The sequence below is a fragment of the Marmota monax genome, unplaced genomic scaffold (assembly GCF_021218885.2).
Source record: "Marmota monax isolate L192 unplaced genomic scaffold, Marmota_monax_Labrador192_F-V1.1 WCK01_AAM20220418_F8-fsc00149, whole genome shotgun sequence".
Taxonomy (NCBI): Eukaryota; Metazoa; Chordata; class Mammalia; order Rodentia; family Sciuridae; genus Marmota; species Marmota monax.
The window spans coordinates 496,089-631,502 of record NW_026693170.1 but is presented as its reverse complement, the minus strand read 5'-3'; the positions used below and the strand labels follow the sequence as shown (position 1 = coordinate 631,502).

Here is a 135,414-nt window from a genome sequence, read left to right as displayed (position 1 = left end):
GAGAACGCAAGGGTCCTGGCCCCATAAAAACAGGATGCCCTGTCCTCACAATGAAGACCCCACCATCTCTGTACTCATTGAAAGAAGGATATAAGCGCCCTTCTCCCAGGGGATGTTGGTGTCCCAATCCCAGGAGACAAGACTGAGGGTTCCCTCCAAAATGGAACCCAGGCATATCTGACCCCAGAACTGAGCCTCCTATTCCCACAGGAGATAGGGACCCCAGCCTCTGGACTCCAGGTCCCAAGATGCCACAGAGATCCTGGGCATCCTGGTCCTCGCGGTATCAATGCTGGGAGATACACTGTCCTCAAAGGTCACGGGACCCTCGGGGGTCCAGTTCATCCAGATGACCATCTATGCTGCCCTAAGGTGTCCACCTAGCTCCTTCCGTCCCTTCTGAGATTTTTACCCCAGGGTCCAGCTTGTTGATCTTTCAGGACCTGGACATCTGACCCCATAGCCACTTTCTCTACTTGCTTCAACTATGCTAGGGTCCCAGGTCTCAGTGTCAAGGACCTTGGAGCCCAAGCCCTGAATCTCTACTCCCCCAGACACCTGGCAACGTGACCCATTCCGGGACAGTGGTAGTGTGGGGGGATGTCCCCTGTGCCTGGAAGATCCAGCCTTCCAGCACCATTAGTTGGCCGCTAAGGATCTTAGCGCTGGGAGGCCCTAGCCTCCAGGGACTCCGATGTGCATCCCTAAGTCACTTCAGGGAGGCCCACATTTCTCAGTCCTCACCCCAGGGAGACCCAAGGCAGCAGAGCCCGCTGTTTCAGACCTCAGCTCCGGACTGTGGTGAGCCCAGGTGCGGCCTGCCCCTACCCTGGTACCTGGTGGGGGCGGAGCCGAGGATTACTCAGCCTCCAGAATGAGGCAATGACATCATCCTGGGGGGGGGGGTTGACTAATGGCCGCGTTGGGGGGGGCGGGGAAGTTTACCCGGTAACAGCGGCTGTCGCTCAGCCCCGCCCCCAGGAAGGGCTGGAAGGGGGAGGTATTGCACACACACACAATATACACAAACACACACACACACACACACACCCAAGCCAATCCAGCATCCCTCCCTTAGCACCCCACGCTGTACCCAGCTTCCCCTGGCAAGGGCAGAGATGGGGGGGTGTTTGTGTGACTGTGACCCTGTTTGTGGCTGGAGAGTTTTCTGTAGGTCTGTGGTCAGTATGCTGAGTGTCAGGAAGTTGGTATATTAGAGTGGTGGCTGTGTCAGTGTACTGTTGTCTGTCACTTGGTTGTGTATGATGATGTGTGTCATTTGTTACAGTGCTATATGTGTATTAAACTGCTGTGATGATGCAATTGTGTGTCAGTGTGCTGTTGCATGATGTTCTGGTTGTCATATGAGCCTGATGGTGTAACAAGTGTGTTGTTCTGTGCAGTGTGCTGGTATATGTCACTATGATTATGTTTGTGTGGGGTTATATATGTGTCACAGCAACGTTGTGTGATGGTGTGAAGATTTGTAAGGTGTTGTCACCGTACTGTTGTGTTAATGTGGTTGTGTCTGTGTCTTCTGTGTGTTGGTGTGCTTGTGTTTGTGTCACTATGGTTGTGTCTGCAATGCTGTATATCAGTGGGATTGTGTGTGTATATGTCCCCGTGACAGTGTGTGTGCTTCCAAAGCTAGATGTACATAGGATTGTGTGTGTGCCAATGGAATTGTGCTGTGTTGTGTGAGATGGGACTGTGTGTGTGACATTCTGATTGTATCTGAAATGTGTGTCTGTGGGATTTTGTGTAACAGAATATATGTGCATCTCTACACAGCTATGTCTCAATGTCATTGTATGAACGTGTACATGTTGTGTGTGTGTGTGTGTAACGTTGCGTCTCACTATAATTGTGTCCTTGTTGTGATCCTGTGTCACTATGGTAGTGTGTTTATCAGAACTGGTTGGGTGTGAGATCATAAGGGTGTCACTGTGCTTGTGTGTATCAGTGATATTGTGTGTCAGAGTGATATTGTGTATTGGAAGGACAGTGAATCATGTCATTGAGATTGCATGGGCCTAGGCAAGGCTGTGTCACTGTGATTGTGGGTCTGGGTAGTGCTGTGTGTGCTGGGGCTGTGTCTGTGTCACTGGGATGTTGTGTTGGTGTGACGCTGTGTGTGTGGTGTGATGCTTGTTGCTGGGGCTGTCTGTGTGTGTCACAGTGTGTATCACTGTGATTGAGTGTGTGCGGACGACGACCCTGCGTGTCCCTGGGACCGTGTGTGCGCGCGCCACAGTGATTGTGTGTCAGCGTGCTTCGCTGGGTGTCGGGGGAAGGTGCGCGTGTCTCCAGGCCTCCTGCCCGAGAACAGCGGCGCTGCTCTCTGATTGGCTGCGGCCTCGCCAGTGAGGAGCTCCCGAGCGCTGCGGTAACTTGGTAACTCGGTAACTGGCCCGCGCCGCGGGCTGGGGGCTGGGCGGGGCTCCGCCCTGCCCCGCCCGCCCCAGGCCCGCAGGGCGGGTCCCCGCCGGCGACCCCGGTCCCGAGCCCCGGCAGGCCCCTCCCCTCCGCGGTCTCCCCGCCTCATCCTCTGTACCTCTGTCCCCTACTTGGACTCCATCTTCCCGCACCTCCGAGTCTCTCCCTGCTTCCTGCAGCTCCGCCACTTGCTCGCTCTCGTCTGTTTTCTCCACGTCTCTCTGTGCGGGTCTCTTTGTCTCTGTCTCCCACCCCCATCGTTGTCTCTCCTGTTCTCAACAGGGCTGTCTCTGTCCCCCCCTCCCCCCGCCCCCCGGTCTCCTCCTGTCCCTGTCTCCAACTCTTCCTCTCCATCTGACTTTCCTGGGCTGGCTCTTCTCGAAGGTCTCTGCCTCAGCCTCCTCCTCCTGGTGCCCCTTCCTCGCTCTCTCCCCCATCTCTTTCTCTCCCTCTCTCCCTCCTTCCATTCTCTCTCTCACTGGACATCCCACATGCCCAGAATTCACTTTTCATTCTATGGAGACAGCCAGGGGGTCATTTGTTTCTTCGTCCCTCCCGGCAGGGCCAGGCTTCTGGCAGCAAGTCTCATGCAGGGCAGACTTCTGAAGGGACTTCCCGCCCGGGTTCAGCACTGGAGCTTTATCTCTGGGCCCAGGCGGAGGCAGGGCGGCCCCGTGGCTTCCGGAGGCGCCCGGGCGGGATGAGCTCACTGCGAGTTGGCTAGGATTTCATCAGCTTCCTCTGCTGGAGCTGCCCCCGCTTCTCTCCCGGCTCCGGCCGCGCGGGCGAAATCCGCTGGGCTCCTGCTGCCCCCGAGCGGCGAAAGATGGAAGCGCAGGCGCCTCTCAAAAAGCGCTCCTGGGCTCCGGAGGATTCGGCCAAGTTACGGAATCCGCACCTGGGGACCCGTGTAATCTTCCCGAAGGGGCGGCCTTTGCGTGTGTGTGATGCTGGGGAGCGAACCCGGGCTCGAGAGTGCTAAGCGCTGTGATCTGCCACTGAACTCCGCCCCCAGTGCAGAAATAGATGTTTTAAATCCCATTTAAAATTGGGAATTTGGGGTCAGAGAAGCCGGCCTCCTAAGGTCACCCAGCTGGCCGACCAAGCCTTCTGGGCTGAAGTGCGGGAAGAAAGGGTGCTTGTGCTCTCCAAGAGTCTGCGGTCATTTGTTTCTTTATTTTCTTTTTTCTTTTGATCCTGGGGGTTGAACCCAGGGCACTTTACCACTGGTTACATCCCCAGCCCTTTTTGTTTTATTTTGAGACAAGGTGTGCGCCATGGTGCCCCGCAGGGCATTTGTTCTTATTCCTTCAGTTTTTACAACCTCCCTGTGCCACCTGCCTTCCTGGGACTGACACTCTGGGGAAGACACAATGAGATGACTTAAGTATCAAAACGAAGAGAGTCTTCAGGGGAGCAGGGAAGGGCACGGGGGGGGGCGGTGTTGGGGGCCTGGGTTGGGGATATTTGAATAAAGTCCTAAAGGAGGTGAGAACCGAGTGCCCTATGCAGTGTGAATAACAGGCGCAAAGGCCCTGGGGCCACAGTGGGTGTGTTCAGGGAGTGAAAGAGCTGCATTGAGGCCAGGGGGACGCGAGCGGGGATGGGGTGGGAAGTCCGGTCAGAGCTGGCCTCTGAGTGCGGAAACCTAGGGGAGACTTCTGAGCCCAGGGACTCGAGCTGACTGCATTCCAACAGGCGCCCTCTGGCGGCCACGTGGGGAACAGCCTGGGGATGGGGAACAGGAGCCGGGGAGGAAGACTGTCAAAACTCAACGCTGGAAGTGGGGACTGGGAGCCGACGCGTGGGATTAGATTTGGGACTTATTTCGGAGGCGGAGGGAAAAAGAGGAGTTTCCAGAACTCCACCTTTCCGTCCCAGCCTCTGGCAAGATGTTTGAGAGACTCGTGATGGTCACACACCTACTGTGTGCCAGGGTCTTGGCCAATTAAATGACTTACATACATGATTTCATTAAGTCCAAATTGGTCGTAAGGACTTAATGAAATCATGTATGTAAATCAGGAGGGAAAGGTGGAACACGCGCAGTAGGAATCTGGATTTATTTAGAAATATTTGCAGCACCAGGCTTTTTTTTTTTTTAAACATAAACATTGTGATTTTTCATATTTATTTATTTATTTATTTATTTTAGTTTTTGGCGGACACAACATCTTTGTTTGTATGTGGTGCTGAGGATCGAACCCGGGCCGCACGCATGCCAGGCGAGCGCGCTACAGCTTGAGCCACATCCCCAGCCCAGCACCAGGCTTTGAACCCAAGGCCTTGTGCATGCTGGACAAGTGCTCTACCACTGAGCTACATCCCCAGCCTTTATACTTTTCTTTTGAGAAAGGTCTTGAACTTATGTTCTCCTGCCTCAGCCTCTTGAGTTGAGATTACAGGCATACATCACCATGCCTGACATAGATTTATTTTAAAAGTAGAGTCTACATGATTCGCTCAGCAGCTATTTGTGGATTAGATGGAGGATAGATAATAGCAATACTTGCAGATACATTCAGTGTGTGGCTGGCGCTGTTCTCAGCACATTATCTCATTTAATCCTCACATCACGCTTTTTTTTTTTTAAATATTTATTTATTTTTTTAGTTCTCGGTGGACACAACATCTTTGTTTGTATGTGGTGCTGAGGATCGAACCTGGGCCGCACGCATGACAGGCGAGCGCGCTACCGCTTGAGCCACATCCCCAGCCCCACATCACGCTTTTATTAGTGCTGTTTTGAACATGGGGAAACCGAGATACAGAAAGGGTAAGTACCTTGTCCAGTCACTGTGCTACTAACAACTATAATATTTTATTACAGAAGCAGCGCAGTGGGCTCTGGGAGTCGGAAAGATCCATTTGGGTTCAATTCCCACATGGCTGGTGGCCTTGGGCAGCTAGTTCACTTAGCATCTCTCGGTGGTGATTTCCTGTCCTTTTATTGTTATTATTTTTGGTACTGTAGATGAAACTCAGGAGGGCTCAACCACTGAGGCACAACCCCAGCCATTTTTATTTTATTTTTTAAATTATTCATTTATTTATTTATTTTGAGACAGGGTCTCACTAAGTTGTTTAGGGCCTGGCTAAATTGATGAGGCTGACTTCGAACTTGTGATCCTCCTGCATCAGCCTCCCGAACCTCTTGGATTACAGGTGTGTGCGACCGAGCCCAGCCAGGCTCCTGCTCTGTTAAATGGGGATTAGAGGGACTCGGGGTGTGGCTCAGTGATAGGGCACACAGGAGCAAGTGTGAGTACCTGGATTCCATCGCTAGCACATCAAAATAAGTTAAATACAGTTAAAAAAAAATGGGGATTTTAGGATGACTTGATGAGATAATGCCTGAAAGAAGAGTGAGCCCAGGGTGTGGAAGGTACTCACTAAATGATAGCAAAGATTTTCTTTAAGGGATTAAGATGCAGCAGTGATCCCGCCCTGCAGGCCCTCGTCTCCCTTGAGGTGAGCCCTAAAGTGTCCTGTGTGCTCTCTCCTTCCTTTCTTGTCCCAAGGCCAGGCCGGCATCACACATTTCCTCCAACTGAGATGTCCCGATATTCACCTGGCTTTCGCTAGCTCTCTGCCCAAATGTCACCTCCTCAGAGAGGCCTTCCTGGACCCTCTGTCCCCTCGCCCTGCCTTATCTTGTCCCTCAGCGTTCTTATTACATGTTTGTTTAGATATTATGTTGTCTGTCTCCTGGAGAAGTGAGTTCGACGGCCGCAGGGACCGGTTGCCATCACAGGCGGGCAGATCAACAGGGGAGTGCGCGCACCGCCCCCTGGTGGCCAGTGGGGAAAACGTCTCCGCCCGCTTGCGAGACCTTCATGTGCCTGTTTACAACTGGAAACTAAAGCTAGAGTTTAACTCCGCTCTGTGTGTAAACACAAAGCATTTTATTATGATGATTATTATTTGCAGTACTGGGAGTTGGACCCAGGCCCTTGTGTCTCCTGGGGATGGGACGCTGGGTAAGTGCTCTTTAACTGATCTATATGTCCAGACTTATTTATTTGGTACTGGGGACTGACCCCAGGTGCCCTTTACCACTGAGCTATATCCGCAGACCTGTTTGTTTTTATTTTGAGACAGGGTCTTGCTAAGTTAGTGAGGGTCTAAACTGCGGAGGCTGGCCTCGAACTTGTGATCCAATCATCTCAGCCTTCGGAGTTGCTGGGATTACAGGTGTGCACCACCTTAGTCTTTTTATAAGGATTGGGGTTCATCCTCATAGCCTCATTCTAACTTAATCACCTCTGTAAAGACTCTGTCTCTGGGTTGGGGATATTTGAATAAAGTCCTAAAGGAGGTGAGAACTGAGTGCCCTGTGCAGTGTGAATAACAGGAGCAAAGGCCCTGGGGCCAGAGTGGGTGTGTTCAGGGAGTGAAGAGCTGCATGGGGGGGGGGGGACGCTTGAGGCTTTGGGGTTGGACATCAATGTAGGAACCTCGGAATGTGACCTCATTTGGAGGAAGGGTCTTGGCAGATGTAATGGAGGCACGGATCTCAAGATGAGATCATGCTGGATTAGGACTGCCCGGAATCAATGTCTGGTGCTTTCATAAAAACAGAAACACAGAGAAGATGACCAGCGAAGGCAGGCAGAGGTAAGGGGCTACATCCCCAAGCCAAGGAATACCAAGAATTGCCAAAAGCCAGAGAGAGGCATGCAAGACTCTCCTTCAGTGCCTCCAGAAGGGACCACCCTGGGGACATCTGAATTTCAGACATCTAGCCTCTAAAACTGGAGAGAATAAGTTTAAATCACCAGGCTGTGGTCATTTGTTACAGAAGGTAGTAGTAGACGTTAGTAGAACCCCTCAGTTGCCTCAATGACACAAGAAAGGAACCTCAATGAGCTTGATTTTCTATCTGTAAAATGGGATTACAGCCATGTGGCACCAGACCCAGTCTATTTTCTGTTTTATTTATTTTTTTGGGGGGTCGTTCTGGAGATTTAACTGAGAGGCACTTCACCATTGAGCAACATCTCCAGACCTGTTTCTAATCTTTTTTTTTTTTTTGGGGGGGGGGATTGAGTAGGGTAGTAGGCCACTGCACCACATCCCCAGCCCTGTTTTCTATTTTCTTTAGAGACAGGGTCTCACTGAGTTGCTTAGCACCTTCTAGTTGCTGAGGCTGGCTTTGAACTCAGTATCCTCCTGTCTCAGCCTCCCAAGCTGCTGGGATTACAGGCATGTGCCACCACACCTGACCTGTTTTTAATTTTGAGACAGGTCTTGCTAAGTTGCTTAGGGCCTTGCTAAATTACTGTGGCTGACCTCGAACTTGCCATTCTCCTGCCTCAGCCTCCTGAGTCACTGGATTACCACCATTCTTTGTCCTTTATATACTTTTGGTCTTCTCCAGATAACTTATAATGCAATGCAAATGCTAAGGAAGTAGTTGCTAATCTGTATTGCCTAGGAAGTAATGAAGAAGTCTGCATGTTCAGTACAAACATAATTTTAGAAAAATGTTTCCTATCTGTGGTTGGTTGTATCCACAGATGTGGAACCTGCAGATACAAAGAGCTGATTGTATTTACATTTTTTGGGGGGGAATACTGGGGATTGAATTCAGGGACACTCGACCCATGATACATGTACCCAGCCCTATTTTGTATTTTATTTAGAGACAGGGTCTCACTGAGTTGCTTAGTGCTTTGCTTTTTTTCCCCCCCTTTTGCTGAGGCTGGCTTTGAACTGGAGATCCTACTTCCTCAGCCTCTGAGGTGCTGGGATTATAGGCGTGTGCCACGACACATGGCTCTTGTATTTACTTTTTATTTCATAAAAAGGGAAGGAAACTAATAATAAAGATACACTCATTCGTTCATCATTTTCTTTCTAATTTTTTTGTGATGCTGGGATGGAACCCAGAACCTCTCAGGTGCCAGGGAAGTGCTTTGCCGCTGAGCCACACCCCCAGCTAGTTTCCAGATTTTTCGAACGAGTGATTTCACAGAAGAAATATGAGAAGTTGACATTTGACTAAAGAGCTGAAGCAAGTGATGTAGTGAGCTTGGCAGGTATTTGGGCAATTATAAGAGGATTAAAGTGCAGTGTACAGAAGGTTTCCGAAGCTTGTTAACAGTAGCCATATAAAGGGCAAGGGATTACCATATATCCACTTTCCGTGATTCAAATCACAAAATAAAATGACTGGCACCTCAGGGAATCTGGTCTGCATACCTGTAACTGTCATCAACTCCTACGAAGGCATACCTCAGCATTACCACCATTCGTCTTAAGCCGCTTATTATGTCTAAATTTTGGTTTATGCAAGTAATTCCTTAAGTCTAGTCAATTCCAGATGGGGCTTCTTTGACTGTCTTCCTGTCTTTGGAATGCACCAACCTCACCCAACACAGAGAGCGACTTCGCGCAGGCTATGTCCTCTGCCTGGGCAGCCAGCCTCTTTCTCCCTCAGACCTGTCCTCCTGACTTCTTCTAAGACATCGATCCTTGCTGTGAAATTCACATTTACCCATGAGGGCTTTGTTTCTCATCTGGACTTCCCGTCCACATTTCCCCTAGCAGAGTCTAGCACTCATTGCTGATTTAGAGAATGAGTGATTATAATGGATACACTTTTTTTTTTGGTACTAGGGATTGAACCCAGGGGCGCTTTATTCCCAGACCTCTTTATTTTGAGACAGGGTCTCGATAGATAAATTGCTGAAGCTGGCCTTGAACGTTTAATAACTCAGTCTCCCGCTTCGCTGGGATGACAGACACGGGCCACCACGCCGGGACACCGGTTACACTAACTCCAGGGTTTCTTCCGCGGGGGTGGGGTGGGCCAAACCCGGTTAGCCTTCGAGGAGTCCTAGGCTAGTGTCAGGCACCTGCTTATTGCAATCCGGAACCAGAGGGCGCGGGAGGAAACATCGTGAGCAGGAGAGGCCGGAGAACGCGGCTGGCATCTCCTTCTCTCTAACGAGCTAATCCAAGCAGAAGGAACTAGCTTCCCAAACACCCCTGGGACCACAGCCACTGGCTCCCACCTCCACCCGCGGGGGCGCGGCCTCTTTAAGGCTCCCGGAAACGGGCTGATAGTACCGGAAGTGACCCTCTTTATTTCCCCTCTTCACGTGGTGGGTGCGGGAAGTGACGAGCGCGGCCCGGGAGCTGCGGACGCGGAGGCCGACCGAGCCGGAGTCGCGGACGCCGCGGGGTCTCCGGGACAGGTGACCGGGGGAGGGGACCGGGAGCGCGCCCGGAGAGGGCGGGGCTTGGAGCCCCACGTGAGGGGAGTCGGAGCACGCGCGGGCGGGGTAGCGAGCACTCGGCGGGGGCGGGGTCAGAGTACTCTGCGGGGGGCGGGGACAGGACGCCCACATGGGGAGTCCGAGGGGCGCTGGCGGGGCGGGACGTTAGTGTGTGGGCAGGGCCGGGGCGGGCCGGGCTGCGGGCGGACCTGCAGCTAGGGTGGGCAGCTGGCGGCGAACCCGAAGAGTTGTGCCGGGCTGGGGGCGGAGCCAAGTGTTGCCCGGAGAGCTGAGGGGCGGGACCGGGACGCGGGTCGAAAGTCCTGTGGGCGGGGCCAGGAAGTTTTCCCTGATTTGGAGTGGGTCCGGAACGTTGGCCGGGAAGTCAGGGGCGGTCCCAGAGGCTGACGACAGGTCCAGGGCGGGGTTCTAAGGTGGAGGGTGCCCGGGGGGCGGGGCCGGAGGGCGAGCGGAGAATGCTTGGGGTAGGAACCAGAAAGTTTTGCCTGAGCCAGGGGCGCGGCCAGAGCACTGGCGGGGGAAGCCCTGAGCGGAGCCCGAACCTTGGTTGGGGAAGCCGGGGGCGGGGCCAAGCCTGACGCGCGCGGCGGGGGCGGGAGTCAGGGGCGGGGCCAGAAGGCTGACCGCGCAGGACGGAGGCGGGGCCATAGCGTTGGCTGGGGAAACTGGGGGCAGAGCCGGGAAAATAACGCGAGAGGCAGGGGCGGGTTCAGGCTGTTGCCCGAGGAGGTAGGGGGCGGGGCCGGGGAGTCGGCTGGGAAGTCGGAAGCAGGGCCAGATTAAGGGCGCGAGAATGTGGGCCGGGCCAGAAGTCTGGCGGGAAAGGCGGGGCCGGAAAGTTTTGCCCTGCCCCGGGGCTGGGCCAGAGGGCAGTCAGGGGCGGGGCCGTGGCGTTCGCAGCCTGGTGGAGGCCGGAACTTTTCCCTGGGAAGCCAAGAGTGGGCGTGGGAAGTTCTGTCCTGGCTGGAGCGAGCATGCACCGGAGAGGTGAAGCCCAATCCGGAAGCCTCCCCGGTGGGCACCGGAACCCGTTATCAGAATAGTTTCTGGTTAGATAATGAGTCAACCATCTTACGTTTTTTCAGGATGCTGGGAGCCGGGCCTAGGGCTTTCCTTGGGAGGTATGGGATTATGTTCTCTGAAGAGTTGGAACTGCTTGCGGTTAGGGCATGTTTTTGAAACTTACCTGCGAAGCTAGAATGTACACTGGGATGTGAGTGGCACCAGAATGAACACAGGAAAGTGGCCCTAGAACTTTCTTGTGCAGGTTGGAGAAGGGATGTAGCTAAAACTCAAACTTTTGAGTTTTGTCTGGGCTAAAACTCCCACTACAGGTTGTGGAGGCTGAGCTAGAATCTTCAGTGAGAGCTAAGCCAGAACTTCCCAAGGAGGGTCTGATTAAAAAGTTTTCATGAAAAATCCGTAGGTCTAAAGCCGAAGGGGCGTGGTCTTTATTTTTTCCAAGTAAGGGGTGCAGCTAAGACTTGAGCAAAATGGAAATGAAGTCCGTAATTCTCTTGGGGTATGGGTATTATTTTGTGTGCATGTCTGTGTGAGGAGCCCCCTATATGGGAGAGACAAAGTAGATTGGGAGTGCCTTTCGTCTTAGTCATGCTGTTTCCTCTGTGCTCAGGAACCCCTAGTGTTGCTTCCAGATTCTGTGGTGGTTGCTGGGATCCTAGCCACAGCTGGTGAAATGGTGAGACCAGAAGTGGGTATCCGGAGTCTGAGCTTTGGGGAAGGGGCTTGGGAGAATGGGATCCAGGGGTCAGACCTGCAGACCCCAGACTGAATTTTCAGGCCCTGGGATACCTAGAGGGTTTCCTTTCCACCCATCAACTGCCTTCCTGTTTCAGGCAGCCACCCTGGATCTGAAATCAAAGGAGGAGAAGGATGCTGAGCTGGACAAGAGGATTGAGGCTCTTCGGAGGAAGAATGAGGCCCTCATCCGGCGCTACCAGGTGCCCTAGCCCTGCCCTGGGAGACCCCATCCCCTCTCCTCCCCCGCAGTGAGTTTTTCTCACCTCTCCCTTCTTTGAAACCTTTTCATGGCTTCCCATCACTCTCAGGATGAAAGCCAAAGGCCTTAGTTAGGCATTCCTTCCTTCATTTCTGTCATTCATTCATTCATTTGCAAATACTCACCCAGGTCTTTACAGCTCCAACTTTTGTTGAGTGGTGCTGGGGCTGACACCAAGACAGCTTCAGGTCTGTCCTTTCAGGGCTCGGAGTTCAGTCAGGGAGAAAGCCCTGTCCCCAGTTGGTGATGATACAGGCCGGGCAAGGTGATGAGGGAATTCAGAGGTTTGTAGGACTCTAGGGAGGGCTCCTGATTCAGCCTGGGGGACATTAGGGAGGGTTTCCTGGAAGAGGGGGCTGCAGAGGCCTGAAGAGTTATAAGACATTAGCCAGTTGAAAAGGAGAAGGGCTTGTGTTTCAGGCAGAGGGAACAGTTTGGGCAAATATTTGGACTTGAGAGAGCTTGGAGCTTAAAGCTCCATGGTCAGTTAGGGAGTATTGATCTAGAGAGGTCAACAGGAGCCAGGTCATGTAAGGCCCTAAATGCCACCAAGCTGAGAGTTTGAACTTTCTCTTGAGGGCACTGGGGGACCATAGAGAGCTTTGAGCAGGAGTGGGACTCTGGCTTTTTAGAGAAGCTTCTCTGGCTGCTGTGAGTTAGTGGAGGGGCAGAGGTGAGAGAAGCCAGAGATTGAGAAGGAAGTTGGGGCAGGAGCTCTAGTGGGAAAAGAGGTGCGTGGCCCAGAACTGTGGTTGAGGGACTTTGTGACTGAGGACAGTAGAAGGTTGGGGGAGAAAGGGAGGATCCAGAACAAGGCCCAAGAGTAGGCAGTGAGGTTTTCCTGGATGTGGGACCTGGGAGGAGCAGTGGACCTCATTTATTCATTCTTCATGTGTCCATTTGTTAAAAAATACTAAGTTTTGGCATGTGTCAGGCAGTGTTCTAGACTTGGGATATGCATCTGTGAAGAGATATCCTGTTCCCTGGTGAACAGGGGATGAGAAGAGGAAGAATGGTGGGGAACTGATTTCTGCAGGGGTTCCGGGGCTGCCTTTCTGAGAGGAGGCATTTGAATAGAGACTGAGGAGTTGGGGGAGTGAGGGACTCTGGGAAAGCTGGCAGGGGGGCCAGCTGGTGCAAAGGCTGTGAGGCAGATCTTGACCTTGTATGTTCTAGAAACAGAATGGTAGGGCAAAAGGGGATGGAGAGAGACAAGGCCAAGCATGGGAGGGGATACTGGGGCCTACAGACTGAGGAAGCCTCTGTTCCTTGCTCAGAGGCGGGCATCGTGAGAGGTCCTAGAGGGGAACAGGACGGGGTCTGAGAGATGATGTTGAAAGGGACCAGCTTTCTTGTTTAGAGCTTCGGAGGGAGGGCTGGGACTAAGATGCAGAGGAATTCAAGAGGCTATGGGAGTCCAGCAGGTGGACAGGGCCCCTGACATTTCTTCTGCCCTACATGTTTGTGCCCAGGAGATTGAGGAGGACCGTAAAAAAGCTGAACTCGAGGGTGTAGCAGTGACAGCCCCTCGGAAGGGCCGCTCAGTGGAGAAGGAGAATGTGGCGGTTGAGGTGGTGAGCTTGTCACCAGTGTGGAGGACTCCTGAGGATGGCGGGGAGAGGGTTGGGGCCTGGGATGAGAAACTCCCCAGCTGCTCCAGACCCACGGGTGGCTTATACCTATTGTCCCCTCTGGGCCTGGTGTGTCCCAGTCTCCCTGTCCAGTGACTGTACTTTCCCCTCCTCCCTCTTCCAGGAGAAGAGCATGGGTCCCTCACGGAGGTCTCCTGGGACCCCTCGGCCCCCAGGGGTCAGCAGGGGCGGGCGGCCCCCTCCCCAGCAGGGAGGCCGGGCAGGCTTGGGCCGGGCATCCCGCAACTGGGAGGACAGTCCTGGGGAGCCGCCTCGAGGAGGAGCTGGGGGCCGGGGCCGAAGGGGCCGGGGCCGGGGGTCTCCTCATCTCTCAGGAGCCGGAGACACCTCAACCTCGGACCGCAAATCCAAGGTAGGAACCAGGCAGGTGGGAAGCTTTTGCCGTCCTCATTCTGTTTTCTTTGTCGTCTTGTTTCTTTCCATTCCTTCTCTCAGGGCTATTTCCCGTTCTCCATGCTCCACCCTCAGCCCCTGCACCTGGGCGCTCTGCAGGGCGGTTGTCCACCTCTCCCTGCCTCCCCTCGCCCTCACGCTACTTGTTTCTCCCCATCTCTTTTTCCTCTTTCTGGCGCTGTCTGGTGGCTGCTCTTGTCTGGTGGCTGATGTGCCCAGGCTGTTCTGGGTTTTCTGTGTCTGTTCCAGTGGTGGGATGCGAGCGTGGGGCTGGTCTTCCTGGCACGCAGGTGGGCTGGTGGGATGTGTCTAGCTTAACGGCTCACAGCTTGCCTGGACTTGGGTACAACCTGGTTCTGTTAGTTACTTGTCCTTGGCCGCTTACTTCCTTCTGTGAACTTGATTCTCTCTCATGTAGGAATCGTGTTTAGATTTAAAGGTTACTATAAGTTGCTGGGTGCACTGGTACATACCTGTAATCCCAGTGGCTTGGAGGCTGAGGTCAGAGGATCACGTGTTCAGAGTCAGCCTAAGCAACCTATTGAGCTGTCCTAAGCACTTTTTTTCATATCCTGTTAGTACTTACACACTTAGCCACATGTCGCTACAAAGACCGGAAAATGAAAAGGTCATCTCCAGCTGTTTTGTTCTTACCTAAAATTTTGGTACTGTGGAAGAACAGAATGGGCTGGGAGGTTACTAGTTACTATTATCATGACCATCATTATTACTGTGGCAGTTAGGGTGTGGGGATCTCCAGCACTCTGACACCAAACTGCCAGTTTCAGTGATTTGCTGGAAAGACTCACAAGGCTCAGAGTATAATTGGACTCAAGCTCAGATTTATTGCTGTTTTTTTTTTGGGGGGGGCTACTGGGGATTGAACTCAGGGGCACTCAACTACACCACTGAGCACATCCCCAGCCCTATTTTGTATTTTATTTAGAGTCAGAGTCTTACCTGCGTGCCATTCACCGAGTGCCTTGCTTTTTGCTGAGGCTGGCTTTGAACTCTCGATCCTCCTGCTTCCGTCTTCAGAGCCACTGGGGTTACAGGCGTGCACCTCTGCACCTGGCTATTGCTGTTTTGACACAAAGCAAAAGCCAGGGGAGGAGGTGCATGGGTGAGGTCTGGAGGCAGCCATGTTCCCTGTGGAGTTAGGGTGCGTTGAATTGTGACGACGTCTGTCTACCAAGGATGCTCAGGAGACACTCAGTGCCCTGGCCTCTTGGAGGCTGGGGCTCCCTGCACACTGTATCTTCCAGAATCCCAGACTCACAGGAGATGGGGCAGGGGCTGCAGCATCTCCCATACTGTTGGCAGAGTCCAGACCCATGGAGCCACCCTCACTGGTTACAGTTGACTGGGAACACACCTAGAATGATTCCCAGATGCCAGCCAGGTGCTATGCCACCTGCCTCTGTCAGGAGAGCGGGCCAGGTGCTGTGCCACACTTTTCTGTACAGCTTTAGCAGTTCTTCCTGATGCTGGGTGTCTTGACCCCGTATCCCCAGGAGTGGGAGGAGCGGCGGAGACAGAACATTGAGAAGATGAACGAGGAGATGGAGAAGATTGCCGAGTACGAGCGCAACCAGCGGGTCAGTACCGCAGGCTCCCAGGCGAGCACTGCTGCCTGATTCCTGGGAGCCAGCCAACCCTGCCTCTGCCCGTAGGAAGGGGTGCTGGAGCCCAACCCAGTGCGGAACTTCCTGGATGACCCCTGGCGACGCAGCGGGCCCCTGGAGGAGCCAGAGCGGGACCGCCGGGAGGGTAGCCGTCGACATGGGCGCAACTGGGGGGGCCCTGACTTTGAGAGGGTGCGCTGTGGCTTGGAGCACGAGCGGCAGGTGAGTGCTGGTAGCTGGGTCCTTGCACTGCTCTCTGGGCTGAGTACAGATGTGCACCAGGCATGTTGGGGACCAGGATAGGTCAAGACTCTCTTTTTGGGCTGGGATCATTGTTTACGTTTTTAAGGATTTGTGTCATGCTTTCTTTTTTTTCGGTACTGGGCATTGAACCCAGGGACGCTCAACCACTGAGCCACATCCCCAGCCCTTTTCTGTATTTTATTTAGAGACAGGGTCTTGCTGAGTTGCTTAGGGCGTTGCTAAATTGGTGAGGCTGTCCTGGAACTTGAGATCCTCCTGCCTTAGCCTCCTGAGGGGCTGGGATTATAGGCGTGCACCACTGTGCCGGTTCTCAAGGCAAGCACTCTACCAACTGAGCTATATCCCCACCTACCCCCAGCTCTCTTTTTTTATTTGTTTATTATTACTTTTTAAAAATATTTTTATTAGTAGTTGATGGATCTTTATTTTATTTACTTATTTATTTATATGTGGTGCTGAGAATTGAACCCGGTGCTTCACACATGCTAGGCAAGCACTCTCCCACCGAGCCCCAGCCCCAGCCCTTTTATTTCTTATTTTGAAACAGGATCTTACTAAGTTGCTGAGGGCCTTGCTAATTTGTTGAGGCTGGTCTTGAACTTGTGCCTCTGCTGCCTCAGCCTCCCCAGCTGTTGGGATTACAGGCCTGCACCACTGTACCCAGCATGTTTTTCTTGTTAGGGCCAGTTTCCCCTTATTCTTTTTTTTTTTTTTTTTTTTTTTGCGGGGGGGGGGGGTTGGTGGTGGTGGTGGTGGTGGTTACCAAGGATTGAACTCAGGGGCACTTGAGCAGTGAGCCCCATCTCCAGTCCTATTTGTATTTTATTTAGAGATGGTCTCACTGAGTTGCTTAGTGCCTCACTTTTGCTGAAGCTGGCTTTGAACTCACCATCCTCCTGCCTCAGCCTTCTGAGCGGCTGGATCCCCTTATTCTTGATGATGTGGCATTTATAAGGCTCTATCGACACATCGTGCTAGGTGAAGGGTGAAGGGTGGGGATGTGACCAGAGAGGGGAGAGTCAATTCCTTGGACTTACACCTCGACAGTATTGGTGGCTTTGCCAGTCCCACACGGCTCAGCTTATAGAGTTAGGTTATAGGGTTCATGTGTGTTTTGGGGTTTTCTCTGATTCCGACATCAGTGTTGTTTATTGGGCACCTACTGGGTAGAAGCACTGCTCTATTTCATTTGTCTTCAAGGTGCTGAGGATGAATCTGGGGCCTCACACCAGCTAGGCAGGTGCTGTATGACTGAGCCTCTCTCCTAGCCCCCAGGCACCGCTTTAGATGCTGGGATGAGTTTTAATGCAAACATAGGCCCTGATAAGTTGACAGCAATGGGAACCAGCCAGATGGAAATTTGGTTAGAGGCCAGGCGGCAACAAATGTTGCCACCAGAGGAGCCCAGCAAGGTGATGATGGTGGATGCTGTTTAGAGATGGGAGAGCCTCTTTGAGTCTATCCTGAGCTGTTGTACTGCTGCTTTGTCACCTTGAACCAGTGACCCCACCTCTGAGTTCAGTGGGGAGGGAAAGGGAGAGGAATAGACCCTGACTGCTTGTGGCTGGGGCAGGGCCGCCGGGCTGGCCCAGGCTGTGCTGGCGACATGACGCTGTCCATGACGGGCCGGGAGCGGTCAGAGTACCTGCGCTGGAAACAGGAGAGGGAGAAGATTGACCAGGAGCGACTACAGCGACACCGCAAGCCCACGGGCCAGTGGCGGCGGGAGTGGGATGCTGAGAAGACTGATGGCATGTGAGTCTGCGCCCTGTTTGCCTGCCCTGGGCTGTTGCCCCTCCTTGCCCTGACCTCTGCCTCCGTTGCTTCTCTGTTTCCTCACCTGGGCTGTTAGTGATGAATGCTGTAGTTTGTCAGGTCTCCATGGCACACGAGAGCCTTCACAGGACACCCTGCTCAACTGGTCCAGGCTGGATGTGAGCCTGTGGGTGCCCTGGGGCTCAGCTCCAGATCAGGTGTAGCTCAGGTGTGCCGAGACAAAATCCTTTTTTTTTTCTTTAAGTGAGAGCCAGCATTAAAGGTGTGGTTGCACAAACCTGTAATTTCCATTATTCGGGAAGCTCAGGCATGAGGAGCCTGAGTTGGAGGCCAGCCTGGGCCACCTAGTGAGACCCTGTCTCAAAAAATAAAAAGGGCTGGGAACATAGGTTAGTGGTAGAGTGCTTGTCTAGGACACACGAGCCGTGGGTTCCATCCTCAGAACTCCCCCCCCCCCAAAAAAAAAAAAAAAAAGATATAAATCTATGGAAACTTCTGGTGTAGTCCAGTAGAGCAAAGCACAGAGCATGGGATAAAACCGGAGGTTGCTGATCTTTAAAGAATACCATTCCTCACCTCTTCAAGAACTTTCTGCTTGGCTCTGGAAGTTGGTCCTCATGACAGTGACATAGTGATGCTGTGGCTTTAAGTTTGAACACGCTCCGTATGTGTTCATTCTGGGGTGTGGGCAGAGGGCAGCAGCTGCCTGGGGAGACAGATGTCCTGGTGTTGGCGGACAGACAGGTGACAGAGACCCTTCCTCATTGTTAGCCGGCAGGGAAGCAAGCTCTGCCCCTCCAGTGGGTGTTGCGCAATGGCTTTGTGGCTTAGGGTGTGGATGTAAATTTTATTTTTGAGGTGCTGTGGCCTGGAGCATGTTAGGCAAGCACCTTAAACTGAGCTACCGCCTGACCCTAGGGATGTAAATTCTAAGGTCACCTGGGCATGAAAGACCTTTCTGGTCGCCCCTCTGTCCTCTCATCTTGCAGCTTCCCTCTGTCCCACTGACCTGTCCCCAAGTAGCACACATCCTTGCATCAGGCCTGACTCTGTCCTCCTCTGGGCTCAGAAAACATCCACCTTAAAGTGTCATTGTCATTGTCATGAGGACCAACTTCCATAGCCAGGCAGAACGTTCTGGAAAAGCCCACGAATGGCAGTCTGATGCTCTGTCCTTTGCTGCATTGGAAGTTTTCATTTACCTATAATGTTGTTTTGTTGGCTTTGGTTAAAGAAAAAAGAGGACTTTGTCTTTTTGCTTAGTGGTTAGGAACATTATTATTATTAATTTTATTGGATCATGAGTCAAGCTTTTGCAAGTGTGAGAATTATTTAGGTATTTTAGCTTATCCTTCTAAGGGATAGGTAACTGGGCTTTTAGGGAGACATTCTCAGGTTTAAGAAAGGAAAAATAATTATTTTTGTGTGTGTCCCCAAAGCAGTCTACAACAGGTGTAATGAACACACTTGCAGTGATTTTATCAGATGCTTATCAAGGCCCCCCTGTGTGACATGAAAGGTTCTAGGTGACAGGGATCTAGAATGAATAAAATGTTTCTGCCACTAGACTTGGAGTCCTGTGGGCAAGATGGGAGGGGGGTAAATCTGATTTCGGGTCATAAAGAATAATGAAGCAGAGGAAGGAGAACATGAACGGGAGTTTTTATTTTAGTTTTAGATAACACGTTCCTGTAGGTGGGGTTCAGGAAAATCTCTGTCTCTAGAGCTAAGGCCTGAAGGAGGCCAGAGAGTGAGCAACAGGTATAAAGGCCTGAGGCAGGAGCCAGGAGTGCTTGGAGAACCTGCTTCGTTGGCCAGGTGAGAAAGAGAGAGTGTGACAGGAAGTGAGGTTCAGACAGGTAGCTGGCGATCATTATTTTGTAGGGGTCTGTTGAGACCCATTGGTATTTTTATCTGGGGGGCCAAATTCTCAATTTTTTTTCTTTCTGTGGTTATCAGTAGGATGTCAGGTTGCCTCATGCATCATCTGATCCTGTCCTCTTCCTAGTGACCCTTTCTGGTTGCCCCTCTGTCTTCTCATCTGGTTTCTGTCCCTGGCCTCCAGCACTCCCCCTGCTTCCTCATTCCTGCGCCCTCTGCTCATCCCTGCTCTCTTTCCCAGGTTCAAGGATGGCCCAACCCCTGCCCATGAACTGTCCCACCGCTATGGTGAGTGGTGTTCTTGGACCGGCCAAGACAGTGGCTGGACTGGGGTTGGGTGGGAAGTAGTTTGCGCTGTCCCCCTTCCCCTGCCTTCTTCAGGTTCTATTTCTGTTGCAGATGAACAGGCCTGGGCCCGGCCTCCCAAACCCCCCACTTTTGGGGAGTTCCTGTCACAGCGTAAAGCTGAGGTCAGCAGCCGCAGAAGGAGAAAGAGCAGCCGACCCCAGGCCAAGGCAGTGCCCCGAGCCTACAGGTGGGGACACCCCTTCCCGCAGCATGTGCACATCTCTGGGAGGTCGTTTTTTCCTTGGACTTGGGTGGGGCTGTGTGTCTTGGCCTCATCTGTCTCTAAGGTGCTTGGTTTGGCGTCTGGGGTCTGGATCTTGGCTTCATCATTCATGTGTCCTCTCCTCGCTTGGCATTCATCTCTGCTGCCACCTGGTTCCCCTTCATTTCTCCTGTTCCCTGATGGTTGGGGACACACATTCACCATTCCCTTCTCAGTGCTCTCTGGACAGCTCTGCTCTGGGGAGGAGTGGGCAGTTGGAAGTCCCTTCCTCTTGTCACTTGAGGCCTCACCCCTTTCCTTCTAGTGACCATGATGACCGCTGGGAGACAAAAGAGGAGGCAGTGTCCCCAGCCCCTGAGGCCCCACAGCCCCCGTCCCAGGAGGAGACACCCATGCAGGTAAGGCAGGGCACGGGGTGTGGGGCTCGGGGCCACGTCCTTTCCCTGACCTACTGTGTTCCCTGCAGCCTCCGGAGCCACCTGCTCCTGCCCACCGGCCTCCTGAGGATGAGGGGGAGGACGAGGAAGAAGAAGAATGGGAGGATGTGAGTGAGGATGTGACTGAGGACGAGGAGGAGGAGGAGGAGGACGAGGAGGAGGAAATTGAGGACGAGGGCACTGAGGAGCAGGAGGAAGAGCCAGCCCATGAGCACCAACCCCAAGAGGCCGAGCCCTCTGGTGGTGCCCCCAGCGAGCAGGCCGAGCAGGCGGAGGAGGCAGCGCCTTCCAGGGCTGAGGATACACTTCCCCAGGCGCCTGCCACGCCCTCCAGCCCCTTCTCACCACCTGGTGGCCACCAGCCTGTGTCAGATTGGGGTGAGGAGATGGAGCAGAATTCTCCCCGGACCACCCACCCTGCTGGTGCCCTCTCTCCGGGTGAGGCCTGGCCTTTTGGGAATGCATGAAGCCGGCTGCCTGTGTGTGCGCACAGGGGTGTGATGGGCCTGGGGACCCCATGCCCACGGTGCTGGCTGCTGGGGAGGGCAGTCCGTGTCCCCTCTGTGCTGTCATGCCCCTGTCTCTAGAGTACCCACTCCCAGACTTCCCCAGGTCCTCCAGAGCCCCTCCTCAATAAAGAACTCACATCCTCAAATGACATTCCCCTAAGTGTGTCCTTAAGGCCCCTCTAACTCCCCTTGGGTCTCATCTCTCCGAGTGGGGAGATGTTTGGAGGGAGAGGGGGCTTGACTGGGCCTCCCCTTCCCCAGGAGGTGACCAGCCGGCCTCTGCCTCCCTGGAGAGTGGGCACAGTCTCCCAGGAGCCCAGAAAGCTGAAGAGGAGGGGTCTGAGGCAACACCAGGTGGGGGTGTGCATGCAGTGGGGGAGGTGGCGTGGCCTGCCTTCCCCTCTGGGTGGCCAGGGAAGGGCTTGTGGTGGAGCTGTGTGGCAGCAGTGGGGCCTGGGTGTGAGGTTAGAATGCCACCTCTGGGGTGAGCCTGAACACGGCTGGGGTTGAGGAGGGGCTTCAGGGCCACAGGGATGGTCCAGCAGGGGAGACAGCAGCAGGGGATTAGGATTCATAAGAATTTAGGAGTTAGAGGTCAACCCCAGACTTAAGGAAAGCAGTGGAGAAGTAATGAGGTGGATTTACTCTCTAGGGGAGGACCTAAAGGGCAGGATTCAGAATTTAAACTTGGCCCTAAATGTTGAAATAAGAGTTGGGGGTGGGAGGTGTAGCTCAGTGGTTCTGGGCTTATTTTACTTGCAGGAAGTAAAAACGACAGTGGGACAGAGTATGGGATTTATCTGTGAGTGGGATTATAGGGTTTGGGGGTGCAGCCCTGTGGTGGAAATTAGAATAGGGCCCAATTCGATTTTGGCCCCTGCAGAGTGGGAGCAAGAGGCTGAACCCCTTTTCTCCATCATTTAGTGGGAGCCATTTTGAACCAGTGATAGTGTCCCTCTCCCCAGTGGAGTTGGCTTAGGATTTGGGCCAGAGCCAAGGAGGGACCGGTTAGAAAGCTGGATGGTGGGGATGTAAGGGAATGGAGGGCTGGTCCCCTGGGGCTTGCTTGATGGAGGTTGCTTAGGGATGGGGATCGGGCTGAGCTGAGCTATCTTTGGTCACGTGTTGTCTGGATCACCCTGATCTCATGCCAGCATTTCCCTCTTGTAGACAGGGTATATGCTGCCTTGTGGGTCCACTGAAGATTAAGACTTCCTTGGCCCCTAAACCGCTTAGTGCTCGGCCGGCTGCAGCCAGGCGGGATTGGGATGAGGGGCAGGGCCAGATGGGGGAGGGTGGCCCCGGAACTAGGGGAAGGCAGGGAGTCTCTTTCCCTCTGTTGACAGCCCCTTCTCTCCCCAGAGGTGGGCCCCGAGGGCCAGGAGACGGCGGAGATCACGGACTTCCAGAGGGTGCGTTTCTGCAAGGTGGTAGCGGCCGCTCCACCCCCAGGGGCCGCCCGCTGACCGCATCCGCTGTACCTGGCTGGCATCGGTCCTCTGCACTAACCTCCCACCGCCTCGCTCCTCTGCTTCTGCCACACTCCCGCCAGGAGAGGGTTAAATGTAAGGGGGGAGGAGCCAGGGTCACTGTAGAGGGCGGGGCCAGGACAGTAGTGTAAATTTGGTGAGGATTCTGTCCAGGCCCTACCCACGGGGAACCTCGTGGGAAGGCCGAGACGCCTCCGAGTTAGCGCCCCCAGGAGGCCGTGCGGGCTAGGTGCCAGCCTCCTGGCCGAATTTCCCGTCTCCAGGAGCCTACATCTGGGGCTTGGCAAGTCGCCGGTGACTCCTCCGCAGGACTTCAATCTCTAGGGCACCGGCCCGTCTCTATTAAACGCAGTGCTTCCGCTGACCTTTGAACTGCATTTGTGGCCTGGACAGGCTGGGTTGCGCTGCTTGGCGGGCTTTTCTCTGGCGGAAGAGGCGGGATAAAGGGGTCTTCCTTCTCCCCCCCTGATTCGTCTTCCTTCCCCTCCCGCAGGCCTCCTTGAATTCCTGAAGACGCTGCTGGGAGGGGACTGACGCTTCCCCGCCTGGATGGGGGGAGGGGCGGCAGGAGGGGTTCTATTTGGATCTCCGGGCTGGGTTCTCTCCTCGGAGCCCCTGGGACCCCACGGCTGTAGGGCGAGAAGGGAACTGAGGGTGGGTGGCGGAGTTGCTGGGAGAGGGAGCGATCGGGTGAGGGCGAGGTCGGAGCCTCGGGGGTGAGGTTAGCCTCAGAACACCTGAAAGGGCAGTAGGTGGCCGCTGTCTAGGGGCAGGTGGGGGTGCCAGGCAGGGCCCTGCGTCTGGAGGAGTTCGGGTGTGTGCGGGGCGAGCATGTGGGGGCGGAGCGCGGGGGCGTGGTCGGGGTGGGGGCGGAGCGCGGGGGCGTGGTCGGGGTGGGGGCGGGCGGAGAGCCAGGGTTGGAGGGCCCCGGCCGGCTCGCAGGCGGGGGACCCCGAGTCGTAGCCGGGACAGTCTGAAGGAGGGCAGAGGCGAGGGTGGGCCCGGACGAGAGCACGAGGCGAGGCTTGAGCTTGAGAGGCGGGTGGAAGGCGCGCGGGAGTCCGGAGCCTGCGGGGACAGGTGACCGGGTTAGGACTCAGGAGCAGCGGAGGACTTGGGACGGGCTAGCGTGAGGGGCGGAGGCGGTGGAGGCCCGCCGCGCGGAGGCGGGCGGTCGCTGACGCGGGGCGGTGCGCGGGGGCGGGGCCTGGCGGGCTGTGGCGTGGGGCGGGCGGGCCGCGGCGATGCGGGGCACGAGCTGCGTGGGCGGCGGCGGCGAGAGCCCCGGCGGCGCTGGGCTGAGTGAGGGCCCGCGAGGCCGCTGGCTGCGCCTGGCCCCCGTCTGTGCCTACTTTCTCTGCGTCTCGCTGGCCGCGGTGCTGCTCGCCGTGTACTACGGGCTCATCTGGGTCCCCACGCGGCCCCCCGCCGCCCCCGCCGCCCCGCCGCCCAGCGCGCCGTCCCCGCCGTGTGCTGCCCGCTCGGGCGCGCCGCCTGTCCCGGTGCCTGCCGCCGCCTCAGTGTCCTGCCTCCCGGGCGCCCCGGGCGGGCCGCGACCCCAGCACGAACTGCCGCGGAGCCGCCGCCACAGCGACCACCGCCGCCGCCTGACGCCGGGAGAGACGCCCGAGGCCATGGGGGGGCGAGGGCCAGGGTAGCCGCCCCTTCCACCCCGACCCGATCGTCGTCAGCCCTCGAGAGCCCCGTGCAGCTCGCCCAGGATGGATGCCGTCCCCCGAGGGTCCCGGGCTCTCGGTGACCTCGCCTAGCGCCTTCGGAGCCGTCATCCTGAAGAATGGGGGGCAGCGGGTGCGAGCTCCGGCCTCGCCCTGTGCAGCTCTCCTGCCGCCAGGCCGGTTCTCCTCCAGCCGGCAGGCCCCCTCCGACCTCCCCTCCTGGCCTCCCCCGTGGGATTCTGAGCACAGAGCCCACAGCCCACCCCGCTTCTCCCCGGATCCTCGTGCCCGGCTCCAATAAACTCTAGCCCTAGCTGCCTCGTGCGGTGTCTGTGGTGTTAGCGGAGATGCGTCCTCTTCCAAATCTGAGAAGTCTTTCTGGGGTTTGGCATTTGTCTCTTGCCATGGGTGGGTTTTGTGGGCTTTCTCCCTTCTCCAGGGGACGCTCTTTCTTTTTTCATTGCCTTTGTGTAAATTTTAGGTTAGGGTGGGGAGAAGAGGCTTATCACTACCAGGGCCACTGAAGGTCAGACAGCATGAAGGACTTTCCAGTTTTTAATGTGCTTGGGACAGAGAAAAGTGCCTTTCTGAAGAAAGAAATTAAAAATAAGTAAACAAAGAGGGTCTTCCCCAACAGTATGGGAGACAAACTGGATTCTGAGAATTGCTGTATTTTAATCACATGTTAGGAACAGAGACTAAATCACCGTGACGCAGAAAGCTAGGAAGAAAGGGTGCTTGCCTTCTTCCAGGTGTGGAGGGTGGACAGGGGTGGCTGTGGGGACTTTCTGCTTCTCTGTAAACCTGCCACTGACCGTGAGTACAGCCTCTGGTCAGGATTGCTGCTGCTGAGCTACGGCTGAGAAACTCAGGACAAGCTTCTGGGGAAGGAGTCAGGGGTAGTTGAGACCTGGCCCTGGGCAGGGCCTGGGATCCTGCGTGCAGGAAGTGGTTTTCCTGTCCGGGCTCCCCCCTCAAACTGGAGACTCTCCCAGAAGAGTGAGGCTGAGCCTCTTCTCCCAGATGGATGGTTTGGTCCCAGGACGAGGAGGAGAGGAGTGTCAGTTACTCAGCGGGCCCCAGCATTCCCCAGAGGGCGACTTGGTCAGAAGTGGAATGCAGGAAGCCAGCGATCTACACTAGCCAGGCTAGTCGGTGTCCAGGGGCACAGACTTGGGGCTGAGTTGCCCAGATTCAAATCCCAGTTCCTCTTGTTGCCTATGTGACTTCAGGCAGGTTACTCAACCTCTCTGGTCCTGTAAAATGAAGAGGACAGCACTTACAGAGCTCCTATGAGGACTCCATAAGCTAGTGACCTAAAGCCCTCAGAGCAAAGCCACATGTTCTCTCTCTCCACCACCTCTGTCCCTTGGGGCTTTAAAAACCACAGCTAGGGTCCCACGGGATATCAAGTTAGTCCAAGGCCCTGGACCCAGCAAGTAGTGAGTTCAGGGGAGGCTCTGCTCCCGGCTGGTCCCCTCTTTCTAGTTTCTAACTTTCTTGGCTCCAGTTGTCAACAGTCTCCTGCTCTGTCTGCATCTTTGCTGTCTCCCTGCCCCCGTGCTGTCTGTCTGCACCGTCTGTCTCTCTGGTGTCTCTCCATGTTGTCTCTGTCGCCACTGTTCCCCCTCCTTCCCGCCCCCTGCTCATTTCTCCCTTGGTCTCAGCCTCCACACCTCTGGCTCCTTCCCTTTCTTTGCTTCTCTTCCCTTCTCCCTCTTCTCAACTTCTCTTTCAGTCCCTCCCTTAATCTTTCATTTTACAAAACAACAACAGTTTTTTTTTAGCAGGTACCGTGTGCAAGGACTTACAAACACTGGAGCACAGCACGGAACAGAGCAGGCAAAACCTGCTGCTCTCAGAAGCCCATAATGCATATCATGAGTAACTCACATGTGTTACGTCAGGTAGCCACAGCACAGAGGAAAAAATGAAACAGCAAAGGTGGCAGGGGAGATAGGGGAGCTGGTTACTGGACCTGGGCAGGCAGATCTCTGGGGAAAGATTGCTCCAGGCCAAGGCAAGTGCAAAGGCCCTGCGGCTGGAGGGTCTTGGCTGGTTACTGACCAGCAACAGGCAAGTGTGGCCAGAGCAAGAGGGAGTGAGGGGAGAAAGGAAGGAGGTGATGGAGGGCAGAATGCTCATGGCCTTGTGGGCCACGGTAAGGACTTTGGTTTTTACTTGGAATGAGGCAGGAGCTGTGGGAAGCTTCTGAGCTGAGGAGGGATGGTGCTGACTTGGATATTGGCCACCGCCTCTGCTGCCATGCATTGGGGACAGTCAGCACCACAGCCGAAGCTGGGAGCCCAGTGAGGGGGTGCTGACGGGAGAGGGAGAGAAGAGGTTGGTTCAAACCTCTCTGGATGGTGGTAAAATATACATAAATTACCACTTTAAAGTCCAAGTTCAAGGGCATTGAATATATTCCCATGGTCTCGCACACTGCTGTCTTCCCACGCTGCAACCCTGGTCCCTGCCTCCCTGGCCACGCCAATCTACTGCCTGTCACTCTGAGTTGCTCCGCTGCACACATTCCACATCCTTGGAATCCTACACCGGGCCATCTCTGGTGTCCTGCTTCCTTCCCGCAGCACTGTGGCTTTGAGATCCAACCTGTGACCCTGTGTATCCACACACCACTGGTCTCCATGGCTGAGCGACATGCCACCGTACACGCAGACCAGGTATTGTGCATCCATCCATCAGCTGGACTTTTGGGACTTCTTTCTGTCCATTTTTTTTTATGGGGAATTGAACTCAGGGACACTCCACCACTGAGCCACATCTCGGCACTATTTTGTATTTTATTTAGAGACAGGGTCTCACTGAATTGCTTAGTGCCTCGCTCTTGCTGAGGCTGGCTTTGAACTCACCATTGTCCTGCCTCAGCCTCCTGAGCCACTGGGATTACAGGCGTGCATCACTGCATCCAGCTCCATCTGTCCATTGTGAATGGCGCTGCTCTGAGCGCTTATGTAGGAGTTTTTGTTCAAACACATTTTTAACTCTCATGGATGTATTCAGGAGTGGAACTGCTGTGTCCTGTGATAAGCTGTTTAATTATCATGGAGGAACCATCAAAGTCTGTATGTATTTTGAAGATACAACCAACTTGAACTGGTTGTGGGATGTGCCAGAGAAGGTCAAGGCTGTGCCCAAGCGCCTGGGGGTGAAGTAGGGAGCCCTGTCTGGGGCTGGAGACTGGGGGACTATCGGGGTTAGGGTGTACAGTGCTGACCTCCTTCTCATCTCCCCTCCAGACCCTCAGTTCTCCTCCCCATGTCTCTCCTTTCTCTTTTCTCTCCCTCCTCCAACAACCCTAAATTATATTGATTAAAAAGTGACGTGCCCTCTGCAACCTGCCACTGACTTCCTACCTTTCGCTGTCCAGGGGAACCGCAAAGGGGTCAACTCCTGTCCTTCATAGGCTTTAGGATCTCCAAAGGATTCCAAAAACCTTCCTGTAAGTTTGCCCCCCTGACTCAGTCTCTCGGGGATCATAACAGTCAACAAGGCCTGTGCCAAGCGTTGGGACAGAGCTGGAGACAGACCCCTGAAGATGGTGGTGATCCCCTGTGTGGAGGGGACAGTGCTGGGGACAAGGGGTGACCACGACAGCCCTGGCCCTGCCCTCATGGGTCTCACCTCCCATGGAGGAAAGACCTGATGCGGGGGGGGGGGGGGGGGGCTCAGGGTGCTGAAGGAGTCTTGAAAGAGCTGTGATTCAGTCTGGGCGTCTGAAGCATCTCCTGCAAGAGGCTCCTTAGTCATATTCTATGACTTGTTCTGGAGCCAGACCGCCTGACCACAGCTGTTTCCAGTTATCTTCATGCACAGGGTTGGCCACATCCACAGGCTGCTTCTCCTCAAGACTGAAGGCCAGGTGCCCAGAGGGGAGGCATTACCATTCCCTGGGCGTAAGCAGGCCTGGACCCTATTGGATGAACCCGAGTCACGTGACAACCTTGGACTCAGTGTCTATCAAGGAATGGTTGCTTAAGGTTTGAGTTCCTGAACCATTCACAAGTGAAGGCGGGATAATTATGAAGTTTAGACCAATCAGGATCCAGCTCTGTATCTGGCCTATCCCTCTGAAGCCGAACTGCAAGGGCCGGGGCTGCCAGGAGGGGGCGCGCAAGGGTCCTGGCGTTCCTGGATCCTGGCACCTGGTAAGTCACCGAGGTGACTTACCCTCAGAGCCGCCGAAGGTCCTGGTAACAGAATCCCGAATCTGTTACTGCAGTTCCGAATTCTTGAAAGCTCTGATAAAATTAAATGTTTTTTGGGGGATAATTTTGTCTCAGTCTCATACGGTGGCAAATCAACAAATATGATATGAACTAAGTATACTGTTTATTTATCCCATTTTAGTGTGAATATTCACACATTTTGCTGCAAATATATTAACATCTGCTGGAGGCAGGATGTGGGCCGGCCGCCTCAGGCCCCTCGGAGCGTTACGTAACGTGTGGCATTGGCTCAGAATTGCCTTTCTAAAATTGGAGCAATTCTGAGTTCTGAAATCCATCTGTCCCCGAAGACCTCAGCTAAGGGAGCAAGGACCTGTGATTTGGCACTCTGCCAAACCTAGATTTACTTTAATTATTGTTTCAACATTTATTTAATGGCTTTGGAGAGAAACTAATTTTCCATTACAATTTTTTAAAAATAGAAAATGAAACGTCATTTCACCAAGTTCCTTCTGTTAATGATATGCCATTTTTAGTGGTGTGTGTGTGTGTGTGTGTGTGTGTGGTGTGTTTATGTCTGTATGAGTGTGTCCGTGTTGGAGAAGGTGCTTGTGTATGGCAGTATTGCTGTGTGTATGCATGTTATGTGGGTTTGAGTTGGTGTGCGTGCGTGTATGTATTTGATCGTGTTTATGGTGCGAGAGCGTGTGTGTGTGCGTGAGTGTGAGTGTTCACTAGAGGAGGCGGGGCGCAGTGTTTAAATTGGGGGGGGGTTGGGGTTGGGGTTGTGGCTCAGTGGTAGAGCACTTGCCTAGCATGTGTGAGGCACTGGGTTCGATTTTCAGCACCACATACAAATAAATGAATAAAATAAAGGTCCATCAATGTCTAAAAAATTAGAAAAAATAAATTTGGGGAGTGCTTGAAATTCATAAGATGAAACAATGTCCTAATTTCAGGCAACCATTTGAGCTTCTGCTTTAGAATTTCAGGAAAATTGTGTGCTTTCAGGCCATCCCCTTAATTCCACTAGGGGGCGCCTGCCTACTTCGCCAGAAAGAAAGGAATCTCCATTTTTGCCACGTAATAGCGGGGAGTTTGGATCCTTGCAGAGATGAGGGGAGGGTGGCTGTGGGAGGGGCGTGCAGGGGCGTGCAGGGAGGGGGCTGGTAGCTGCTGCCTTCAGATCACCCCAGCTGCACATAGATCAGCGCTTCTCGGACTGAAAGACTGGTCTCAAGATTCTTTCATGGTTTTAAAAATTACTCAACTGTGTTTTGTTTCTGTGGGTTGTGACTATCAATATTTAGGTATTAAGTTAAGATGGAGACATTTCATAATACTTATTATTTCATTAAAGAGGAGCTATAAGCTGGGCATGATGGCACAGCCTGTAATCCCAGTGGCTTGGGAGGCTGAGGCAGGAGGATTGCGAGTTCGAAGTTCAACAAAAGTGAGGCACTAAGCAACTCAGTGAGACCCTGTTTCTAAATAGAGTATAAACTAGGGCTGGGGAGGTGGCTCAGTGGTCGAGTGCCCCTGAGTTCAATCCCCGGTTCCAAAAAAAGTAAAAAATAAAAATAAAGCATAGTAGTTAAAAAAAAAAAGGAGCTATAATAAACCCACTGAGTTTTTCATGATTTGTTAGTTGTAATGACATTTGCCTTTTTTTTTTTTTTTTGGTACTAGAGATTGAACTCAGGGGCACTTAACCACTGAGAAACCTCCCCAGCCCTTTTATTTTTTAATTTTGAGACAGAGTCTTGCTAAGTTGCTGAAGGTTGGCCTTGAACTTGAGATCCTCCTGCATCAGCTTCCAAAATTGTCGGGATTACAGGTGTGTGCCACCAGGTGCAGACCAACAGCTGGATTCTTGTAACTGTTTGGGGGTTTGGTCTGTTCCAGTGCCACAAGTCATCCAAACTCTGGAAAAATCCACTGACATTTGAGGAAAATGAAAAAGGAAAACAAAGTCTTTATATTATTATGGAAAGTGTTTGGGCTTCGCAGACCCCATGACAGGGTCCCAGGGACCCCCTCGGAGGTCTGCAGGTCCTGCTTTGGGAACTGCTGGTTTGGATGTGCTCCTCTGACGCTCACGAGACCCCCATGAGGTGAGGTCATGGGCACCAGTAATGGTTGGTGGTGAGGATTTTGAGTCTCCTTTCTAGTCGTGGCAAGTTTGCTTTTTTTTTTTTTTTTTTAGTTGTAGATGGACACAATACCTTTATCTTATTTCTTTTTATGTGGTGCTGAGGATCGAACCCAGGGCCTCGCAGATGCTAGGCGAGCGCTCTACCGCTGAGCCCCAACCCAGCCCCAGTTTGCTAAACTGACTGTGGTGGTGATTTGTTTCACAGAAGTATTTCCTTTGAAGTGGGAGCTGTTAGAGTTCATCAGTTTTGCCTCATCCATTGTAAAAACAGTCCAGGGCAGCTTTCCTATGCTCTTAATGGATTTCCCAAGAGAATGATTCAATCTCTTGCTTTGGTTTTGCATCCTCAATTGCTGTGAGAGTCCCCTATGGTCATTAAAAGTGCTGTCATGGTTGGATATTTCCCAGTTGAAAATAAAAAGTCCTCAACAGATTTTAGTCTATAAAAAGTGCAGGCAGAGATTCAGTGGGTGGTGGATGGTGAGCGAGAAAGGAGGAGGGCTGGTTTTTTACCTGCCCAGAAAGCAGAGGTCTCTCAGGTGGATGTGTTTGGATTGGGGTCCTTCCCCTATGTTACCTCCTCAAAATGCATGCTTCATTAAAGCTCTCAGTCAGTAGAGTGTGAGTTTTGGGGGATTCCACATCCACAGGGCCATAGGTGGGATTTTGGGTGTGCTTGTTTTGTGTTTGGACACTGGGGATTGAACTCAGGGGCACTTTACCACTAAGCTATAATCCCAACCCTTTTTATTTTGAGACTGGGTTTTGCTAAATTGCTGAGGCTGGCCTCCAACTTGAGATCCTCCTTTCTCAGCCTCCCGAGTAGCTGGGGTTACAGGCATGCGCCAACATATCCAGCATGGGTGGGATGTTGATGGCAGCATCTCTGCAAGTTGACTACATAGTTTTGGAGGCAACCTGAGTTTCTATTTCAGGGGTGAAGGGGAACATTAAAATAGGTACAATATGATCATTTAAAACGAACCCCTTGATATTCCTTCTGTCCCATCAAGACGTGGAGTCTGATTGTCCGATTCTCCTCCCCTTGAAGATGGGCCAGATTCAGTGATTCACTTTTTTTTTGGTACTGGCACACACCTGTAATCCCAACAATTTTGGAAGCTGATGCAGGAGGATCTCAAGTTCAAGGCCAGCCTTCAGCAACTTACCACCGAGCCACATCCCCAGTCTTTTATTTATTTATTTGGATTATCTTGCTGTGTTGCTTAGGGCCTCATTAAGTTGCTGAGGCTTGAACTTGGGATCCTCCTGCCTCAGGCTCCTGATCTGCTGGGTTTACAGGCGTGTGCTACTGTGCCCGGCTTTATGTGTCAACTTGAATGGACTGTGGGTGCCAGTTCGCAAAATTTCTGGGTGTGTCTTTGTGGGTGTTTCCAGAAGAGATTGACATTTGAGTTGGTGCACTCAGCAGTGTAGATTGTCCTTTCCATGTGGGTGGATATCATCCGGTCCTTTAAGGATCTCAGAAGAAGGAGGAATCTACTTCCCCAGCACTACTCAAACCCCTTCCCCTCCTCCTCCTTTTTCTCACTCTCGGGCTGGGACATTCATCTCATCGTCTCCTGTCTTTGCACTGAAACTTATGCCATTGATGCCCCTGGTCCTCAGGCCTGCAGCCCTGAACTGGAGTCCGTCCCTGGCTCCCCTGGGTCTCAAGCTTATGACGGAAGATAGTGGGACTTCTCAGATCCCGTGATGGCATGGGCCAGTTCCCCATGACAAATCTCTCTGCATGTATCTCTGCATCTGCGCCCCTCTCTCTGCACACCTGGAAGACCCTACCTAAAGCAGGGTCCCAGCCAGCAACCTCAAGGGGGCTCTCGCTGCCAGGCACATCACCTGCAGGCGTGGGAGTGGTGCATGCTGGGGTCCCCAGCCTCTCAGCTGCCCTAACCGGCACCAGGTGGAGCAGTGATAAGCTGTCTCTACCGGAACCTCCCCACTTCTGCTTCTGGTCTTCTGCTCAATTTGCATAGAAACCATGACTGGGCCACGTGCAGCTCCCTTAGGGTCAGCAGCTCCGCAGCTCCCCCATGCTCGGCTGCAGCTGCAGCTCTCCGCCAAGAGGCTCCCTGCTGTTCTCTGGCCGCTGCCCTCAGCAGCAGCCTTCAGTGTTCCTCGCCCCAACTCAGCCTGCTCCACCCAGGAGAGAAATCATGAACAGGCAAAATGTAACCACCCAAAAGAGATTTTACTAGGATTTGTGCTGCAGCTCGAGGGGAATGGATTGCTCTGATGACCATATGGGGAAACAAGCTGATATAGACAAAAAAGGTGGCAGGTCACAAGTGCATGTCCTTTTAACCAGCCCCAGACTTCATGCTTAGTCATGGGTAACAGAGGGGCTCCTCAGTGCCAGACTGGGGACAGCGCCAGTGGCTGGTGAGGGGCAGAGTCTTCTAGAGACAGAGTCACCTGAGATGGACCTGAGTCCAAACAAAGTGAAAGTCCCCTGCAGCGCTCATGGGGTGTGAGATGCAGCCGAAAAATTCACACGCTCCCTTGGTTCTTCAGAACCAGATGGGAGCCATGTGATGAGGACTGCCCTGGAGAAGTGACCGTCACCTGTGGGATGAAGCAGGTAAAAGCTGGAGGCTGCAGGAACCATCTGACTATGTAGGTGATAAATGAATCCTTATTTTTATCTCAAGTCTTTAGATATGGGGACTTGTTTGTTAGAGCAGCTAACATTAACGATCCGGAGTAATGTGTGTCAAACCCAGAAGGCTTTGCCTGTTGGATGAAGGGGGGGCTCAAGAGAATCAATTAAGCAGGAGAGAGGCCAGGATAACATGCTGCGAACCCAAATGTCCACGCCTGATACATAATTGAAAAAAATTGCCCCGCACGTGGGGATGAGGGGACTGCTGATTTAGAGAAAGAAGTATAAATTGTAGTATCAGTTGACTGTTGCTGTGTAAAAAATGAGCCCCAAGCTCAGTAGATTAAAATCATAAAGTGTCTTTCATGACTCTGTGGAGTCAGCCAGGTTTGGCTGGATTAGTGGGATTCAAGGAATGTCATTTTGCTCCTTATATTCTTTGCTCTCCTCCTCCTCCTCCTCCTCCCCCTCCTCCTCCTCCTCCTCCTCCTCCATACTGGGGTTTGAACCCAGGGGCACTTGACCACTGACCCAAATTCCCAGCCTCTTTTTTATAGTTTATTTAGAGATAGGGTCTCATTAAGTTGCCTCTAGGGCCTCGCTGAGGCTGGCTTTGAACTTGAGATACTCCTGCCTCAGCCTCCCAAGTCACTGGGATTACAGGTGCCTTCATACCTGGCTCCTTTGCTGTCTTCTGGGACCAGTGGTCTAGCCTGGGCATATCCTGCTTATGAAGATGGAAGATGTTTAAGAAAGCAATGCAAATTAGCAGAGCCTCTCAAGGTCCAAGCTCTCAATTGGCACACAATTATTTCTGTCTCATTCAATTGGCCAAAGTGAGCTACAAGTCGCATCAAAAACTCAGGAGGCAGGCACTCTGATGCATGCCTGTAATCCAGGTAGCTCAGAAGGCTGAGGTGGGGGGGATCTTGAGTTCAAAGCCAGCCTCAGCAACTTAGCAAGGCCCTAAGCAACTTGGTGAAGACTTGTCTTAAAATTTAAAAAGGCCAGAGGATGTGACTCTGTGGTTAAGTGCCCCTGGGTTCAATTCCTGATATAAAAAACAAAAACAAAACAAAACAAAAAACGGAGAGGGATTCTCATCCACAGCATGAAGGAAACATAAAATTACATTTTAAGGTTTTTGGAGACAGGGAGGGGTGAAGAACTGGTCTATCTCCTATAGACTTAAGGACAGCAGGTTCACGTCTAGGTTTGTGTCCTATCTTAGAGCCACACAAAGGTGCCTACACGAGAAAGCTCAGGGCACCCATTTAGTTTTTCTCACCCTCTTGATGTCTGCATTGTTGAAATTGTATGGAGGAAGTATTTATGAGGCCGGGGCTGTGGCTCAGTGGTAGAGTGCTTGCCTAGCATGTGTGAGGCACTGGGTTCAGATTCTCAGCACCACATATAAATAAATCAAATAAAGGTCCATTGACAACTGAAAAATTTAAAAAAAAATAAGTATTTATGAGCCACTTGAATAATTTATGCAAGGAAAAGTGCCATGTTAATTGCTAGATGTTCCATTTCTTCTTCATTCCAATAAACAGATGCCAAGATGGTACCAGGAAAATCAAACTCTGGCCGAGAGGACGCTATTTAAAGCTTCGAGAGACTTCCTGTGAGAGAACGGGAGACCAGCCGCCAAGCTCTCCCCTGGGGGTTGCTCTGGCTTGAATTTTTCTTTTTCTTTTTTTTTTCCCCTCCAAAAAGTCATGTAGAAACGTGGTTGCTATCTTGGTGGCGTTAGGAGGTGAGCCTTCGGGAGGTGGTAGGTCATAAGAGCTCTGTCCTCCTGGTGGGATTAACGCCCTTAGAAAAGGAACAGGTGCTGTTTTATGCCACGTGACAAAGAGTCCTTCCCTCCATTCCCTCCAGAACACAGCGTTCAAGGCGCCTTCTTGGAATCAGAGCCATCAGCCATCAGCCTGCCCTTGACCTTGGACTTCTCAGTCTCCAGATCTGGAGCTAATACATTTCTGCTAATAAACCCCCGTCTGTCTGTTCCGTTAGAGCAGCACCCTGCCCTCCCACAGGGCTTGGTCCTGACCTTGACGGTGATGGCATTAGGTCGTAGGGCCCTTTGGGACTACTGCCTTACAAGGAGGCCACCGCTAGCTAGCTGGCCCCTCCACCCAGCCCTCCGCAGGCAAGTGGGCCTCCCAGACACAGAATCTGCCTGTGCCTTGGTTTTGGACTTCCCAGCCTCCCCAAAGGCCAGAAATGTTTCTGGTGTTTATAAGCCACCCAGTTTAGGTATGTTGGTGAGAGCAGCCCACAGGGTCTTGGACAGTGCCTTCGGAACCTGCCTCGGCTCTGAAACTGAGGTTCTGCCCTTCTTGGGCAACACCCAGACAGGCTGCCAGGCCTTTCTCTGTCCACTCAGTAGTATCCATTCATGAAGGTGGGGTGATCTCACAGCTGCCTGTTAGGCCCCACCTCCCCATACTGTTGCATTGGGAATTAATTTCTCACACGTGAATTTTAAAATTTTTAATTTTAATTGATTATTCACTGAGTTGTTGAGGGTCTCAATAAGTTGCTCAGGCTGGCCTCAAACTTTCGGTCCTCCTGCCTCAGCCTCTGGTGTCACTGGGATTACAGGCATGCGCTACTGCACCTAGTTCCCACACACTAATTTTGGGGAACACGTTCAAACAATAGGAATACTCCAAATAATTAAAAGCAGGGTCTCAAAGAGGACCTGAGTTCTAAGAGCCAGGCATGGTGGCCCACACTTGTAATCCCGTGACTTGGGAGGTCGAGGCAGGAGGATTGCAAGTTTGAGGCCAGCCTCAGCAATTTAGTGAGGCCCTAAGCGACTTAGCAAGACCTTGTCTCAAAATAAAAAAATAAAAAGTGCTGAGGACGTGACTCAGTAGTTAAGTGCCCCTGGGTTCAATTCCCAGTACCCACCCACCCCCCAAAATAGTTCTGTGGATGGAGGGCAGTGATGATTGTCCCACATCACAAACATGCTTAATGCCATTAAACCATACCCTTGAAGATGGTTATAGTGGTCAACTTTATGTCACATATATTGTACCACAATTTTAAAAAGTAAATAATTAAAAAATGAACCTCTTGCAGAGACAAAGGTGGCGTACTCCCTGCATACACTGGGATATTATTCTGCATCAGACACTAGTTAAAATAAATCAGATATAAAATTTAAAAAATTCATAGTATCAACCTTGTTTCCTGTGCAATATGGGGGCTGCATGAATATTAATAACTGCTACCAGCTTGTTCTGTTCCTTTCAAAAAGAGATCTGCCTTTGAAGTGCTACATGAACGGAGGGTCTGGTGGGACTCTGAAGGGTAGGGTTGTCACCATGCCCCGTGAACATAGCCTTCCAAGGGAAGTCTGTTGTCCTGATTGTCCGTCTGTCACAGTCATGTGTTGCCCTGGTCCTAAAGTCATGATTGACACCTGGTGTTCCTGTTGAGGCTGCACTGGACAACAGGACACCCTCCCCGAACCTAATACAAGTGGTGGAATAAGAAAAAAAAAATGCCTGAAAATGAATTCAAAAGTGATCTGTGCTGGGCCACCCATCCATCTTCCTCTTCCTGGTCCAGTTTGTTTCCTTCTTTTGTGGATCAAACCCAGGGCCTTGAGCACTCTCGGCCAGTGCTCTGCCACTGAGCCACATCCCCTCCTGTTCTGACTTCCTCTTCCTGTTCATCTGAAATTCCCATTTAACTGGGTGTCCTGTCTTTTTATTTGTAAGAGAGAAAGTGTTCGGGGTTATCTAAGTCCCAGCCCTCAAGATTGTAACTGTTTTTTAAATTTTTTAGTTGTAGCTGGACACAAGACCTTTATTTTATTTATTTCTTTTTATGTGGTGCCGAAGATCCAACTCAGTGCCTCACACGTGCCAGGCGAGTGCTCAACCACTGAGCCACAGCCCAGCCCAAGATTATAACTTTTAATAATTCTGGTTTTCCTTCTTTGATTTCTCTGCAAAATGCTAATGTTCAATGGTTCTCAAATTTGAGTGTGAATCATCCAGAGGGTTTATATTATATAAAAAAAAATAGAGGTTGCTGGCATCCAACTCTGGAGTTTCTGATCCAGTGTGTCAGGGGGTGGGGACAATAATTTGTATTTCTAACACATTTCCAGGTCATACTGATGCTGCTGGTCTGGGGACCACACTTGGAGAATCAATGCCTTAGTTCAGTACCAAGTTAACAAATCCCGTATTAAATTCTTCCTGTTAGCACACCTGGTGTGGTCTCTGCCTGATGATTGGATACTTGCTGTCTTGATACCCTGAGAACATCAGGTAGGGCTGGCTTTACCTCTCGTGGTTTTATCACCTAGGAGGTTGACCCTATCCAGAGGGAGGGACAGACAAAGGTTCGACAGTCAGGTGGCCTGCTAGGTGATACATCACGTATTGAGTTTTTCCTACTCAAGGAGTGGGATTGAGTTTATAAACTAGGGCCAGTTTTCTTTTCTTTTTTTTTATAGGAAAAAGAACACACAAAATTTATTATATGCCTAAAGTATGATGGTATTAGAATCCTGGTTTTCTTTTTTAATATTTTTTTAGTTGTTGGTAGGCCTTTATTTATTTTTTATTTGTATGTGGTGCTGAGAATCGAACCCAGTGCCTCACACATGCCAGGCAAGTGCATTACTGCTGAGCTCCAGCCCCAGCTCAGAATCCTGGTTTTCTTAAGTAAATTATCTGAAGATCTCTTTGCCCCATTCTCAGAAAATTAGCAACGATGATAGAGGAGAAAATACAACAGACTATGTATCCTTTTTTAAACTTTTTATTTTATTTTACTTTTTTTAGTTGTAGTTGGACACAATGCCTTTATTTTTTTTATTTATTTTTATGTGGTGCCGAGGATTGAACCCAGGGCCTCGAAACATGCTAGTGGAGTGCTTTACCGAGAGCCCCAGCCCCAGCCCGACTATGTATCTTTTATTTTACTTTATTTAATTTTTGTGGCCCTGGGGATTGAAACCAGGAGTACTCTAACACTAAGCTACATCCCCTGCTCTTTTTATTTTTTATCTTGAGACAAGGTCTTGCTAAGGTGCTCAGGCTGGCCTTGAACTTGTGATCCTCCTTCCTCAGCCTCCTGGGGGATGACTGGCAAGTCTTGTCTTTTCATTGCCACTGATTCCCTGAGAACAGAGGGTTGCGATCTCCTCCCACGCCCCAGCTTCCAATAATTGAACAAAACAATCTGTCACACTCTACCAACTGTTCTGGTCATTTCATTTGTATGATTTCTGTTTAATCGACTTTGTGTTGCTATGATCAAAAGACCTGAGAAGAACAATTTTGGAGGAGGAAAAGTGTACTCTGGCTCATGGTTTCTGAGTTTCCATTCATGGCTGACTGACTCCAGTGCTGGGCCCCAGGTGAAGCAGAGCATCATGGGGGAAGGGCCCGGTGGAGGAAATTGCTCAGGACCCAGCAGCCAGGAAGAGAGGGGAGCTGTGCTCACCAGGGGCAAAACACAAACCCCAAGGTCATGCCCCAGAGACCTGTTTCCTCTAGTCCCCTAAGTCATGCCCCAGAGACCTATTTCCTCTAGTCCCCAGAGTCATGCCCCAGGGACCTGTTTCCTCTAGTCCCCAAAGTCATGCCCCAGGGACCTGGTTCCTCTAGTCCCCAAAGTCATGCCCCAGTGACCTTTTCCTCTGTTCACACTCTGTCTGCCTACAGTTATCACCAGTGGATCCATATCAGTGGATTAATCCACGCAGGTGGTCACAGCTCTCACAAGCCAGTCACTTCACCTCTGCACAACCCTGCATTCTCTTACACATCAGCTTTTGGGGGACACCTCAGACCTAAACCCTAAAGATCTCATTGAATCTGATAACCAGCCATGGGGTCGGCACCAGTCTGAGGGGGGTGAGATCATTTGGTCGACACTGCACAGCTCCCAGGTGGAAATGAGGCAGGCATTCTTGCCCCAGAAACTCTACTTTTACATTTTTTAAAAACAATCGTTTTACTTCTATTTTTCAGTTTCTGAAGAAAAAAAAAAATTGGCACTCAGTATGATAAATCCAGTCTTTTTTGTTATCTAACATTTGATCAAGTTTGACATTTAAAAAAATATAAGATGACTCAATGTAGGTACTTTAAGACTTCCTTTTTTAGAACAAAACATTTCTCTTTGGAGAGAAAATGGCCCACACATATGTCCACATGCTCATATGTCTCCTAATGAGACACTTCTTTGTTATTTTAGTGTCTAGCATGACTGACATCTTTGATTATAACTGCCTCTCCCCAGAGAGGACTGAATGATTATAGTTGGAGTCATATAAACTTCACCACTGAGAAACAAAATGAAGCTTCATTTCACTAAAATCCACATAAATTGTTCCTTACCCCAAACTCAATGCAACTTTACAATTCAGAAACAGAAAAAATTGGCAACCACTTAATAGTGGTTCTTAATCATGGAGGAACATTCTGGAATAGCACCAACAGAAGTAAAATGCAGTCTACCTATGTAATTAAAGATTCTCATGGCTGCATTAAACCAATAAGAGGTTAAACTAATTTTAACAATAATTTAATTTTAATTTATCCACTATATTGAAAAATATCTTTTTTTTTCTTTTGTGATAATGGGAATTGAACCCAGGGTCGCTTTGCCCCTGAGCCACATCCCCAGCCCTTTTTAGTTTTTATTTTGAGGCAGGGTCTTGCTAAGTTGCTGAGGCTGGCCTTGAACTTACGACCCTCCTGCCTTAGTCTCCAGAGTCGCTAGGACTACCGGTGTGTGTCTCTGGGCCTGGCTAAAGTATTGTTTAAATACGTCATCAGTACAAAGACATGAAGGAGGTATCTTGAAAAAATTTTGGACTAAGTGTTTGAAATCTAGTGTGTCACAGCTCAGGGGGCTGGGGAGAGCCACATCTTGAGCGCTCAGTAGCTACATGTGGCTCATGGCTGCCACACTGGGCTGCACAGAACTGCACCATTTATGCTAAATGAGCTCACATGCGTGATGGAACCCTCCCTGAAAAGTGAGCTGTCTGGTTCCACAACCCGAATAATTTTCATCATAAGCCATTTAGAGCCTCTGAGGGTGAGGAAGGTTCATTACTAAGTGGTTGGGGTGTAAATATTAACCGAACTGCATATGGAAGGCTGTGGACATCCCACGTACGACTTGGTGCACTTTCCCCTGCTGAACACAAGTGAGTAATCCTAGCTCACAGTAAGAAACGGCGTGGCCAGGCGTGGGTAAGTTACTTAACGTCTCTGGGTTTTACTTACGTCACCTGTGAAATAGAGTTCATAATACAGTACATGCCCCAGAGAGGTGTTGTGTGAGCTTCATAAGATGGCATACACAGCGGGGCATGGTGGCCTGTCATCCCAGCGGCTCGGGAGGTTGACACAGGAGGATCACAAGTTCAAAGCCAGCCTCAGCAATTTAGCAAGGTCCTAAGCAACTTAGTGAGGCTCTGTTTCTAATAAAATACAAAATAGGGCTGGGGACATGGCTCAGTGGTCGAGTGTCCTTGAGTTCAATCCCTGGTGCCCCCCCCCCAAAAAAAAAAAGAAAAGGGCTGGGGCTGAGGCTCAGTGGTTCAATGCCCCTGGGCTCAATTCCCAGGACTAAACCCCCCAAAGAAAGAGAGTTTGACCAGGCCCCCCTGAAATTCCCTCGCCCTCTTCCTGGGCCTCCCCCACCAAAGAGGACCACCGTCCCGGCTTCCAACACCATTGATTATTTTGGCCTGTTTTGTTCCTTCCCAGAGTTGCACAGGAAGGCACCGTCTGGGTAGCTGGTTTCTGTTTCTCGACATATTTGTGAGGTTTAGCCAGGCCTTGCCCACAGGGCAGAGCATTCATTCCCATCGGGTGACAATCTGTTGTGCGATGCATTCATTCATTCGTTCTATTGTTAATGGACATTCAGGCAACTTCCAGTTATTTATTTTTATTTTTTAGATGGACACAATACCTTTACTTATTTTTACGTGGTGCTGAGGATTGAACCCAGTGCCTCACACATACTAGGCAAGCTCTCGGCCACTGAGCCACAAGCCCAGCTTCATCTTCCAGTTCTTGGTTATTGCAAAACAGTCTGGGAAGGACAGACTGCGCGGCGGGCCTTCTGTGCGTGTCTTTAGTGCTCACGAACATTCACTCTGTTTCGCATGGATGGTCGTCTTGTACATCTGCAATTTCTGCATCTGTGGTTTCAACCACATGAGGATTGAACATATTTTGAAAATCCTGTCTGTTCACGTACTGAACATGTACAGACCTTTTTCTTTGTCATAAACCAGTTTAACTATTGACATAGCACCTGCTTTGCATTATACATAACTAGAGAAGACTTAGAGAATGCAGGAGGAAGCTGGGTGGGGTGGTGCACACCTGTAATCCCAGCAACTTGGGAGGCTGAGGCAGGAGGATCTCAAGTTCTAGGTCAGCCTCAGCAACTTCGTGAGGCCCTAAGTTACTTAGTGAGACCGTGTCACAAAAATAAGATAACAAGGGCTGGGGATGTGGCTCAGTGGTTAAGTGCCCCTGGGTTAAATCCTCGGTATCAAAAATCAATCCATCAATAAATGGGAGGATGTGTGGAGGTTGTATACAAATATTACACCACTGTATACCAGGGTCCTGAGCATCCTCGGATTTGGGTATCCAGGGTGGTCCTGGATCCAGTGCCCTGTGGATCCCAAGGGATGATTGTATCACAGTTTTTCCTGGACAGTCTCCATCTCTCTGTCTTTCCCCTCCCCCCACCTTTTTCCCCAGGGCTGGAGATGGAGCCCTGACCTTGTGCGTCGTGGGCAGGCAATCTCCAGTCCTCTCCTGACCCTCGCAGACGCCTACCGGGCTGGGGTCTTCTCCGTGCTCATCCCTGGTTTACCTGTGTCTGTAAGGCAGGCCGACGGAGTCCCTTAGTTCAATGATTACGTTCTTCACACCCCTCAGCCCCAATTAGGTCCAACTTCTTAACTTCCTCTTCTTGCTTCAAGTAGCCCATGTCCCCCCTCAGTTCTCTGCAGATATTCATTATTCTTGTTCTACACGCCCTGTTAGCTCTCGGTAGTTTCTCCCCAGCCCATTTGAGCCTCCTGAGTCTGCCGATCGTTCTGTGCTTCAGAAAAAGTAACCATTTCAGGGCTCCTTAAGCCAGACCATTTTCTATGATTCTTTTGAGCATTGACTTAGGGGTGAAGTGGAGATGCTGGTTTGGACCTGTGAGCAGAAAGAGGACCACTGCTTCTGACGAGAGAAGAGATTATTTTCTTTCATTCTTTATATATACATATTTTAGTTGCTGAACGACCTTTATTTTCTTTATTTATTGGCGGTGCTGAGAATCAAACCCAGTGCCTCACACACGCCAGGCAAGTGTGCTACTGCTGTGCCCCAGCCCCAGCCTCAAGAAGAGATAATTTTCTGATTAAAAAAATTGTCCAGGCTGGGCCTGATGGCACCGCTTGTCATCCTAGCAGCTCGGGAGGCTGAGGCAGGAGGACCGAGAGTCCAAAGCCAGCCTCAGCAAAAGTGAGGTGTGAGGCAACTCAGGGAGACCCCGTCTCTAATTAAAATACAAAAGAGGGCTGGGGATGTGGCTCAGTGGTCGAGTGCCCCTGGGTTCATTCCCTGGTACTCCCCCCCTAAAAACATTGTCCAGAACCGTCCCTTGCAGTGGACACTCTTGGTGCCCCTCCTGCTGCCCTTTGGCCTACTTGTGTTCACCTGCCCCATGGTTTGCGGTTTCCTCAGCTCAGCACCCATGGCCCCCCTCATGCTTTTCTCTGGCACCGCTGACCTTCCTTGGCTCCCACCTCAGAAGCATGGGTGGGTTGGACATCCTGCTGTGGTTGAGCAACGTGTGACTGTGGCTCCTAGAAGTCCTTGTGCTGGGAACTTGGTCCTCAGGTTGGTGATGGAGGGGAGTTGTGAGGCGGGGCCTAAGCAGGACTCCGGAGGCTGAGGCAGGAGGATCGAAAGTTCAAGGCCAGACTCGGCAATTTAGCAGAGGCTTTAAACAACTTATGGCGCCCCTGTCTCAAAGTAGAAAATAAAAAGGACTGCGGGTGTGGCTCAGTGGTTAAGTGCCCTTGTCTTCAATCCCTAGTACCCCACCTCCCCCACCAAAAAAAAAAAAAAGGGGAGGGAACTGGGGTGGAAGGTGGTTGGGTTATTGGGTGTGCTTGTGTTTGGAAGGGATTAATATAGTTCTTAAGGGACCAAGATTAGTTCCTATTACTCAGGCAAACTTGGCCCTTGAATCGCTCTGGCTTCCTGTCTTGCCAGGTGACATCTTTTTCCTCAAGTGTGTTCCCACCGTGACATTGCTGCCATTTTGAGATGGGACCACAGGAGCCCTCACCAGAAGCTGAACGCATGGGGCCAACCCATCATGGACTACTGATGTACTTATTTATTTATTTTCTTTATTTAGTTTGCAGTACTGGAGATTAAACCCAGGGTGCTCTACCACTGAGCTACACCCCCAGCCCTTTTATTTATTTTTTTTAATTTAAAGAGAGGAGAGAGAGAGAGGGAGAATTTTTTAATATTTATTAGTTCTCGGCGGACACAACATCTTTGTTGTATGTGGTGCTGAGGATCAAACCTGGGCCGCACGCATGCCAGGCGAGCGCACTACTGCTTGAGCCACATCCCCAGCCCAGCCCTTTTATTTTGAGACAGAGGCTCGTTAAGTTGCACAGGTTGACCTTCAACTTGTGATCCTCCTGCTTCATGCTTCCTGAGTAGCTGGGATTACAGGCATGTACTGCCACACCCAGATTAAACCTATTTACTTTATAAAGTGCCAAGCCTCAGGTATTTGTTATAGCAATAGAAACAGACTAATACACATCCCCTAGGGCAACCATTGTCCAGAGGAAGATGGAAGGCATTGCATCAACACCCTGGCCTCCCCATCCTTCAATGGGAAGATTCTAAGGTGTGTTCTTTTTTTTTTTTTTTAATAGAGGGAGGGAGGGAGGGAGAGAGAGAGAGAGAGAGAGAGAGAGAGAGAGAGGGAGAATTTTTAATATTTATTTTTTAGTTTTTGGCAGACACAACATCTTTGTTTGTATGTGGTGCTGAGGATCGAACCCGGGCCGCACGCATGCCAGGCGAGCACGCTACCACTTGAGCCACATCCCCAGCCCCCTGAGGTGTGTTCTTCTTTGTCACCCATCCTTCAGGATGGAGCCTCAATTGCCCCAGCTGTCACTCACCGATTGCCATGCCCTTTACTGGTTTTTCTTCTTTCTCTCTTTCCCTACTTCACTCTTGCTCCCTGGGATCACCTCCCAAATAAATTGCCACTCCCAGCTCATTGTCTCATAGTCTGCTGTTGGGCAGAGCCAAGTGAAGCTGCTGGTCTTTATAGATCTTCTTCTATTTTGATTTTTCACATTTGTTTGCTTGCCCCGCCCAAGCCCCTCATTTTCTTTGTGGGGGAATGTTAAGCAGTTTAAAGATGAGAGAATCAGATAAATGGATTAGTTCTAAGGAAACCTCTCTGCCTATTTCGGCTCCACAGGGGGGCGCCATCTACTTGGTGAGAACAGGTGAGGAGACTTCTCCCTGAGAAGGTTCAGCTTACTTTGCTTTTAAGGTGACCAGGATCACCTGATCATCCTTGCTAAGATTCACATTTTTTTTTTGTATTAGAGATTAAACTCAGGGGGTGCTTACCCACTGAGTCACACTCCCAGCCCTTATTTAGAGACAGGGTCTCATTAAGTTGCTTAGGGCCCCACTAAGTAGCTGAGGCTGGCCTTGAACTTGTGATCCTCCTGCCTCAGCCTCCGGAGCCACTGGGATTACAGGCATGCACCACCATGCCTGGCAGATTCAGGGTCTTATTCAGCAGGCTGCATGGGGCCTGAGCTGCTGAGTTTCTGTCGTGCTCAGGAGATGCAGATGCTTAGACCTGGGAACCACACTTTGGGTAGTGAGGGGTTGTGTCCTCAAACTTGGACATAGGTTTAAGAAGATGTCACAGTGCCCACCCGAGCCCATTTCCCTTGGTCCCCGCCCCCCCCAGCTCTAGTTAGGATCTTCAAAACAGAGGCTTGGCTGGGGATGTGGCTCAAGCCGTAGCGTGCTCGCCTGGCATGCGTGCGGCCCAGGTTCGATCCTCAGCATCACATACAAACAAAAGATGTTGTGTCCGCCGATAACTAAAAAATAAATATTAAAAAATTCTCTCCCTCTCTCTCTCTCTCTTTAAAAACAAACAAACAAACAAACAAACAAAACCCCAAACAGAGGTTCTTCTGGTCGAATGCAATGGCACACCATGAAACAGTACAGCCACTTCGTAGACCGGTTTGTCAGTGTAGTAGGTGGAATGGTGGCCCCCATATACATGTCCACCTGGAATCTGTAAAAATAACTTCTTTGAAAAATCGGGACCGGACACAGTGACGCACCCTGTCATCCCAGCAACTTGGGAGGCTGAGGCAGGAGGATTGCAACTTGGAGGTCAGTCCCAGCAATTGAGTGAGGCCCTAAACAATTTAGTGAGGCCCTATCTCAAAAAAATAATAATAATAAAAATAAAAAGGACTAGGGACGTGCCTCAGTGGTAAAACACCTCTGGGTTTAATCCCTAGACCAGAGAGCGAAGAAGCAGGGGATGGGTCTTGGTGGATATAATTAAGGTATGAATTTTAAGATGACATCCTAAATTATCCTGGTGGTGGACCCTAAACCCAGTGACAAGTGTTTGTGTAAGAGACAGAGCGACACAAGGTCCGTGTGGACACGGAGGCAGAGACTGGAGAGACTCTCTCTCCAGCCTCTCTCTCTCCAGCCGCAGGCCCCCAGAAGCTGTCGGGGGCAAAGGAAGGCCCTGGCCTGCAGCATCTGGAGGGAGCTCAGCTCTACGGACACCTGGTTTAGACTCCTGTCCTCCAGAACTGGGAGAGCATAATTTTGAGTTGTCACAAGCCACCCAGTTTGTGGTCATTTGTTCCAGCTGCCACAGGAAACTAATGTAATCTGTTTATTTATTTATTGAGATAGGGGTTTTGCCCTGTTGCCCCAGCCCTGAGCCTGTGATCCTCCTGCCTCAGGTTCCTGAGTAGTGGGGATTACAGATATGTGCCACCACGTCCAACTGCAACCCATTCTTTAGAGTTAAACATGCTTTTTATAGATTGTTTGGCCAAAAAGAATAAATACAGTGTCATAGAAAACCCCAGACAAGAATCTTTCTCTTTCCTTTCTCTCTCTCTCTCTCTCTCTCTCTCTCTCTCTCTCTCTCTCTCTCCCCCTTCCTCCCTCCCTTCCCTCATTTCTTTCTTTCTGCAGTGCTGGGAATTGGACTCAGTGCTCTATCTCTGAACTACATCCCTAACATTTTTGGGCTTTTATTTTGAGACAGAGTCTTGCTAAGTTGCTGAGGCTGGCCTCAAACATGAGATCCTCCTGCCTCAGGCTCCCAAGTTGCTGGAATTACAGGCATGCACCACTGAGCCCAGCTTTAAGAATGTTTACAGAGGGTCTTTTCATAACTGCCCAAACTGTGGAAACAACTCAAATGTCCTTCAACGGTGAATGAATAAATAAACTATGATACCTCTGTACAAGGAAACAGTACTTTAGGTAGGATTTTTGCCATGGGGCATTGCTGTTGCCCTGGCTGACCTTGAGCCTCTGTGCTCACGTGATCCTCCTGCCTCAGACTCCCAGTAGCTGTGTGTCAGTCAGTTTTCTGTTACTGTGACAAATACCCAAGATAACTCATAAGAAGGGAAGGTTTGTTTCGGCTTTTGGTTTCCGTCCAAGGTCGCTTGGCCCTGCTTCTTGGGCCTGTGGCATCGTGGTGGGGGTGCATGTTGCGGGATGCCTTTCACTTCACAATGGCTGGGAAGCAAGAGACGGAGGAAGGAGTTAGGGTCTCCATATCCCCTTGAAGGGCTTCTTCCCAGTGACCTAACTTCTCCAAGGAGGCCCTAACCTTAAACTCTCCACCCCTTTCTGAGAGCACTGAGGTTGCAGACCAAGCCTGCATGGCCTTGGGGTTCACTCCAGGTCCAAACTCTAGGAAGCTGGGACCACAGGTAGGCACCACCTCTCCTGGCAACAGGGGGGATTTTAAGGGTGTCATGCTGAGTGAAAGAGGCTAAATCAAAAGGCTCCAGCTGGGTGTGGTGGTGAGAAGTGCAGTCCCAGCGGCTCAGGAGGCCGAGGCACAAGGATCCCAGGTTCAAGGCCAGCCTCGGCCACCTAGGGAGACCTGTCCCAAAATAAAAATTTAAAAAGGGGCTGGGGATGTACCTCAGTGGTAGATGGCCCCTCTATTTAAGCCTCAGTACTGGAAAAAAAAAACACTACATATTATATAACTCCACTCAAATGATGCTCTGTAAAAGGCAAAGCTTCAGCGATGCAGAGGAGAACTGGTTGCCAGAGCTGTGGGGGGCTGTTGAGGGGCTGGGAGAGAGGTTAACTAAAAGGAGTGGCCTGAGAGAATTTCCTGGGTGACTCTGTTCTGTGTCTTATTTGCAGTGGTGGTTGAACGACTGACCGCTCGTTTGTTGAAACGCCTAGATCTACTCACCAGCAAAAATCAAAAGAGTTGGGGCTGGGGCTGGGGCTGGGGCTCAGGGGTGCAGCGCTTGCCTGGCATGGGTGAGGCATGGGTTTGATTCTCAGCACCGCATATAAATAAATAAATAAAATAAAGGCATGCTGTCCATCTACAAATATATATATATGTATATATATGAAATCAGACGATCTTAGCGTGGCAAGGTGGCACATACCTGTCATCCCAGTGACTGGGGAGGCTGAGGCAGGAGGATTGCCAGTGCAAAGCCAGCCTCAGCAACTTAGTGAGGCCCTAAGCAACTCAGTGAAGCCCTGTCTCTAAATAAAATGTAACACAGGGCTGGGGATGGGGCTGAGTGGTTGAGCACCCCTGGGTTCAATCCGCGGTATCAAAAAAAAAAAAAAAAAATCAGACGATCTAGGATTGACATCTTTCAATCACATTCATGCACTTTAGAATGAGAACCTTCTAGAAATGTCAGAGTAAAGACAACATAAGCGCCGCTCTGCGCCCTCGGGTGACGCCTTTCTGCTCCATGCACCCCGCGCAGGGCTGGCCTGGGCGCCCGAGTCCCACCCGCGTCCCCGCTGGGTTGGTTCCAGCTCCGCTGACCTGCTGGGATTCCTGGTGGGCGGCTCAGGACCGAGCAGCGCTGGCCTCGGCCACCACATCCTGCCCCTGGGGCCGTCGCGGCCGCAGCTGGCGGGGTCCCGGCGCCACGGAGGGTGGTCCCCGGCGGCTTCTCGTCTGCGGTCGGCGTCCTGCTTCTTCCCTTCCAAGGGGGCGCGGGTGCCCGGGGTCAGGGATCGCGATGAGGGCTCCTCGTCCTCTTCCGTTCTGTCCATTTTGAACTCTTCAGCTTTAAAAATCACACACGCTCTAAACCCAGACTGAAGGGCTCAGGGACCAGAAGGACGCACTTGGTTAATTTTCACCCCCAGCATCCCGTGTAACCAACACTCAGAGAGAGGGAAAAATGTTTCCATACCCTGGAAGTTGCTTAGCGCCTCACTTTTTGCTGAAGCTGGCTTTGAACTCCAGATCCTCCTGTCTCAGCCTCCAGAGCAGCTGGGATTACAGGCATAGCCACTTTCAGTTTTTAAAATTGAGACAGGGTCTCCCTAACTTGCTGAGACTGGCCTCAATCTTGTTTGTTTTTGCAGTACTGAGGGTCGAACTTGGAGCTTCTCACATAGGAGGCAAATGCTCTACTACTGAGTTACAGCCACAGTCCCGGCCTCAAACTCGCCATCCTCCTACCTCGGCCTCTTGAGTTGCTAGGACCATGGGCATGCACCCATATCTAGCTGTCATGCGTTTTCCTTTGCTGGATTTCTTAAGTCTTAATAAACACAATTGTGTTATTTAAATGAGCAGTGACCTTTCTGTTGCTGTTTGCAACAGAATTTTAATTGTTCTCAGTATATACGCTCTCATCTGTCCACTGGAATAGTTATTTCTTCTTTGGCAGAGCTGGATGGAACCCAATTCCTCATGCACATTAGACAAGTGCTCTAACCCTGAGCTACATCTCCATCCTGCCTGAAACTGAGCTGTTGTTTTGCGTTTTTAGTCTTTTTTGAGGGGGTGGATGGGTACTAGGGTTTGAACTCAGGGGCACTCAACACTGAGCCACATCCCCAGCCCTATTTTGTATTTTATTTAGAGATAGGGTCTCACTGAGTTGTTCAGTACCTTGCCACTGCTGAAGCTGGCTTTGAACTTGTGATCCTCATGTCTCAGCCTCCCGAGTAGCTGGGATTACAGGTGTGCACACCACACCCAGTGGCTGCCCAGATTGGGTTTCCCAGCCTCCCTTGCAGCTAGGTGTGGCCAAGTGACTATGTCCCAGCCAGTGGGCTGCGAGCAGAAAGTCATGTGCGCCACTCCGAGGCTCACCCTTGAATGGATTGGCCACTGCTCCCCACAATCCTTTCCCTTTCTGTTGGGAATTGGGGAGAACCCAGTTCTCTTTGACCCCAAAGGACAGCCACAGGTTGTACATGGGATGGTCTGTGAGGGAGAATTGAACTTAAGGGAGGGGTGGCAGCACCCACAGCTCTCACAGGCCTCACTTAAGGGAGTGGCTGTCTGTGAAATCATGAGTGAGTCCTGGTGTGTGTCTGAGTGACTGGAAAGGCCACCTCTTCCTATTCCATGCAGAGGCTCCTGGGGGGCTGATGCTGGATCCCCAGCAGGGCTGCCCTATAAAATACGGTGTAAGTGCCGGGCCCGGTGGTGCCCGCCTGTAAGGAAGCTGAGGCAGGAGGATCGCAAGTTCAAAGCCAGCTTCAGCAACTTAGGGAATGTGGGAGACCAACCTTGCACGTGACTGAGTCACACTCCCCGGCTGGGTGCTGAGGTGCTCAGTCGCAGAAATGTGGCAGAGCTTTCCCCACCCTTCTGGGTTTGAGGGTTGGTGTCTCATGCATGGGTTTGTCCCATGGGTGGAGCTATGCTCACCTGTTCCTTTGTAATGTAACCCCTTGCCCTGTTTAGGGTAGAATCTTCCATGGAAGTGCCTTGAGTGTGTCCCCTTCTCTTACTGTGCCTTTGGGTGTGGCCTACCCAGGTGTCAGTCAACTGCTGACAGTGGACATCATGAAGATTCTCAGCCCCCTGAAACCTGACCCCTTGCCTCATTTGAATAGCTTCCCTCAATAAAAGGGGTCAGCGCGTGCTCTCTCTCTTTTCCTGTGGACTCTTAAGGTCAGAGGAGCCGTCAGCGCAACCCCAAAGAAAAAGTTATTTGTGTCTCTTCTGTGGTTATTTTGAGCAGCCCAGTCAGCCAGTTTGACTGGAGTGACCCCTGAGCCTTTTAGTCACGAGAACAGAAACCTGGAAAGGGAGGCTCTAAGCAACTCAGTGAGACCCTGTCTCTAAATAAAATACAAAAATGGGCTTGGGCTGTAACTCAGTGGTGGAGTACCTCGAGTTCAATCCCCAGTACCAAAAAAAAAAAAAAAAAAAAAGTTAAAGTCCTAAATGCTAGCTTCCTGTGTTATTTTTTTTTTAATATTTATTTTTTACTTATATAGGTGGACACAATGTCTTTATTTTATTTTCATGTGGTGCTAAGGATCAAACCCAGTGCCTCACGCAGGGTAGGCAAGTGCTCTATCTCTGAGCCACAACCCCAGCCCCTTCCTGTGTTATTTAAAAATTTTTAGTGGCCATGTTAAAAAATATACAAAGGAACAGATGAAGTGACAACACTGACATTTATATAAATAGAAGTCAGGGGTGCTTCACCATTGAGCCACATCCCCAGCCCTTTTGATATTTTATTTAGAGATTGGGTCTCACTACGTTGCTAAGGACCTCTCTAAATTGCTGAACCCCCTGCCTCAGCCTCCCAAGCTACTGAGCCTGGCTAAAGTTATATTTATAGCAATGATAGTAGTGAAACAATATATTATAGGCACTGTAATGATATTATTTATATTATACCATTATATATGAATTAATAATAGATTTTGCTTAATTCAGTTTATCCAAAATATTAACATGTAATCAGTATAAAAATTATTATTGAATCTTTTACAATCCTGTCTCTTGAAACCCCGTGTGTGTTATAGTCACAGCCATCACAATTCGGACTGTTGTTTTCAAGGGCTAAGGGCTCAGGGGCCATGGGGCCGATGCCTGATGTATTGGGCAGTGCAGGTCTGGATTTTGAAGAAGATGCCTCAATATGAAGCGGACACACAGAGTTTGGTGCACACACACTTGGCCCTGCAATTTCAGTTCTAGAGAATCATCCGCAGTAAGTATGAATGCTGATACTGGAGGGCCTGGTGTAAACAAAACATGGAAACCACCTAAAATTCTACCAACAGGGAAGTGATTGAACAAAAAGTTTTCACTAACAAAGGACTGAGGCTGGCAAGACAAACATGGTGTTCTAAAACTGTATTTGCAGAAACCATGATGCCAGCTGGGCACAGTGGCACAAGCCTGTATGTAATTCCAGTGGCTCGGCAGGCTGAGGCAGGAGGATCCCAAGTTCAAAGCCAGCCTCAGCAACTTAGTGAGGCCCTAAGCAACTCAGCGAGACCCTGTCTCTAAGTTAAAAAATAAAATGGGCTGGTGATGAGGCTCAGTGGTTAAGCAACCCTGGGTTCAATCTCCCATAGCAAAACAAAAGCCTTATCAAAGGTCCAGGGCCCAGAAAATGTAGGTCAAGTGGATATGTCCTGCCTTCCTAAGTCTCTCCTCTCTGTCGCCCCCTCCAGGTCTGGGTCAGAATAACACTGCATTACTACAAAACCCAGAATCCCCACAAATCCCTCTTCAAAATCCTTGCCAGGTAATGTAGCTGAACATCAAGCACAAAAGCCACACTTGAGAAAGCGTAGGTGCCTCCCCTCCAAACTGTGAATTCATAACTGCAGCAGGGAGACTGGGGGCTCAGTGATAGCAGAAAGAAAAAAACAAAGGGGGTCAGAAGAGTGCATTTCCAGATTGTTTGAGAATGTGCAAAGAGCAAATGCAAAGACATTACCTTTGCAATGAAAAGAAATCTTGATTTCTGTCTCCACCCACCTTTTTTTTTTTTTGGAGACAGGGTCTTGCTATATTGCCCAGGTTGGCCTCAAAATTTTGGGATCAAGTGATCCTCCTGCCCCAGCCTCCTGAGCAGCTGAGATTACAATCAGGTGACACGGTGCCCAGCTTAGAAAACTTGATTTTTAAAGATTGAAGGTTTCTGTAGGAAACATACCGTGGGGAAAGATGTGGGTGATATACTGTAGAGTTGCGGAACAGCCCGGGGGAATGAGCCTGTTTCTGTATCAGCAAAACCACACCCACTTGGGAGTTTGAAAAAGGCTCCCAGCCAGGCCCACATCCTAACCTCAGCATCCGGGAACAGTGGCTCTGATGTGGTAAAAGGTGCTTTGCCATCAGGGTTAAGTTGAGGATCTTGAGATGGGGACACTGTCCTGCTTTATCTAGGGGGGCTTTGTGTGGTCACAGGAGTCCTCCCCTGAGGGATATGTCAGGCACCCTGTAGAGGAGGAGGTGAAGAGGACACAGAGGCAGGATAGGAGAGAGGTGGCCACAGGCCAGGCACCTGTCAGGAGTTAGAAGAGGCCAGGAGCACTTCTCCCCGGAGACTGGAGTGAACATGGTCCTGATGGCAGTTTGGGGGTCAGGGGAGTGAACCCAGGAGCACTGTGCCACAGAGCCACATCCCAGACCTTTTTATTTTATTTTGAGACAGTTTTGCTAAATTGCTCAGATTGGCCTCCAACTTGAGATCCTCCTGCCTCAGCCTCCTGAGTCCCTGGGATTACAGGTGTGCACCACTACACCTGGCCCTCATGACATCTGGCCCTGCGAATTGTGGGAGGATAGATTTCTGTTGCTTTAAGCTACCTGTTTCGTGGCAGTTTGTTATAGTAGCCACAGAAACGTAACACGGATGCCCCCTGACACAAGCCCATCTTTAACTGAAAATCTCCTGAGTCCCAAATGCATTGAATCCACTCAACCTGCCGAACATCAGAGCTGAACAACACGGGACACCAGGGACAATGGAGAGAGTTGGTTGTGGCCCCTGTGATCGTGGGGCCTGTGAGAGCTGCGGGGGCCTGCCATCCCGAGAGTATAGAACCATATGTCTCTAGTTTGGGAAGAGATCGGAGTCCAAAATTCAAATGAGTGTCACTTCCCCATTAGCTTAAAGTTGAAAAGTCCTAAGTGGAGCCTCTGAAGTCAGGGGTCAATAAAAGAGGGTCCTTCCCGGGCTCTGGCATCTCTCGGGGAACCCAGAATAAAAGAGAAAAAGGGAAAAAGAAAGAGGGAGGGAGGGGAGGAGTGACGAGATGTGGAGTTACTGCGGCTGCAGCTTGTGGGCAACTTCACCCAACTTCAAAACCCGGCGGGGAAGATTCTCTAGCACAATGTACCCAGTGCTGGGCCACCTCTACATACCTGTAGGCCCTTTCTGGACCTCAAAGCAACCTGTGTGAGGCGGGGGGAGTCACAATCCCTGACTTCCAGGGGCCTTGTTAAGCCAACAGGACCCCAGAGCTTTTCCCCAGAAACCTGGGGTGAGGGGGGCATGGGTGGGCGCAAGCACACGCGGGCAGGTGCTCTAGGTCTTCAAATGGGCACCCCGAGGCCTGAGCCGCGACAGGAGCAGTCATTTCAGCTGGCTTTCTCTCTTCTTGGGGCCAGGAACTCCCTCAGTTTTCCAAGCCCCGGGCTCTCTCCCCCACCGGGGAGAAGGTGTGAGGGTGCGCTGGGTGTGTGCCCACGGAGGGAGCCCCAGGCAGGGTGCCCAGCGCACAGGCCAATAGGAGCCCCCGGGAGGAAGGATGGTCATTTCCTCCTTGCTAGCTGCTTGGTCCCTTGGGGCTTTAAAAACCGCAGCCCAGACGGGCAGGAGGGACCTCAGCCACCACAGCGCCCTGGAGCACAGGACATGGTGAGTGGGCCCCTTGCTCTCCTCTTGCCACAACCTCCCTCTGCCCTCAAAGTCCCCTCTTCTCCCCCTTCCAGGCTCTCACGCTCCAGGAATGGGATGTGGCTAAGGAATAAGATTGTCATGGTATGACGTGGGTAGCGGCCACTTCACAGATAAAGTTTGCCCAGGGCAGGGAAACCTCAAGTTGGGTCCTCATAAGATGATTAAGAATTCCACAGAGCAGCCAGGTGTGGTGGCACAGCCATGGGATCCCAGCTGCCTGGGAGGCTGAGGCAGGAGGATGGTGAGTTCAAAGCCAGCCTCGACAATTTAGGGAGGCCCTGTCTCTCCACGAACCAATAAAAAGGGCTGGGATGTGGCTCAGCGGTGGAGCACCTGCAGGGCATGAGTGAGGCCTGGGTTCAATCCCCAGCGAAGGGGGGAAGGTTCCACAGGCGGAGAAATCCGGAAGAGGTCCGCTAGGCCAGGATCACGGCAAGGTCAAGGTTGGCAGAGTGGTCAAGATTCACGCAGGTGTCGCAGATGCTGGGAATTATAGAGAGGGGAGAGCGGGCGCCCAGGGGGACCAGCATTCCTGGGTCCCCCCGTGGTTGGCGGCTGACCCAGGCTGCCCGACGGACGCTGTGAGTCTCGGGAGGAGCCCGTCCTCCAGCTGACCTGGGGTCCCCCTGCTCTACCTGCATCCGGGCACTGCGCCAGCAGCCCTGCAGCTGCCGAGGCCCAGGCCTTGCCTCACCCGCGCGGGAGGAAACGGAAGGCTGCTGCTGCTGGAACAGGAAGGGCTCCACGTTGCCTCACCTCATCCCACCCTTCGGGGGCCACTTGAGCAGACAGGACCTCAGCGCGCGACCAACCAGCGGCTGCTGCTCCCCTGGCCCCATACAATATGCCTCCCCTTCCTCCCCTTGCAAATAGCCGTATGTTTTATACATTCTTTCATATCTTGTTTTTTCATGAATAGTATCTGATATTTATTTATTTGTTTGTTTGTTTGTTTATTTGTTTGTTTGTTTATTTATTTATTTATTTATGGCACTGGGGATTGAACCTAGTGGTGCTTTATCACTGAGGTATATCCCCTGTTCTTTTTATTTATTTGTTTTTTAAATTTTGAGACAGGGTCTTGCTAAATTGTTGAGAGTCTCACTGATGGCTGAGGCTGGTCTTGTATTTGTGATCCTCCTGCCTCAGCCTCCTGAGTCGCTGGTATTACAAGCACGTGCCATCACATCCAGCTAACATATATTATTAACCAGCTTTAATTGAGAGCTAACTGCATGCCAGGGATCATGCTAAGCACTTTACATTCCACATTTCATTTTAATCTATAAGGAAGGTACCAGATTCCCAGCTGAGACCCCCTTTTTATCAGTCAAATAATATTCCACCAGGAAATTTGATTCCCTATCAATGAAGATTTAGGTCGTTTCCGGTATTTTTTTCTTTTTTGATATCAGGGATTTGAACCCAGAGGTGCTTAACTGCTGAACCACATCCCCTGCCATATATCTATATCTATCTATCTATCTATCTATCTATCTATATCTGGGTTCAAATTCCTGAGTCTGCTGTCCTGCTTTCACAGGGAGACAGGTGGTAGGACTTTCCCTGTTGGAAGGACAGGGAAACCCAAGTGCAGTGAGGAAGGGGGAGGGGAGGCGAGGACCAGCTGCTGGTCCCAAGAGTCAGCTGCTCAGCTGTGGACAAGTCTCTTCTCTGTGATCCCACGTTTTGTCCTTGCCTCTGCCATCAGCCTCCTGCAGGCCCCTAGCCTCACTGGCCTGAATCCCTGCCCCTGCTCCTCTCTGATCCTCCTGCCTCTGGCCTAACCTCCCCAGAGTGGCTGGAAGGATTGTTCTAACCCTAAACTCTAATGTAGTGCCCCAGCTCCTAGACCATGCATGGCTCCCCATTACCCCAGGATAAAATGCAAGTTCATTAACATGGCACCTGGGCCTTTCCAACCTCGTCTTAGACCCTGTCAGCCACGGACCTTCTTTCATTTCCTGGTGGGTAGCACATGCCCTCCTTCTTTGCCTCCTTCTACCTAGAATGCAGTTCTTTCTTTGGTGTCCACTCAGAGAGAGGGTTCTAGAGTTTGACTCCAGGGAGTCACCTCCCATCTCTGGTCTTGCTGACTGAGCAGTTAGAAAGCTTTCCCCTAACCTCTCTGAAGCTCACTTTTCTCATCTGTAAAGTGGGTTTTACAACAGCGAACAACAAGAGTTGTCATGTGGATTAAATGAGATGATACATGAAAAGGGCTTAGAACAGAGGTTGCAATATTTCTGCTGTTCTTGTAAGTACAGTGTCTTCTCCTTCGCCCTGTTCTCCTCTGAGAACTCACGGCTCCTTACTGCCAATCCTGTGGTCTAAGCCACCATTGTCCCCTGCCTCACCTGGACCGTTCCACTCTCCTATTCTTCCCAGTGTCTGCTCTCAATCTCTTTCTCCACGCAACAGAGAAGAGCTCTTGTCAAAATGAGTGTATGAGCTCAGAAGCAATAACAGTACCCTGCCCTCTGTGTTGCTGCAACATAGATACTGGTTTGGGTTTTTTTTTTTTTTTTTTGGTACTGGGGATTAACCTGGGGGTGCTAACAACTGAGCCACATCCCCAGCCCTTTTCTTTATTTTATTTAGAGAAGGGTCTCACTGAGTTGCGTAGGGCCTTGCTAAATTGCTGAGGCTGGCTTTCAACTCACCATCCTCCTGCCTGAGCCTCCCAAGTTGCTGGGATTACAGGCATGCACCACCGCGCCCGGCTGTAGATACTGTTTTACTGCTGGGGAGGAGCCCAGGGCTGCTGCTCTACCACTGAGCTCCATCCTGGCCCTTAGACACCGTGATTAGGTAATTAACGAGCCAATGCCTGGGAAGCACCTCCACAGTGCCTGGCACTGTCCCCTGTGGTAGCCACTAGCCCCATGGGGCTATCTAAATTTAATTAAAATGACATACAATTAAAAGTTTAGTTCCCCAGAGAAGTGGCCTCATTTCAAGTGCTCAGTGGCCACGTGTGCTCGGGCACTGCCATCTTGAGCCTCCCAGATGGCAGGCCGACCTCTGTCACCAGGGAGAGTTCTACTGGACAGCGGCAGTCTTTTTCCAAGCCCTACACCAGCCTGGGCTTGGGGACAGCCACGATTATAATCGCAGCACTTGACGCTCCCTCCCTGTAGACCGGAACCTCTTGAAGGGCAGAGGCCAGGTATGCCTGCTATGTCCCCTGGCCAGTGAGTACAGTATGTCTGGTATGTCCTCCGGCCAGTGAATATTTACCTAAAGAAGGAATGTGCCCAGGATCTTTATCTTAGACTCCTTGAATTGTAGAATCATGGGTTCTGGGATACCCACTTCTTCAGCATCCACAGAAAATTGGTTCTGGGACTCCAGAGGTACCCAAGTCCAAGGATGCACAAGTCCTTTGTATTCAATGGCTCCGTTTTTGCACATTTAACCTGTGCACATTCTTCCCTATATGCTATTTATTTATATTAGAGATTGAACCCAGGGATGCTTAGCCACTAAACCACACCCCAACCCTTTTTGTTATTTTGAGACAGGGCCTCATTAAGTTGCTGAGGCTGGCTTTGAACTTTTGATCTTCCTGCCTTGGACTCTAAATCTGCTGGGATTACAGGTGTGCACTGCCCACCAGGCTCCTTATACTTTAAATCATTTCTAGATGACTTATGATACCTATACCATCTAAATGCCATGTACATAGTTGTTTAGGGAATAATGACAAGAAAAACGTCTGTAGTTTTCAGTACCAACATGATTATTTTTTTCAAATATTTTCGATCTGTGTTTGGTTGGATCCACGGGTGCAGAACCATGCCTGTGCATGTGAAAGGTCAAATGTATCTTGTATTATATTCAGGTTTTGGAATCAGCAATGCACTGCATAGTTCTATATCCAAGAACAAAAGTATATATAGTGAATAAGTGCCTTCTAATTTCTATTCCCCCAGCCCCCTCCCTCCCCAGGGGTAAACACTGTGGCAAGTTTCCAGAGCTAGCCTGTGTACACATAAGTACACACACACATACACTAGCGCATTGCCGGTTTTGTAGGCAATATGTTTTGCCCACTGAGCATCTGACGTTTTCTACTTTATCTTGGAAATACTTTCACATCTTTACCTCAACAAGTTCCTCATTCTTTTTGTGTGTTCTTTTGCGCAGATACGCCACCATTTATTTAACCAGTCCCCTCTTGATGCCCAATTAACTCAGCCAATCCCCCCTTGCTGAGCACTTCAGTTATTTCCAAACTTTGTGAGGGATACTGCCATGACCAAAACTTTGTGAGCTATTGGCATGGAGAAGATTCTGGAAATCAGAGTGTTCTGTCCTCATGAGGTCAGCAAAAAGAAAGGACAGTGTGACATCATGCAGGAAAGGAGTTTTGTCGGCTGAGGAGGGGATGATGGCGCAACTGGGGAGCCAGGATCGGGAAGCCTTACTTTCGGGGTCTGACTCATTCTGCAGCCAAGGATTGCTGAGAGTTTGTGAAATCAGCAGAAGCAGGGTTAGCTTCATGTGTCACATCCAAAGGGACATGCAAAATGTCTGACAATCTGCTACCGTGCAGAACCTCCTGGGAGGGGGCGTGGGGGTGGGCTGCGCTGAGCCCTGCGGAACCCTGTGACAACCTGGGCACGCCCCCCAGGAGGGGGCGTGTCTCACAGTAGCGAATTGGAAGCGGGGCGCCGTGTGTGCCTAGAGCAGGGGATATTTATCAAAGGAAATATTTTAGACATTTTAACTTTCGCTTTAGAAATATTTTCAAAGTTATAGAAAAATTACAAGAACAGTGCAAGAAGTCTCGTAATTTTTACCCGGATTTTCCAAACTTACCTACCCGTTATCTATCTCTGCATCCGTCACCCATTCCATCATCTATCTTCCATCCAATCTTTCCATCCGTCTTTCTATCTGTTCATCATCCAACCATCCAGACATCCCTTCTCTCTTTCTCTCATCTGGTGTCTTTCTTATTTTTATTTTTTCGAGTAAGGTGCAGGCATCCTGCCCTTTTATGCTGCAAAATTTCAGTGTCATTTCTCATGACGGAGGACATTCACCTCCATGAGCATGGCAGTAATTAATGTCAGAAATTCAACGTTTGGCCGGGAGCAGTGGGTACAACTGTAATCCCACTGGCTTTGGAGGCTGAGGCAGGAGGATCGCAAGTTCAAAACCAGCCTCAGCAACTAAGCGAGATCCTAAGCAACTTGGTGAGACCCTGTCTCAAAAAAATAAATAAATAAATAAAAATAAAAATAAAAAAAAGGAGGGAGGGCTGGGGATGTGGTTCAGTCGTAAAGCACTTCTGGGTTAAATCTCCAGTACCAGTAAATAAATGAATAAAATATTGCATTAAAAGATGATTTATCTTGGCCTGGAGAAGTGGCTCAGTGGTAAAGTATTTGCCTGGTATACACGAGGTCCTGGGTTTGATCCTCAGAACCACAAAATTAATAATAATGATAATAATAATAAGTAAAATATCATTTATCTTGATGACTGGATCTTTTGGGTACCCCCTAAATTTTGTGCCCACGGTAAGTGAGGCACTGCCAAACCACTGCCTTCTCCTGGAAGCCCCTCCAAGGGCATTGAACCACTGAACCAGCCATGGACCTCCGTGGACAGAAGCCAGGAAAAGGGCTTATGGTGGTGACATGCGTGGGGAAAGCTATCCGATAACAACATCTGAGTATTTAGGGATATTAAAACTCTCTAACAAGCCGCTTGTCAGGAGCATTGACTGAGCAGGATGGCCAGTGGCTCTAGCTTAGCAGTCAGGCTAGGGTTTAACTGGTTTCTGGGTCATGAGGAAATCCCGGTCCACAGGCTTCAGGGGGAGGTGGCAGGGGAGCAGGCTGACCATCAGGATGGAAGAATAAGTGGCACAGGTCCCAGCTCCCCCTCAGGCTTCAGATTCCCACTGCCCAAGAGGAGAGAGGCTGGGAGAGGTGGGAGGTCGGCAGAAACTCAGGACTGTGCCAACCCCCTCCCAACCCAGGTCTGCCAACTCAGACCCTCTCTGCCTCCCCGATTCCACACAGGCCTTCATGGATAACGGCACCTTTGATTACCCCTACGACTACCCGGAGGGCACCCTGAACCCTGACACACCTGTGGACAACACTTCCTATAACCTGCGACCTACGGACATCATAGCTTTGGTCATCTTTTTGGCGGTCTTCCTAGTGGGTGTGCCGGGCAATGCCCTGGTGGTCTGGGTGACAGCATTCGAGGCCAAGCGAACCATCAACGCCATCTGGTTTCTGAACTTGGCAGTGGCTGACCTCCTCTCCTGCCTGGCACTGCCGGTCTTGTTTGCATCTGTCATACTGCAAAGCAACTGGCCCTTCGGGGAGGCGGCCTGCCGGATCCTGCCGTCCCTCATCCTGCTCAACATGTACGCCAGCATCCTGCTCCTGGCCACCATCAGCGCAGATCGCTTCTTGCTGGTGTTCAATCCCATCTGGTGCCAGAACTTCCGCGGGGCGGGCTTGGCCTGGATCGCCTGCGGCGTGGCCTGGGGCTTGGCCCTGCTCCTGACCATTCCCTCCTTTCTGTACCGCACGCTGCACGAGGAGCATTTCCCACACAGGATCATATGTGGCGTGGACTACGGGAGCAACGGCCGGCGCAAGGAGAGGGCCGTGGCCATCGTGCGCCTGGTGGTGGGCTTTCTGTGGCCGCTCTGCACCCTCAATATCTGCTACACCTTCCTCCTGATCCGCACGTGGAGACGCAAGGCCACGCGCTCCACCAAGACGCTCAAGGTGGTGGTGGCCGTGGTGACCAGCTTCTTCATCTTCTGGCTGCCCTACCAGGTGACAGGGATGATAATGGCTTTGTACCCCAGTTCCTCGTCCATCTTCCTGCGGGTGCGCAAGCTGGACTCCCTGTGCGTCTCTGTCGCCTATCTTAACTGCTGTATCAACCCCATCATTTATGTGGTGGCGGGCAGTGGCTTCCAGGGCCGCCTGCGCAGGTCCCTCCCCAGCATTCTCCGCAACGCTTTGACCGAGGAATCCCAGTGCCGGGAGAGCAAGTCTTTCACGCGCTCCACCATGGACACCCCGTCCCAGAAGACCCAAACGGTGTAAGGGGGGGGGATTCCTCTGCCACTACGCACCCCAGGGTCCCCCTTCCTTGACAGCCATTATTTTTCTGCTTTTTTTTTTTTTTGGTACCAGGGATTGAACCCAGGGACACTCTACCACTGAGCCCCACCTCCAGTCCTTTTTATTATTATTTTTTATTTTGACACAGGATCTCCCTAAGTGGCTTAGGGCCTCCCTGAGTTGCTGAGGCTGGCCTGGAACTTGAGATCCTAGTGCCTCAGCCTCCTGAGCTGCTGGAAATTTGCGAGTTCACTTAAATAAAAGCTTTAAGTTAACCTGCTATATAATTGGAGCACTTTTAAAAAGTAGTAAGTGAAAAGATGTCATGTGGTTGTGGCGAAATGGAGGAGGAAGACTGAGATGGGCAGACACACCTCCAGTGGTTATCTCCCGGAAGTGGAGTAATAGAAGAATGTGACTTTTTTGCTTTAAAACCTGCTGTTTTTTTTTTTTTTTTTTTGGTGTGTGTGTGTGTGTGTGGGGGGGGGTGTTGGGCATGGAACCCAAGGCCTTGTGTATACTAGGCAGGTGTTCTCCACTGAGCCACACCTCCAGCCCTACACTTTCTTTTTCTGTTGACTTCTGTTTTTTAGGTGTTGATGGACCTTTATTTTACTCATATATTTATATGTGGTGCTGAGATTCGAACCCAGTGCCTCACACATGCTAGGCAAGTGCTCTACTCCTGACCCACAACCCCAGCCCCTTCTGTGGACTTTTTATTGCAGATTCAATGTTATAAGAAATAGGAGAGAGGGAGCCTGTGGTTCTTCACATCGGAATGTCGAGCTTGACACAGCCAAGGGTCCAGGGACATCCCCATCACCACCGGGAACCCTTCAGTGGTCGTGCCCACCCACCTCCCCATCCCCAGCCTTGTCCGAACCCCAGACAACAGCCAGTCCACCCTCCATGCCTGCAATCTTGTCATTTCAAGAACCGTTTTCAATAGAATCCTACTCTGTCTAACCCTGCAAGCTTTTTAAAAGCAGCCTGCATGACTTGTGTGATCAAATAAAGAATGGATATGGAAATATGTGTGTGGGCGTGGATTAGCTAGAAAAGAAGTACAGGCAACATGAGAAGTGTGATTGTGTAAAGCAGGGGCACATTAAAAAGTGATGCAATGGTCATTGTCATAGATGTGCCATGGTGTGGGTGGTTGGAGTGTCCCCAAGGGTCTGTTGTGATTGAAGGCTTGATCTGCAGGGTGGTGCTCTTGGGAGCCTGGGGAATCCTTGGGAGGTGGGGCTCAGTGGGAGGTCCTTAGGTGCAGGGGCCAGGGGGGGCTGTCTTCTGAAGGAAGCTCTTGGAGACTCCTGGGTGGTCCTCATGGGAGGGTTGGCTCATGCAGTCCTGTTTCCTACGGGAGATATGAACACTTGCTCTGACTCAGGTTCCTGCCATGGTCAGTCTCCATCACCATTATTAAAATCCAGCCCTCACCAGAACTGATGCAGGTCTTGCCCTTGAACCTCCTAAATGGTGGCCTAAATAAATCTCCTTTTCAGCCTGGGCATGGTGGTGCACATCTGTAATCCAAGCAACTCAGGAGGCTGAGGCAGGAGGATCGCAAGTTTGCGGTCAGCCTCGGCAACTTAGTGGGACTCTTGTCTCAAAATAAAAAGCACAAAGGGCTGGGAATGTGGCTCAGTGGTACAGCACCCCTGGGTTCAATCCCCAGTGTCTCCCGCCTCCTCTCCTCTCTCTCTCTCTCTCTCTCTCTCTCTCTCTCTCACACACACACACACACACACACATACAAAGTAAAATAAATAAACTTCCTTTTCTCCATAGGTAGCCTGTTCCAGGTATTTCATTATGGTAATGACAAATACATATTTAATAATCTACTATAATTGTATGTCATATAAACAATGATATTGGTGATATATTTGTACTTTGTGAATAGTATATATATGTGGATACCAATAAAGTATAGATACATAAAAGATGAAATATAGATCACATAATATTTAATGAGTATAATATATACAGGTGGTCTCCAACTTATAATGGTTTGGCTTATGATTTTTCATACTATCATTCTGTTTTTCCACGTTCAGCACAATATTCAGTAAATTGCATGCGATATTCAACACTTTAGTGTTCAGTAGGTTGTGTGTCAGATGATCACCCAGTTGTAGGCTAACGCAGTGGTCTGAGTGCTCTTAGGTAGACTAGGCTGAGGCTAGGTGAGGTGTGTTAAATGCATTTCCAACTTAAGATATTTTTAACTTACATACAGATGGAACCTTATTGTAAGTACAGAGATCTGTATGTATTAATATATTTACAATACATTTAAATTGTGTTACTCTCTATGAAACCTAACATGTAAAATAACAGCAATCTAAGCAATCATATATCTTACTTAATCCAACTCATGCAAAGTATTAGTATTTCAACGTCATTGTAATCAATGTAAAAATATTGAAGGAACCTGTTCCTCCCTCCTTCCCCTTCCTTCCGTTCTGCCTTTCTCTTTGCCTTTCTTTCCTTTGGTACTCAGTCTTTGAAACCGTCTGTGTATGTGGCACCCAGAGCCTGTCTGAATGGGCCTCAACCTTTTCAAGTGCTCAGTCGCCTTTGGGAGCTGGTGGCTGCTCCATCAATGGGCACATGTGTGGTGTCCCCTCCCTCTCTGCCAGAGCTGGCTGAGCGTGGGCCTGATCCTGACAGACAGGGTAGCATGCTCTTGCAATAGCATCCTCGTGGCTGCCTTGGGGACGACTCTTAAAGACACTGTCTGAGCATCTTGGTGCAACAGGGAGCACTTGTGTCAAGCTTCCGGCAGAGGCTTTGTGCAATTATTATTATTATTATTAGTTATTGTTGTTACTTGGGATTGAACCCAAGGGTACTTAACCACTGAGCCACATCCCCAGCCCTTTGGATTTTTAAATTTTGAGACAGGGTTTCACTAAGTTGCTTAGGGCTTCACTAAATTTCTGAGACTGGCCTCAAACTTGCGATCCTCCTACCTCAGGCTTCCAAGTACTGCGTGTGATGTTTGTGCGTGCTTGATAGTGAATGTTGGTGTACCTGGGACAAGATGTGCTCTGAGACTTGTGTTCACTTATGTCCACCTCTTGGGATCAGGCTGATGGAGGATACCTGAGCTCCAGGCACCCCTAGTTTTTAGTGAGGGGGTGCAGATCCTTCTCTCCGAGTCCCTCCTAATCCTACATGGCCCTCTACCTCCTCCTCACTGGATGGCTGCTGATCTGGCTGGTGTCCTCTACCTCCCAGCTTCATTTCCCCTGTCTCTCTCTCTGCTCCTGTGGTTTCGTTGCTAATGCTCCCCAGAGGCCCTTAAAGGCTTTGGCCAGGGTGGCACTGGGTGCAGTGCTGAGAGCTTTAGGAGGTGGGGCCTAGTGGGAGGCCTTTAGGTCATTGGGGGCGTGGCCTTGGAGGGAATCATGGGACCCAGCCCCCTCTGCACTCTCTTGCCTCCTGGCCTGAGCTGAGTGGCTTTGCTTCACGGTGTGCTCCGCCATGATGGGCTGCCTCACCACAGAGGACTGGGGCCAACCAATCAGAACCCCCAAAACTGTGAGCCAGACGAGCATGATGCTCTTGGGAGGTGGTAGAACCTTCAGGAAGTGAGGCCTGGGGGAAAAAAAATTGGGTCATGGGAGTGTGACTTTGAACAGGCTGTGGGAACCCTAAGCCCCCTTATCTCCTTGCTTACTCACCACCATAGGCAGGAGGTTCTGCTCTACCTCATGTTCCTGGGTGTGACATGCTGCTTCAGTACAGACCCAAAGCAATGAGGCCAAGTAAGCATGAATAAAAACCTCTGCCTTTCCTCCTTATAAGTTGATTTTCTTGGGTATTCTGTCACAGTGAGGGAGTGTTTGGCATGGTTATATGACAAAAACTGACTTGCACATCTGCTCTTCAACACCAGCTCTCTGGACCTCACTCTTTTTGTTTTTATTTATTTATATTTTGTGTGTGTTGCAATGAAGATGGAACTCAGGGTCTCACCCATGCGAGGCAAGCACTCTACCACTGAGCACCCACCCCTGCCCCCAGCCCTTTATATGTTTTATTTTGAGACAGGGTCTTACTAGGTTGTGGAGGCTGGCCTCGAACTTGCACTCCTCCTGCCTCAGCCTCCCAAGTAGCTGGGGTCACAGGTGTGCACCACCACACCCAGCTGAGCTCACTCTTCATGACTTCTCCTCTCACTAGTTCTTGTGACTTCACCTCCTACCATTGACATCTCTCTTTCTACATCTGACCTCCCCTCCCACTCCCCACACCAAAACTGACCTCAGCATCCTCCAAACCTCTTCTTCTCTTGCTTCCTCATCTTGGGGACAACCCTGTTGTCCACTTGGCCACTGGGCCTGAGCCTGGGACCCATCCTGACCCTCCTCTTCTTCCCACGTCCTGCCTGTCTGGTCCGAGCCCTCCATCCTCTGCCACCTGGTCCCTGCTTGGCCCCTGCCCCTTTCTCCTGGATGCCCAGCCTGTCTCTCTGAGGCCATCCTGCCGCCTCTCTGCCTTCCTTCGGAGTGCCACCCTGCCCCCGCTGCTCCCTCACTTCCTGTGTACCTGTCCATACTCTTCTACATTCCTTCTCTGCCCTGGCCACCTTCTAGCTCTCCTGACCTGAGGAATAAGTGGGACCCAGCGAGGCTCCCTCCCCCATTCAGGAAGCAGATCCATCCCCCAATCCGGGCCTGCCATGGTCTTCTGCAAACAGTCGGAGGCTGGGAGTGGGATCCGCCTGGGGTTGACCAGCCCAGCCCGAGAGGGAAGTGGGCTGGAAGGCCAGCGGATTGCCCAACGTGCGGCCTGGGGAATCTGCTGGGTCAACAGGTTTGGAAAGGGGAAGTGGTGGGGGAAGGAAGTGGACGATGGGCTTGTCCTCCCTGCCACACTCCCTGAGCCCCAGCCTCCGGGACCCTTGGTTCTCACTCACTGGGCTGCTCTTTGAACCTGGGTCCCCCAGGCCAGGGGCCAGAGCCACCCCCATCAGTGCCATGTGACTGACCTCTGCACCTCGCATGACTAGGGGCCAGGAGCTTGTCCCTCTGGACCAGAACCACCCACCAGCAAGGTAATGTGAGTCAGGAGGAGACCCTCACTTCCTGCAGTCAGGCAGGGGGCACGTCCAAAGAACCAAAATGATCCGGTAAAATTAACTTGGGGAATACATTTTATTGAACTCGATATATTTAAGATAATGTCATTTCCACACGTGAGATAAACATGTGGACATAAACACATCCTGGGGCTGCGTGTGGCGTCCCTAGCCCGTGCCATGCCCTGGGGTCTGCCCTGGGGTCTAGCACAGCACACAGACAACTCAATAGTCTCTCTCTCTCTCTCTCTCTCTCTCTTTTTAATGGACTAAGTCTCTGAAATCTGATGTGAATTTTATACTCAAAGTACCTCCTACCACGGATCTGCCTCATTGAAATGCTCAGCAGTCTCCTGTGGCCAGTGGCTACAGTGTGAGACCCTCGGGGAGAGACCTTCTTGGCTAACATTCAGGACATCTACACATCTCTCCCTCCCTCCCTCCCTCTCTTTCTTCTTTTCCTTTTCCCTCCCCTCCTTCCCTCCCTCCCTCCTTTCTGCCCCCCCCCTTTTTCTTTCCTTCTTTACCAGGGATTGAACCCAGCTGAGCCACACCCCCAGCCTGTTGTTTTATTTTTTGTCTTGAGACAGTGTCTCACTGAGTTGCTTGGGCCTTGCTAAGTTGCTGAGGCTGGCTTCGAATCTGTGATCCTCCTGCCTCAGCCTCCTAAGCCTCTGGGATTATAGGCATGCACCACTGTGCACCTGGCAGCATCCACGAATTACTAACATCTGACACGTGGAACTCTGGGCCTCTTGCCCTCTGAGGCTGCTGTAACATTCTAGAATCCTGTGATTTAAATAGTCTGTAACTCGCATTGCAGGACCCCTTGGGCCAGCATTCTGGGATTCCGACATTCTAGGAGTCTCTGGGTCTAACACTCCACCTCAGGGTCTTTGATTTAGATCAAGGGGTCAGCAAATCCGGCCCACGACTTGTTGTTGTGAATAAAGTTTGATTGGACACAGTCAAGCCCGTTCTGTCTGTGGCCTATCATCAGGCCCTGGTTGTCTTCTTGACCCACAAAAACAAAAATATATGCTTTCTTTTTGCAGAAAAAAAACTGCTGTGGTTTGACTGACCCCCCAAAACTCATGAAATTTACTCTCCATCATGAGGCATAAGGAGGGATGGAACTAATCTGTCTCTGATGTTTGGAGGTGAGACGTTTGGGAGGTAATCAAGGTTAAGTCAGGCCAAAAGAGTCGGGCCCTAATGTAATGAAACTGAGCTTAACCTGAGTCACCATGTGATGTCCTTATGCTGCCACCAGCAAGAGGGCCTTCCTAAGAGGCAGGTCCTCTCTCTGGGCTCTCTCAGCCTCCAGAACTGTAAGATGAATAAACCTTTATTCTTGACAAATTATGCAGTCTGTGGTAGCCAGGTACAGTAACCAGAAAACAACCAAAACATGGACACTCACCCTTGATCTAGATATTCAAAGACTCTAGGATGTGGTTTCATATGTCTAGTTTATGACTGTGTTTAGTAACTTGAGCATAGGTTAAGGCATTCTTTTTCATGCATCGGTATTACCTAATATGTATTGTTTGACAGCATATTGTTCGAAAGGGAAATGAGGTTATGCTTCCCCATCTAGCCGCTCACCCTACCTCCTGTCATTCCATTAGGTTGAACCCAATAAAATGATTCAATTCACTTTGGGGTGTGGGAAGGTAACCGTTTATTTATTTATTTATTTTTCTTTTTTGGTGGTTGAACCTGGGGTGCTCTACCAGTGAGCTATACTCTGAGCTCCTGTTACTTTTTTTATTTTGGAGTGGGATCTCACTAAGTTGCTGAGGCTGGCCTTGAACTAGCAATCCTCCTGCCTCAGCCTCCCAGGTTGCTGGGATCACAGGCCTGCACCACTGCACCTGGCTACTTGTTGTTTTTGAAAACTCGTGGTAAAGTGCACATGCCATAAAATTTCCCCGTTTAGTAGGCTCAACGTGTTGTGAACAGTTGTGCAATTGTTACTGCTGTCTAGCTCCAGGACATTTTCATCACCCCAAGAGGAAACCTCATGCCCCTGAAGCAATGGCTCCTCCATCCCTCCCTCCCCAGCCCCTAAAACTGCGGATCGGCTTGTGTCTATGGATTTTCCATGATTTCCTTGGACCTACAGAAATGGCCACTTTACATGAGCTGACTTGATCATTTTCTAGGATCTTCTCATTCTAGATTTCTCCTGGGAAGAAATGGCTGGTGGCCGAGAGGTTTGTGCTCTGTCCCCCACAGGGTAGCTGAGAATGAGCCCCCCAGGGCCTCCCCAGGCCTGTAGGGACCCTGTGCATAGTTCACCCCCGGGTCCCCAAGTAAGAGCCTCTAGCTCCAGGGACACCACAAAAACTTTGCCACCCAGAATCAGAGAACCTTCTGCTAATGACTCCGTGACCTGCTGAGGGGACCAAGGGGATGTTTGTCTCTATGGGGGAGGGGTCAGGCTCAGCCAGGACAGTGTCACCCAGAGGGTGACCAGAGATGCCTGCGTCACAGAGCCAGTTCCAGCTTCTTGACTCAGAAATGACTTCCTCTAGCAACATGATTCTATTCTCAAACAGCATCAAACAGCAACGAAAGTATAAAAATATCCCCCTCAACTTCTGAAGCAAGCAGAGAGAGAGGGGAGGGCAGAAAAATCTGCTGAATGAAGAGGTTCCCGAACTGGGCTGTGGCTACTTCCTCTCGAGAAGCTTACAGGGTGCGTGTGTCCTAAGAATGTTTAGTCTGTTCTTGTTTCTCTCTCTCTCTCTCTGTGCTGGGGATAGAACCCAGGGCCTCGTGTTGTTAATTTAACAAACGCGTACCTAGCTGTATACAGGCTGAACCTCCCTAATCGGGAAATCTAAAATCTGAAATATTCCAAAAATCTGAGACTCTTTGCATACTCTCGGGATACCACAAGAGGAAAATTCCACCCCTGACCTCATGGGAGGAGTCACAGTCAAAATACAGATGCACTGAAAATACTGCATAAAATTATCTTTAGTCTCAGCTGGACAAGGTGTGGCGTGCACACCTGCAATCCCAGTTCCTCGAGAGGCTGAGGCAGGAGGCCAGCCTGGGAAATGTAGACCCTGTCTTAAAATGAAAAGGACTGGGGATGTGGCTAATGGGTTTTATCTCCAGGACTGTCCCCCCACCCCGAAAAATTATCTTCAGGCTCTAGTTATATATGAAACGTCAAGTGATTTTCGTGTTTGGACTTCTTGTCACATCCCCAAGATTTGGCATTAGGCATAAGGAAATATTCCAAAATCAGAAGCACTCTGGTCTCAAGCATTTTGGATAAGGGATGTGCCACCTGCACCAGGTGCCAGGTGCCGGTCTGTGGGTTTTAAGTCCAGTCACCCATTTAGTGTTCACTGCATCCTCTCGCTTCACAGATAAGGCAGTGAAGGCTCAGAGAGACCAAGACCTAAAACTCACCAACAGTGGACCTAGAAGATGAATCTTATCATCCTGGCTCCTGAGTTCAGGTTTTCAGCCATGGTGAACAGGAGAGGCGGTTAAGAACCACTATGATGCTGGGTGCAGTGATGTACCTTGTAATCTCAGCGACTAGGGAGGCTGAGGCAGGAGGATCACAAGTTGGAGGCCATACTCAGTAATTTATCGAGGCTCTAAGCAACTTAGCCAGAACTTGTCTCAACATAAAAAGGGCTGGGGATGTGGCTCAGTGGTTAAGTACCCCTGGATTCAATCCCTGGTACAAGACAAAAAGAAAAACACAATAAGAACCACTATGGCCAAGGTCTTCCCATTTACAGGTGGAAAATTGAGGCCCAGAGAAGGGATGATAGTGCTCAGCTGTCTTGACCTTTTGGGGCAGGATGTTTTCCTTGGAACATTCGCGGAAGGCTGAATATTTATCTGTCTGCGGATACCAGGAGGGAGGGCTGGACATGTAGCTGGAAGCCAGGGGCAGGGGGCAGGGGGCTGTTGGTTCTTGCCGGAAGGACCTCGAAGGGTGCTGTGTGTGTCCTAAGCCAAGCCAAGACCACCAAACCCTGGAGGTCACACTACACCAGGAAGCTGGTGACCTCAAGATTAGGGTTTGGGACGGGGTCAGTTTTCCACCCACCTTCCACCTCCTCGAGCCCTCTCGACCTTCCCGGCTGCCCTGTAATTATGGTATGTGTGCGTCATGGGAAGAAGACAGGACAAACACACCCTGGGGCCGGGACCAGGCCACTCCTGTTTTCCCTGGTTAAAAAGCCTTGCCGGGGCCAGTGCTTGGAGAATCCAATAGGAACCCGGCAAACAGGGCCAATTTGCGATCCCAAGTGGTGTCTGAACACACGGAGCACTTTTGGAAGACAAGGTAAGGAGGGAGGGAAGAAGGAGGGGCGGGGCTTCACCACCTTGGCCTCCTGGATCGTTACTTTCAGCATCTGGGACGAGAAGGGAAGTCTTACTGTGGCCACATTGAAATTCATGTCACAGCCCTGGGCGGCCCACCCAGAAAACCCCTGTGAAGGTGGGAGCGTGTTTTGTCACATTCGGATGTGCTTTGTCCCTCTGTGACCCGCAGGAATTCTTGCAGTTGCTGGTGAAGCTATTGAGCACAGCAGCGAGTCTGCTGAGCGAGCCTTTAGCTTTGGCGACTGACTCAGCGGCTGGCGGTCCACACTGGTGTGTGACTTACACACACGGAGCACTGCAGCTCTGAGATGGTGTTGTTTTTTTTTTTTTTTTTTTTTTTTTGGTGCCAGGGATGGAATCCAGAACCTCACATGTGCCAGGCAGCGGCTGTGTCACTGAGTCATACCCCAGCCCTGTGACTCTTCATAAACGGAACACACCCATGTATCCAGCCTTAGCATGAACCCCATCCCTGGTGTCCCAGGGGGGGCTCCTCAAAGATAGTTGATCGTGACTTCTAACACCCCAGAGTCCCTCTATCTTTTTTTTTTTTTTTGTACCAAGGATTGAACCCAGGGATACTTAACCACTGAGCTGCATCCCCTGTCCTTTTTATTTATTTATTTATTTTATTTTGAGACAGGGTCTTGCTGATTTGCTGGGGTTTCACTAAATGGCTGAGGCTGGCTTTGAACTCTCCATCTTCCTGCCTCGGCCTCCCAAGTAGCTGGGATTGCGGGCGTGGGCCACCACAGCCTGCTCCTTTGCCTGTGCTTGAACTTGATGTGAATGGAATCATTCAGTCCTCAATGCGATGTCATGGACTCCGTCCCTGTTCCCTCCCCCAGCTGTAGACCATGCCGCGGTGTGACTATACAGGTGTGTCCCCAGCTGGGCTTTTGACCAGCGTGTACGTGCTTTTCCAGGAAGGGGTAGGATTGTGGGTCAGGGGAGAGGACCCCACATTCAGTGGCAGTGAATTCCACCCTGGAGTTCCCAGGGCAGAATTCCAGCCAGACTGGCAGATGGCCAAGCACGCATGCGCAGAGACGCACATCTAATGGCACTTGTCATCTTGAAAAACTGAAAGAAACTGGGAAGTTTGTTTTAGAAGTGCTGGGGATTGAACTCGGCCTCGGGCACGCTAGGCAAAGGCTCTGCCGTGAGTTCCATCCCCAGCCCTTGAGAGGTTGAAAGAATCTCCTAGTTTCTGTGTGTCCATCCGCGTCTTCCTTCTTTCCGTTGCCAGGTACTTACTAACTGTGTGCTGAGTACTGTTCTGGATGCTGGGAACAGTGTGGAGCCCAGAGCAGGGCGGGGCTGATGTTCTGGGAAATGGGGATAATAATAATATTGATTTTCTGGGAAATGGGGATAATGTCATGCTCACTTCCTAGGATTGTTATGAGGCACATAATAGGTATTCAATGAATATCGCCTGTTATTTTATTTATTTAAAAAAATTTTTAGTTGTAGTTGAACATGATACCTTTTATTTATTTATTTATTCATTTATTTGTATGTGTTGCTGGAATGGAACCCAGTGCCTCACATGTGCTAGGCAAGTGCTTTACCACTGAGCCACTAACCCCAGCCCCATCATCTGTTATTTTAATTATCAAAAAGAATAATGGCCGTCATGTTTTATCTGTAGATTGAAGCATGTAAACATAGTCTTTACAAACACACAAATGTAACTTATCGTAAAAGTGATAAAATAACGCTTCTCGTGACGATCATTATCATTATTACCAGAGGCCATTCTCACCAGGTCTGAGGCTGGTGACCAGGCATGACCATGCAGCCACAGACTGATTTTGAAGAAGGAGGTGGGCGGGTGTAGACAGCGGGAAGCCGATCCAAGACAAACTAAGTGGAAAAGATGAGGAGATGGGACGTGGGTGTCCAGTGTCTTGGTTTCTGCTTAGAATGTTCAGGAGGAAATGCTGTAAAGTGGTCTAGTTGCTTATGCGCAGGAAGTTTGATGGTTTTAATCAGCAGGAGCTGAGGGGTAGGGGTAGGGGTAGGGGTAGGGGTGGGGGTGGGGGTGGGGGTGGTGGATGGTCACCAGGGCAGCTGGGTGAGTGATGCTCACTGTGGCCCAGCGCTGTGTGCAGCTCCCCTCCATGATGTGCCCGTTCAATGCCCTTGGAGGCAGGCATATCATCACCCCCTTCTACAGATGGGGGGCTGAGGCCGAGGACTGGGGAGGGCTTGGATTTACAGAGGCTGTGCACATTTCACTCTGGGGACGATGACAGCAGAGTGCCTAACACAAAATGTGGCTTGACCTCGTAGGGCTGCCAGGCAGGATGGGGAGTGACTCGACTTCCTCCCTGTCCTTCCTGTTATGTTAGCACCAGCTGAAGCTCTGGGCAGTGCCAGCCAACCCATAATAGTCAGCAGAGAGCCACAGGGCCACTCTGACATGGGGCAGGTCAGGGACTCCTCCTGGGTCCTCTTGTCCCCAAAGCTCCATCTGTTGAGTCCCACTCTGTGCCAAGTGCGTGGCGCGCATGGACTCCTCAGGGTCCCACAGGACGGGCGAGGGGTCCTCCTTGGTGACTCCCTTCCCAGGTCAGGAAGTGAGGGGGCCACTGCAATCCCCAGAGCAGGTTACGGAGCCTGGATCTGCTGGGGCCTGGAGCTGTGTCGCTCCCCAGCCCTGGAGTCTCAGGTTAGGGATGACGGACAGCCCGAGGCCCAGGCTCCAGAGAGGGGCGGACAGGGGTGGAAACTCGGTTCTGTCCTCTCCTTACCTGAGTGATCTTGGATAAGTCACCTGTGTTGTGCTTCGGTTTCCTCACCTGCAGAAGGGGTTTAACATCACAGTGTCAAGGTCAGAGGGTTGGTCCAGGAAGGAGGATGACACAATGTTCAAAGCCGCTTGGACCAATGCCTGGGACCCAACCCGAGGTGCCCAATAGAGGGTGACGTCTAATAGGAAGTCCTAATCATTGCTGGTAGATCCTGTTGCCTCTCTGCTCAGCACCCTCCCATCTCCCACCTCATTAGTAATACAAGACAGAGTCCTTAGGAGCCCAGTGGACCCACGTACTCTGCCCCCCCCCCACTTCCTTCCAGCCCCCCTGCTCTCCTGCCTCAAGGCCTCTGCACTGGCTGTTCCCTCTGCCTGGAACACCCTTCCCCGGATCTTCACGGCACCCTTCCTCAATTCCTTTAGTTTCCTCTCAAATGTCACCAACTCAGAGAAGTGTTCCCTGTGTGATGCCCACCCTCCAGAGCCTTTATCACCTTAGGAACCCCTGTGTATTTTGCTCATCTCTGTCTTGACCGGCTGAATCCTCCCCCTGCAGGGTCAACTCCCAGGGGAAAGCCTTTTGTCTGTCTTGGCCTGCTCAGGCGCCTCAGTGCCTGGAACAGCACCTGGAACAGAACAAGTGCTCAGGAACTGTGTCTTGTGAATGAGAGAATTGTCGAGAATTCATATTTTATGTGTCCCACCTTCCCAATATTATCACTGCTTTTTTATTTATTCATTTTTGGGATACTGAGGATTGAACTCAGGGACACCATTCAACCACTGAGCCCCATCCCCAGACCTATTTTGTATTTTATTTAGAGCAGGGTCTCACTGAGTTGCTTAGTGCCTCGCTTTTGCTGAGGTTGGCTTTGAACTCATGATCCTCCTTCCTCAGACTCCTGAGCTGCTGGGATTACAGGTGTAATCACCACCATGTCCGGCTTATCATTGCTTTTAAGAATTACAAGTAGTAGGATTCAATTGTTCTCCATCTGTGAGCCAGTTACATGGGTATATTCAGGGTATGAAACCCAGAAAGCTGGACCTTTGTGACATGAGCACTCAGGTCCAAGGGTTTTTTTTTTTTTTTTTTTTTTTTTTTTTTGTGGTGCTGGGGATTGAACCCAGGGCCTTGTGCATGCAAGGCAAGCACTCTACCAACTGAGCTGTATCCCCAGCCCGTGTTTTACTCTGATCTCATTTATGTTAAAAAAGGATGAGAAGATTGCTTATGTGTACATTTTCACTGTATCAAGATTAGAAAATGCAGATGAAGAAGAACTAAGATAAATACTTCCGTTGTGAATACAGACAGCCGTTTCCCCCTCTTGATGAACAGAGTACACTATTTCATTTCAATTGCTTTTCACTTTTATTTTTATTTTTTATAATTATAAGAGGAAATTCTTTCCTTTTTTTTTCTTTCTTTTGAGATGGGATCTTGCTATGTTGCCGACACTGGTTCAAAATTCCTGGGGCTCAAGTGATGCTCCTGACTCAAGTAATAATTGGCTAAGGTTCTAGTAAATTAATATTTTGTTAATTCCGAGATTTTTATTGTGATAGAATTCTTCTCCTTCTCCTTCTCCTTCTTTGGTACCAGGGATTGAACCCAGGGGCCCTCGACCACTGAGCCCCATCCCCAGCCCTATTTTGTATTTATTTAGAGCAGGGTCTCACTGGGTTGCTTAACGCCTCTGTCTGGCTTTGACTTTATGATCCTCCTGCTTGGCCTCCAGAGGCACTGGAATCTGTCAATAAAGCTGGGTGTGGTGGCCTCCTTGACAGAGTTCTAACATGATGTTCTAGGATTCCACCATACTGAGGAGCTCCTGCTCCAGTGTATTCCCATTCTAGAATCCCAATGTTCTAAGCTGTTGGAGTTCTAAAGATGCGATACCCTAGGACTCCAGGATGCGCACCAGCCAGCGTTCTAACATTTTGGCATTCAGGAGTTCCAGTCTTCTGTACTGGGCACAGTGACACATGCCTGAATCTCTGCGAATCAGGAAGCTAGGGCAGGAGGATAGCAAGTTAGAAGCCAGCCTCAGCAACTTAGTGAGATTTTTTTTTTCCAAAATAGAAAATAAAAAGAGCTGGGGATATAGGTTGGTGGTAGAGTGCCCCTAGGTTCACAAAAAGAAACAAAGAAAAAAAAAAAAAGGATTAGACTCTTCTGATGGTCTGAATCCCAGGGGTGCAATATTCCAGAATTCCGAGGCGTGAGTTCTAAACCCTGGTTAGAAGCCAGTGGTCTAAGCACGGGCATGCATGTCTCCAGGATGCTGAGGGAGGAGCTTCTAGGATTCCCAAAGCCTTGGGAGTTTTCTTCTCTGAAATTTCCCTGGGCGTCTCTCCCGCCCAGGTGTCTGGACCCCAATGGAGAACGATTCGCTCAGCTACCCCTACGAGTACGGGGACTACAGTGACCTTCTGGATGTCCCCGTGGACTGCCCGGACGGCGCCTGCCTCTCCACCGACACGATCCGCGTGGCCCCTCTGCTGCTGTACTCTGCGGTCTTCCTGCTGGGCGTGCCGGGCAACGTCATGGTGGCCTGGGTGGCGGGGAAGGAGGCCAGCCGGAGGGTTGGGGCCACCTGGTTCCTGCACCTGGCCGTGGCCGACCTCTTGTGCTGTTTGTCCCTGCCCATCCTGGCGGTGCCGATCGCCCGGGAAGGCCACTGGCCCTACGGGGCCGCGGGGTGCCGGCTGCTGCCCTCGGCCATCCTGCTGTCCATGTACGCCAGCGTCCTGCTGCTGGCCGCTCTCAGCGCTGACCTCTGCCTGCTGGCCCTCGGGCGCACCTGGTGGGCAGCGGCTCAGCGGACTCGTGCCGTGCGGGTGGCGCAGGGCGCGGCCTGGGCGCTGGCCTTGCTGCTGACCGCGCCCTCGGCGCTGCACCGCCGCCTGCACCAGGAGCACTTCCCCGCCCGGCTCCTGTGCGTGGTGGACTATGGGGGCTCCGCCGCGGCCGAGGGCGCCGTGACCGCCCTGCGCTTCATCTTCGGCTTCCTGGGGCCCCTGGTGTTCGTGGCCGGCTGCAATGGTGCCCTCCTGTGCCGAGTGACCCGACGCCACTGGCCTCTGGGCGTGGCGGTCGTGGTGGGGTTTTTCGTCTGCTGGGCCCCCTACCACATCCTGGGGCTGGTCCTCACCGTGGCTGCCCCAAACTCCACGCTCCTGGCCCGGGCCCTCCGCGCTGAACCCCTGGTCGTGGGCCTGGCCCTTGCTCACAGCTGCCTCAATCCTATGCTCTTCCTATATTTTGGGCGGGCTCAACTGCAACGGTCACTGCCAGCTGCTTGTCACTGGGCCCTGAGGGAGTCTCAGGATGAGGAGGAAAATGCAGTAAGCAAGGTATTCACCAGTCATGATCTGGTGTCAGAGATGGAAGTGTAGGCAAGAAGGACATTGGCTTTTTAATCTTCTATTCCATTTCACAAATAGCTTCAGGCAAAGCTGGATCCAGGAGTTTCATTTTCTCCATTCATTCAAAGAACATTCATAGGCCCTTGCTGTATGCCAGGCCCTGATATAGGCATCAGGGTACAGTAGTGACCAGGACAGACACAAATTCTGCACTCAAAGAGCTGATGTTGTAAGGGAGGAAGACAGACAATAAGCAAGTAAATGAACATGGAATATGGGAAGGGTGATAAGTCTAAGAAACCTAAAAGAGACAAACGGGACTGGATGGGGCAGGAGATGTCAGTCAAAAAAGGTCTCTGGGGTAAGGTGATATTTGAGCCCAAACCTACACAAGGGGAGCAGGAGTTGTGCTTATAACTGGGAGAAAATTGTTCCAAGCAGAGGAACCAGCAGCATATCATGTGTAAAGGCCCTGAGGTGGCTGGAGGCAGAGCACTTGCCTAGTAAGTCCCAGGAAATATTTTGGCCCTACTTATACTAAAAATTATTTGTTGTTTATCTACAATTCAAACACAGAGCACTCAGTATTTTTTTCCAAGTTCCCTACTCTGAGTGCTTGATTGACTTAGATTTTAATAAAACCCCTCTCTGGTTGCTGGTGGAGATGTCTAGAGAAGGAAGCAGGAAGTAAGGAGCCAAGTGAGGAGGTTACTGCAATCGTCCATGCAAGAGGTGGTCAGGGTGGTAGAGCAGAGGTACTGGGAGGCTATTTTGACAAAAGGCCATGTCCAAACTCCTTGGCTTGGCATTCGAGGCTTCTCTCCACCACTTCCACTCTAGCTTCTCAGACCCCATAGGAGGCAGAATAATGGCTGCCAGTGTTGTGCACGTCCTAATTCCCTGGCGCTGTGAAACCCTACATTGCAAAAGGGACTTGCAGATGTGATGAAGTTAGGGATGGGGACATTATTCTGGCCTGTCCAGGTGGGCCCAAAGTCATCACAAGGGTCCTTTAAAGAGTAAAGTAGGAGATCTGAGTCAGTAGCAGAAGATGTGATAACCAAAGCAGAGCCTCCAGTGACAAGAGGAAGGAGCCACAAGCCAAGGAATGCAGGTGGCCTCCAGAAGCTGAAAAAAGTCAGGGACAGATTCTCTCCCAAACTTCCAGAAGGAAAGCAGACCTACCAACACCTTGACTTCACACTTTTGACTGCCAACATCTTAAGAGAACAGGTCACATTGTTTTCAGTGGCTATGTTTGTTACAGCGGCCACAGGGAGCTCATACAAACTGCCTGGGCTGTCTTATTTTCGTGCCTCTGGGCCTTTTCTCAAGCTGGCACTGCTGCCTGGAATGCCTGTCTCATCTATGCTGCCTGATTTGGTGATCACAAGTCACCTATGACTATCCAAACTAAAATTAATTGCAGTTTAAAATTTAGTCCTCAGGTTTACTGGCCATGGTTCAAAGGCCCAGTAGCCAAATGTGGTTAGTGGCTGTCATATCGGACTGTATAGGTATAGAACATTTCCATCACTGCAGAAAATTCTAGAAGACCAGGCCTCTCTAGAATCTCCTTTAGAATTTCATCAGTTTGGGGATTTCTTTTCTTTCTTTCTTTTTTTTTCCTGAATTGGGGATTGAACCAGGGGTGCTTTGCCACTGAGCTACATCCCTAGCCCTTTTTAAAAATTTTAAACAGGATCTCACTAAGTTGCTTAGCGCTCACTACATTGCTGAGGCTGACCACTTGCGATCCTCCTGCCTCACGCCCATATTGCTGGGATCACAGGTGTGTGCTACGGCACCTTGCTGCTTGGGTCTTTTAAACCCCGTGAGTGGCACCTGTGTGGGTGGCACTTTGCACGTTTCTCCTTTAGAGTATATATTAGTCATCTTTTTGTGACTTTCACCACATTCTCGACACAAGCTACTTATGAAAAAGAGAGGTTTGTTTGGTTTAGAGTGTAGGAAGCTAAAAGCCCAAGTTGCATAGCTCAGGCTCAGCGAGGCCTCCCTGGTCTGCACCACCTCGTGGTGGTCGGAGGGTGAGGAGCAAGCCCACTGCCTTCCAGCCAGGAGCCGAGAGCTGGGCGGGTCCAGGCTTGCTCAGCCAGCCAATGAAGGCTCAAGGAACTGCAGAAGCCCTCCCATTGATTTAAGGATCACTAGGCCCCACCTCTTAAAGGCGCCACAGCATCTCGGAATAGCGTCATTCCAAAGACCAGCCTACAATCATAGGAACCTTAGGGAAGGGGGGACTCAATCCAATCACATCCAGACCACAGCAAGGTAGTTCTCACATTAACCCACAGACAGGGTGAGAGGCTTCATTTTACAAGCTGAGGACCAGGAAGAGGAAGTCATTTGCCCAAAAATCACACAGCAAGGACACTGGAGAGCTGGAATTTGATTTCATTTTTACTTGACTCCAATGCTCATACTCTTCATCACCAAAGTTTTCCTGCAGGGCCTTACTCAAATGGCATGTCCTCCAGGGAGCCTTCCCCAATTCATGACCTTCTTAAGCAATGGTGCTTTTCTGTACTGTGAGTCTCAGGAGCACAGTTCTCAGATGAACCACAAATTCCTCAAGAGTGACAACTGGACCTGTTTAATTGCTGTCTCTCCGCTCCTCTCCTATACCTTAGAAACAGCCAGATTGCCTTATATTTGTCTAGATCCTTTCCCCCCAACTAGACTGTGGGCTCCCTGATGGTGGAGACCTCTTTCTGGCTATTTCCTTTTACTTCATTGGATATAGGAACAGAATTTAGGTTCTCAACAATTCATGTTTTATTTTCAGTATTTTATTCAGAATTGTTATGCATGAATTATCAAGACAGTCTGTTTTGTACAATGAATTGTTTTTTTCCTGGGACAATTTATAGTACTGCTTGAAAGGTTGGGAAAAATCTTTCCATGAATCCGACAGGGCCAGGTGCCACTTGGGTGTTCCTGGATAACTTTTAAAAACAACCTTGATAGGGTTCAAATTCTTTCATACCTTATTTTATGAGCCTTTTAAAAAAATAATAAGAGTAAATTTCACGGGAGCTTCCAAATGTATTTCTGTGCAATTTTACATAAAATTTTCTTGATCATTAAAAATAACCAGTTTTTTTATTTATTATAAATTTTCCTTGTTTTTGTTCTTGTTGATATTTGTTTATTTTTGATAATAAAATAGTGATTTTCTTAAGTTTTCAAAGAACCATGTCTTGATGATTTTTCCAATAATTAGTCTCAAGTGTGCTACTCAATCCTACTGTTGGTAGGTTGTGACTTTTTTTGTTTTGGTCCTGGGGATTGAACCCAGGGGCACTTAACCACTAAGCCACATCCCAACTCTTTTTATGTTTTATTTAGAGACAGGGCCTCACTAAGTTGCTGAGGCTGGCCTTGAACTTGTGATCCTCCTGCCTCAGCCTCCCAAGCTGCTGGGATTACAGGCACTCACCACCAAGCTTGGCAGTTTGTGACCTTATTCTGATCTTCCTTTTTTTTTTCTTAACAATTGTAGGTCTTGTTTGGAAATCTTAAGTAAAATTCTTAGTTTGTTTCTGCTGCTTCCTCTTTTGATAATAATATATGGATTGCCTTCTCTCTATATGAGGTTATTTCCCAAATGTTTGATAATTATATCCAACAGCCTATCCGACATCCACACCTGATAGTCAATGAATAACCCAAACTTTACACGGGCTGAGCATCTCTGATGTGAAAGTCTGAAATCCAAAATGCTCCAAAATCCCAAATTTTTGAGTGCTGAAATGATGGCATGAGTAGAAAATTCCACAGCTCACCTCATGTGATGTGTTGCAATTAAAATGTTAGCCACGACACTTGGGCTTGGGTCGTGGCTCAGTGGTAGAGAGCTTTCCTAGCCCATGTCAATCCTCAGCACCACATAAAAATACATAAATAAAAATAAAGATATTATGTCCATCTACAACTAAAAAACATTTTAAGAAATGTTAGACATGCTAAGAGATCATGTAAAACTAACTATGTGTATAAGGCTATGTGTATAAGTCTATATAAATCATAAATAAATTTTCTGTTTAGACTTGGGTTCTATGCCCAAGATAGAGCGCTCTCTCTCTCTCTCTCTCTCTCTCTCTCTCTCTCTCTCTATATATATATATATATATATATATATATATATGCAAATATTCTTAAATCTGAAAAAAAAATGAATCCCAAAACACTTCTGGTCCTAAATACTTTGGATAAGGGACACTCAACCCGTGTGCTCAAGACTGAGCACTGATTTTCTTTCTTGGCCCTCCTCATACTCTTTTTGAGCTCAGTGGACAGCAGCTCCATACTTCCAGGTGCTTAGGATGGAAAAAAAATTAGGCTCATTCCCGTCGTCTCTGTTTGCATCAGATGCTATAGCCAAGGCACCAGCCAGCCTCTCTGTTTTTTTTTTTTTTTTTTTTTTGAATATCTCCAGAATCCAACCACCACGCGCAAAATTTAGGATCATTCCCTCTGCCGTGACCTTGGCCCGAAGCTGCCATTTCTCACATTCTTATCGACCACCTTACTTCCTCATTACCCTTTTCTCATCTGGACTCTCTGTTCTCCACACGGGAGGCATAGTGTCCCATTAAAGCCAAGGGCAGATCCTGTCTCAAGTCCCTCTGGTGACTCCTGCCTCACTCAGAGGACAAGCCAAAGTCTTTGCCATCGCGTCTACTTTCTGTTCCCCTCCTCCCCCACCTCACCCCCACTCTTCCTCCCTCCTCCCCCTCCAGCCACACAAGGCTCCTTGAAGCTTCTGGAACTCATCATGTTTGTTCCCAACTCAACCTTTGCGTTTGCGGTTGCCTCTTCCTGGGATGCTCCCCCTCCAGGTGTCTGCCTGCGTCTCAACTTTTTGCAGCCTTCTGTTCAAATGCTATTTTATGGAAGGTGTCTTCTGACCATGCTACTAAAAACAGCTTCACGCCATATGCTCCCTCTGCTTTGTATTTTTCCTTAGAGCAGGCAATTGCTTAACATCCTGTTGACTTTTATTTTTGCGTCTGCCTCTGTACCTCCCACTAACATGATCTCCCTGGGAACGGGGACTTTTGTCTTTTTCGTTCATGGCTGTCCTCTCAGTTCTTAGAACTTACTCCTGGTCTGAAGCTTGTACCCTCTTAAGGGTAATGCTTTCTTTCTTTTCTTTTTTTTGTACCAGGGATTGAACCCAAGGGTGCTCAACCACTGAGCCACATCCCCAGCCCTTTCTTATGTTTTATTTAGAAACAGAGACTCTACCAAGTTGCTTAGGGCCTTGCTAAATTGCTGTGGCTGGCTTTGAACTCTCCATCCTCCTGCTTCAGCCTTCCATGCTGCTGGGATTAGAGGTGTGAGCCACTGTGACTGGCTGGGTAATGTTATCTTAGGGAAAAGGGAATGATGGGAAGGATATACTAATAAAAATATTTTACATTTATTGAGTTCCTGTATATAATGTTGTGGGAAACAGTTGATGTACACTTTTCCACTTGAGCAATCTTGAACTGTTCAAGGTACTAGGTATTAGGTCTGGGGAATGTAGGTAAGTGATAGAGTGCTTGCCTAGCATAAGTGAGGCCCTGGGTTCCACCCCCAGCACCACTACTAAAAACAAAACAAAAAACCCCAACACTGGGAAAAGTAAGTTGTTAGGATGGTCTTAGGCCTGAGCCTAAGCAACTCCAGTTTAAAAACTCCAGTTTACCCTGCATTCTCACCAGGCACACCCACAGATCCCTCCAGTATGGCCTCAAACAAGTTACTTCCCCTCACCCTAATAAACAGAGTGAAGCCCCTGACAGGCTGTCCTTGCCTGATAAGAGGGAAAGGCGAGAAGATCAGGGTGGAGACCACCAGACCAGATGTCTCTGACCCCAAGGTAAATGATGTCACTGTAGCTGATAAGGATTGAAGGGGGGGGTCAAAAGCCCCCAAATTTAGTATAAATGATAGAGCAAATGAACAGGGATTCAGCAAGCAGAAACAAGGATGCACTCGAGCTGGAGAGCCTGATGAGGACCTGACATCCCATCACTTGTCATCATTCCTGATCCTCTGCGTGATCCTCACGGCTCTCAAACTGTACTGCCTGGTCTGGACCTTAGTGAGAGCCGCAACTCCTCCCTACAACCCCTTCCTCAACCTGTGGTCCACTCCTCTCCAGGGAAAACCTGCCTTGGTTCCAGGCCTGATCACCGCAGTCTGAGTGAGTGTGCATCTTCTGGACTTAAAGCCTAAGGCTTAATTAAGACTTTAGAACTTAGCATACAGAGGGAATGTCTGTCATTATCCTGTCATGATTAAGTGTGTTTGCAGTGATTAGAATTAATCTAGAATTGTTTGCTGTGAATTGACTATGTCTATTGCAGTGCCTAGCATTAAGGATTGTCTTTTTCTTGATTAAGAACCTATAGAGTGGGGGCTGGGGATGTGGCTCAAGCGGTAGCGCACTCGCCTGGCATGCGTGCGGCCCCGGTTCCATCCTCAGCACCACATACAAACAAAGATGTTGTGTCCGCCAATAACTGAAAAATAAAATGTTAAAGTTCTCTCTCTCTCCCTCTCTGCCTCTCTCTCTCTTTAAAAAAAAAAAAAAAGAACCTATAGAGTGAAACTGTATTAAGTAATTTGAGTGAATAAAGCATTGAAAGGGGTAGAAGCGCGTGGACATTCTTTATTTCTCCCCTCGACTGCATACTTTGCAATTTTGCCTCCTCGCGACATAGGTATTTGCCCCTGTTTATGAATGAGGAAACTGGAGGTCAGTCCCCCAATGACTGGCACATCTACGACTATACAGGGCTCACTCTTCTCATTTAGTCACTCATTCAACACACACTTGCTGATCATCTACTCCGCTTCAGGCACTGTGTGTGCTCAGGACCTTCCAGACACAATTGGCCCCTGCCTTCAGGGAGCTGTGGTTTGCGTTTGATTATTTATTAGTGAACGATACATTCATAGCGTGATCACAGGACTGCTTTAATAGTTCCTGGGCCCAGCCTAGCTCCCTAACTAGATTAAAAACCCTGCATCCCGGGTTCCTGGGGTGCAGGTGTGGTCCACCGCGGGGGACAAGGGGGGGGGGGCCTCACTGGTCCCCAGAGGGCGCACAGTCACCCGAGGCTCTACCCCAAGCTAGGCGGTGCTGTGCGCAGGCGCAGGATGATCTTCGTCCTCCCGCCGCTCTCCACTGGTTCCTGTATCAACGGAGGGGCGGGGCAGGGCCGTGAGGGCGGGCTGCGCAGGCGCAGACCTGGCTTCGTGCGCGTGAGGGGCGCTTGGCACCGGAAGTAGTGGCGTCCGCGGCTGTCGGTGAGGTGAGGGGCGGGGCGCGCGCGGGGAGACGATGGCGGCGGCGGCGTGCCGAGTCGGAATGGGTCTCCGTAGCTTAGGGGCGAGCCGCGGGGTGAGGGACATTCTCAGTGAGAAGAAGTGTGGGGGCACCGGCAGAAACAGACGCGGAAGGAGCCTGAGTGACCCGCGACAACGAGGGGGAGAGGGACGCACGAAAGAAGCTTCAGGAACGGAGGCTCCGAGAGGGGCTTGGGGAGAGGGGGCGTCGCCTCGTAAAGTGGAGGTGGCGGGAGAAGGTCGTGGACGCCGGGAACCAGGCAGACCCGAGCAGAGCGACCTGGAGAGGAACGAGGGACTGGGTCGTGGGTCCGACAGATAGGAAGGGGGACCACAGTGAAGGGGAGAGAGAAAAACTGGAGACGAGGGAGCATCTGCTGAAAAACGGAGAGAGGAGGTGCAGCCGGAAGCCCTGGACTGGAATTCCTCCTCGCCCCGTCTGCTCGCCCTGCCTCTGGCTCAGTAAAATAGGACTTTCCCGGGGTTGTGGGCAGTGTGTGTGTGTCCCTGGCACCCAGAAAACACAAGGGCGATCCCGAGGAAGAGGGCTGGTTATGAAGGATTCACACCCCTGGGGACGAAATGGCAGATGGAGAAATGGAGAGGGGGTTACAGAGAGCTGGGAGAGAAAAATAGAGGAACAGGAAAGAAGGTTCAAAGAGAAAACAGCTGGAGAAACTCCAATAGAGATCTGAAGCAGGGAGGAGAGAGGTAGTTGATTATTATCACAACCCACCTAGTGATGAAAATCAAACCCAGACCTGCCTGTCCCCAAACCCTATATTTAAGAAGGCCCTGAATCCTTTTAAGGTCATAAACCCCATCTGAGTGATGAACTTCCCGCCAGAAAATTGCAAGCCAGACATAATCAGACTGAAAAACAGACTCAGAAATGAATAGGGTTTGTTCCAGATTAGGAAAGGGAAGAGAGGCAGCATGATGACTAAGATGGTCTGTAAAAGAGACCGAGGCCTCAAGATGGAGAGAGGGACACAGACCCAGTGAGGGATGTGAGCCTGGGAGGAGTAATGCCAAGAGGTGGTTGGAGATGTAGTTGTAGAGAACCTGGAAGATCTTAGTGGCCTAAAAACCTAGGAGAATAGACTCCTTGAGAGACGTGGATGCTCTCTTTGGGCCCAGTGTGTTTAGGCGGTTTGTTGCCTAAGAGAACCCGCTCTTTTTCGTTGTCCCTGTTCTCAGGGAATCTCTACTTCTGTATCATGTTGTTCTCTAGGCCTCATCCTCTTTTCCTAGAGTAGGAATTCCTCCTGAAGTATCCCTGGTGTCCCCAAGCTCCCATGTTTACCAAGAAGTGATGCACATTGCACATTGATTGCTGTCTCTGGGAAACACCTTTCATGAGGTCTTGCGCATTCAAAACTCATTTCCAGCTCTAGTAATTCCCAAAATTGGCCTGAGTTTTTACCTCTGGGATGCCAAGACAATCTCTGAACTCTGTTCCATGATGGCCCTTGAGAGATTAAAGGCAAAGTAGGCAAAAAGCATTGCTAATACCACTATAAAGGTGATTTGTGGCCTTTTGTGTCAATTTTTTTCCAGGCTGTGTGCCTTTTGTTCCTTATGCTCTTTTCCCATGTTGGTGTCTTCCTGTGGGGAAAAGCACTGGACTTAAATACTAGTTACTATTTGGCTTCTTTGTGCCTGGCTAGGTAATGAGCATTTCAGTGTTTTCAGATGGATATTGCCTTCATTTTATACATGAAGAAAACCCAAGAAGTCAATTTGCTGATGATCACAACCCACCTAGTGATGAGAATCAAACCCAGATCTGCCTGTCTCCAAATCATATTAAAGAAGGCCCTGAATCCTTTTAAGGTCGTAAGCCCCATCTGAGTGATTAACTTCTCACCAGAAAATAGCACATATGGGCCTGTACTCTATTAGGACATTTTCACCTGACTTCAGAACCCAACTTAAAGTACAGGACCTTTAAAAAAAATTTTTTTTTTTAAATTTATAGATAGATGCAGTACCTTTATTTTGTTTATTTATGTGGTGGTAAGCACTGAACCCAGTGCTTCCCATGTGCGTGGCAGGCACTCTACCAGTGAGCTACAGCCCCAGCCTGGGCCTTTTCTTAAGTAGCCAAGAATTGGAGAGTCGAGCAGAACAAAGCCTATAGCACTACATGGTGCTGCCAAGCTTCTTCCCCTTTCCCTCTCCCTGTAACTGCACAGTGACCATTCTATGTGTGCCTCATTGTGCTGATGCAAGTATTTCTCTGGCATAGATTTCCAGACTCTTTTGCCCCAGAGCTCCAATCAGCTCTGGGTTTTTAATCAAACTTGTCTAGTCCCAACAGATGAAAAGAGAGCTTTTCTTTCCTAGTAACTAAGGGTGAGTTGCAGAGAAGGGCCCTATTGAGTTATGTGTTCACTCCTCAGACAGTCACTGATTAAAGGGGGAATAGAGTTCCTGGGATAGCCAGGCCTTGTTTTCACTTGTCCAGCTAATATGGGTTCCTAGACTTAAAGGCCAACAGAATCTTGTGGAATTAAAGGGTTGTTCTCCAAAGGAAGGCACATAATTTTATCAGAAAAAGAGGAAAGGAATGTGCCAGGCAGGCCAAAACAATACACACACAGCACTTGGAAATGTTGCCATAGAATTTTAAGGGGCTTCCAGTGTCTTGAGGACCTCAGATGAAGAGCCCTTGCCTTAGTCTTTCATTAGATTACCCCTGTGTTTTGCCTCTTGTGGTGAGATTTTGCTTTTGATTGGCCACTGACCTTTAGGCCAGTTCTTCTTTAGGTCTCAGTTCAGATATTCCCTCCTCTGGAGTTCATTCCATTTCTCCCAAGCATTGACAGATACCTCTGGGCTCCTGCAGGTCCCTGGGCTTCCTTATCACAGTCCCAATCATTGTATTGTCACAGTCTGGTGAAGTGTCTCTCTCTCTCGTGTGACTACTGTAATCTGTGAGGATTCAGGTGGTCTTATTTATTACTTCCTTTTTTTTCAGCCTAGTGCTTGAGAAATAGCATGCTTTTGGTAATTATTTCTAGAAATGAACAAATGGCTTTTATTCTCTCTCCCAAGCATCCAGGGCCTGAAAACCTGGAAAGAACTTGTGTTTCTCCTAGAGATCTCTGCAGAAGTCATGAAGTGGCGGGTGTGACACTAGCTCAGCCTGGCCGCTGGCTACTGCCTCCATTTTATGTGGTGATCCTGAAGGAAAATTAGCTCTTTGAAGAGAAAGTGGTTCCTTATTGCAGACACTGGCCTCTTTTGGAGGCAAGAAATGGATGAGAATATATGGTCCACATGATCAGAACTGAGGTCAATTTTGGGACCGCTTTGTGATTAACAGTATGCCTCCTCCCAGGGGAAGGGAGGGGAGGGATCACCGAGACCACCACTGGACTCCCAGTGAGGAAGAGGCCCCAGAGAAATGGGACTGGAATTGTCCAGAGACTCGTCGCCTCTTGGAGGATGCCTTCTTCCAGGATGAGAATTATATCCGTCAGGGTTCTGAGGAATGCCAGAAGTTCTGGACCTTCTTTGAACGCCTGCAGAGATTCCAGACTCTCAAGACCTCCAAGAAGGAGGAGAAAGACCCTGGGCATCCCAAACACCGCATCCCAGCTCTGGCTGACCTACCTCACACTTATGACCCACGCTACCGCATCAACCTTTCCATCCTTGGCCCTGACACTCGTAGCTCTCTGGGACCAAGCGGTCGCCTGCCCCCAGAGAGAATATCTGAGTTCCGCCGAGCCTTGTTGCACTACCTGGACTTTGGCCAGAAGCAGGCCTTTGGGCGACTGGCCAAACTGCAGCGTGAGCGGGCAGCACTTCCCATTGCCCAGTATGGGAACCGCATCCTGCAGACATTGAAGGAGCACCAGGTGGTGGTGGTGGCTGGAGACACAGGCTGTGGCAAGTCTACTCAGGTGCCCCAGTACTTGCTGGCTGCTGGCTTTAGTCATGTGGCGTGTACCCAGCCACGGCGAATTGCTTGCATCTCACTGGCCAAGCGTGTTGGCTTTGAGAGCCTTAGTCAGTATGGCTCACAGGTGAGTAGGATATCAGGTTCCCGGTTTTTCCATTGTGACATTGGGGAATAAGTTGATTGTCCACAAGGCAATATCAAGAAAAATTAAGCACTTAACCATTTACTCAGATATGATTCTTCTAGCATTTTATCTATAGATCAGTTTGTATGTGGTCTACATGACAAAGGTGCTAGTTAGTAGCATTTTAACAGCAAAAAAAGCGGGAATTGTCCAAAATGCACATCAATCTTTTTTTTCTAAACAAGCCATAAAAGAGTAATAAGTTATTAAGGACACTTTTCTTTTTTTTTGGTCCTATTGGGGTTTGAACCCAAGGGCTTTACACGTCAAACAAGTGCTCCACCCCTGACTGATGTCTCCAGCTTGATTCTTTCTTTCTTTCCTTCCTTCCTTCCTTCCTTTCTTCCTTCCTTCCTTCCTTCTTTCATTTTCCTTAGTCATAGATGGACACAATACCTTTATTTTATTTTTTATATGGCGCCGGGGATCGAACCCTGTGCCTTCCACATGTGAGGCGAGCACTGTACCACTAATCTACAACCCCAGCCCCTGGTTCTTTCTTTATAATGATCTCTAGGGTTCTAATCCCATCTCTACCACTTAAAAAATTACAGAACTTAGGGGCTGGGGCTGGGGCTCACTGGTAGAGCACTTGCCTGGCACATGTGGGGCCCTGGGTTCAATCTTCAGCACCACATAAAGATAAATAAATTAAATAAAGGTATTATATCCATCTACAACTACACAAAAAGAAAGTTAACAGTACTCTAAGGGCTGGGTTGTGGCTCAGTGATAGAGCGCTTGCCTAGCATGTATGAGGTACTGAGTTCAATTCGCAGCACCGCATATAAATAAATAAAATAAAGGTCCATTGACAATGAAAAAAAAAATTTTAAAAGATCCCAGAAGAATGCCTTTAAAAAAAAAATTATAGGGGCTGGGGATGTGGCTCAAGTGGTAACGTGCTCGCCTGGCAAGCACGGGGTGCTGGGTTCGATCCTCAGAACCACATAAAAATAAAATAAAGATGTTGTGTCCTCCGAAAACTGAAAAATAAATAAAAAAAAAAAATTCTCTAAAAAAAAAAAAAAAAAAAAATTATAGTACTCTAGGGCTGGGGATACAGCTGTATTGGTAGAGTGCTTGCCTTGCGTGCACAAGGTGCTTGGTTCAATCCCCAGCACCACAAAAAAAAAAAAAAAATTACAGTACTCTAACCACAAAAGAGTGCTCATATCATAAGTATATAAGTCAGTTAATTTTCACAAATTGAATATCTTTGTAACTGTTACCCACATTAAGAAAACCAAAACTACTACACCCATAAACTTCTTGCTTCTATCTTGAGAGAAGGATTATAACCATTCTTTTTTTTTTTTTTTAGTTGTAGTTGGACACAATACCTTTATTTTACTTATTTATTTTTATATGGTGCTGAGGATCCAACCAAGGGCCTCGCATGTGCTAGGTGAGTGCTCTACCACTGAACCACAATCCCAGCCCGCCATTCTTAGTGATAGATCTTAATTTTGTTGATCACACCTTAGTGAAAGAATGTTCACATACTTATTTTGCCTTTTTTCTTCTTTCTGTAAATGCAGTCAGACATTCTTTTTTGTGTCTTGACTCCATCACTCACCATTAGGTCTGTGAGAGTCCTGTAGAGTATGCTGTGGGGGTGCCCATTGTTTATTCTCACTGTTGTACGATATGCCATTATGAAGGTACTGTCTAGTTAGCCTTTCTGTTGATAGGGATTTGAGGAATTTCCACTTTTAGGTCTTGTGAGTAGTGCTAAGAACATTCTAGAACATGCCTGTTGGGTAGATGTTAGGAATGGAATTACTGGGGCATCACATCTGCCTGTGTGTTGATCTTCAGCAGATCCTGCCAAGCCATTGTGCAGAGTTGGCATGTTGACTTCCACTCCTACCAGCATGATGTCCACATTGTCACCAGCACTTGGTGGTGCTGCTTTTTTTCATTCCAGCTTTTCTGGTGGATGTGTAGTGATATCACATATTTGCATTTTGGGTTTTCATCTGTAGTTCCTGATAACTAAAGACTTTTTTAAAAATATATTTTATCTATTGGAGATCCTTTTTGTGAAATGTCTGTCTATTAAGTCTTTTTCACATTTGTCTTTTGCATGTTTTTGATTTGTAGGTCTTTCTAGATTCTGGATTAAGTCCTTTGTAGAATTTATATATTGCAACTCTTGTCTCCTCCTCTGTGAGTTGCCTTTAATTTTCTTAGATATACTCCAACTCGTCATTTTCTTTTTATGGTTAGTGCTCTTTGGGTCCTGTTTTAGAAATTTTGCCTATACTTAACTGTCACGAAGAAGTTCTCCTATTTTTTTTCTAAGAGTTTTTACAATCATAATTACAGTTCATCTTCATCTGGAATTGATTTGGGCAGTATATGATGTGAGGTAGGGGTTAAGGTATGTTTCCTCTCATAGCCTCTTTTTAGTTGTTAATGAGTTATCTCAATTTCCTCATTCATGAAATCAGGATAATAGTTATCAAATAAATGGTGGTTTGAGGATGAAATGAACTATACCCACAAAGCACTTAGTGTAGTTCCTGGCAGGTAGTGGAGACTCAGTGATTACTACTGTTATAATAATGAATGTCATACACCAGGCAGTGTGCCAGATACTACTATGCTTTATCTCATGTAATTCCTACAGCATGTAGTAGGAAAAAAACACGTCTCTAAGGATGGCACCGGTAGCCCAAGGATGGTGGCACCAAGTGGTGGGGATGAGATCTAGACCCAAGCCCACTGGGTTCCAGGGTCTGATGTGTAGGCAATGCACTGGCTCAGACTTTTAATTCAGGCAGGGTAGGGGTCTGATGGCCAGGCCCAGGGTCCACTCCTGACTCTGACACCTCCCTCCCTCTCACCTTAGGTTGGCTACCAGATTCGCTTTGAAAGCACACGTTCAGCGGCCACCAAAATCGTGTTCCTGACAGTGGGGCTGCTTCTGAGGCAAATCCAGCGGGAGCCCAGCCTGCCCCAGTATGAGGTCCTGATCGTGGACGAGGTCCATGAGCGGCATCTTCACAATGACTTCCTTCTGGGTGTCCTGCGGCGCCTGCTGCCCAAGCGGCCTGACCTCAAGGTCATCCTCATGTCGGCCACCATCAACATCTCTCTCTTCTCCAGCTACTTTGGCAATGCCCCTGTGGTGCAGGTGCCTGGGAGGCTGTTCCCCATCACGGTTAGTGCTCCCTCCAGACCTCCCACCTGGTCTCTGGGCACCTGGGAAAGCCTCTTCTCTCTGCTGCTCTGTTTCCCATTTCTTCCATTGAGGACTTTCATTTTTGGACATTTACAGTGTGCCAGGTATAGTGCTAAGTGCTTGTTAGAATGAAAACTAAACTTCTATAACAAAGAGACCCCAAAATGCAAAGGCTAAAATAAGATAAAAGTTTATATTTCTTTGATGAAAGTCTGTCATTCTTGGCTTCTCTGTTCTGTTGGTTGTTTAGTGACTTGGGCTCCTCCCTTCTTACTGCTCTTCCATCTCATGGGGCAGGGTTTCTCAGAGTCAGCAGACTCAAAAGTTTTGGGCTGGATACTTTGTGGTGGTGGGGGCTGTTGTTATAGGATATTTAGTGGAATCCCTGGTCCCTACCAACTAGATGCCAGTAACATTCTCTTCCCTGAGTTGTGATTACCCAAGATGTCTGCAGAAACTGATGCACATCCCTTGGGGGTGACCCTCCCGCCACAGCACCTATCCTAGGAGGTTGTCTTGTCTCTATAGTTGAAGCTTGTTGTAAGGACTTCTTTGTCACTTGTGAATCTGCATTATAAGTAGCCATCACAAAAGAGAGGTAGCTAAACTAGAGAACTGCAGTTCAAAGCCAGCCTCAACAACTCAGTGAGACCCTTGTTTCAAAATAGGAAGTAAAATAAAAGGGCTGAGGATATAACTCAATGGTAGAGTGTGCTGGGTTCAATCCCCGGTACCAAAAAGAAAAAAGAAAGAAAGTAATTACTTCCAGAGAAATAGTTTTCTAGCACTTTAGTCCTGATTCCACCATTTAGATTGTATTTTCTTGTTGAAACTATCATATATTAAACACAAAAGAATGCACATAGAGCTGGGTGTGTGGTACAGGCTTATGATCCCAAGTACTTCGACTCTGAAGCAGAAGGATCACAAGTTTGAGGCCATCCTGGGCCACTTAGCAAGACCCTGTCTCAAAAAATAAAAGGGACTGGGGTTTAGCTCAGTGGTAGAGCATTCCTGGTTTAATCCCCACCCTGCAAAAAAGGAAAAAAATGCACAGATAAGAAGTCTGTAGTTCAATTGCTTTTCATCCATTAAATACATGTTTGTAGCTGATATTCAGATTTTTGAAAAATCAAACATTATCAGCATGCGAGAGGCCTTCCAGTTCCTCTTCTACTTTGCTTCTTTATCACACCCTTGAAAGTTACCCTCTGAGTGTGCCATCTTACCTGGCTGCTCGTCCTCCCTGCAGCCTGCACGTCTCACCCTGGTGCTCTGCCCTGGAGTGGTGGGGTGTGCTCCAGCCGGGGACTCTCTTTGTCACAGGTTGTATACCAGCCACAGGAGGCAGAGCCAACGACATCCAAGTCAGAGAAACTGGACCCACGGCCTTTCCTGAGGGTGCTGGAGGCCATTGATAATAAGTACCCACCTGAGGAGCGAGGGGACCTCCTGGTCTTCCTCAGCGGCATGGCGGAGATCAGTATTGTGCTGGAGGCTGCCCAGACCTATGCCAACCACACCCAGCGCTGGGTGGTACTGCCACTGCACAGCGCCCTCTCTGTGGCTGACCAGGACAAGGTATTACATGAAGCCAGGCAGGGAGGGGCAGATGGGGGTCTCTGTAGGCCAGGGAAGGAGGATGAGTCAAGGGCAGCTACATGCAGCACTGAGAGGATTTCACAAATCCAGGTCTGTGGGCTGCACTTGTGGAGTTGCATGGGCACCAACTCAGAGAAGCTGCGACCCAGGGAATCTGGCCCTCAAGCTCATAACCAGAGGTTGGCAAGCGTTCTGTAAAGAACCAGAGAGGAAATATTTTGATCTGTGCAGGCCAAAGGCTCTTTGTCACAGACACTCAGCTCTGCCGTCACAGCATAAAAGCAGCCATAAACTGAATGGGTGAGGCTGTATTTTAATAAAGCTTTATTTAAAATTTATGGAGACAGGTGATTTGGCCTGCAAGCCATAGTTGGTTACCCTGTTCTCAACTACTGTGCTTAACTGCCTCTTAGAGCCAAGAGAAGGGTTGTACAAAGGGCCTGTGGTGAGAGAAGGGGACAAAGGGAAAGAACATGCAGTGTGGCTGGGGTCCAGATTATGAAAAGGAAGTCAGGAGAGGTAGGATTGGAGAGGTGGGAGAAGGTCACAGGGGCCTGAATACCCATTGTGGTGCCTGAACTTTGTCCTGAGGGCACTGGGGAGCTCCAGGAGGGTTCTGAGCAGGGTGCAGGACAGTGCCAGTTGGTACTTTAAGCAGATCCTTCTGGCTGAAGTCTGAGGAATGGATTGGAGGGTGTTACTAGAGGCCAGGAACCAGAGGCAGGCTGGCACAGGGCTGGAGTGGGAAAGAGGGGCCTAGACCAGAGAAGGGGTTGGGGTTTGGGGAAAAGGGAGGGAATTCAAGAAATGTTTAAGATGTTCAGGTGGAGCTGAGGGAGAGGGAGGGTCCGGGACAGCCCAGGCAATGGGCCAATGTGAACCACCTTTGAGATCAGGGCTCCTCAAGAGAAGGTCCAGTGGAGGATGCCAAGGCCATTAGACCGCGGGTATGAGGTGCCCATGGGACATCCAGAAGGCCATGGGATGATGCCTTCTCTCTTTCCCCCAGGTATTTGATGTGGCGCCTTCTGGAGTCCGGAAATGTATCCTTTCCACCAACATTGCTGAGACCTCGGTCACCATCGATGGGATCCGCTTTGTAGTAGATTCTGGTAAGAGCTGCCTCCAGTTCCCACCACCACCCCAGGGACCTCGTAAGAAATATGGGCCCAAGCCAGGTGTGTACATGCCTGTAATCCCCGTGGCTTGGGAGCTGAGGCAGGAGGATTTGAGTTCAGAGCCAGCCTCAGCTACTTAGCAAGGCCCTAAGCAACTTAGATCCTGTCTAAAAACAAATATATTAATAAAAGGCTCAGTGGTTAAGTACCCCTGGGTTCAATCCCTGGTACCCCCACAAAAAAAAGGGGTATGGGGACAGAGGTATGCAGATGTAGCCAGGGGTCTCTGGACCAAAGCAGGAAGTAGGTGGCGATTGGCTCTGTAGAGCAGAGGGGCAGCATCTTAATTTTAATGACCTTCCAAGCTTGCCTCTGCCCCAGGACCCAACCTGTTCTCTCTGCGGAGAGTCGTCTTTCTTGAATATCCATGTGGCCCACTCCCTCTCATTTCAGGGCTTGTACAAGGGCCTCCCCTTTAGAGAAGCTCACCCTGTCTCCTCTAAATGACCTCCCCCTGCTTCCATTTCTGTTTCCCAAGTTGCTCTGTTTGATTTTCTGTCTTCACAAAGAGAACGTTCCCTGGGAAGTCAGTTGTTAGGAGACACTGGGGCCAGACTGTCGGGGTTCCTTGCTGGCTGTGTGTGCAGGGTCATGTCCCTGTGCTCCATGCCCGTGCCTCAGCTGGCTCATTTGTAAGGTGGCAGTAATATTACAGCACCTCCTTCAGGTTATAAGGGTTAAATGAGTGAATGCGCTTGGGTGCCGGTGACAGTTTCTGACCCAGAATTAAGGCTCAGAAATGTCAGCAGTTGCATTATTGTATTGGCACTGGGATGGCCTTGGTAGCAAAACATTCCAGCATCTCATCCCATTAAAACATTTTTAAAATTCTGTCAATTAAACATGACATGCTGTTGATTTTAAGGCATGTCCATTTTCGGATACAATAAAATGTGAAAAAGACTGGTCTTTAAAACAAATTTCTTTTTAGATTACATGATTATCAACTTTATTGCTCCCCAAAAGCTTGGTCTTCAAATGGATGAGATCTGGCCTTCTCTTCAGTCCTGGAGGCCAGGGCCTTTGCTTTGTCCGTGGCTGTGTCCCTAATGCTTCTTATAATGCCTTGCATTAATCCTTAATCAAGATGTGTCAGATTAGCCTCTGAAAGAGCAAAGACTTGAGAAATAAAAGACATCCGTGCCAGCTTTCTGTCACTATAACAAATACCCGAGATAATCAGCTTCTAAAGATAAAAGGTTCACGTTGACTCACAATTTTTGCAGTTTCAGAGCACGGTTGGCCGGCCCCATTGACTTGGGCCTGTGCCATGCGTCATGGTGGGAGCCCGCGTCAGAGCACAGCTGATTGCCTTGTGGCTGGGAAGTAAAAGGGGAGTAGGTGAGGGCCACTGTCTCCCTCCAGGGTGCACACCCAGGACCTGCAGACTCCTTAGAGTCTCCGCCTTCCCGGGAGCGCCAAGATAGGAGCGAGCCTGTAACATGCAGGCCTTGGGGGGCTACTCCACGTCCAGGCTCTAGCAATTTGTGAACAAGGAAGTGAAAAAAAAAAAAAATGAACTGAATGTCAGGGTTGGGCCCAGAATAAATTCCTGGTTAGTGTTAGTGCTGTGAAGGAGTGGACGAGGGTGTCAGTGGGCGACGGAACAGGTAGAGTGCCGGGTGTGAGGAGGCCATGCCACGGCCAGCTGCTCTCCACAGACTCCCTGTGCACCCTCCCCTCCCATGCAGGGAAGGTGAAGGAGATGAGCTATGACCCGCAGGCCAAACTGCAGCGGCTGCAGGAGTTCTGGATCAGCCAGGCCAGCGCAGAGCAGCGGAAAGGCCGGGCTGGCCGCACAGGCCCTGGAGTCTGCTTCCGCCTTTATGCCGAGTCCGACTACGATGGCTTTGCCCCCTACCCTGTTCCAGAAATCCGGAGAGTGGCTCTGGATGCCCTGGTGCTACAGGTGAGGCATGGCTGGGAGGGGATTGTATCCTGACCACTGGTGCCAAGGAAGAACCCAGGAAGGGTTGAGATGGGACCAGTCCCAGGATTTCAGTGCCAGGAGCTGGCTAAGCCATCAAGGGCAATGCATCCTTCCGAGGGTCAAACCTTTGACACGGTCAGAATGCTTTCAGCTTAAGGAACCTTGGAAATGGCTTTTAAAATCAGTATGTATTACATTTTGTGTCAAGACTTCTATATCAGTTCAGCTCACACAGATTCGCTGCTGTGACACACAGGCCCATCACAGGGCGGCTAATGCACCAGAAAATCAGGTTCTGGGTTGGCAGGCAGTTTCCTTGTTCACCGGTGGCTCCATCCCTCTTGTGGCCCTGTCATTTTTCCAGGACCTTTTCAATATCTGTATTCATCCTGGGGAGGGGGAAGATTCTGGGAGATGAGGACAGGTGGGTCTGGGGCCAGGAACACAAGCGGACACTTCACTTCTTCCTGCTTAGAACTCAGTCTTGGGGCTCACCTAACCCTCAGGGGGGCTGGGAAGTGCTGTCTGTGCTTGGGAAAAAGAGGAAGAGGAGAGTGGGAATGGCCGACGGTATCTGTATGGGCTAGCCTGTGGTAAGCATGGGGGCCAGCACCCCAGTACTTCCTGCATGTGGTCCACCCGCTGTTTTCTATTTTGCCTTTATTTTCCAAGAGGATTCTGATTGAGGCCCACCACGTGGGCTCAGCAACCACTATGGACTCGTAGCCTGCCACTTTAAAAATCCTGGCCTTAACAGTGCAGAAAATCCGTGCTCCCCATGACAAAAAGGCCCACGGCTCTAGACGTAGTTACTGAGATGCAGCAGTGATGTAATGAAAGAGTGGGCTCTCGCCACCTTTCAGCCCCAGTCTGTCAGCAGCTGTCCTCATGATGATGATGATTACAAAGCCACTCATCTGGTGGTCACTGTGGGCTCAGTACCGCTCTGTGGTTTTAGGTATATGACCCTTTCCATCCTCACAACACCTGTGGGGTAGGTAATCTTATCCTGATGGGTGGATGAAGAAAAGGATGCACAGAGAGGCCAAGTAACTTACTCCAGGTCATGGAGTAAGTGGCTGAGTCAGGACTGCACCTGGGTCTGTCAGTCACCAGAGCTTGCTTCACGAATGCTGACAGGCTCTGGCAGCCATGGGCATCACTAACCCCGCTGGCCCCTTTTTTTTGTACTTGGGGTTAAACCCAGGGCCACTCAACCACTGAGCTATGTCCCTGGTCCTTTTTCATTTTGAGACAGGACCTTGCTAAGTTGCTGAGGCTGGCCTTGAACTTAAAATTCTCCCACCTCGACTTCGGAGGAGCTGGGTGTTCAGGTCTGCTGCACGGTGCCCGGCACTTCCTCCTCCTTTACCATCATGAGGTGGACACAAGGGACTGCCCTTTTTTGTGGGCTGAAGGTTATGAGGACCTTGCCCTCTGGCCAGTTTCTTATCCTGTCTTTTCAGCACATTTGGAACATGTGTCCACCAGCTGTCGTCCAGGGGTGTAGCAGATTCTCAGCCCCAGCTGCACATTGGAATGACCTGGAGGGCTTAAAGGAAATCTCCACCCAGCCTTCCAATCTAATAGTCTGCTTTCAGTGAGTGAAGTCGGTTAACTGGCACGTGGAGCAGCTGGCTGCCGTGTGGTGGCCAGAACTTGTGGCCTGGGACCAGACCAGGCTGGCCCTCAGAGCACTCTTTTTACTCTCTTGAAGTCTTGTGGGACCCTCTGCGAGCCTTCATCCAGTCACCAGAAAGGGACTTGCTTGTGTATGCAGTGAAGGGCATGTGCTGGAACCGCATTCTCCCCACCACCCGCTGCCCACTGGGCCTCTGAATTAATGGGCTTCTTTAGTTCAGAGTGAGAGAAACACAGCTCGTACTGCTGTAGGCAGATGAGAGAATTTTATTACTTTGTGTCTGTTTGGGGGAGGCACATCCAGTTTAGGAACAACCCATCGGGTCTCCCTGTGGTGGGGCTAGTTTTCAGTCAGTGGAAAACATGACCAGCGCAGTTGGGGCTTCCTTTCTGGCTACTCGCAGAAGGTGCCAGAACTTCTCTTTCCCAGCTCTAGTGTGCCAAGTCCCAGGGAAGTTTTCTGATTGGCCCAGCTTGGTCACGTGCTCATTCCAGTAGTCAGTGGCTGTGGCAGGGCTGAGGATTGGGCTCTTCCTCCACAGTAGAGAGAGGTCAGGTGGAAAATGTGTGGGGCCAACAAACAGACATGCAGACATAAGCCTCCTGCCTCTATATGGTGGACCTTGACATTGACATTTTGGGAGTAGGAGTTTGTGGTTCCCATACATCCCCCACCCTGTGCCCCAAGTGGCTTGCGTCTTCCCTGACCCTGGAGGCATCGGATTCTCATTTCAGATGAAGAGCATGGGTGTGGGGGATCCACGAACCTTCCCCTTCATTGAGCCTCCACCACCAGCCAGTCTGGAAACTGCCATTCTGTACCTCCGGGACCAGGGTGCCCTGGACAGCTCAGAGGCCCTCACTCCCATCGGGTCTCTGCTAGCTCAGCTGCCTGTGGACGTCGTGATTGGTGAGGACCCTGAGGACCCCTCTCCAGATGATGGCACAGGGTACCGCTCCTCTGTCACTCTTGAGTGACGTGCAGGCCAGTCTGTGCTCTCCCTGGTTCTGGTTCATGCATTCACAAGTGCTCTGTGCTGGGCACCGTTCTGGGTGGTGGGGATGCAATAGTTGATAGAACAGATACCACCCTCTGCCCTCACCTGACATGCTGTGGGGGAGCAGCAGAGCAGAAACGTAGGTGACAGGCCTGGAATCATGGAGAAGAGAGCAGGAGCAGGTAGGAGCTGGGGCAGCCGGGGTATTGTGCTGCCTAATGCAGCCCTCAGGCCAGCCCCCTGTCACCTTGCTGGGAAGGTAACATTTGTGCAGAGAAATGGATATGAGGGGCACAAGCCATGTAGGTAGCCAGAACATACTGGCCAGTAGGAACCAAGAATATCGTGTGCAACTAGAGCTTCCTAGGCTACGTTAAAGAGTTAAAAGACAAAACAAAAAAGCTGGAATTGATATTGACAATTTCTTATTTAACCGTATATCCAAAATTTTTTAATTTTAATATGTAATCAATATAAAAATTATTGTGTTGTATTATTTTTCTTCACACTAAGTCTTGAAAATCCTGTGTGCGTTTTGCGTTCACAGAACATCTCTGTTTGGATATGGCACATATCAGGTGTTCAGTGGTCACATGTGGCCAGTGTCTTCTGTGTGGACAGTGCAGGGTGGCATTCCGGGGGGGGGGGGTGCCGGGTCTGGGTGTTGGAGTAGCAGGGAGTGGAGTGGGGACAGGAGAGGCAGGTCTTAGACAGCAGTTATAGGTCACGGAGTGTTCCCTGAGCACCTCCTCTGAGCCAGGCCCTGTTCCGGATGCCTGAGCCACCACAATGGGGACCACAGAGCTCCTGCCCTCCATGTCCCACGGGTGGGAGGCAGACAGTGAGCAAGCTAATGGGTGCCATGTGTGGTGAACCAACTCCTGAGGGGGGCTGCAGGCATCAGGGCTAGGAGTGCTAGTGAATGGCAGTGGGGGAGCTCACTGGGACAGTGACATCTGAGCAGAGGCTGAAAGGCCCCTTCGGCCCTGGGTTGGGTAATGAGGTTTTTATTTTTTGGTGCTGGGGTAGAACTCAGGGGTACTCGACCACTGAGCCCTATCCCCAGCCCTATTTTGTATTTAGAGACAGGGTCTCACTGAGTTGCCTAGTGTCTTGCTCTTGCTGAGGCTGGCTTTGAACTCGAGATCCTCTGGCCTCAGCCTCCCAAGCTGCTGGGACTACAGGCGTGTGCCCTCACACTCAGTTTAGGTGATGAGGTTTGAATTGGATGAGAAATTGGAGTGTTTAAATGGAACTGGGAGGTGGCCAGGAAAGGCCAGGGGCAGGGAGTCTGTTGCAGACAGCCACAGTAGCTCAGTGCTGCCAAGTCAGGTCTTCAGAGGCCTCAGAAGAGATACTGCTCCTCATCTCCACAGAAGGGGGTGTTTGAGGGATTTTGGGTCCTTCAGCGCTCAGGCCCTGTCCTCCTTGCTGCTGACCCGTGGCACACTGTTAGTATCCTAGAACGCTTACCTTGACTTATAGGTGCTGCCCCTTGATGTGTGTTGGGGCCAGAGCACATGATGCTAAGTATCCTGATTGCAAATGAGTGGCATAAAAGACAAGCCCTTCCCCTGGGATTGCCCAACACTCGGTGTGTTTATGGGGCCTCCCTGGGAGGGACAGGCAGGGGGAGTGCCCTTGACCCGCCCAGTGCAGGAGTCCTATGTTTTCCACAGTATAGGCTTCCCCTGCCACTCCCTCCGTACAGCTTGTTCCTGCTCTGCCCTGGGGCACCTGCATTGTGGTATTGTGGTCATGGGATGTCACAAGTTGGTTTCCTCTTCCTCTTGCTTATTCCTGAGTCATATGTGCCCCTCCTGAGGAGCTCTCAAGCCAGATAATTCTTGCCCAATTCTTCTACCTCAAGATGTTCCAGTTCCACCACAGAGTGCAGCTCTGTCTCCCACCTCAGCAGGGCACCCGCAGTGCCATGTCCTAGAAGTGTTGCTAAAGGGAACCTTCTGTCTTGTTACGGCCTTTAAAGTCCCCATCAGTGCACCTGCTGGGGCTTCACTACTGGGGACTTCGAGGGCCTCCGGGGGCTAGATAGATGGTTCCTTTCGCTTGTTTTGGAAGGGAACTGGGCTAGAGTGAGGGGAGGCAGGGCTGAGGGGCGGAAGAATACTGTGGGGTACTTGCTGCGCCAGGAAGAGCCTCAGTGGACTTTCTTCCTCACCTGCTGAGGACAGGGCCTTTGGTTGCTCCCCTGGACAGCCGAGGAAACCCAGGTACAGCCAGGGAGGCAGCCTGTGCCCCAGGATGTGCAGCGAGCACAGGAGAGCCTGGATCTCACCAGATGTGGTGCCAGGTGCTGCATGCCGCCGTCTCCTGGGGCTGGGAGTAAGTGATGTACTCTCCACATGAGGAAAGCGAGGCCCAAGAGCCCAGAGGACCCTGTGCTGGGTGTCCTCTGGGCCAGGAGGGCTCCCAGGTATGTCACTGGGTGGAGCATTTGGCCTGTGGCAGCCCTGCAAGGAACTGCTGCCCCATTTTACAGATGGGAATCAGGCAGAGCGAGGTGGAGGGACCTGTCCCTGGAGACAGCTAGGGAGGGCTGGGATAAGACATGGACCTGGGGGCCTCGAGGGCCTGGCCCTAAGCCTTGCTTTACTGTCCTTCTGTATCTGCTGGGGCAACTGTGCAAGGGTCAACCCAGGACACAGGCCATAGTGAGGCAGGTGGGCAGGGCCCAAGCTCCCAGGAGGCCTGTGTCTGCTCAGGTCCCCAGATCCAGGGTCATCGGGTTCCCAGCGACCACACTTACAGGTGCGAATGATTTTAGCAGCTCTTGGGCCACACTGGGAGGCATTCCTGCCACTTTCTTCTCCTCTGTACCCTCCCACGGCCCCTTGTCATTGCTCCCACTTTCCCTGCCTCGCCTCTCTCCTCTCCGTCTTTCTCCTCAGCCCCTTCTCTCCTCCTCTTGCCTCCCACCCTTCCTCATTCCTCTGCCTCTACAGTGGGTTACACAGGGGTGTGCAGGCTTTTTCGATAGGCACAGAATCAGCACCTGCTGTGCACCAGGGCAGAGTAGCCACAGCCAGTGCGGGTCACACTGGAGGGGAGGGCTGCACGGTGCTCATGGTAGGAAGGGGTGCCAGGAAGAGACTCCAGCTCGGCAGCAGGTGGGGATGCTGTGGATTCAGTTGTGAGTAGAAGTGTAGCTGAGTTGCAGTCAGCAGCAAATAGGGTCTCCATGTCTCAAGGAGGCAGGAACTGTGGCCATTTCCACCTGATGGATGGAGAAACTGAGGTCCTTGCCTGAGGTCATGTGACCAGGAAGTCCAGCATGTGGGTTGGAATCTGCCCATCTGACTCCCAAGGCCCTCTGTGGTGGAGGAGCTGGCAGGATGTGGGTGGGAGGGTGGCTCAGGGCTCCCAAGAGCCCCAGGGCAAGTGGGGTGCTGTCCTGGTGCCCAGGAGGCTCATCTCAGTTCCCACCTGCCCAGGGAAGATGCTGATCCTGGGCTCCATGTTCAACCTGGCGGAGCCTGTGCTCACCATTGCGGCCGCCCTCAGTGTCCAGTCGCCCTTCACTCGCAGTGCCCAGAACAGCTTGGAGTGTGCAGCTGCCCGGAGGCCCCTGGAGAGTGACCAGGGTGACCCCTTCACACTTTTTAATGTCTTCAATGCCTGGGTGCAGGTGAGGCAGGCAGCGGGGCCCATCTGGGTACTGCACGGCGGTGGTGGGTACTCAGGGTGCTGTGAGGTGGTGGCTCCTCAGGTGAGGACCCTGAATTCTCCATAGCCTGCCTGAGGAGTCCCCTTTATACCCTTAGGGCAATGGACAGCTGTGCCCAGGTCCAGGGTTCAGAGGGAACCTGGGATTTCTAAAGTGGATTAAAACCAGAGCCTTCTAGAGAAGGACCACCCCAGTGTGGTGTCTGTGTACCCAACCCATGTTCCCTGCGCCCCAGCCTCAGCCCTGCCCTCACGGGGTGCATAGTCCAGCATGGACAGGCAGACTCATCTCTAATCAGTGACAGTGCAGATGGGGCTGGAGGGGAGAGTCCAAGGGGCTGGAGAGCTCAAAGGGGATACCTCGCCCAGTGTGGGGGTCTGGGGCTTCTGAAGAATGGGCACCATGGCTGAGACTGGAAGGAGGCAGAGAGCTGGGGTCCCTGAGGGACGCCACCTGCCCTGCATCCTCCCAGTGGGTGGTGTGTGGATCCATGCAGGGCTCTTTGGGCTGTGGGAGACCCGGTGTCACACCAGGCCCTGATGCCTTGGCACCTGCACCCAGGTGAAGTCTGAGCGGAGCAGAAACTCACGCAAGTGGTGCCGCCGCCGGGGTGTAGAGGAGCATCGGCTATACGAGATGGCCAACCTGCGGCGCCAGTTCAAGGTAAGAGTGGGGGCCAGCAGGGCACTCCAGGACACTGGCTCCTCCCTCCCTGGTGGTGATCAGAGTCACCCACATCCACCTCCCCCAGAAGATGAACAGCATGGGGGAAGACTGGGCAGGGCAAAGAAGGGTAGGGATCCAGGAGGACTTCCTGGAGGAGGTCAGCAAGATTGGTGGAGGCATGCCGCATCCTTGCAGGAATCTGCCCTCTGGACAAGGGGTGCTGAGCCAGCAGTGCAGGCTGAGTGAGGAGGTGGTTTAGGGTGCAGTTGGGGCCGACATCCATACAGCTCTGCCACGTGCTGATGGTGTGACCGTGGACACCTCACTCCTGGTTTCTGGGCCTCTCATGCTAGGCAAGCACTCAGCCACCACTGTACCCTTGAGCCAAATCCCCAGCTCTTTTTAGTTTATTTTGAGACAGGATCTTGCCAAGTTGCTGAGGCTGACCTTGACCTTGTGATCCTCCTGCCTCAGCCTCCTGAGTAGCTGAGACCACCGCATGTGCCACTGTGCCTGATTTTCAAGGGTCTTTCTCACATAGTCCCCTCAGTCCCCTCCCTGCCACAGCCCTTTAGGGAGGTCCAAAACCCATTTAGCCTGTCCTGTGTCCCTCACTTGCACCTTATTTATCCCCAGGAGCTGCTGGAGGACCATGGGCTCCTGGCTGGGGTCCAGGCAGTGACGCCAGGCGACAGCTACAGTCGGCTACAGCAGCGCCGGGAGCGCCGGGCCCTGCACCAGCTGAAGCGGCAGCATGAGGAGAGCGGGGGCCGCAGGCGAAAGGTGCTGCGGCTGCAGGAGGAGCCCGCTGACTTCTCCAGCGACGAGGAGCATGCTGGCCCAGCCCCCCGAGGGGCCGAGGACAGTGTGGACATCCAGGTGGGCTGTCTGGTGTGGGAGTTGAGGGGACAGTTCACCAGAGGAATTATGGCTCTGTCCCCGAGGGTTGGAAGGGCCATGGCCCTTTCGGGGGCTCTGAGGGGTTCCTGCCTTGGTGTCTGGGTAGCTGCTGACTCCATCTCAAACACCTTGGGCCTCTGTATCATAGCATGAGTGCCCTAGACAGTGTGGGGAGGGTCCCCCAGGAACCGTCTGCCCCCACCCCTTGCTCCCCCAGGATGTGAAGTTCAAGCTTCGGCACAACCTGGAGCAGCTGCAGGCAGCTGCCAGCTCAGCCCAGGACCTGACCCGTGACCAGCTGACCATGCTCAAGCTGGTGCTGGGCCGGGGCCTTTACCCGCAGCTGGCCGTGCCTGACGCCTTCAACAGTGGCCGCAAGGACTCAGACCAGGTGAGGCCCCCCCACCCCGCACCCATGCTTGTTCTGCATGTTCCTCAGGCACCCGCGCTCTGCTGGGGCTTAGTGATGACAGAACACCTCTGTACCCGTATGTGTGGCTCACAGTGCAGCGAGGGGATAGACTGGTCCCCAACAGATCTCCCAGAGCGAGCATCCTGAAAGGGAGGGTTCCTCGGGGCACCTAGTCCCGCCCTGTGGGGTCCAGGGAGGACTTCCTGGAAGAAGAGGCATCAGAGTGGGGAGTGGGGGGGGGGCACATGGACAGCGGGTGGAGGGAGAGTGCCGGGCATCAGGGAGAGCAGGTCTCAGGCCTCTGCCCCCAGCACCTGCCTTGGCCTCTGCAGATCTTCCACACCCAGGCCAAGCAGGGCGCCGTGCTGCACCCCACCTGCGTCTTCGCCAGCAGCCCCGAGGTGCTGCACTCACAGGAGCAGGACGTTGCAGGCCCCACAGGGAGCCAAGGTACAGTAGCCCAGGGGGTGGGGCGGAGGGAGGCCGCCTGGGCAGCCCCAGTGTTGGTGCTGCTGTCCTGGGCCTGCGGGTCCAGCAGAGCTCCAGGGCTGGGCTTGGTGGGCTGAGCCAAGCCAGCCTGGCAGCGCAGCACTGTTCAAGAGACTTGTCCTGTGGGCCCATGAGCTCCCCAGCTTGGGCCTGCAGCGGGAGGTCCCAGGCCCTGGGGGCACTGCGTGGCCAGGCGCTGCATGGGGCTGGGGTCAGGCAGGCGCCCCCACAGCCTCACTGATGGCTACCATATTTTTTTCCGAGCTCAGGAAGGCAGCTCGTCTTTCTCCTTATGTGCAAAGAAAACGACGTACCTTAGTGGCCCGTCTAGCCCGAAGAGAGGGCTTCTGTTCCCACGTCCAGGAGAGAACCTGGAGCTTGCTCCCTAATCGTTAACCACCGTCAATTCCTACTGGGTCTACTTTCTCCTGTTAACGCTGTTGTCCCCTCTTTTTAATCTTGAAAGTGTCCACACCATTCAATTGGCAGTGACAGAGGCGCTTGTGCCTCGCCAGCCTCAGGGCCACACTTTCTTTCTGCCTCCTTTCTTCTGCCTCTGCTCGCTTTCCTTCCTGTGGGAGCCTTCTCTTTTCCTCCCTCCCCCCCTTCCCTTTGGCTGGAGCATTTTAGAGCAGCTCCTAGGCCTCGTGTCATTTGGTAAAGGTGGTACTGGGGACCGGGTGCTGGCTTTATTGCGGAGCTGCCGATCACCCCTCAGAGCAGCGGTGACTCCTTAACGTCAGCCGTCGGTGCCGTTCACGTCCGTCACGTCAGAGTGGACATACTCTTTATACAGATGTGTGCACTGAGGGATGGGACAAGGAGGCCCTGGGACTGGGGACAGATAGGTGTGGGGGTTCAGGTGGGTGAGCTAGGTGGGCGGGAATAGGCCTGAGCTGTCCTTTCTAACCTTTCAGATGACAAGGACAAGATGAGCAGTAAGCACCAGTTGCTCACCTTCGTCTCCCTGCTGGAGACCAACAAACCATACCTGGTGAACTGCGTCCGCATCCCGGCCCTCCAGGTAGGCCTCTGTCCCAGCTCCTGGGTTTGATGACCACATTGCCAGGCAGAGGGCAGGGGGTGGCCTGGAGGAAGTGCCTGTCCCCCATCTGGCAGCAGGCATTGGCTGCAGACTGTCTTCATTCGTGGGTCTGTCCGTCAGTTACTTGCCGGGGGCCTGCTGTGCCAGGCACTGGTGTGGGCACTGAGAACACAGCAGCACACAGGGCAGGACCTGCCCCTGCCCTCCTGGGCTCCCATGGCTGGGGGACAGACGAGAGCCGTGGTATGAAGAGGTGATCAGGCTGGGCCTTGTTGCGAAGGTTCAATGGAGCAAAGTCTTGAGGGGACAGAGCCACGGGGATCTCGGGCAAGAGCGTTTTTGGCAGAGGGCTGGCACCTGCCAAGGGCCTGAGGCAGACGGGTGCCTGGTGCTCAGGGAGCATCTGGATGAGAACCTGGGAGGGACAGTGTGGAGGTGAAGTCCGAGGGACAAGCCTGGGGAGTCTGAGGAGAGCTTGGGACGGCCGTGACTGGGGAAATACAGGAAGCCCAGCCTGGAGGCAGCTCCCACCATCCAGGTGGAAGAAGATGGTGACTGACCCTGGGGGCAGGACAAGGACGTGCTCAGGTGGCAGATGAGGCTTCGTGTGTCTGTAGCTAGAAAGTGGCGGTTCTGCCAGCAGTCTCTGCACATCCCCAGCGCTTGCCATGTGCCACCTGTGGTGCAGCCTGGCCTCAGTGAGCCCTTGGCAGCCCCGACACACACTTCATGGAGAAGACAGGTCTGGGGACCACAAGACATGTGACTTCAACCACTCACCTGAGTCACAGTGAACGAGGCCCGAGCCAGAGCTCCAGGGTCGCTGGCTACACCTTGATGCCTCCCCACATCAGTTGGATGTCCCATCCCCAGGACTCCCTGGCTTCAGCCCCAGGAGTTCAGAGGGAAGAGACTTGCAGGCTCCTTGGAAGGCCCGTGACTTCCAGTGACGCCTGAGTGTGGGCTTCTCTTGCCTGCACTCCCTCACTCTCATGTGGACACAACTCCCGAGTCCCAGGAGGCCCCGTGTGATGGGGAGGTCGACAGTCAGCACAGACTAATAACAAGATGCTGCAGGGACCCTGCTGGCACCCGGAGGAGGAGAGCGAGCTGGGGAGGGTCGCCATTGGTGCCCTGCAGGATGGGGAGACGGGGCCATGGGCACTCGCTTCACCCCTCCGTGATTTGTTTATGAAGGGGATTGTAGAAGTATGCAGGGTAGTGTGTTGAACTGCATCTGCCAACACCCAGCACCGTATTGTCAACCCATGGCCAGTCCTGACCTCTCTCGTCCCTGCCCCCCCGGGGCATTCCCCCAGGATACTGTCATGCAGCACTACGCAGGTCATCGCGGGTACTCAGGTCATTGAGAGTACTCACGGCCCTGCCCTCACCCTCATGGGCGTCTGGGTTGTCCCCTCCACACTCCTTGCCGTGAGAGTCATCTCTGGGCCCCACTTTAAAATGCAGGCCTCTGCTCTCCTGCTGCCTGCAGCCCCCACGACAGGCACACCCCCATGACTTGGCTGTGGCGCAGGATGGACTCTGCATTTCATCCTTTGTTTCTCCAAGTCAAGTGTCAGCTCTGAGGGTCGGAGACCTCCCTGTTCATGATTGTCTCTCCAGCCTGGAAGGGCATCTGGCAGCAGGCGCACGTGGGGGTCTGGGGTGGGCGGGCCGGCGACAGATGGCTACGCTGGACACCCGGGGGCGGGTGAACGGGATGGGGGGTGGGTATATTGAATGGACTGGAAGGTGGGTGGGGGGTGTGGCTGGGCAGGAGCCTGGCAGCAGATGGCCTCCTGACCTTCACTTCTGCTCCCTTCCAGTCCCTCCTGCTGTTCAGTCGCTCCCTTGACACCAATGGCGACTGCTCCCGCCTGGTAGCCGATGGCTGGCTGGAGCTACAGCTCGCGGACAGTGAGAGTGCTGTCCAGCTCCTGGCAGCGTCCCTGCGGCTCCGTGCCCACTGGGAGAGTGCCCTGGACCAGCAGCTGTCTTACCAAGCCCGGCGGCGGCAGCCAGAAGAGGAAGAAGAGATGACTACAGTGGTCAGTCGCAAGGAGGTGGCAGCCCTAAGCCGGGAGCTGCTGCAGTTCATGGCATCCAAGGTACCAGCTGTGACAGAGGTGCAGCTGCAGGGCAGGGCATGTGTCAGCCCAGCCCCCAGTCACTCAGTGTGGGCACCTTTAGGCCTTTTAAGCCAGAGAGGTAAAGTGACTCTCCCCAGGCCACGCAGCTGGTAAAATGTGGAGCCAGGATGAGGTCCCAGGAGCCTTTCCAGGGGCCGTCCTACTGGCCACTGCCCTGGAGCACCTCCGTAGCAGGTGCCTTGACGCAGTCTTCATGTGGGATGTGCATTGCGCCTGCTAAAGGTGCAGGTGTTGAGGGGCTGGGGAGGCTGAGCGTCTGCACACAGAGACAGAAAAACAGCCTCAGCAGACCTGGAATAAGGGCCCACCTCTGGTGGGGGTCAGGGATATTCCCGATTCTGCCTTGCTGCGGGATGGAGGGGTGTAGGCCAGGCTGACTTCCTGGAGGAGGAGAGGGCTGGGGGAATGGGCAGGAAGTCAGCAGGGAAAAGAAGAACAGGGCTGACGTGCCTTGGGGAGGGGTGAGGTAGCCAGACTGGGGGCTGGCTGTGGTCCCACCTGGGACAGGAACACTGAGGCTAGGAAGGCATCAGGGGGGAGATGGGGCTCAGGGCGCATTTTAGACAAGCCTGTGGTCATGAGTCCCTGAACAAAGTTGTGATTGGCTTAAGTATTTGGTTCCTGTAATTGAAAAGTTTAAGGAAGGCTTCAGGCACAGCTGGATCTGAATGCTCTGCTGGGGTCTCCCCGTCTCCTGTTTCTCCTTCCTTAGGTTCCCTATAGCCTACGGCGGCTCACAGGGCTGGAGGCCCAGAACCTCTATGTGGGACCCCAGACCATCACAGCTGCCCCCAGTCTCCCTGGCCTCTTTGGCAGCTCCACCCTGTCCCCCCACCCCACCAAGGGGGGCTACACTGTCACTGACTTCCTCACTTACAACTGCCTCACGGTGAGCAGGACCCACCTTGGCCTCCCTTCCCTTCCTGCCTGGAGCTAGGGTTTTAGGAAGACCCCACCCCCACCTACCAACCACATCCCACTTAGTTTAGGGGCATGGTTTCCAGGTGGGACCTCAGGTCCCAGGGCTTCTGGGAAGGGACCCACACTGGGGAGAGGGAAGGCAAGGCGAGGCCGCATCTGACAGCCTGCCTGCTGCAGAGCGACACGGACCTGTACAGCGACTGCCTGCGCACCTTCTGGACCTGCCCCCACTGTGGCCTGCACATGCCCCTCACACCCTTGGAGCGCATTGCCCACGAGAACACCTGCCCGGAGGCCCCGCAGGACCTCGCCCCAGGCAAGGAAGGGCTGTGGGTCCTGGCCCTGTGCTTGCCAGCTGTTCATCCATCTGGGTTGTGCCCTGTGTGTCTGGGCATTTCCTGGGCACTGGGGACTGAGAACCCCAGTCTTCTGGCCCTGGCTGGTTCCGTACATGGGCCTTGTCCTACACACAGGGACCCAGGACAGGGAGGGCACTTCCTTTTCCTGTCTTTGGTCTCTCTGTGTCTCCTGTCCTTTTCTCTGTCCCGCAGCTATCTCTGCCTCAGCTGTATCCACCCTATTGTCACCCGGGGATGCCCACAGCGTCTTCTGCAGCACGCCACATGCCATAGGGGAGATGGTGGCAGGGTGTGCTCTTGGCTCTCTTCCTGTTCCCATGTCTCTCTTCCTGTCTCTCTCTTTCTCTCTCTCACTGGGGGGACACAGTGAAGACTGGCCTGTCTGGGCACATTGGTCATGGGAGGCTTCCCAGAGGAGCACAGCTGGATTCCCCAAAGGCCAGAAGAGAACCAGAGCCCTGCGGGTGCCTGTGACTAGGTGGGGAAAGCGCCCCTCACAGCCTTCCTTCTCCTCTTAGGGACCGAGGAGGCCACCCCCAAGCCCTTGCAGAAGGCGTCCACCTTGCAGAGGCCTTACCACTGCGAGGCCTGCCAGAAGGACTTCATGTTCACGCCCACCGAGTTGCTGCGGCATCGAAGACAGCACGTCTGAGCTGCACTGGGGACCCTGGCCGCCCCCTCACCCAGTGCAGGGCGCTGCCCACAGGCCTACCTGTCCCCCACTATGGACCTGGGCCGGAACTGCAGGCAGCCCTCGCCTGGGCTCAGAACTGTGGCCTGGTCCCAACCCAGAGGACCTGGAAATAAAATCTCATGCTGACTCTGCCTCCTTGAAGCATATCCAAGTCTCAGGCCAACCCAGCGGAAGCCTACCGCCCTGCCTGCTCTCCCCAGGGTGTCCCCAGCGCAGCCACTCAGCTTACTGAGGCTCCATCCAGGCCCCCTGTATCTTCCACGGGTCCCTCTGGGCCTCTCCCAGCCAGGGTGCTGGGGCTCCCTCCTGGGGTTTGCGTCCCGCCCCCATCATAGTCTGCCTGCTCAGTGAGGGGCACCTTGCCAGCCAGGTCAGCCCAGCCTGGGAGTCCTCCTGGCCCTCATCTCAGGCTGCACATCCTCTCTTAGCCGGTCTCGTTGACTCTGGCCCCAGAATAGGTCCAGGCTGTGACCACGTGCCCCCTCCTCTCCTGGTCCTGACCGGAGCTGCCGCCATCGCTCACGGGACAAGAGCTGGTCTCCTGCCTCCATCCTGCCTCCCACAGTGCACCCTGCAGAAGCTACAGGAGAGCACGGCCTGGCCTGCCAGCCCGTTTAAACCAGCTCAGATTTGCTTTCAGGCTGCATTGGGACTTGTCCCGAACACTGTGGCATCCATTCCTTGGCTGCAGGTTCACAGGCCCCTTCCTGCCCCTCACATATCTGCTGTGCCTTCCTCAGGCTTCTGCAGATACTGGTCCCCTACCTGGAATGCTCTTTTCCCTGATAGTCACATGGCTGCTCCTCATTTGACTTCATCTATTTAAGTGTCAGTTTCTTGGCACCCAGTTTTAGGGGGAGGCCAATAACTGGGTGGCTGGGTATGAAGAGGTACAGATTGGAGAAAGGACGTGTGCTTGGAACTCAAACTGCCATGCAGTGTTGGTCCTTCAGCAAGGGTCATGTCTCTGCGCCTGTTTCCTCATCAGTTCCTACCTTGGTGTCGGTTCAAGGACCTAAGTTAGGTCTGCTCTTGTCACAAGTGCAGCTGTTATTGGTCACTTTTGTTGAAACTTTTTGAGATGGGGCTGTCTGTGTTGTGCAGACTGGCCTCAGATTCCTAGGCCTGTGTGTCCTCCCCTTTCAGCCTCCTGAGTAGCTGGGCCTGTAGGTGGTGCCTGTTACTGGTTTTTGAAATTAGATATTTATGCTTAGGAGAGTGTGGAATAAAAAAAAAAAAGACTGGAAAAGCTGGAGAAGATAAGTGAAACGATGCTGATACTCTGAAAAGAATAAAGTTGGTCAGGGTTTGGGTGCATGGGAGTGAGAGCAGGACACGAACAGATCCTACGGGTACTAAACGGATAGTGAGCCTGGCTGCACGTGGTGGCACACTGTGATCCAGTGAGTCTGGGAGCTGAGGCAGGAGGATCTCAAGTTCAAGGCCAGCCTGAGCAGCATAGTGACACCCTGTTGCAAGTTAAAAGTACAACATGGCTGGGATTGGATCTCAGTGATAAAATGTCCCTAGGTTCAATCCCTAATGCCACAAAGGAAAAACAAAAAGGATAGCGAATCTTTCAAACAACTTGATGCCTATAAATTCATCAACTCAGTTTAAATAGATGATTTAAAAATAGGCATGGATAATTTTCTCGAAAGCTCACTCAAGAAAAAATAAGCTGAAGAACTCTATAAATCACACTGAATTCCCATTTAAAACAAGAAACTGATTGGCTCACCAGTGACCTCTATCAAGTACAGAAGGAGGAGATAGGACTGTCCAAATGGACCCTCCTGACTGGTTGTCTAAGGCCTGCATTACTCTACTGCCAAAACCAGACCCAAACAATGCAAGAGAACTCTAGTCAATGCCCTTAGGGACACAGACATGAAAGTACAAAAAGGATAGTGTGTCACTACCAAGTGGTGTTTGTTCAAGGAATGCAAGGTTGGTTTGACAACTGCAAATCAATCAATGTGGCTTAGCACATTTAAAACAGAGAAAGCATTTGCCACGTTTCAGCACCTTGTGACTTTAGACAGACCCCTAGTTGTTTGCCACACTGTTGGATTTTTTGCCTTGATGAATGAACCCAGCTGAACTGTTCATTTCCCCCAGAGGTGTCGATATGGAAACTTGGGAAAGCCAAATGTATGTTTTTCATGAATTAAAATGCAAATCATGATGGTCCCAGGCAGGGGATGGAGTCTAAATAGAACCCCTCCAGGTGTTTTAAACAGGAAGAGACTGAATACAGGGAAATGGGTGTTTACAAAACTGGGGGAGGCTGCAGAATTGGGCTCCAGTCCAGGCCCTGGGGAATGATGTCCAGGACAGCACAGAACTGACTGCCAGGGTGCTGCTGCTGCTGAGGCCACTGCTGCCAATTTGTGTGTGGCTGTGATCCCGCGGCTGCTCCTGCCAGCCACACTCATGGGAGGAGTCTTATCACTGGGACCTAACCTTTCATCTAGAATCTGGTGACCGAGGGTCCTGGGAAATACAGTAGTTGGCTTTCCGCCCTGCTGAAGGGAAGAGGGATGGAGGTCACCAAACCTAGCCTGTGACACCGACATGAAGGCTATGTTAGAAATGGAGAGGAGCAAAAAGCAGGCTTGAGGAAGGTCTAGAAAGAAGGTCACAGAGCCAGTAGGTAACAGCTGAGATCTGGACGCAGTCAGCTGGGCCCCTGAGTCCTGCTCTTGCCCACCTTTCTGTGCTACCTCCACTTGCTCCTCCTCCCAGGTGACAGCCAAGTGCAGCTAGCTCCTCAGCAGAGAGAGAAAGGGGTTTATCCAGCTGTTACCCAATTGAGCTTAGCATGTGCAAGGCCCTGTGGTCCATCCCCAGTGATAAAAATGAAAAAGAATTAGAAAAATCAGGGGTGGATCCAAGGTTTTGTGGGGGTTGAAGCTCATACAATTTCGGAACCCAAGATTAGGCGCAGGGTCTCTGAAAGAGCTGGCATCAATGAGGAGAGCTGAGGCTTGATCTGAAAAGCATCACCCTAACCCAACCCAGCTCTGGGCATGAGCAAGTGTCTCGGAAAGAAGGATTCCTAGCTGTGAAGTTTGGGCTTTCTGTCCCCAATGCCTGGAAGAGTCTGGCCTGGAATCTAGAAGATGGTCGATAAATAGTTGTCAGACACCTTGATCATGAGGCAAAAGTGCTGATCACACAGGAAAATAAAACCAGCGGGACCACACTGACTTCCCTTCACCAAAGACACCATTCAGAGTCAACAGGCGGATCACAACCAGGAAGAGGAAATTGGCTGTGCATATCCACAAGAATTTATGGCCCCAACTGATAATGAAAGCTTATAAATCAGAAAGAAAAGGATAATCGGAAGGAAATAAACCAAACTCTCAGCTACGTCATGAAAGAAAACATCCAGATCGCCGCCTTTCAGCTGCTGAAAAGACGCTCAGCCTCATTAGCCAGCAGGGAAGTGCAAACAGAAACTACCAAGGGATCCCTGGACTCGGAGATGGCTGGTGGGACAATAAACTGGAAGGACTCCTTTGGAAAACTGTGTAGCCATTTCCTTTAAACACACGCTTAGCTCATGAGGGCAATCTACCACGTATTTACCCAGGAGAAACGAAGACATGGCCACAGAAAATCTTATGGGTGAATGTTCAAAGCAGCTTTATCCAGAAGAGCCCCAAACTGGCACAACTCAAATGACCAGCCATTCCTTATCCACCTGTGGTTACCATTCAAACTAGGAAGGACCAATTAGGTGACAGCTCTTGTAATCTAATCATTTCCGCTCTGAATGTTCCTGCATTAACAGGAGCTTTTGGGAACATCCCATATCCAAACCGTAACAAAGGGAAAGCTTCACCCTCCCCCTGCCTAGTCAAATTTCCAAAAAATAGTATGGTTTATCAAGGCCTGTACCAGAAATTCCTGTTGGCTGCTGATTACCTGGGGAGATAGGTGAGGAAGATGCAGCACGCCTTGCTCAATGAGGAGGGTGAGTTCTGAGAGGTGTCCCTAGGAGATTCAAGTGTACTCACACAAACTAAGCCAGGCGTGACGTCACCAGGCTATGTGAGAATATGTATGTGTGGTTGGCCTTGACAGAAAGGTTATGTGGTTCACAGGGTGATCTCTCCAGGCGGGGCGTGCCCTGTTCATTCTCACAATCCTGCATGAAGTAAGCCTCATGGAGACATCATTTTCCACCCATCGCCAATTGGCCCAATATTTTTTATTTTAGCCAATTTTTTGTTGTTGTTTTGCAGTGCTGGGAATCAAACCCAGGGCCTTGTGTGTGCTAGGCATGTACCTCATGTTACCACTGAGGTACATCCCAAGCCCTTATTTTAGCCATTTTAGTGATATTTATTGTGATTCTAATTGCATTTTCATGATAACTGATGTTTAGTATCTTGAAACAGGCTTATTAACCACTCGTTTTATCTATTTTCATAGGTAACTTCAATATTTTATCTCTTATAAAAAGGTTATTCATCTTATTGATTTGAAAGCATTCTTTACATATTCAGGAGAGATGACTTTTCTCAGATAGGTCCATAATGAATATTTTCTTCACATCTACACTTGCCTTTTGATTTTCTTGACTGTGTCTTCTATAGTGCAGAAATTTTCAATTTTGAGAAATTCAACTCATTATTTTTCTCTCATAATATTTATACATTTTGTGTGCTACCTGAGAAGTCTTTGTCAACGTTGACCTCAAGCTCATAATTTTCTCCTACATTTCCTTCTAGAAGTTTTATAGTTTTAGATGATACCTTTTAAAAAAAAATGATCTATTTCAACTTAGTTTTTGTATATGATGTGAGTCAAGGGTCAAGGTTCATTTTTCTGTATACGAATGTTCGATGGTTACAGCATTATTTGTTGGGAAGACAGTTCATTCCCCACCAAATTAATTTTACAACTTCAGTGAAAAATTAATGGAATCTATCCATTGGGGTACATTTCCAGGCTTTAACACATTGATCTGCTTATTGAAGTTATGCCTGTTACAAATTGCCTGATTACTATAGTATGATAGTAAGTTTTAAATCACAAAGGGTTAATTTTATGACTTTATTCTTCAACTAAAGAGTTTTGGTTACTCTAGGTCCAACACATTTGCAACACATTTCATTCATTCATTCATGGCCCTGGGAACTGAACCCAGGGCCTCATGCAAGGAGAGTGCACTAGACTGAGTTAAACACACTGCCTCCCAACACACACACACACACACACACACACATGCATTTTAGAATCAATGTGTCAATTTCTACAAAAGCCTGCTGGGATTTAGGTTGAGATTATTTTATATCTGTAGCTATTTAGGGAGAATTGACATTTCAAAAATATGAAATCTTTCAATCCATGAATAAAAAACTTTTTACATTTTTTTTTTAGGTTTTAAATTTCTACCACAAATGTTTTGTAGTTTTTGGTGCACAGATCTTGCACAACCATAGTACAAGCCCAATAGGCCACAGTGTCTGACCCTGAGACAGATTACTGCGGAATCAGAGACGTAGACAGGGAGAGCATTATCGTCCTCATTTTGCTCATCTCTTTCTTCATCTCAGAAATGAATATAATAGTCCCCGCCTCCCAAAGTTGTGAGAGTTGAATGCTTTAGTCCCCTAAAGCTTACAGGACTAAAACAAGCTTACAAGATTGTTTGCACACACCGGTTGAGTGTTCTTTATTGGAAATATTTGTAACCAGAAGAGTTTCATATTAAACACATTTTTGGACTTAGGGATATTTGCATAAACATAATAAAATGTTTTGGGCATGGACCCAAGTCTAAGAATAAAATTCACTTATGTTTCACATCCACCTCATACACCTGAATCTAATTGTGTGTGTGTGCATGCGTGCACACGTGTGTGCACATGTGCTGAGACTAAATTTAGGATTTGTTACTTAAGAGGCCACTGTCCCACCACTGATCAGCCCTGAAGGTCATTTCATGCAATATTTTCAGTCTGCCTGGATGTTGACTGCAGCATGTCCCATGAGGTCAAGTGTACAATTTTCTTTTTGTGGCTTCATATTGATGCTCTAAAAACTTTGAAGTTTGGAGCATTTTAGTTTTTGGATTTTCAGATTAGCATGCTCAACCTGTATTAGATGCTCAGTAAACATGAGCTACAATTACCACTGGTTCAATAGGAAAGGCAATCAAGCTTTCAGTCTCCTCCTGTGACATCAGAGATAAATAAGGCTATTTCCTAAGTTAGAAATCTAGATGTAGATCAAGACTTTTCTTCCCCCTCACCTGCTGCATTCAACAGGCTGCCAAATTACCACTGGAGTGGCACCTGCCAAACACCACTCAATACATCTTGGGTGTCTCCAGACTTTGGTGGAAATGACATCCTTGTCCCTACACCCTGGAGCACATGCAGAGGACATGTCCTCACTTCCCACTCTCCTCATCCCTTCCCTACCAGGTCTTGGACGGACCCTTTTCAGGGACGCGGTTCAGTCCATAACACCTCCTTCTAATCCACCTGAGGACAAAGCACAAATCTGGTTCTGTCCCTTTTCTGCTTAATATTCTTCCAGGACAACAGGATATTATCAGCAATTAAACAAAATGAAGCCCAGACATAGTTATAGTGTGGGCCATGCTGGGAAGCAGAGCCCTGAGTGAAAGGAGCCAGACACAGGCCACAGAGCATGTGATTCCATGTTTGTGACACATCAGAAGAGGTGAGTCCATAAGGACAGAACGTCGATTAGCAGCTGCCAGGGTGGGGGCTGGGGGTACTCTTATGGGGTACAAGGGTTTTGGGGGGGGTAGTAAAATGTTTTAAAATTGGTAGTGGTGATGGATGCGCAGATTAGTGGATACACTAAAAGCCATTGGAACTGGGCACAGTGGCCACGCTTGTAATCCCAGTGGCTCAAGAGCCTGAGGCAGGAGGATCACAAGTTCAAAGCCAGCCTCAGCAACTTAGGGAGATCCAGTCTCAAAATTAAAAATAAAAATGGCTGGGGATGTGGCCCACGGGTTGAGTGCCTGGGTTCAACCTCTGTCACACTCACAAAAAGCCATTGAATTGTAAAGTTTAAATAGGTGAATTTTATGGCATATGAAACTTACCCCCAAGTCCATGGCTCCCTGGCGCCCCCTGGAGGGAGCCAGACCCATTGCCAGCTCCCCCGCAGCCACACTGGCTTGCTTGCTCTTGTCCCTGTCCCCTCAGGACCTGTGCACCTTTGGTTTCCTCTACCTCACCTGCATCTCCCCTTCAGCCTGCCTCACTGTCCTTCAGGTCTTAGCTCTGGGAAGCTGGCCCTGACCCCCATCCTGTCCCTCCAGGTGGACTTTGCTCAACCTGGGGATGGGGGACTGCATTCCTGGAATTCTGAGCACTGAGCGGAGCCCCAGAGCCGTGGACACCCGACTCGCAAGAGGATTCAAGGCCACTCACACAGAGACACTGCCACACTAAGGTGGCCTCAGTGGTGGCATCGAAGGCCACACATCCCCGGCCTCCAACTCGGCCGTCAAGCATCGACGTGGCCCATGGCATCGCCTCCTTCTTTACATCACAGCCACACACCACGGTGGGGACACTGGCAACTGCCCAGTATGTCTATTCCACAGAGGGGACCTAACCTGGGGAATCAGCCACCGGATGGGCCTGGGGCTGTAAGGTGTGGTGTGGGGTGTCCCCTGAGAGCTCCTGTGGGACGTGCAAGAAGGCTCAGGGGAGAGGTGATAGGGTGACTTCATCCCCTGAGGGGACCAGCTGAGTGGTAGGTGAGGCAGGGAAGATGTGGCTGGAGGAGGTGTCCTGGGAACAAGCCTTGGGGTGTAAATGTTGTATCTGGAGGGTGGAGGCTCTCTGCTTCTGTTCATGGTGTGGGCTGCCTCCCTCCGCCATGCTCTGGGAGCCAAGGCATGCTGCTGTCTACAAACCACGGCTTCTAAAACCCCAAGGGCCCTGGAACCCCATGGCCTCTGGAACGCCAAGGCCCCTGGAACCCCATGGTTCCTGGAACCCCAAGGCCCCTGGAACCCTATGGCCCTTTGAACCCCAAGGCCTCTGGAACCCCAAGGCCCCTCAGGAACCCGAGGTCCCTGGAACCCCACAACCCCTGGAACCTCAAGGCCCCCTAGAACCCCATGGCTCCTGGAACCCCAAGGCCTCTGGAGCCCCAAGGTCCCTCTGGAACCCCAAGGCCTCTGGAATCCCAAGGCTCGTGGAACCCCATGGCTCCTGGAACTCCAAGGCCCCTGGAACCCTATGGCCCTTTGAACCCCAAGGCCTCCGGAACCACAAGGACCCTGGAATCCCAAGGCCCCTCAGGAACCCGAGGTCCCTGAAACCCCACAACCCCTGGAACCCCAAGGCCCCCTAGAACCCCAAGACCCCTGGAACCCCACGGCCCCTAGAACCCCAAGGTTCCTGAACCCCATGGCCTCTGGAACCCCAAGGCCCCTGGGATGCAAAGGCCCCTGGAACCCCACAGCCTCTGGAAGCCCAAGGCCCCTGAACCCCACTGCCTCTGGAATTCCACAGCCTCTGGAAAGCCAAGGCACCTGGAACCTCAAGTCCTCTGGAACCCCATGGCCTCTAAAACCCAAGGCACCCCTCTGGAACACCAAGGCCCCTGGAACACCAAGGCCTTGGGAACCCCACAGCCTCTGAAACCCCAAGGCCCCTGGAACCCCAAGGCCTCTGGAACCTCAAGGCCTCTGGAGCTCCAAGATCTCTGGAACCCCACGGTCTCTGGAACACCAAGGCCCCTGGAATACCAAGGCCTCTGGAACCCCAAAGTCCCTCTGGAACCCCATAGCCTCTGATACCCCAAGGCCTCTGGAACCCAAAGGGCCCTGGACTCTCACCCTGGAACCACAAGGCCTCTGGAACCTGAAGGCCCCTGGAACCCCACGGCCCCTAGAACCCCATGGTCTCTGGAACCCCACTGTCCTGGAACCCCAAGGCCCCTGGAACTGGAGCCTTGAAATACACTCCCCCCTCTAAGGCTCTTCTTGACGGGTCTTTAATCACAGCAGTAAGAAACCGAAGGCTGGACCTGTGGAGCCCAGTGAGGGGACACTCCTGAGGTTGGGCCCTGTGCGTCCTGAATGAGGCCCTGCCCTGATGGAGGGCCACAGTGACGTCTCTGGTCTTCTGGTGTCAGTGTCAGCTGGGAGCCAGTGTCCAGCAGTCCCCAGAAGGTCTGATTTTTTCCGTGTCCCTAGTACATAGTCACCTTGGTAGGAGCCCACATGTCCCTTGGGGGAAGGCTGGGAGAAAGACCGGCAATATAAACTTCCTGTAGTGACTGGGGCTCTTGCTCCAGGGACCTGGCCTCCTTCTTTCAAAGGGTCCTGGGTCTGTGACTGGCTCAAGCCGGGGAACATGTGGAGGACCCACGCTCTGCATAAGGGCCCCAGTTTAGACTTCCGCCCCCTTGACCTGAAACTCTGCTTATAGAGCCACCCGTCACTTGGCGGTGGGGACAGCCTGAGAAATGTGTTGGTAGGGCATATTTAGTCACTGTGCCTAGAGTGCCCTTACATACCCAGATGGTACAGCACCGCTAGGTGACAATCTGATGGGACCACTGTCACATGTGTGCCCTGTTGATGACCCTGCCGTCCTTCTGCAGCACATGGCCACCGGACCACCCAAGCCTGCCTGTCTGTCCTAGGAACACCCTGAGTCCCGCCCACACCATCATTCTGGGTGTAGGAATGGCTGCTTTGCCACTGCCATCCATGACGGTGACCGTCCCGTCTCGCCTTTGGCTGGGAAGTGCCACCACTAGGCCCCTGCTACCTGGATTCGCCCAGCCCCACTGGGCGTAGGTCTCCCATGTGCGGGCAGCTCCTGTGCAGGTGCTGCAGAGCAGGGCCACCCCACAGCCAGGCCGCGGACAGGGCCCCCCAGGGAACACCACCCTTTGGGCCCCAGCAGCCAGCAGGCCTCTCAGACCCAGCCCCGGACTGTGCGAGGTGGCCCCACGCTGTCACCTCGTGCCTTCCACCCAGCCCATGATCACAGACACACCTGCACACAGGGTCACACACAGAGGTTGTGATGGACACATGGAAAGTAGCCCCCAAGGACACAGGCACCCATGGCCCAGAGACAATCCCATCCCCACACAGGTGATCCTGAGCTCTGTAGGCATAGACGCCAACTCAAAGAGACACAAGCTGTGCCCAGACACATGTGACAGACAGCCACGACAGTGTCCCCGTCTCCCTTCCACACCCTACGTTCAGTGAGGGGCAGCTGCAACCATTCCTGTGGCTGCAGCTCCAGTGACCCCCTCCATGCCGCTGCACGCTGCCCAGCTGACACAGCGACCTCTGACCCGGGCCTGCTGTCTCCTTCCTACCCAGGATTGGGCCTGGGGCATCCCTGGGACTGGGGACTCTTTAGGCCATGCCCACCCACTGCGTCCTGCAGGAAGTGGGAGGTATTTTTAGTTACAATTAACCTCCGCCCAATCTCCCGCCTCCTTAATGGCACATCCGATTGAATTAATTGGAGAGGATTAAGTGGGAGCCACTTCCAGTCACCAGGAGAAGGAGGGAGGTGCCCCTCCCAGCTCGCCTGTGTCCCAGTCTCCCCTCTGCCAGCCAGGGGACCCTTCTCCGTGCCAGGCGAGGGCTGTACGGGTGCAACTTTCTCTCTTGCAGCAGACCTCTCCCCCATAACCCTTCCACCTCCTGCCCTCAAAGGTGGGAGTGTTGGAAGTTCTTCCTGCTGTCTATCTATCCCTCATCCATCCCACTGTGGTCCTGGGGAGCTTGGGGAGAAGTAAACAGTTATCACAGTCACAAAAACAATATCGCACCCACAAAACAGTTCCGGTTAGAGTTAGAAAGTCACAGGCTCTTAAACGGGGCGTGGTGGCACACACCTGTAATCCTGGAGGCCGAGGCAGGAGGATGGCAAATCCAAGGCCAGCCTGGGCAACTCAGTGAGACCCTATCTCAAAATAAGATCCACGGGGCTGGGACGTGGCTCAGTGTCAGTGTGCCCTGGGTTCAACCCCAGCCCCTAAGTACCAGGGTTTCAGAGATTCTGTTTTAAACGCCATCCTATAATCAGAGAGCCTGGAGCGCAAGCCGCGGGCAGGGTCGAGCCTCTCAGGTCCCAGCGGGCTCTCCACACCCCAGCTGTGTGACCCTGGGCCACCAACCTCACCTCTCTGGGCTTCAGAGTCCTTGCCTGGGAGCGGGAACCTGGCGGCACCCCTCCTGGGGCTGCCCTGGGGTTTAGCAGGCTGGTAGGGTCAGGGCTCCTGCAGCCCAGCACTTGTGACAAAGGGTCAATGAATTCACAGAGTGATAGCCCACAAGCCCACCCGTACCCTGCTCTGCTTTTTATGACACATTTGTCACCTTCCAAGAGACTAAATGAGGTACAGCAGGTTCTCCACCCATGGATTCCGCCAATGACGATGGAAAATAATGGAAAAATTGTAATGGCCCCCGTACTGAGCATGTAGACGTTTTTCTTGTCGTTTCCCCCTAGAGGATTAAGTGGGAGCCACTTCCAGTCACCAGGAAAAGGAGGGAGGTGCCCCTCCCAGCTCGCCTGTGTCCCAGTCTCCCCTCTGCCAGCCAGTCGTTGTCGTTTCCGTCACAACTACCTGCCTGGCACCGCGGGGCTTCGGGAAGTATGAGGCACGCGGGGTGATTTAAAGTACAGGGGCGAATGTGCCGGGTGCAATTGGGAGGCTGAGGCAGGCAGGAGGATCGCGAGTTGGAAGCCAGCCTCAGCCCTTTAGCAAGGTCCTGGGCGACTCATCAAGACCCTGTCTCTAAATAAAAAACAGAAAGGGGCAGGGAATGTGGCTCAGTGGTTCAGTGCCTCTGGGTTCCATCCCCAGTACCAAAACAAAACAAAACAACTGTTTGGGAGAATGTGCTGGAGTCCTATCAAATCCTACCCCGCTGGACCTAGGAATTTGAACACCCGGGAGCTTGGTTCCCTGAGGGGTCTGGAACCAGTCCCCTGCAGACTGAGGGCTACTTTTTTTTTTTTTTGGTTCATTGTCAATCAGCTCCTGGGGGCAGGGATTTGCCCAAAGTATGTGGACTTTTGTCCACTGGTGTTGCAGGGAGGGGACAGACAGGGACCGGACCTCAGGAGACGCTTTGTGCAAGAATAGTGAATGGCGAGAAGTTGTTCTGAGCGGATGAGCGGCTGGACAGCGTCTCAGGGCTCTAGAGAGTGGGTCTCCCAGGCAGATGGAGCTGGGTCCCAGCCTCAGGGCCCCTGTGTGCGCCTCGGGGCTTCCAGGGTGCAGCTTCTTGAAGGACAGCTGTGTCAATGGTGCTTCTATGCCTGTGAGCAGGTGAGGTTGCAGATTGTGGGAGGCACAGCAAGGATCTGGCCCTGTCCCCCGTCCTGCTGCACACACTGGATGTTTCCAGGGTTGGCTGTGCATGACCGCATTGCGAACTTTGCCTGGGTCATACTGGTGAGGTCACATGCTTAGCCCATGTGTGTCAGCCTCCGTCAACATCCTGTGAGTGCCACTCTTGGGTGCAAGCATGAGTGTGTGAGAGATCCAAAGACAGAGCTGAGGAAGAGACAGAGGCCCTGAGTGGCCCAAGTGAGGTGAGGCAGGCAGGAGGGAGATAGCTCACCTGAGACTCCGAGATGAGGGTGGATGGGGACGGGGAGACAGAGACTGGAAAAAATGGAGCAGAGGGAGATGGAGAGAAAGAAATGAGCCTAGAGAGAAACAGACTCCACACTGAGCCTGGCCGGTGTCTCTCTGAGCAGGTAGAGGACTGGTGAGCTCAGAGCCCAGTGGATGGTCAGCCCAACCTCTGAGCCTCGGAGTCGAACCCAGGACCTCACACCTGCTAGGCAAGCACCCTGCACTGAGCCCCGACCCCAGCACCAACCCCTGCCTTGGACCCAGTCTTACCCCGCGCCAGGCCCAGCTTGCGCAGTTTCTCTGCAACGTCTTCATTAATCCACACAACAATCCTGTGAGGCAGACAGTCTGCAGCCCCATCTCCCAGATGCGGAGATGGAGGCCCACGGGGGCGAAGCCGCTTGTTCCAGATCCACAGCAAATGCATCGCAGGGGGAGGATCGGCACCCACGTCCACGCACAGGTGGGCACCTTTCTCAAGCCCCTGCCAAGGACAGGCTGCCTGGGGCCCCCATCGGGACGAGTCCGTGAGCCCCCATGGGAAAGGCTGATGCAAAAGTGGCCACGATTCTTTATCCCTCCCGTGTCCACGTCTCGTGATGTGAATTTGTGGCACCCTGTCACCCACAAGAGGTGAGTCCATTTCTCTTCCCTGGGTTCTGGGCGGGTGGCCTTGAAATTTTAAAGTGGCCAAGAGGGTGCAGTTTGCAGAACATACTAATCGTGGGGCCCCTTGGAGCCCGGCCACACCTCTGTGGGAACAAACCAGACAGCCTCCTGCTTGACGAGAGCCGTGGTCCCTCACTCCTGCGGCCCCTGCGGCCAGCCAGCCCCCAGGAGCGGAGCCCTGACTGGTCCCTACTGACAGTAGATGAGCACGTGGGCCCTGAAAGCCACCAGAACTTCTGTGTCTAGTGTAATCCACCAACCACTGCATGATGGGCACAAGTTCCAGGCAGTCTGTCACCCGGCAGTAGCTAACGGAGGTACATTAGGCGCCCCCACAGAGAGCAGGATAAAGACCGCCTGTCATCGCCTCATCAGGATTCTGGAACCTCAGAGTTCTGAGGTTTGGAATCTCGAAGAGACACAAGGATTCAAATTGGTGGCTTTGTTTTTAAGACTTTATCTTTAAAAAAAAAAAAAGTAGAAGACATCAGAGAAGGGGGAGGGGAAGGCGGAGGGGGGATGGGGTGGGAGGGTGAAGGAATCGCCCCCAAATGTCGGATCCGGGTGACCCCCTTCCCCGATGGCCCCAGCCCACTCCCAGTCCCTTCTCTGTCCTGGAGGTGGGCCCTGGCCACCGTCTTCTGCGGACCACGCCCAGGCTCTCAGGTCCCCGGCAAAGGTGAAGGCAGAAGCGGGTGCAGGGCCTGGAGGTCTTGTCTGTGTCCTTGAGAGACCCTCAAGTGGATGCTCAGGTCCCCCATGTCCCGGTGGGGCCCCAGGGAGGTAGGCATTAAGTGGAGGGGCCTTTGGAGCCGGAGTCCTGAAGCAGAGGGCACAGGCTGTGGTCAAGTCTGGAGGCTGGAGTCTGTGGGAGGTGAGGAAAGGCCATTCAGGAGGCGGGGAGGGCCGGGTCACATCCGTCACATCCGTCCCTCTGTGCACAGCCCTGAAGTGAGGCAGGGAGATGCAGGGAGAGGGACCGAGGGACAAGGGTGAGGAGGGGACCCCAGAGCAGGGGTTGCGGGAGATGGAGGGGAGGTGTGGGAACAGAGGGGACGGCAGAGGCAGCTGAGGAGAGGCGGAGAAGGACACCGAGAGAGAGTGGGACAGGGGGAGGGACGTGGAGGGACTGGGGCGAGTGTAGGGTGCGTCCCAGGGACAGAGAGGACTGAAGAGGGGGCAGAGAGGGACGAGGGCGAGGAAAGTGGCTGGGGGAGCTGGGGACGCAGGACGAGGACCCCCATCACCAAGCTGCCACTCAGGCCAGGCCACCCCTGCCCACACCCGGCCATGCAGAGCTGAGCCCTTCAGCCCACCAGGCCTGGGCAAACCCCCCCACCTCTCCTTCCCGGCTCAGGCCCCAGGCCCCCGGGACCCCAGGCCCCAGGCCCCCATGGTCCTTACCCACCTGCTTGCACCCCACCGGAGCCCTCCCTCCCTGTGTGTGTGGGGCGGGCGCCATCTCAGCGCCCAGAGACCTCTAGGGCTCCGGGACTTCACATAGGGGGTTCCCTCTGCTGGACCCTCCACCCCTTGGGTCAGCAAGAGTCGTCTCCTCCAGGGAACCCTCCATGAATGCTCTGGTCTGGGTCAAACGCCCCCCCAACCCTACCTCCTGGGACTGATGGCCCCTCCTGGCTCCTCCCACTCCTAGGGCTCCACATCAAGGGGCCCACCCTGGGTCATCGCCCTCTGGGGTGGGCCTGTCTCCCCACTGGACTATGTGCCCTGGAGGGCAGGGCTGCGTTTTCATGGCCACTGTTGTGTCCCTAGCACCTCCCAGCACAGCACAGGGATGGGCACAGAGGGGCACAGGGCATGTGTACTAGATGGACGGATGGATACTAAAGGGTTCCGACTGTCCAGTGACCCCCGAGAGCCACAGAGGGATTTAACCCGGGAGAGTCAGGGTGGTTTAGAAGGCCCACGCGGAAGCCCTTCTACACCCTGGGCCTTTGCACAGGTTGTTCTGCGTTTCTGTGGCAGGTGGCAGGTGAGTGGATGGACAATTGGTGAGACAGTGGGCGGGTCTTGTGGCGGCCACTGGGTGGCTGGGTAGGTGGTGGACGGCGCAGTGGGTGTGTGAGGGCACGGTTAGCGGGATTGAGAGTGGGCAGGGAGTGGGGACGGGGTGGATGGGTGGTGGGTGGATGACTGACGGATGATGGATGGCAGGGTGAGTGGCCGGGTGGATGGGGGCAGGTGTTGGCTGAGGAATCATCTTTCCACTGAGCCCTGGAGGAGCCTCAGTTCAGGGACCCAGGCAGACCCTGCCGTGGAGGGATGGACCCACTGCTGGAGCCGGGAGTTCTCATGAAGGTTTGAGAGCTGTGCACCCCAGAAATAGGTCACTCACACTCCTGAACTCCGTCTCTATAGGTAATGCCACTCTCCTTCCAAGTTCAGACTCATGCCCACTGAGCCTGGAAGGGGAAAGGGGAAAGTTAGTGGGTCTTCCCACCCCCGATGCCCCTCTGTGCCTCCCACCCTTCCTTCACCCCTGGCTGCTCTACCAGGACAGACTGAGTCATGTTTTAAGAGGGTGCTGGCCCTTTAAGAAAAAGTGACTCCTTTCCCTGTGACGGGCTGAGCCTGGAGAAGGTGGGACCAGGACATCTGCACTGGCACCTGCTGCTCCCCTCTGCAAACAAGGAGTGGGGTCGGCCTTACCGGGCGGCCTGACAGTCAGATGCGGCTGAGTCTCAGCGTAGCCTGCCACGGGCTGGCCCTCGGGGCTGAAGACGGCGCCTGGCCCTAGGAAGGGGTCGGGTGAGGGGGAGCCAGGGAGGTTCCCTCCTTAACGTGCTCAGAGCCGCGTCCCCCCGCCCCGTACCTGTGCGGTTGGATTGGTCGATCATGGGTTGCACGATGCGTCTCCGGGCGTTAATGAACCTGGAGCCGGTCACGGGACCCAAGGGTGTCAGGAGGGGGCAGGCGGGGGCGGATGGGGCGGGGAGAGGGGACAGCGGGTGCAGGGGCTGTGGCCCAGGCCTCCTTCAGCACCGCGGACAGTGCCGGCCTCCCACCCGCTGCCCGGCGACTTGGCGCCACTCACCAGTTATTGACCTGCAGGATGGTGAGCCCCGTGTCCTGTGCCAGCTGTTTCTTCTGCTCCTCTGAGGGGTACGGGTGCTGCAGCCATGGGCGAGAGTCACTTTGCCTGCCCAGGTGCCCCCTGGCCCCCAGTGCCTGGCCTGGCCCGCAGGGTCAAGGGATGGTGGCACAAGTTGGGCAGGGAGAGCCACCCGGGGAAGGCGAAGCCCAGGGGGCACCCAGCGATCACCCCACAGCCGGGCCCTTTGCAGCAGCTCGAGGCTGGTTGGCCAACTTGCTTTAGGGGGCTCCACCACAAGGGGGGCTCTGGGGGGGGCTGGCCCTGCTCCCCCTCTCCGTCAGGGTCCCAGCGTGCGCCTCTCCCTACCCCTGTTCCCACCCCACATGGCCCTGGCCTGGGACTCCCTACATCGTGACTCAGTCCCCTGCCTCTGAGTTGCTATTTCTCTGTCTTTGTCCCTCTGTCCCTCAGTCCCTCCCTATTTTTCTGCCTGTCTCCATGAAGGAGCCGGGTGGGTGGTGAAGGCCAGACGGCCTGGCCTGCGTTTGAAACCACTTCCAGCTGTGCGACCTGGAGCAAGCCCTAACCCCCTGGGTCTCAGTCTCCTCGTCTGTACAGCCCAGGGCTGTGTCTGTACAGCCCAGGGCTGTGTCTGATGGACGGGAGTGACTGAGGGATGGTGATGGGCTGTCGCACACACCTGAGAACTGCTCCTGTCCTCCCCATCTCCGTGAGTCCCCTCCGTGTCGCCCTCCCCTGTTGAGTCTCATCTCCAGGTTCCTCTAGGGGCCTTGGTCACCCGCATCTTTCTCCAGGCCCACCCTGCACCTGGGCAGCAGGGCTCTCACCGAGAGGTGTTGGAACAACCAGGCTCGCATGATGTTGGTCGCCACCTTGGGGAAGATCCCTCGCTTCTTATTCCGCCGTCGCTCCTGGTCCAGCTCCTCGTCCTCTCCCCCAGAGCTGGGAGAGGCCACGCTTGTGTCCAGCCCATCTCCTGAGGGGACACAGGCAGGCTGCACTGGTGAACAGTGAAGAACAGGGGACCGAGGACCCCAGAACCCTCGCCCTAGACACCAGACCTCATGTCTCTGGGCCCCTCTGAAAGTCCTCCATGCGGTCTAGTCAATCCTCGGACCAACGCCCATGCTTCTTCTCGACCTCCCAAGTTCCTCACCTTGGTCGCTGGAGTTGTCCCCACTGTGAGAGGCCAGGCCCCCGCTGGATGGACCTGGAGTCTCCAAATGGACAGACCCACTGTCCTCATGGTCTCTGATCCATGTGTTATTCTAGAAAACAGGAGTTGGGCGTCAATGCCAAGATTCGGGGCACCGAAAAGCACAGGGAGCACGTGCTCCAGAGCTGAGACTTCTTGAGGGGAAGTTTGTTTCTGCCTCTTCCCTTTCCTGGCTGTGTGATCTTGGGCAAGTCACTTCACCTCTCTGTGCCTCAGTTTCCTCTACTGGGAAATGGGGGACAGTAACAGTTCTCACTTCAGTGTGTGTTCGGTGAGCTAATCTATGTAAAGGCACACAGCAATCACCCGGGAAAGATGAGCGGACACAGGTCTACAGCACCATATCTGGAATCCTTGGGACAAGGGGCAATTCAGTTCAGAACTCCTCACACTTCAAACAGGAAATCAGCGCATTCACGGCGTATTTCCTTAATCGCCCCCAGCAGGGTCTGGGGCATAACTTCATCATCAAACTCATTAACATTTCTGTAGCAAAACGGATGGATATTTAACTAAGTGGAATAAATAAAGGCTATAAATAGCCTCCCATTAGTTCAGGTCAGATTTTTGCTGCCAAATGAGTTGGAGCTGGACTTATGGGGCAGGGGAGCCCAAATCCGAGATTTCAGATATTTTAAGGTCTTAAAATTGCAGATCAGGGATTTGGGGATTGTGTTTTATTTTTTCTTCCTCCCTCACCCCCAGCAGTAGGGACTGAATCCAGGGCCTTCCTTATGCTAGGCGTGAGCTCTAGCACGGAACTTTTTTTTTGAGCCAGGGTCTTCCTAAGTTGTTGAGGCTGGCCTCCTATGATCCTCCTGCCTCAGGGGTTACAGGTGTGAGTCACTGTGTCTGCCAGGGCTGTATTTTCTTTACCCAAACTCTGACACACTTTGAAGAACTTGGCAATGTGTTCGATTCACCCTATGCCCCAGCTGTGACCCAGGAGGCCGGCCCACCTATAGCCACCATGTGAGGATTTCTTTTGTCATTTGGTTTAAGATTGGGTTGGTTTCTGCCAGGGGGCTGCAGAATCACTGTGTCCTTCCACCAAAGTCTCAGCAACATCCTGTTCATCTCTCTAGTCCTGGCAACCACTGGAAACAGCTGCCTACAGCTGCCAAACTGGGGGTACCCCCCTGCACTCAAGCCCACCGACCGTGTGCACAGCCCCTCCCACCTCCCACACCCTGCTGGATGTGCCCTGCTTCCCACTGGGGCTCAGGGATTTTCCCGGACTCCATATGTCTACATGGAATCGTGCAACTGGGCATGCTATAGGGTGAGTTGTGTTCAATTTCAGAATCGCTCAGGTCCGGGAGCTTGTGACCATGTCGGTGGCTGTGACCTGCAGCTCTTCTGTTTCCAGGTCTGACTGGGTGCTGCCCGTGAGTATATCCAAGCCGATGAGTTTGAAGCTTCCTGAGACCTTCATGTGGCCTGTAAGTGAACATGCCCTGTCTGAATGTGAGTGTGTACCTGAGGACCCCAAGAGGCCCTGGCTGTCCCCAGATAGGCTGTGGCTGTGGCGTGTGCCAGCACTGGTGGTTGTGCCTTGCCCATGTGGCTGGATCTGACTTGGATGATTCTAAGTTCTGTTTTTCTCTTTGTTTTTCTCCCAGTGCTGGGGTTGGAACCTGGGCCTTCGTGATGCTAGGCCTGTGCTCTAGCGCTGAGCTCCATCCCCAGCCTGTTTCTCTTTGGTGTGAGATAGGGTCTTGCTAAGTTGTCGAGGCTGGCCTGCAATTTGTGATCCTCCTGCCTCAGCCTCCCGAGTCTCTGGCATTGCAGATGCTGTTGAGATCACAGGTGTGTACCCTCCTGTCCCCTGAGGCTGCGCACGTGGCAGCTGTGATTTCTGCACAAGGGGGTACACACCTGTGAGAACATCTGGGCGGGTGTGACTATGGCTGAGTGTCCTGCAAGAGGATCCAGGCTGTGTGAGGTCTGAATAAGAGCCTCCGGAAGAGCTGAGTCCCGTCTTCACCCGCAGGGGCTGCTCCCTGGGTGTATGTACTACAGGGCGAGGTCGGGTCCTTGAGGCTGTTTGGTGGCTGCTGTGAGCCCCAGGCCCAAAGCTGTGTCGTGTGCCATCATGTGACTGTGTGTCGGTGGTGTAGACGTCTGGGCGTGGTCCTTACGTGACTTTACTCCACAAAGTTTCACTGTTCTCTGTCAGTAGTGGGGCCCACAGAGCTGTTAGGCGGTCCATGGAACTGTGCCACCACTGTAACGGAGCCAGTGCCACTTTATCTTGTTGCTTCGCTGGGTCTGACCCTGTGCAGCTATATCCAAGCCTGGGAGTTATTTTCAAATCCGGGTGGAAGAGTCTGGCTGGGGTCTTGCAGCTATTGAGGCGGACAGCGCGTGTGCGCATGCGCATCTGCGGGACAGGGCTGGAGTTGTGTGCACGCGCAGGCACCATGGTTAGTCCGACTCCCAGAGTGTCTGGACCTGAGCGTGTGTGGCATCATCAGGGGCTGTTTGGCTCTCGCTCCACCCGGGAGTCTATTGTGACCAAGTGTGGTGTGCACGCTGCGTCCACATTCGCTCTAGAAGGCGGTGCTGGAGCGGCCCTAGGGCCCATGCTGCTGCGTGGACAGGGTGCTTCAGGCCGTGATTTCGCCGTGGCCTGCAGAGTGGGCGCCACTGCACCTGTTTGGGTATCTGCGTGGGAACCTGCATTGGTGCAGCGGAGCCAGTAGGTGGTGTCCGCGGCTGTTGACGTGTGTGGTGTGCGTGTGTCCGTGTGCGCAGGCGCGAGCCTGTCTGTGGTCCAGCTGTTTCCGAGTCTGTGCAGCTGCTGTGTAGACGGCGGGTGGCCATGTGCAATGCTGCTCGGTAACCAACACCCCACGTCTGGGGTGTGGTGGTGTGGTGTGCCCTCCCGCTGTGTTTAGGCCTGGCTGTGGTTGCTGGGTGACACCCGGCACTGCGTCCTGGGCCTACCTGGTCTGGGAGGCTGGGGCAGGAGGCTGGATAGTCCTCGAGATCCTCCCTGCAGCCACCATCCCGATCCTCGATGACCAGGTCGATGGGCATCTTTCCCTTGAGGCAGGTGATGTAGCGGTGACAGAAGTTGTCGCACAGGTCGTGGACCTGGGGGGGCACCGGGGTACTGGGGGCGCCACCCGGGGGCCAGGACTGGGGTGCACAGGGGTGGGGGCATCTTGTGCTTCAACTTCAGTGGGGCAGAGACTGCTGGGGGCAAGTGAGGGCGTGGCAGGTGGGAAGCACTCACCTTCTCCAGCTCCAGCAGGTGGAACCGGAGCACCTGAATGGCCTGGATCATCTGAAGGCGGGGTGGGGGACAAAGACAGAAAGAGTGACAGAGGATGATCAAGACAGTGTCAGAGCGAGAGGAAGACAGCGGGAAGAAGGGTGTGGGGCAGAGATGGAGACCCCAGGAGTTGGGTGGAGAGGACACAGAAGCAGGGGCGCCAGGTGGGCACACCCATCCCCTGCCCTTTGCCCTTGACTTTCCCACCCTTCTGGGCAAACCACATTTCCCAGAGTCCTTTGCCAAAGGATTTGGCCAGGAGAAAGCTCTGGCTGGAGCTCAGGGCGTTTCTCTCTTCTCCCCCTTCTCTCTCTCTCCCTCCCTCCTCTCCTCTCTCTCCTCCTTTACCCATCAGGACATGAGGCCCAGAGAGCTGGCACCACTTGCCCTGGCTCACAGAGCTGGGCTCCGAACTCAGGCCACCAGTCTGTTCTCAAACTCTAGGCTCTGCACTGTTGCAAACGGGCAACACTGATCATGGTTTGAGAACAGCAGCCAGTGGTCACTTCTCTGCACCCCTCAACCAAGCCAAGAGATAAGGAGGGCAGGGTAGGAGAGCCCCGTGGAGGGGACCCCGGGAGGGCTCACCAGGTTGTCCAGCTCTGGGTTGGAGGAGAAGAGAGGTCTCTCGGAGCGGATCTTGGAGGGAAAAGAGAGGCCGTAAGGGACAGCGGTCCCACCCTGCTGGCCCTCCGGGTGCTCCCTGGCTGGGGCTGCCCACCTGTTTGGCAAAGGCCGCAATGTCCTCGTTGAAGGAGTCAGAGGAGCAGACGTCGCTGCTGGGGGGTGTGCCCAGCCCAGCGCTGGCCCCATCTCTGGGTGAGCAGGTGGCCAGCTCACATTTCTCAAAGACCAAGGCCAGCAGTGGGAAGAGCGGGTGTCTGAGGGAGGCAGGAGGGCGGAGCTCATGAGGGGGGTGGGGAGCCACTAGACAGGGACAGGAACCCACAAAGTGACCCACAGAGAGACACCAGCGTGAGACAGAGACGAGCCTGGGGCCCCCCACTCACCCGTAGATCTCATCCTTCTCCCTCTTCAGGCCGTCGCTGTCCAAGCCTGGGGCTGGGGGCTGGGGAGGCCGGTGGGGGCCGTAGGGCCCAGGGCCCCGGGGTGCAGAGGGCACTGTCTCAGAGAAGCCTGCCAGGGCTGCTGTCCCGTCCACGATGCCTGGGTAGTGGGGTAGCTCATCGTACTGGGGGAAGTTGAGAGAGAGCCCCAGGAGTTGTCAGAGACCCCAAGACTCAGCTACCTGCCAGACAGCCTCCCTACCCTAGGACCCAGGGGGTGTGCCCTCTGTCCCCAGGTGTCCCCTGCTCGCTTAACACCCCCCCCCAAATCCTATGGAGCTGTCTGTGGAACTGAGAGCTGGGTCTCCCCTTGTGCCCTGGACTGTAAAAAATGTCCCATCAGGGGTCCTGGTGAGTGGGCAAGAGGACCTGGAGGAAGAGCTGGAGCAGTTGGGTGGGGGTCCCAGGTGGCTGGCGGGTGACTGCCAAGGGAAGGAAGAGGGCAGGGAGGTTCAGAGACACGGAGAGAGCAGGAGGAGAGAGGGGGAGAATGAATGCAGGAAGGGGAGGGTGGGGACAGGAGAGGCTCTGGTAGGGACACCTCCCATAGAACCAGGGCACTGTGTGTACACAAGCAGATAGACACGCTCAGCCTTCTGCCACTTCCCTTTCGTTTCAGTTGTCAAATGTGCATGTCTGAATGTGTTAACCACTTGTCACAGCCCACCCCACCACGTGACACACACACAGCCATGCACACCAACCCACGTGCACTCTTGTGTGTCAGTCACACCCCAATGACCTCCCCCCAGATACACTTTAGTGCACATCCCCTATAACCTGCAGGCTTCGAGTGCCATCCCCCCAAATACCCAAGAGGCCCCTACAAACGCACAGACAGGCACAGGAACCAGGCCCAGGAATGAATAAATGGGTGACACATGAACGAGGCAGCTCAGGACAGCCCCAGCCTCCCACCAACACACTCTGCAAACAGCCCCAAAGAGAGTCCCGAGCATTCAGGGCACACTTCTGAGTTGGGTCACCAAGGAACCAAGCGCCCGCCCGCGGCCTGGGAAGTGGAGGGATCTTTCTATCACAGGGTCAAGCCCTGTCCTTGGCGATGAAGACACTGAAGCTCCAAGATGCAAAAGGACAAGCAAGGGCGGAGCACAGGAGTGTTCCTATCCGGCTCCGCCTCCCACCCTGGACACACTTAGTGGCCCAGGCTCTGCGTCTGTCTCATCCCTGACGCTCTTTGACTTCCTCTTCAAACTTCTCCAGAGCCCTGAAGTTGGATCCAACTGCTCCTGCTGTTCATCACCCTCTATGAAGCGGGTCCTCACCTCCTGCCATGTTCCTGTCCCCACCCTCCCAAGCTCAGCTCCTCTCCTGTCTCCTATCTCTCCCGTCCCCAGGACCAAAAACACAATCGCTTGTCCAGCAGCCTGGAGAGCCCGACCTCTCCCAGCACGGTCCCCACCCCTAGCCTGGGAGTAGGGGGCTCCAACAAAAGTAGATCGGAGTCGGGGAGAGGAGAGGGGAGAGCAGAAAAGGAAGAGGACGGGGCGCGGGGTAGGGATAAAGGGCCCGAGATAGAGAGGACCCAGAAGCAGAAAGAGGGACGCCCAGGGCCAGGGGGAGGGTGAGACGCTGTGGCAAAGGAGGGGGGCAGAGGGGCACTGAGAAGGAGAGACACAGGGGCAGAGGGTGAGGGGAGGAGCCGGTGGAGAGGGCGAGGTGGGCCCAGAACCGGAGCCCCGGAGACGGGGGCTGCAGGGCTGGGGACGCGAAGAGCGGCTGGGGCGCGGGGGTCCCCGCCCCCGTTCCTACCCTCCGGGCCATGGGCTGATGCCGGCGGCCGCTCCAGGGTCCTTCCAGAGCCTGGCGGGTGGGGAGGGCGCAGCCCCGGGGCGGCGGGAGGTGGGTGCCGGGCCCCCCACCCGCCGCCGTCAGCGGCAGGCGCCGGGCGGGGCGGCGGCGCGGAGCATGGACCCGGCCCGCCCCCGCGGGGTCACAGCCGGGGACTCATCGCGGCTTGGGCAGCAGCCGCTAGGGTCGCCCGAGGCCCCCGCCCAGGGCCCGGGGCCGCGCTGGTGGCGGAGGGAGGACTCGGCCGAGCCGGGCGGCCCGGGGCCGGGCGGCGGCGGGGGCGGCTCCCAGCGGCGGGTCCGGCGCGGTGCGGGCGCTCGCTCCCCGCTCCCCGCGCCCGCGCCCCGCTCCGGGTCTCTCCCTCTCTGTGGTCACATCCGGAAGTTCCACCGCGGCGATGCTTAACCCACTGTCCGCCGGTGGCTGGGGCGCGGGCGGGCGGGGCGGGCGCCGGAGCCAACTCCCGCTCCCCTCCCCTCCCCTCTCCCCTCCCCTCCCCCCCCTCCCCTCCCCTCCCCTCCCCTCCCCTCGCCCCCTCCCCTCCCTCCTCGCCCCTCCCCTCGCCCCGCCCTCCCGCGGCCTTTGTATCTCGAGGCTGGGGGTCCGCGTCGGGTCCGCGGGTCCCACCCTCCCACCCGCTCCTGGCGTCGCCCTTCCCCCTCGGCCGCCAGGGTCTCCGACGGGTTCTCTCCTCTGCGCCTCTGGCCACCCTTTCTTCCTCTCGCCCTGACTTCCCAGTCTCTCTGTCAACTGAGACCCGACCAGATCAGGAGGCGGGGAGGCACCAAACTCCGATTTTTAGTTTCTTTTCTGGCCCCCTCCCGCCCTCCCCTGGGAGACTGGGACGCGCTGGGCCTGCGTGCCTGGCCGGGTGCGTGTGTGCGCCTGTGTCCCAGCGGTGTCTGGGCGCATGTGTGCTTGTTGGCCCATTCCTGGGGGCAAGTGTGTGTGTGTGTGTGTGTGTGTGTGTGTGTGTGTCTCGCGCGCCCCTCCGTGCTTCTGCCCGGCTCTGACTCCTGCCTTTTCCAAGGTCCTTAGCCTCAAGTCCCCTCGGCTCTCAGCCAGGCTGTGAATCTCCAGAATGGAGGCCACCCAGCGCCTCTGGTGACATGCATGTCGGCGAGAAGGGCCACGGCTCCTATCTGATTCCTAAGACAAGCTTCGAAATGGATGTTCTAGTGAGATAAAGAAAGATTTGTGCCTGGTGTGTGCCGGGGTGGGGGGATGCCTTGGGGATGGGGTAGGGAAAAAAGACAGACAAACTTATCCAGCTCGCAGTCACTTGGATGGGGAGGAGGAGGAGAGAGAAGGCGAGTGAATAAATGTGTCGTGGAAAGGGTGCCTGAAGCACAGGAACTCCGGAACAAAGCAGAGTGTGCGTGGGGCGATTTACAGGGGGAGCCCTCAGCAGAGGTGGCCTGTGAGCAGAGACCCAAGAAGGTGAGGGAGGGAGCCTAGCGAGGAGGACGAGCTCCCCAGGGGCGGCAGGTGCAGAAGCCTCTGAGTCAGGGCAGAAGAGAGCAGCCAGGGTTGGTCCCTAGTCGTTGTTGCTTGGTGGGGTTTTTGTTTGGTTTTGGGTTTGGGGTTTTATTGGGGGGTACTGGGCATAGAACCCAGGGGTGCTCTACCTCTGAGCCACATCC

The 135,414-nt window shown here is 52.1% G+C and overlaps 6 protein-coding genes across 28 annotated transcripts; 5 read left to right on the top strand and 1 right to left on the bottom strand.

The window, feature by feature from the left end:
• The first annotated feature begins 9,362 nt into the window (after positions 1-9,362).
• Ccdc9 (coiled-coil domain containing 9) lies at positions 9,363-23,141 on the top strand. 17 transcript variants are annotated; one of them, XM_058582933.1, is made up of 15 exons: positions 10,687-10,801; positions 11,314-11,391; positions 11,537-11,641; positions 13,173-13,274; positions 13,456-13,704; positions 15,260-15,343; positions 15,419-15,592; positions 17,208-17,389; positions 19,533-19,579; positions 19,691-19,826; positions 20,167-20,260; positions 20,329-20,737; positions 21,070-21,162; positions 22,171-22,220; positions 22,792-23,141. In XM_058582933.1, the coding sequence occupies exons 2-15, from the start codon at positions 11,377-11,379 to the stop codon at positions 22,807-22,809; spliced, it is 1,758 nt and encodes a 585-aa protein (XP_058438916.1). In that variant the 5' UTR covers positions 10,687-10,801; positions 11,314-11,376; the 3' UTR covers positions 22,810-23,141. The 17 variants fall into 17 exon arrangements, with proteins under 17 accessions (XP_046311698.2, XP_058438910.1, XP_058438912.1 ...); XM_058582937.1 differs by lacking the exon at positions 22,792-23,141 and having other exon boundaries at positions 13,173-13,271; positions 13,456-13,488; positions 13,657-13,704; positions 22,171-22,662; XM_058582936.1 differs by lacking the exon at positions 22,792-23,141 and having other exon boundaries at positions 13,456-13,488; positions 13,657-13,704; positions 22,171-22,662.
• Positions 23,142-23,183: 42 nt separating this feature from the next.
• On the top strand, positions 23,184-24,287 carry Inafm1 (InaF motif containing 1). The gene has a single exon (XM_046455734.2). It carries the CDS (start codon positions 23,543-23,545, stop codon positions 23,954-23,956), a length of 414 nt encoding a protein of 137 aa, XP_046311690.1. The 5' UTR covers positions 23,184-23,542; the 3' UTR covers positions 23,957-24,287.
• Positions 24,288-53,814: 29,527 nt separating this feature from the next.
• C5ar1 (complement C5a receptor 1) lies at positions 53,815-62,119 on the top strand. Of its 2 annotated transcripts, none has more exons than XM_046455878.2 (2): positions 53,815-53,934; positions 60,015-62,119. In XM_046455878.2, the coding sequence occupies exons 1-2, from the start codon at positions 53,932-53,934 to the stop codon at positions 61,065-61,067; spliced, it is 1,056 nt and encodes a 351-aa protein (XP_046311834.1). In that variant the 5' UTR covers positions 53,815-53,931; the 3' UTR covers positions 61,068-62,119. The 2 variants fall into 2 exon arrangements, with proteins under 2 accessions (XP_046311834.1, XP_058438907.1); XM_058582924.1 differs by lacking the exon at positions 53,815-53,934 and adding an exon at positions 53,941-54,217.
• Positions 62,120-65,788: 3,669 nt separating this feature from the next.
• On the top strand, positions 65,789-80,804 carry C5ar2 (complement C5a receptor 2). Of its 4 annotated transcripts, none has more exons than XM_046455522.2 (2): positions 65,789-66,159; positions 75,681-80,804. In XM_046455522.2, exon 2 carries the CDS (start codon positions 75,695-75,697, stop codon positions 76,712-76,714), a length of 1,020 nt encoding a protein of 339 aa, XP_046311478.1. In that variant the 5' UTR covers positions 65,789-66,159; positions 75,681-75,694; the 3' UTR covers positions 76,715-80,804. The 4 variants fall into 4 exon arrangements, with proteins under 4 accessions (XP_046311478.1, XP_046311475.1, XP_046311476.1 ...); XM_046455519.2 differs by lacking the exon at positions 65,789-66,159 and adding an exon at positions 70,134-70,510; XM_046455520.2 differs by lacking the exon at positions 65,789-66,159 and adding an exon at positions 70,891-71,430.
• Positions 80,805-83,950: 3,146 nt separating this feature from the next.
• Dhx34 (DExH-box helicase 34) lies at positions 83,951-110,141 on the top strand. Of its 2 annotated transcripts, none has more exons than XM_046455518.2 (17): positions 83,951-84,010; positions 87,110-88,086; positions 91,004-91,315; positions 92,663-92,917; positions 93,948-94,050; positions 95,808-96,025; positions 98,423-98,597; positions 102,138-102,331; positions 102,932-103,033; positions 103,673-103,915; positions 104,154-104,327; positions 104,681-104,798; positions 105,755-105,861; positions 107,712-107,993; positions 108,748-108,924; positions 109,134-109,272; positions 109,834-110,141. In XM_046455518.2, exons 2-17 carry the CDS (start codon positions 87,382-87,384, stop codon positions 109,965-109,967), a joined length of 3,438 nt encoding a protein of 1,145 aa, XP_046311474.1. In that variant the 5' UTR covers positions 83,951-84,010; positions 87,110-87,381; the 3' UTR covers positions 109,968-110,141. The 2 variants fall into 2 exon arrangements, with proteins under 2 accessions (XP_046311474.1, XP_046311473.1); XM_046455517.2 differs by having other exon boundaries at positions 83,970-84,015.
• Positions 110,142-123,829: 13,688 nt separating this feature from the next.
• On the bottom strand, positions 123,830-134,000 carry Meis3 (Meis homeobox 3). Of its 2 annotated transcripts, none has more exons than XM_046455821.2 (13): positions 133,733-134,000; positions 131,903-132,084; positions 131,614-131,773; positions 131,481-131,531; positions 130,854-130,904; positions 130,562-130,660; positions 127,553-127,664; positions 127,224-127,372; positions 126,376-126,452; positions 126,154-126,212; positions 125,991-126,074; positions 125,677-125,743; positions 123,830-124,185 (listed from the first exon to the last, which is right to left on the bottom strand). In XM_046455821.2, the coding sequence occupies exons 1-12, from the start codon at positions 133,742-133,744 to the stop codon at positions 125,694-125,696; spliced, it is 1,086 nt and encodes a 361-aa protein (XP_046311777.1). In that variant the 5' UTR covers positions 133,745-134,000; the 3' UTR covers positions 123,830-124,185; positions 125,677-125,693. The 2 variants fall into 2 exon arrangements, with proteins under 2 accessions (XP_046311777.1, XP_046311776.1); XM_046455820.2 differs by having other exon boundaries at positions 130,562-130,711; positions 133,733-133,995.
• Between the last annotated feature and the right edge of the window lie 1,414 nt (positions 134,001-135,414).

Bases quoted from the DNA above. Each gene is read 5' to 3' on its own strand.
- Dhx34 (XM_046455518.2), top strand. From the start codon at position 87,382: ATGCCTCCTCCCAGGGGAAGGGAGGGGAGGGATCACCGAGACCACCAC. The intron at 98,598-102,137 runs GTGAGGACCCTG...CCACCTGCCCAG, and splicing joins GCCTGTGGACGTCGTGATTG to GGAAGATGCTGATCCTGGGC. The intron at 103,034-103,672 runs GTAAGAGTGGGG...ATTTATCCCCAG, and splicing joins ACCTGCGGCGCCAGTTCAAG to GAGCTGCTGGAGGACCATGG.
- C5ar2 (XM_046455519.2), top strand. From the start codon at position 70,318: ATGGTATGTGTGCGTCATGGGAAGAAGACAGGACAAACACACCCTGGG. The intron at 70,511-75,680 runs GTAAGGAGGGAG...TCTCCCGCCCAG, and splicing joins GAGCACTTTTGGAAGACAAG to GTGTCTGGACCCCAATGGAG.
- Meis3 (XM_046455820.2), bottom strand. The intron at 126,213-126,375 runs GTGAGTGGCGCC...GACCGGCTCCAG, and splicing joins ATCCTGCAGGTCAATAACTG to GTTCATTAACGCCCGGAGAC. The intron at 126,075-126,153 runs GTACGGGGCGGG...ACCCCTTCCTAG, and splicing joins CGACCAATCCAACCGCACAG to GGCCAGGCGCCGTCTTCAGC.
- Ccdc9 (XM_046455742.2), top strand. The intron at 15,344-15,418 runs GTCAGTACCGCA...CTCTGCCCGTAG, and splicing joins AGTACGAGCGCAACCAGCGG to GAAGGGGTGCTGGAGCCCAA. The intron at 20,738-21,069 runs GTGAGGCCTGGC...CCCCTTCCCCAG, and splicing joins TGCTGGTGCCCTCTCTCCGG to GAGGTGACCAGCCGGCCTCT.
- Inafm1 (XM_046455734.2), top strand. From the start codon at position 23,543: ATGCGGGGCACGAGCTGCGTGGGCGGCGGCGGCGAGAGCCCCGGCGGC.